The sequence below is a fragment of the Salmo trutta genome, chromosome 4, assembly GCF_901001165.1.
Source record: "Salmo trutta chromosome 4, fSalTru1.1, whole genome shotgun sequence".
Lineage (NCBI taxonomy): Eukaryota > Metazoa > Chordata > Actinopteri > Salmoniformes > Salmonidae > Salmo > Salmo trutta.
This window is the reverse complement of record NC_042960.1, coordinates 22,489,803-22,614,265: the sequence shown is the minus strand read 5'-3', so window position 1 is coordinate 22,614,265 and position 124,463 is coordinate 22,489,803. Positions and strand designations below refer to the sequence as shown.

The 124,463-nt window shown below is 42.2% G+C and overlaps 3 protein-coding genes across 6 annotated transcripts; 1 reads left to right on the top strand and 2 right to left on the bottom strand.

The window, feature by feature from the left end:
* Positions 1-35,920: 35,920 nt before the first annotated feature.
* casp3a (caspase 3, apoptosis-related cysteine peptidase a) lies at positions 35,921-46,800 on the bottom strand. Its single transcript, XM_029750187.1, has 6 exons — positions 46,545-46,800; positions 45,565-45,704; positions 41,026-41,154; positions 40,024-40,199; positions 37,654-37,768; positions 35,921-37,420 (listed from the first exon to the last, which is right to left on the bottom strand). Exons 1-6 carry the CDS (start codon positions 46,607-46,609, stop codon positions 37,191-37,193), a joined length of 855 nt encoding a protein of 284 aa, XP_029606047.1. The 5' UTR covers positions 46,610-46,800; the 3' UTR covers positions 35,921-37,190.
* A 155-nt stretch (positions 46,801-46,955) lies between these two features.
* primpol (primase and polymerase (DNA-directed)) lies at positions 46,956-65,251 on the top strand. 3 transcript variants are annotated; one of them, XM_029750184.1, is made up of 14 exons: positions 46,956-47,102; positions 47,662-47,877; positions 48,306-48,400; positions 48,554-48,692; positions 52,567-52,714; positions 55,066-55,168; positions 56,004-56,113; positions 56,401-56,563; positions 56,997-57,100; positions 58,828-58,914; positions 59,081-59,189; positions 63,105-63,181; positions 63,402-63,448; positions 63,672-65,251. In XM_029750184.1, exons 2-14 carry the CDS (start codon positions 47,695-47,697, stop codon positions 63,960-63,962), a joined length of 1,656 nt encoding a protein of 551 aa, XP_029606044.1. In that variant the 5' UTR covers positions 46,956-47,102; positions 47,662-47,694; the 3' UTR covers positions 63,963-65,251. The 3 variants fall into 3 exon arrangements, with proteins under 3 accessions (XP_029606044.1, XP_029606045.1, XP_029606046.1); XM_029750185.1 differs by lacking the exon at positions 46,956-47,102 and adding an exon at positions 47,104-47,192; XM_029750186.1 differs by lacking the exons at positions 46,956-47,102; positions 48,554-48,692 and having other exon boundaries at positions 47,740-47,877.
* Positions 65,252-67,092: 1,841 nt separating this feature from the next.
* acsl1a (acyl-CoA synthetase long chain family member 1a) lies at positions 67,093-123,317 on the bottom strand. 2 transcript variants are annotated; one of them, XM_029750182.1, is made up of 21 exons: positions 123,218-123,317; positions 106,161-106,360; positions 97,811-97,925; positions 96,869-96,933; positions 96,439-96,540; positions 93,847-93,946; positions 92,948-93,123; positions 92,667-92,699; positions 92,417-92,468; positions 90,672-90,745; positions 90,088-90,165; positions 89,241-89,375; positions 88,556-88,690; positions 82,015-82,110; positions 81,326-81,398; positions 80,975-81,063; positions 72,070-72,186; positions 70,992-71,135; positions 70,611-70,712; positions 69,386-69,457; positions 67,093-69,151 (listed from the first exon to the last, which is right to left on the bottom strand). In XM_029750182.1, the coding sequence occupies exons 2-21, from the start codon at positions 106,353-106,355 to the stop codon at positions 69,011-69,013; spliced, it is 2,094 nt and encodes a 697-aa protein (XP_029606042.1). In that variant the 5' UTR covers positions 106,356-106,360; positions 123,218-123,317; the 3' UTR covers positions 67,093-69,010. The 2 variants fall into 2 exon arrangements, with proteins under 2 accessions (XP_029606042.1, XP_029606043.1); XM_029750183.1 differs by lacking the exon at positions 90,088-90,165 and adding an exon at positions 89,966-90,043.
* Positions 123,318-124,463: the final 1,146 nt, after the last annotated feature.

Here is a 124,463-nt window from a genome sequence, read left to right as displayed (position 1 = left end):
GTAAGATAGGCTTTTTACATGAGAGCTCATTTACATGAGTAAGTTGGGAAATCAAATGCATTTAATTACACTGAAACCACTTACAACAGTAATTTTTTCATAGTTAGTGGACCATTTGTTAATCCAGCTATAATGTAGCTACTACATTTATTATGGTCAAACATTCTTCTGAAGTGTGACCTAATCCTTCATCAGTGATAAATAAACAAGTTTAGTGCTCCTCTGCTTTACCGTCTCCATTTGTAGACCTGGACTGTTGTGCACTGTCACTAAACTATAACGTTTTAGTAGACAAAATAGGAACGCAACATTTCCTCCAATGAAAACATTATATGGAAATTATATTGTTAACATCAACTACTTATTTTACTGTACAGACTAAACATCATACAACTGACTAAATTTTTATGTTGTTTTTCCCCTTGCATTGAAGTAAACTGCCTTAATAAAAACACCCTTGTGAATAATTGGCACAAACATTATACAACTGCAGAAGACATGGCAGTATGTATCTAAATGTGCATATTGGGTAGTGTGATGATTATGATGGGACAAAGAGGAATTCTGCTTTCAGACATTGCAGTGCTGGTCATCATCTACTGCACTTCTACTGTGATGTTTGTTTATTTGTTTATGAGGACACACAAGGTACAGGTTTTAATCTCCTCGCCAATGTTTCAGTACAAAGTAATGGACTTGTATCGAGTGACCCTATATAACGACATCAATATCGAACTTTGTAAAATACATTTCAATAAAACCTCCCACTACCGCGTATGGATTATTCATTCTCCGATCCAAAGTTATGCTTGCATTCAGGGCTTTGAATGCTTTTAGGGGCATATTCCCCACTGTTTCAACTGTGCAGCTATTGCTGCTCGAATTACAATAAAGAACAGGTGGGGTCCTGTGTCCATTGATTGGATAATGCTTGAAAAGTGTGTTGGTGCAGCCTGCTCTCATAGACTAGACGTAACATAGTAAATGGTAAATCCGAGACACTCAAATTAGTATGAAACAGTATGTTACGTTTGGTAGGGATACATAAGACAGAAGGTTACTTAAGGCAAAAATTAAAGGAGCATGGTTGGCTGGGGTGCGAATGCATAACAACCCAAAGGTTGAGTGTTTGAATCTCATCATTGACAATTTTAGCTAATTAGAAATGTTGCAACTACTTTCTAGCTACTTTTCAACTACTGAGATTAAACGGTTAAGGTTAAGGAAGGGTTAGCTAACATGTTAACTCCTAACCTTAACCGTTTAACCTAACTCCTAACCCCTAGCCTAGCTAACATTAGCTAGGTAGCTAACGTTAAATAGGTGGCTAACATTAGCCACAACAAATTGGAATTCATAACATATCATACGGAATTGGTGATGGACATCCACAAATATACCATACAAAACATAACATATTATTCTAAATATGAAATGCTCTGAGACCAGGTTTGTTGTTATAAAGCTGACATCTCCAACCTATGCAATTTATATAAAAACCAACTCATGAACTGGCATTCCTGATGGTTGACATAGCTTTATTGGGATGACATGGTATTTGTGTTGTTATGACCAGGGATGGGGTGAGTAATTGATTAATTCATTTTGAACTTGAAGATCTTGTCCCTGTCATTGACTTCCATTGTTTTTTGGTTAGCAGCAGCTAGTTAAAGAGATTGAACAGGATCTTAAAGATGCGTTATAAATGTTTTGTGCAATTTCAGTATGTAGTTTTGAAAGTAGCGTTCACAAGCGTAAGCGGGTCCACGAAAGGTGGGCACAATTATGTACAATGTTATCCACTTTGTATGATATGTTAAATCCTGCAACAACATGTTTTTATTACCAATTTGCAAGTGCTTAAATACATTTTACAGGATCTTAAGCACTTACAAATTCATAACATATTGTATGAATTGGAATTTGTAACATATCATACGAATTGCAGGATTTTTTTTTACAGCCCATACACTATTACTAACCATGAAAAAAAAGCACCAGACCATTATTCCTCCTCCACCAAACTTTACAGTTGGCACTATACATTGGGCAGGTAGCGTTCTCCTGGCATCCGCCAAACCCAGATTCGTCCGTCGGACTGCCAGATGGGGAGGCGTGATTAATCACTACAGAGACTGCTCCAGAATCCAATGGCGGCGAGCTTTACACCACCCCAGCCGATGCTTGGCATTGCACATGGTGATCTTAGGCTTGTGTGCGGCTGCTCAGCTATGGAAACCCATTTTATGAAGCTCCTGACAAACAGATATTATATTTACATTTTAGTCATTTAGCAGACACTCTTATCCAGAGCGACTTACAGTAGTGAATGCATACATTTCATAAAAAATGTTCCGTACTGGTCCCCCGTGGGAATTGAACCCACAACCCTGGCGTTGCAAACACCATGCTCTACCAACTGAGCCACACAGGACCAGTTGTGCTGACATTGCTTCCAGAGGTAGTTTGGAACTCGCTTCAGCACTCGCGGTCCCATTCTGTGAACTTGTGTGGCCTACCACCTCGCGGCTGAGCCGTTGTTGATCCTAAATCTTTCCACTTCACAATGACAGCACTTACAGTTGACAGGGGCAGCTCTAGCAGGGCAGAAATTTGACGAACTGACTTGTTGGAAAGGTGGCATCCATTGACACTGTCACGTTGAAAGTCAGTGAGCTCTTCAGCTCTTCTTCGATTTTATACACCTGTTAGCAACGGGTGTGGCTGAAATAGCCGAATCCACTAATTTGAAGGGGTGTCCACATACTTTCATATATACTGTGTATGTTAAGAATTCCAATTCATAGAATGTTACAAAAAAATAGAGGTAAGTCCTAGAATAGTACAGATATGAAGTGAAGATGTTTAACCTATTAATGTTGCATTTAGGTCCAACAATGTACTTTCCTAAAAGGCCTATTGATGTTTCTTGTAATTTACACCTCGATTAGGCTGATAGAAATCCTTATTATTTTGATAAATTATTTTCAATTTGAGCTTCATTATTTCTATATTGCCTACACTTTCTCGTTCTGAACTTCTAATGTCAGTGGGGCGGGTGTGGCTTTGTTATAGTGATGACAAGAGCAGCTGCTCAACAATTTGACAGCTCCAACGCAGTTCCACTTCTGACACCGCCAAAACATCAGCTGTGCGGGTGTCGGCTATCGTCGGTTAACGCTTGCGCTTGATCTGTTTGAATCTAGGCCTAATTAAAATGTTTACATGGCCACTGTTTGAATCTAGGCCTAATTAAAATGTTTACCTGGCCACTGTTTCCATAGTGGCCAGGTAAACAAAACCATGGATTGCTGTTATACCTTGTCCATAGACTGCTGACAGCGTAAGGAAACCAATGTGTAATTTGGGTGCACTATGCTTTAACAAGTCACAGAACATATTCTGACTGTCTCAGTTTCACAGGCAACTAGCCACAGTAAGTTTAGTGATTGTACTGAATATCAACTGGCACCATATTTGCTTAAAGGTGTTCACTTCCTAGCCGGAGCAAGTTGTAGGATTTTTTTGGTCATCGTTTTGAAAAAAACAAACACAAAATGTGTACTTTTTTTTCACACAAAGAAAATGATTTAAATTAATTTAGGAGTTGCCGCATTTCACATCTCCAGGTGCTATTTTCTTAGACGAGTGGCTCTTGTACACAATCATGAGCGTAGACTGTAAGGATGTTCACAATCTTTTTTATTTTTCTCTGAAGTGTGACATATTTTCGTTGCTTATCTCTCTTTTGTTAGCTCCAATGCACCAGACTCATACACACACATGCACTTACCTAGCTACCTCCACCACCTCTGTGACAGCAGAACAAGACAGTGTGTCAACATCTAGGTGCTGTGTCTGTGGTACACAGTCATATATAAATATCTATTAAAATATATCAGCCCCTACAAAGTTGACTAGTCAAATTCAAAATCAGTTCCCCTCAATTGCTGCAATTACCAGCACTTGATTTTAGGTGTTTGCAACAGTATACCATTTTTAAGACCTCTGCATGACTATTCATCTAAGATGTTACTTGGAAACTTGGAGCAGAATCAAACCTAGGACTCTGGGAGACTTTCACTGCACAAAAAAATGTAATGTTTCGTAAAATATACTTTCACGTGATGCAGTAATGGCATCACTTTCTTGCAGCACAGGTTTGTTGTAATTCCAGCCCGAGGGTAGTTTGCTGTAAAATTCAATGGTCACACAGCATTTGGACAGAATGATGAAATATACAGATTGGTTAAGTAACCTTAATTTCCAGGCTTCCTCACGTAATGAACGAGACTTGGGAAGTATGGTAATGTGAGACTATCCCGCAGTCTGCCAGGTAAAAATATGTTGAATAAGTTTTCCATCAAACTGACATTGAACATCACAAGATTTTTTGGTTGAATTCACAGAAAGTGGGCAACGTACACAGTTTGTCTAATTTCAACCAGATTTCAACCACAAATCAACAATAGGATTTCAAGGGTTGGTTAATTTCAAGTTCGTTGACAACTCAATTAAATATCCACAAAAATTTGATGTTGATTTGAGATTTCGTCAGGTTTTTACCCAGAGGGGGAAAAAATTGTGTTGAAAGCCCTTGAAAGAAAATGAACATTTGGGATTTTAGAGCCGCATCAAACATTCCTAAATTATGGCAGTACTGAGCCATACTGTAAATGAGCGAAATTAGGGATTTTCTTTTGTAATGTCTACAATATTAGAAAAAAAGTTCCTATTTGTGTAAAAATGTTTGTGTTGGTTATAGGTTTTGGTTATAGGTTTTAAATGGTGCTATGTTTTTAAAACACTATAAACATGGCCATCAGATTTGCACATTTTCTTTATCTGCCTATACACAAAATGAATGTTAAGATCTGCCAACTTTTTGAAGAGTAAAGCAAGCAAGGTCTTTCACATGTAAAACAATTATATTTGACATCTTTCATTTGGCAAATTATTACACTTTAAATGACCACCTTTTAAATCACTTGTTTAATGAGGTTTGGACTTGACAGGTGTGCTGCACACTCTTAAAAAATACCTAGTAGAAACGTTGGGTGTTTATGTGCTGGCTCTAAATAAATACAAATACTAAGCATATAACTTTTGATATCCTGTGTGTGCTTTTCTCTGTGGATATATTTTTACATTGACTCTTTTGGAATTAGCACTGCAAACATCTACTTGGAACAATTTTTTATAATCTTTGCTGCAAGGACTTTTGTTTGAACTTGACAGGATGTTAACCAGAGGGGAGGTCAAATTGGGTAAAGTATTTATCAAGGGTTTCATGGTGTTTAGTTTTAGTTTAGTTATGGTAAACTGTTTTTGCTTTGTAATTCACAGAAAGGTTTCAAATCAAATGTATTTATATAGCCCTTCTTACATCAGCTGATGTCTCAAAGTGCTGTACAGAAACCCAGCCTAAAACCCCAAACAGCAAGCAATGCAATGCGATAGTTTTTTATATTTTCTGGGTCAAGGTTTGGCTTTTTCAAGAGAGGCTTTATTACTGCCACTTTTAGTGAGTTTGGTACACATCCGGTGGATAGAGAGCTGTTTATTATGTTCAACATAGGAGGGCAAAGCACAGGAAGCAGCTCTTTCAGTAGTTTAGTTGGAATAGGGTCCAGTATGCAGCTTGAAGGTTTAGAGGCCATGATTATTTTCATCATTGTGTCAAGAGATATAGTACTAAAACACTTTAGTGTCTCCCTTGATCCTAGGTCCTGGCAGAGTTGTGCAGACTCAGGACAACGGAGCTTTGGAGGAATACGCAGATTTAAAGAGGAGTCCGTAATTTGCTTTCTAATGATCATGATCTTTTCCTCAAAGAAGTTCATGAATTCATTACTGCTGAAGTGAAAGCCATCCTCTCTTGGGGAATGCTGCTTTTTAGTTAGCTTTGCGACAGTATCAAAAATAAATTTTGGATTGTTCTTATTTTCCTCAATTAAGTTGGAAAAATAGGATGATCGAGCAGCAGTGAGGGCTCTTCGATACTACATGGTACTGTCTTTCCAAGCTAGTCGGAAGACTTCCAGTTTGGTGTGGCGCTATTTCCGTTCCAATTTTCTGGAAGCTTACTTCAGAGCTTGTGTATTTTCTGTATACCAGGGAGCTAGTTTCTTATGACAAATGTTTTTAGTTTTTAGGGGTGCAACTGCATCTAGGGTATTGCGCAAAGTTAAATTGAGTTCCTCAGTTAGGTGGTTAACTGATTTTTGTCCTCTGATGTCCTTGGGTAGGCAGAGGGAGTCTGGAAGGGTATCAAGGAATCTTTGGGTTGTCTGAGAATTTATAGCATGACTTTTGATGCTCCTTGGTTGGGGTCTGAGCAGATTATTTGTTGCGATTGCAAATGTAATAAAATGGTGGTCCGATAGTCCAGGATTATGAGGAAAAACATTAAGATCCACAACATTTATTCCACGGGACAAAACTAGGTCCAGAGCATGACTGTGGCAGTGAGTAGGTCCAGAGACATGTTGGACAAAACCCACTGAGTCGATGATGGCTCCGAAAGCCTTTTGGAGTGGGTCTGTGGACTTTTCCATGTGAATATTAAAGTCACCAAAAATTGTAATATTATCTGCTGTGACTACAATGTCCGATAGGAATTCAGGGAACTCAGTGAGGAACGCTGTATATGGCCCAGGAGGCCTGTAAACAGTAGCTATAAAAAGTGATTGAGTAGGCTGCATAGATTTCATGACTAGAAGCTCAAAAGACGAAAACGTCATTTTTTATTTTTTGTAAATTGTAATTTGCTATCGTAAATGTTAGCAACACCTCCGCCATTGCGGGATGCACGGGGGATATGGTCACTAGTGTAACCAGGAGGTGAGGCCTCATTTAACACAGTAAATTCATCAGGCTTAAGCCATGTTTCAGTCAGGCCAATCACATCAAGATTATGATCAGTGATTAGTTCATTGACTATAACTGCTTTGAAGTGAGGGATCTAACATTAAGTAGCCCTATTTTGAGATGTGAGGTATCACGATCTCTTTCAATAATGGCAGGAATGGAGGAGGTCTTTATTCTAGTGAGATTGCTAAGGCGAACACCGCCATGTTTAGTTTTGCCCAACCTAGGTCGAGGCACAGACACGGTCTCAATGGGGATAGCTGAGCTGACTACACTAGTGGCAGACTCCACTAAGCTGGCAGGCTGGCTAACAGCCTGCTGCCTGGCCTGCACCCTATTTCATTGTGGAGCTAGGGGAGTTAGAGCCCTGTCTATGTTCGTAGATAAGATGAGAGCACCCCTCCAGCAAGGATGGGGTCCGTCACTCCTCAACAGGCCAGGCTTGGTCCTGTTTGTGGGTGAGTCCCAGAAAGAGGGCCAATTATCTACAAATTCTATCTTTTGGGAGGGGCAGAAAACAGTTTTCAACCAGCGATTGTGTTGTGAGACTCTGCTGTAGAGCTCATCACTCCCCCTAACTGGGAGAGGGCCAGAGACAATTACTCGATGCCGACACATCTTTCTAGCTGAATTACACGCTGAATCAAATCAAATCAAATTTATTTATATAGCCCTTCTTACATCAGCTGATATCACAAAGTGCTGTTCAGAAACCCAGCCTAAAACCCCAAACAGCAAGCAATGCAGGTGTAGAAGCACGGTGGCTAGGAAAAAACTCCCTAGAAAGGCCAAAACCTAGGAAGAAACCTAGAGAGGAACCAGGCTATGAGGGGTGGCCAGTCCTCTTCTGGCTGTGCTGGGTGGAGATTATAACAGCACATGGCCTAGATGTTCAAATGTTCATAAATGACCAGCATTTTTGAGGTATTTGTATTTCGCGCCACGCAAACGTCCCACCTTACCCAGGGAGGTTAACCTCTCTAGGGTATGTGGGACGAAATCGTCCCACCTACTCAACAGCCAGTGGAATCCCGTGGCGCGTTATTTAAATACCTTAGAAATGCTATTACTTCAATTTCTCAAACATATGACTATTTTACACCATTTTTAAGACAAAACTCTCGTTAATCTAACCACACTGTCCGATTTCAAAAAGGCTTTACAACGAAAGCAAAACATTAGATTATGTCAGCAGAGTACCCAGCCAGAAATAATCAGACTTCCATTTTTCAAGCTAGCATATAATGTCACATAAACCCAAACCACAGCTAAATGCAGCACTAACCTTTGATGATCTTCATCAGATGACAATCCTAGGACATTATGTTATACAATACATGCATGTTTTGTTCAATCAAGTTCATATTTATATCAAAAACCAGCTTTTTAAATTAGCATGTGACGTTCAGAACTAGCATACCCACCGCAAACTTCCGGTGAATTTACTAAATTACTCACGATAAACGTTCACAAAAAACATAACAATTATTTTAAGAATTATAGATACAGAACTCTGCAAAGACATCATTCAGCCTTTTGCCGCCTTCTGAGAGCCTATGGGAGCCGTAGGAAGTGTCAGGTGACAGCAGAGATCCTCAGTTTTCAATAAAGAGAGTGTAGAAGCCCAAGAAATGGTCAGACAGGCCACTTCCTGTAAGGAATCTTCTCAGGTTTTTGCCTGCCATATGAGTTCTGTTATACTCACAGACACCATTCAAACAGTTTTAGAAACGTTAGGGTGTTTTCTATCCAAAGCCAATAATTATATGCATATTCTAGTTTCTGGGCAGTAGTAATAACCAGATTAAATTGGGTACGTTTTTTATCCGGCCATGCAAATACTGCCCCCTACCCTAGAGAGGTTAACAAGAAGTAAATCTTTATTTTGATGTATTACACTTGTGATTTTATGAAAGTTAAATATTTATAATACTGTAGTTTGAATTTCGCTCTCTGCAATTTAACCAGATGTTGGCCAGGTGGGACGCTACCGTTGATCAAGTCAATTGTGCTTCCTGCTTTAATTTTAGCTTGTATGCAGGAATCAGGAGGATAGAATTATGGTCAGATTTGCCAAATGGAGGGCTAGGGAGAACTTTGTATGCGTCTCTGTGTGTGGAGTAAAGGTGGTCCAGAGTTTTTTTCCCTCTGGTTGCACATTTAACATGCTGATAGAAATTTGGTAAAACTGATTTAAGTTTCCCTGCATTAAAGTCCCCGGCTACTAGGAGCGCCGCCTCTGGGTGGACGTTTTCTTGTTTGCTTATGGCGGAATACAGCTCATTCAATGCTGTCTTAGTGCCAACCTCTAACTGTGGTGGTATGTAAACAGCTATGAAAAATACAGATAAACTCTCTAGGTAGATAGTGTGGTCTACAGCTTATTTACAAAAATACATAGTCCGCCGCCCCTTGTCTTACCAGACGCCGCTGTTCTATCCTGCCGGTACAGCGTATAACCAGCCAGCTGTATGTTGATAGTGTCATCATTCAGCCATGACTCTGTGAAGCATAAGATATTACAGTTTTGAATGTCCCGTTGGTAGTTTAATCTTTCGCGTAGGTCATAGATTTTACTCTCCAAAGATTGCAGCTTTGCTTGCAGAATGGAAGGAAGTGGGGGTTTATTTGATTGCCTACGAATTTTAAGAAGGCAGCCCGCCCTCTGGCCCCTTTTTCTCCGCCTACTCTTCACGCAAATCACGGGGATCTGGGCCTGTTCCCAAGAAAACAGTATATTGTTCGCGTCGGGCTCGTCAGACGCGTTAAAGGAAAAAAGGATTCTGCCAGTCCGTGGTGAGTAATCACAGTCCTGATGTTATTATTTTCGGTCATAAGAGACAGTAGAGGCAACATTATGTACAAAATAAGTTTAAAAAATAAGAAACACAAAATTAACTAACAAAAAAACACAATCGTTTGAGGACACGTAAAACGTCTGCTTTCCTCTCAGGCACCATACTACATCAAATCAAATCAAATTTATTTATATAGCCCTTCGTACATCAGCTGAAATCTCAAAGTGCTGTACAGAAACCCAGCCTAAAACCCCAAACAGCAAGCAATGCATGTGAAAGAAGCACGGTGGCTAGGAAAATCTCCCAAGGAAAAACTCCCTAGAAAGGCAAAAAAACCTAGGAAGAAACCTAGAGAGGAACCAGGCTATGAGGGGTGGCCAGTCCTCTTCTGGCTGTGCCGGGTGGATATTATAACAGAACATGGTCAAGATGTTAAAATGTTCATAAATGACCAGCATGGTCAAATAATAATAATCATAGTAGTTGTCGAGGGTGCAACAAGCACGTCCGATGAACAGGTCAGGGTTCCATAGCCGCAGGCAGAACAGTTGAAACTGGAGCAGCAGCATGGCCAGGTGGACTGGGGACAGCAAGGAGTCATCATGCCAGGTAGTCCTGAGGCATGGTCCTAGGGCTCAGGTCCTCCGAGAGAAAGAAAGAAAGAGAGAAAGAGAGAATTAGAGAGAGCATATATAAATTCACACAGGACACCGGATAAGACAAGAGAAATACTCCAGATGTAACAGACTGACCCTAGCCCCCCCGACACAAACTACTGCAGCATAAATACTGGAGGCTGAGACAGGAGGGATCAGAAGACACTGTGGCCCCATCCGATGATACCCCCGGACAGGGCCAAACAGGCAGGATATAACCCCACCCACTTTGCCAAAGCACAGCCCCCACACCCCTAGAGGGATGTCTACAACCACCAACTTACCGTCCTAAGACAAGGCCGAGTATAGCCCACAAAGATCTCCGCCATGGCACAACCCAAGGGGGGGCGCCAACCCAGACAGGAAGACCACGTCAGTGACTCAACCCACTCAAGTGACGCACCCCTCCCATGGACGGCAAGGAAGAACCCCAGTAAGCCAGTGACTCAGCCCCTGTAATAGGGTTAGAGGCAGAGAATCCCTGTGGAAAGAGGGGAACCGGCAAGGCAGAGACAGCAAGGGCGGTTCGTTGCTCCAGCCTTTCCGTTCACCTTCACACTCCTGGGCCAGACTATACTTAATCATAGGACCTACTGAAGAGATAAGTCTTCAGTAAAGACTTAAAGGTTGAGACTGAGTCTGCGTCTCTCACATGGGTAGGCAGACCATTCCATAAAAATTGAGCTCTATAGGAGAAAGCCCTACCTCCAGCCGTTTGCTTAGAAATTCTAGGGACAATTAGGAGGCCTGCCTCTTGTGACCGTAGCGTACGTGTAGGTATGTACGGCAGGACCAAATCGGAAAGATAGGTAGGAGCAAGCCCATGTAATGCTTTGTAGGTTAGCAGTAAAACCTTGAAATCAGCCCTTGCCTTAACAGGAAGCCAGTGTAGGGAGGCTAGCACTGGAGTAATATGATCAAATTTTTTTGGTTCTAGTCAGGATTCTAGCAGCCATATTTAGCACTAACTGAAGTTTGTTTAGTGCTTTATCCGGGTAGCCGGAAAGTAGAGCATTGCAGTAGTCCAGCCTAGAAGTAACAAAAGCATGGATTAATTTTCTGCGTAATTTTTGGACAGAAAGTTTCTGATTTTTGCAATGTTACGTAGATGGAAAAAAGCTGTCCTTGAAACAGTCTTGATATGTTCTTCAAAAGAGAGATCAGGGTCCAGAGTAACGCCGAGGTCCTTCACAGTTTTATTTGAGACGACTGTACAACCATCCAGATTAATTGTCAGATTCAACAGAAGATCTCTTTGTTTCTTGGGACCTAGAACAAGCATCTCTGTTTTGACCGAGTTTAAAAGTAAAAAGTTTGAAGCCATCCACTTCCTTATGTCTGAAACACAGGCTTCTAGCGAGGGCAATTTTGGGGCTTCACCATGTTTCATTGAAATGTACAGCTGTGTGTCGTCCGCATAGCAGTGAAATTTAACATTATGTTTTCGAATGACATCCCCAAGAGGTAAAATATATAGTGAAAACAATAGTGGTCCTAAAACGGAACCTTGAGGAACACCGAAATGTACAATTGATTTGTCAGAGGAAAAACCATTCACAGAGACAAACTGATCTTTCCGACAGATAAGATCTAAACCAGGCCAGAACTTGTCCATGTAGACCAATTTGGGTTTCCAATCTCTCCAAAAGAATGTGGTGATCGATGGTATCAAAAGATCTAGGAGCATGAGGACAGATGCAGAGCCTCGGTCTGACGTCATTAGAAGGTAATTTACCACCTTCACAAGTGCAGTCTCAGTGTTATGATGGGGTCTAAAACCAGACTGAAGCGTTTCGTATACATTGTTTGTCTTCAGTAAGCTGTGCAACAGCTTTTTAAAAAAAAAAATTTTGAGAGGAATGGAAGATTCGATATATGCCGATAGTTTTTTATAATTTCTGGGTCAAGATTTGGCTTTTTCAAGAGAGGCTTTATTACTGCCACTTTTAGTGAGCTTGGTACACATCCGGTGGATAGAGAGCCGTTTATTATGTTCAACATAGGAGGGCAAAGCACAGGAAGCAGCTCTTTCAGTAGTTTAGTTGGAATAGGGTCCAGTATGCAGCTTGAGGGTTTGGAGGCCATGATTATTTTCATCATTGTGTCAAGAGATATAGTACTAAAACACTTTAGTATCTCCCTTGATCCTAGGTCCTGGCAGAGTTGTGCAGACTCAGGACAATGGAGCTTTGGAGGAATACCCAGATTTAAAGAGGAGTCCGTAATTTGCTTTCTAATGATCATGATCTTTTCCTCAAAGAAGTTCATAAATTTATTACTGCTGAAGTGAAAGCCATCCTCCATTTGCGAATGCTGCTTTATAGTTAGCTTTGCGACAGTATCAAAAAGAAATTTCGGATTGTTCTTATTTTCCTCAATTAAGTTGGAAAAATAGGATGATCGAGCAGCAGTGAGGGCTCTTCGATACTGCACGGTACTGTCTTTCCAAGCTAGTCGGAAGACTTCCAGTTTGGTGTGGCGCCATTTCCGTTCCAATTTTCTGGAAGCTTGCTTCAGAGCTCGTGTATTTTCTGTATACCAGGGAGCTAGTTTCTTATGACAGATGTTTTTCGTTTTTAGGGCTGCAACTGCATCTAGGGTATTGCGCAAGGTTAAATTGAGTTCCTCGGTTAGGTGGTTAACTGATTTTTGTCCTCTGACGTCCTTGGGTAGGCAGAGGGAGTCTGGAAGGGCATCAAGGAATCTTTGGGTTGTCAGAATTTATAGCACGACTTTTAATGCTCCTTGGTTGGGGTCTGAGCAGATTATTTGTTGCAATTGCAAACAAAATAAAATGGTGGTCCGATAATCCAGGATTATGAGGAAAAACATTAAGATCCACAACATTTATTCCATGGGACAAAACTAGGTCCAGAGTATGACTGTGGCAGTGAGTAGGTCCAGAGACATGTTGGACAAAACCCACTGAGTCGATGATGGCTCCGAAAGCCTTTTGGAGTGGGTCTGTGGACTTTTCCATGTGAATGTTAAAGTCACCAAAAATTAGAATATTAACTGCTATGACTACAAGATCCGATAGGAATTCAGGGAACTCAGTGAGGAACACTGCATATGGCCCAGGAGGCCTGTAAACAGTAGTTATAAAAAGTGAGTGAGTAGGCTGCATAGATTTCATGACTAGAAGCTCAAAAGACGAAAACGTCATTTTTTTTTTTGTAAATTGAAATTTGCTATCGTAAATGTTAGCAACACCACCGCCTTTGCCGGATGCACGGGGGGTATGGTCACTAGTGTAACCAGGGGGTGAGGCCTCATTTAACACAGTAAATTCATCAGGCTTAAGCCATGTTTCAGTCAGGCCAATCACATCAAGATTATGATCAGTGATTAGTTCATTGACTATAACTGCCTTGGAAGTGAGGGATCTAACATTAAGTAACCCAATTTTGAGATGTGAAGTATCACAATCTCTTTCAATAATGGCAGGAATGGAGGAGGTCTTTATACTAGTGAGATTACTAAAGCGAACACCGCCATTTTTAATTTTGCCCAACCTAGATCGAGGCACAGACACGGTCTCAATGGGGAAAGCTGAGCTGACTACGCTGACTGTGCTAATGGCAGACTCCACTAAGCTGGCAGGCTGGCTAACAGCCTGCTGCCTGGCCTGCACCCTATTTCATTGTGGAGCTAGAGGAGTTAGAGCCCTGTCTATGTTCGTAGATAAGATGAGAGCACCCCTCCAGCTAGGATGGAGTCCGTCACTCCTCAACAGGCCAGGCTTGGTCCTGTTTGTGGGTGAGTCCCAGAAAGAGGGCCAATTATCTACAAATTCTATCTTTTGGGAGGGGCAGAACACAGTTTTCAACCAGCGATTGAGTTGTGAGACTCTGCTATAGAGCTCATCACTCCCCCTAACTGGGAGGGGGCCAGAGACAATTAATCGATGCCGACACATCTTTCTAGCTGATTTACACGCTGAAGCTATGTTGCGCTTGGTGACCTCTGACTGTTTCATCCTAACATCGTTGGTGCCGACGTGGATAACAATATCTCTATACTCTCTACACTCGCCAGTTTTAGCTTTAGCCAGCACCGTCTTTAGATTAGCCTTAACGTCGGTAGCCCTGCCCCCTGGTAAACAGTGTATGATCGCTGGATGATTCGTTTTAAGTCTAATACTGCGGGTAATGGAGTCACCAATGACTAGGGTTTTCAATTTGTCAGAGCTAATGTTGGGAGCCGTCGGCGTCTCAGACCCCACAACGGGAGGAGTAGAGACCAGAGAAGTCTCGGCCTCCGACTCCGACTCGCTTACTGGGGAGAACCGGTTGAAAGTTTCTGTCGGCTGAATAAGCGACACCGGTTGAGCATTCCTACAGCGTTTCCCTCCAGAAGCCATGAGGAAGTTGTCCGGCTGCGGGGACCGTGCGAGGGAGTTTATACTAACGTTACTATCTGAACTTGCTGGTGGCACAGACGCTGTTTCATCCTTTCCTACACTGAAATTACCCTTGCCTAACGATTGCGTCTGAAGCTGGGCTTGCAGCACAGCTATCCTTGCCTTAAGGCGATCGTTCTCCTGTATATTATAAGTACAACGACTGCAATTAGAAGGCATCATGTTAATGTTACTTAGCTTCGGCTGTTTGAAGTCCTGACGAACCATGTCCAGATAAAACCTCCGGGGCAAGAAAGTTGAATGAAAAAAGTTGAGTGAAGGAAAAAGTAAAAATATACGGTAATGAAAAATTAAAAACCGTCAGGTAGCAAAGTAAGATCGGCAACAAAGACGCACAGCAGCGTAAACAAGTCTGCAAGTTGTGACCGGAAACAGATGAGGGTAATGGGAGATACATCACATTAATCCAGCAAGTTTGATGGATGACATGACATGTTTTTTTTTTATTAAATTGAGACACGAGCTTAAAGTTTTCTTTACTGACCATCATTTTCACTTGTCTGACTTGTCTGACCTTTTGCATGATGACTACCGTAATTTCCGGACTATTAAGCGCACCTGAATATAAGCCGCACCCACTGAATTTAAAAAAAAAATATTATTTTGAACATAAATAAGCCGCACATGTCTATAAGCCGCAGGTGCCTACCGGTACATTGAAACAAATGAACTTTTCACAGGCTTTAACGAAACACGGCTTGTAACAAAAATAAATAGGCTTTAACGAAATACGGCTTGTAACAAAAAATAAAAAATTAGCAGTAAGCTTTAGTTGTCTTTTTGCACTGAGTCAATTCCTCACGCTGCTGTTTCCAATGTCTTATCATCGACTCATTAAGACCAAGCTCCTGTGCAGCAGCTCTATTTCCTTTTCCAACAGCCAGATCAATCGCCTTCAACTTGAAAGCTGCATCATATGCATTTCTCCGTGTCTTTGCCATGATGAGGGTGACAAAATGACTACCGTAATCAGAATGATGGGAAGTTTGAGAGCGCTCGATTTAATCTAAACAGTAAACAAAAAAGTTGTTTGACCTTAACCCGTTCGGCAATTTCATTGGTCTAATGAAAGCTTCATGCCGCCAAAAAATGAGCACGTCACAGAATGTGTTTTCTTTTGAAAAAAAAATTGAAAGCGGGAAAAATCCATATATTAGCCGGGTCATTGTTTAAGCCGCGAGGTCCAAAGCGTGGGAAAAAAGTTGCAGCTTATAGTCCGGAATTTACGGTAGTTTCTCACATGACTGGCCTATCTGGGTGATGTTTTTTCTCGCCTGAATGATCTGAATCTAGGCTTACTGGGACTCTCCGCAACGATATTCAATGTGTTAGACAAAATTGAGACTAAGAAGTTGGAGCTCCTTCTGTCTGCATTAACAAGGACAACACACAGGTCGCAATTATGCAGGTACTTTCCCGAAACGGATGACACAAACAACTGGATTTGTTATCCCTTTCATGCCCTGTCTCCAGTCTACTTATCGATTTCTGAACAAGAGAGCCTCATCGAAATTGCAACAATCAATGATTTTGCTCATTTTCTGTGAAAATATAATTTAATTAAAGCCATTGCAAGATTTATGGATTGGGCTGCGCTCAGAGTAACCTGCCTTGGCAAATCGTGCATCACTGGACAGCTCTCAGCTAGGTTTCCCTTTGTAATCCGTGAAAGTTTGCATGCCTTCCCAAATCCGACGAGCGCCAGAGCCAGTGTAGTAGGATTCGATCTTAGTCCTGTATTGACACTTTGCCTGTTTGATGGCTCGTCGCAGGGCGTTGCGGTATTTCTTATAAGCATCCGGATTAGTGTCCCGGTCCTTGAAAGCGGCAGCTCTAGCCTTTAGCTCAGTGCGATTGTTGCCTATAATCCATGGCTTCTGTTTGGGATATGTACAGTACCAGTCAAAGGTTTGGACACACCTACTCATTCAAGGGTTTTTATTTATTTTTACTATTTTCTACATTGTAGAATAATAATGAAGACATCAAAACTATGAAATAACACATATGGAATCGTAACCAAAATATATTTTAGATTTTAGATTCTTCAAAGTAACCACCCATTGCCTTGATGATAGCTTTGCACATTCTTGGCATTCTCTCAACCAGCTTCATGAGGTAGTCACCTGGAATGGATTTCAATTAACAAGTGTGCCTTGTTAAAAGTGAATTTGATTAAAGTAACTTGTTGGAAAGGTGGCATCTTCTTATGGTGCCACGTTGAAGGTCACTGAGCTCTTCATTAAGGGCATTCTACTGCAAATGTTTGTCTAATGAGATTGCATGGCTGTGTGCTCGATTTTATACACCTGTCAGCAACGCGTGTGGCTGAAATACGAATCCACTAACTCACATACTTTTGTATATACTGTATAGTGTAGGACAGACACTTCAAAACCTGATTTATTTTTTTACTGTGTTTCGCCATTTATTAATGTGTTATTCAATGTGTTTCTATGGGCTATTGTAGTAACGGTCAAAAGTAATATTTTATCAAATAATTTTTTCATATTTAATCTACAGGGGTCCTAAAATTAAAAAAAGAAAGGTGAGACTGTCAAGAACACGATGGTGTTCTCCGTTATGCTCTATGACCCCCACAAGCGTCCCGGGACTCGTCTGAAGTCGGTACCGCCGATATGCCAACTTCTGTCTGTGGCGTCCGAACAGTTTGGACTACACATTAATATGGCCCCTCTATGGAAACTGTTTACTCTCATGAACACGTACATGTCGTTTGTATTTGCTTTAGGACGCCCACAAGCCTTACAAGAGTCGTCTTGAATGGAAGTATACACTGAGTGTACATAGACTGACCAGGTGAATCCAGGTGAAAGCTGTGATCCTTTACTTTTTAAATCCATTTCAATTAGTGTAGTTTTAAAGCCTTGACACATTTGAGACATGGATTATGTATGCGTGCCATTCAGAGGGTGAATGGGCAAGACAAAAGATTTAAGTGCCTTTGAACGGGGTATGGTAGTAGGTGCCAGGAATACCAGTTTGTGTCACGGTCTGCAATGCTGCTGGGTTTTTCATGCAGATTTCCATGTGTATCAAGAATGGTCCACCACCCAAAGAACATCAACGACAAAGAACATCAATGACAATGACATCGAGGATGTTCTGAGGGCGAAAGGGGGGTGGTGGGTGAAACTCAATATTAGGAATGTGTCCTTAATGTTTTGTACACTCTGTATATGGACGTAGTTTAGTGCCCAACATAAAACATATATATATTATACTCTTAAAGATACAGATGCTTTTAGGAAACTGGGCCTAGTTTGTTTACATAGCGCCTCACCCTTCTTCCTCATTGTCCAAGGGCGCACTCTTGAGGCCATTCCAGTCTACAGCCCTGTGGAAATGTACTGTACTCTTTCAAAGAGGATGTTAGAGCTGCTAGCAGCTAAAACTTCTCATCTCGGTTCACACAGACATGATAAAAACATACAAGTGAAATTTAAATTAAGCCCATTCAATATGTGATGTGACAGTTCTAAGTTGTGTAGGCTACATTAGCTGGGTAGGCTACATTGCTACAGTGCATTCAGAAGTATTCAGACCCCTCCCTTTTTCCACATTTTGTTATGTTACAGCCTTATTCTAAAATTGATTAAATTACATTTTCCCTCATCAATCTACACACAATACCCCATAATGACAAAGTGAAAACAAGTTTTTAGAAATGTTTGCAAATGTATTAAAAATAAAAATCAGAAATACCTTATTTACATAAGTATTCAGATCCTTTGCTATGAGACTCGAAATTGAGGTCAGGTGAATCTGTTTCTAGTGAAGAGATATGTCTTCAGTAAAGACTTAAAGGTTGAGACTGAGTCTGCGTCTCTCACATGGGTAGGCAGACTATTCCATAAAAATGGAGTTCTATAGGAGAAAGCCCTGCCTCCAGCTGTTTGCTTAGAAATTCTAGGAACAATTAGGAGGCCTGCGTCTTGTGACCGTAGCGTACGTGTAGGTATGTACGGCAGGACCAAATCGGAAAGATAGGTAGGAGCAAGCCCATGTAATGCTTTGTAGGTTAGCAGTAAAACCTTGATATCAGCCCTTGCCTTAACAGGAAGCCAGTGTAGGGAGGCTAGCACTGGAGTAATATGATCACATTTTTTGGTTCTAGTCAGGATTCTAGCAGCCGTATTTAGCCCTAACTGAAGTTTATTTAGTGCTTTATCTGGGTAACCGGAAAGTAGAGCATTGCAGTAGTCCAACCTAGAAGTAACAAAGGCATGGATTAATTTTTCTGCGTCATTTTTGAACAGAAAGTTTCTGATTTTTGCAATGTTACGTAGATGGAAAAAAGCTGTCCTTGAAACAGTCTTGATATGTTCTTCAAAAGAGAGATCAGGGTCCAGAGTAACGCCGAGGTCCTTCACAGTTTTATTTGAGACGACTGTACAACCATCCAGATTAATTGTCAGATTCAACAGAAGATCTCTTTGTTTCTTGGGACCTAGAACAAGCATCTCTGTTTTGACCGAGTTTAAAAGTAAAAAGTTTGAAGCCATCCACTTCCTTATGTCTGAAACACAGGCTTCTAGCGAGGGCAATTTTGGGGCTTCACCATGTTTCATTGAAATGTACAGCTGTGTGTCGTCCGCATAGCAGTGAAATTTAACATTATGTTTTCGAATGACATCCCCAAGAGGTAAAATATATAGTGAAAACAATAGTGGTCCTAAAACGGAACCTTGAGGAACACCGAAATGTACAATTGATTTGTCAGAGGAAAAACCATTCACAGAGACAAACTGATCTTTCCGACAGATAAGATCTAAACCAGGCCAGAACTTGTCCATGTAGACCAATTTGGGTTTCCAATCTCTCCAAAAGAATGTGGTGATCGATGGTATCAAAAGATCTAGGAGCATGAGGACAGATGCAGAGCCTCGGTCTGACGTCATTAGAAGGTAATTTACCACCTTCACAAGTGCAGTCTCAGTGTTATGATGGGGTCTAAAACCAGACTGAAGCGTTTCGTATACATTGTTTGTCTTCAGTAAGCTGTGCAACAGCTTTTTAAAAAAAAAAATTTTGAGAGGAATGGAAGATTCGATATATGCCGATAGTTTTTTATAATTTCTGGGTCAAGATTTGGCTTTTTCAAGAGAGGCTTTATTACTGCCACTTTTAGTGAGCTTGGTACACATCCGGTGGATAGAGAGCCGTTTATTATGTTCAACATAGGAGGGCAAAGCACAGGAAGCAGCTCTTTCAGTAGTTTAGTTGGAATAGGGTCCAGTATGCAGCTTGAGGGTTTGGAGGCCATGATTATTTTCATCATTGTGTCAAGAGATATAGTACTAAAACACTTTAGTATCTCCCTTGATCCTAGGTCCTGGCAGAGTTGTGCAGACTCAGGACAATGGAGCTTTGGAGGAATACCCAGATTTAAAGAGGAGTCCGTAATTTGCTTTCTAATGATCATGATCTTTTCCTCAAAGAAGTTCATAAATTTATTACTGCTGAAGTGAAAGCCATCCTCCATTTGCGAATGCTGCTTTATAGTTAGCTTTGCGACAGTATCAAAAAGAAATTTCGGATTGTTCTTATTTTCCTCAATTAAGTTGGAAAAATAGGATGATCGAGCAGCAGTGAGGGCTCTTCGATACTGCACGGTACTGTCTTTCCAAGCTAGTCGGAAGACTTCCAGTTTGGTGTGGCGCCATTTCCGTTCCAATTTTCTGGAAGCTTGCTTCAGAGCTCGTGTATTTTCTGTATACCAGGGAGCTAGTTTCTTATGACAGATGTTTTTCGTTTTTAGGGCTGCAACTGCATCTAGGGTATTGCGCAAGGTTAAATTGAGTTCCTCGGTTAGGTGGTTAACTGATTTTTGTCCTCTGACGTCCTTGGGTAGGCAGAGGGAGTCTGGAAGGGCATCAAGGAATCTTTGGGTTGTCAGAATTTATAGCACGACTTTTAATGCTCCTTGGTTGGGGTCTGAGCAGATTATTTGTTGCAATTGCAAACAAAATAAAATGGTGGTCCGATAATCCAGGATTATGAGGAAAAACATTAAGATCCACAACATTTATTCCATGGGACAAAACTAGGTCCAGAGTATGACTGTGGCAGTGAGTAGGTCCAGAGACATGTTGGACAAAACCCACTGAGTCGATGATGGCTCCGAAAGCCTTTTGGAGTGGGTCTGTGGACTTTTCCATGTGAATGTTAAAGTCACCAAAAATTAGAATATTAACTGCTATGACTACAAGATCCGATAGGAATTCAGGGAACTCAGTGAGGAACACTGCATATGGCCCAGGAGGCCTGTAAACAGTAGTTATAAAAAGTGAGTGAGTAGGCTGCATAGATTTCATGACTAGAAGCTCAAAAGACGAAAACGTCATTTTTTTTTTTTGTAAATTGAAATTTGCTATCGTAAATGTTAGCAACACCACCGCCTTTGCCGGATGCACGGGGGGTATGGTCACTAGTGTAACCAGGGGGTGAGGCCTCATTTAACACAGTAAATTCATCAGGCTTAAGCCATGTTTCAGTCAGGCCAATCACATCAAGATTATGATCAGTGATTAGTTCATTGACTATAACTGCCTTGGAAGTGAGGGATCTAACATTAAGTAACCCAATTTTGAGATGTGAAGTATCACAATCTCTTTCAATAATGGCAGGAATGGAGGAGGTCTTTATACTAGTGAGATTACTAAAGCGAACACCGCCATTTTTAATTTTGCCCAACCTAGATCGAGGCACAGACACGGTCTCAATGGGGAAAGCTGAGCTGACTACGCTGACTGTGCTAATGGCAGACTCCACTAAGCTGGCAGGCTGGCTAACAGCCTGCTGCCTGGCCTGCACCCTATTTCATTGTGGAGCTAGAGGAGTTAGAGCCCTGTCTATGTTCGTAGATAAGATGAGAGCACCCCTCCAGCTAGGATGGAGTCCGTCACTCCTCAACAGGCCAGGCTTGGTCCTGTTTGTGGGTGAGTCCCAGAAAGAGGGCCAATTATCTACAAATTCTATCTTTTGGGAGGGGCAGAACACAGTTTTCAACCAGCGATTGAGTTGTGAGACTCTGCTATAGAGCTCATCACTCCCCCTAACTGGGAGGGGGCCAGAGACAATTAATCGATGCCGACACATCTTTCTAGCTGATTTACACGCTGAAGCTATGTTGCGCTTGGTGACCTCTGACTGTTTCATCCTAACATCGTTGGTGCCGACGTGGATAACAATATCTCTATACTCTCTACACTCGCCAGTTTTAGCTTTAGCCAGCACCGTCTTTAGATTAGCCTTAACGTCGGTAGCCCTGCCCCCTGGTAAACAGTGTATGATCGCTGGATGATTCGTTTTAAGTCTAATACTGCGGGTAATGGAGTCACCAATGACTAGGGTTTTCAATTTGTCAGAGCTAATGTTGGGAGCCGTCGGCGTCTCAGACCCCACAACGGGAGGAGTAGAGACCAGAGAAGTCTCGGCCTCCGACTCCGACTCGCTTACTGGGGAGAACCGGTTGAAAGTTTCTGTCGGCTGAATAAGCGACACCGGTTGAGCATTCCTACAGCGTTTCCCTCCAGAAGCCATGAGGAAGTTGTCCGGCTGCGGGGACCGTGCGAGGGAGTTTATACTAACGTTACTATCTGAACTTGCTGGTGGCACAGACGCTGTTTCATCCTTTCCTACACTGAAATTACCCTTGCCTAACGATTGCGTCTGAAGCTGGGCTTGCAGCACAGCTATCCTTGCCTTAAGGCGATCGTTCTCCTGTATATTATAAGTACAACGACTGCAATTAGAAGGCATCATGTTAATGTTACTTAGCTTCGGCTGTTTGAAGTCCTGACGAACCATGTCCAGATAAAACCTCCGGGGCAAGAAAGTTGAATGAAAAAAGTTGAGTGAAGGAAAAAGTAAAAATATACGGTAATGAAAAATTAAAAACCGTCAGGTAGCAAAGTAAGATCGGCAACAAAGACGCACAGCAGCGTAAACAAGTCTGCAAGTTGTGACCGGAAACAGATGAGGGTAATGGGAGATACATCACATTAATCCAGCAAGTTTGATGGATGACATGACATGTTTTTTTTTTATTAAATTGAGACACGAGCTTAAAGTTTTCTTTACTGACCATCATTTTCACTTGTCTGACTTGTCTGACCTTTTGCATGATGACTACCGTAATTTCCGGACTATTAAGCGCACCTGAATATAAGCCGCACCCACTGAATTTAAAAAAAAAATATTATTTTGAACATAAATAAGCCGCACATGTCTATAAGCCGCAGGTGCCTACCGGTACATTGAAACAAATGAACTTTTCACAGGCTTTAACGAAACACGGCTTGTAACAAAAATAAATAGGCTTTAACGAAATACGGCTTGTAACAAAAAATAAAAAATTAGCAGTAAGCTTTAGTTGTCTTTTTGCACTGAGTCAATTCCTCACGCTGCTGTTTCCAATGTCTTATCATCGACTCATTAAGACCAAGCTCCTGTGCAGCAGCTCTATTTCCTTTTCCAACAGCCAGATCAATCGCCTTCAACTTGAAAGCTGCATCATATGCATTTCTCCGTGTCTTTGCCATGATGAGGGTGACAAAATGACTACCGTAATCAGAATGATGGGAAGTTTGAGAGCGCTCGATTTAATCTAAACAGTAAACAAAAAAGTTGTTTGACCTTAACCCGTTCGGCAATTTCATTGGTCTAATGAAAGCTTCATGCCGCCAAAAAATGAGCACGTCACAGAATGTGTTTTCTTTTGAAAAAAAAATTGAAAGCGGGAAAAATCCATATATTAGCCGGGTCATTGTTTAAGCCGCGAGGTCCAAAGCGTGGGAAAAAAGTTGCGGCTTATAGTCCGGAATTTACGGTAGTTTCTCACATGACTGGCCTATCTGGGTGATGTTTTTTCTCGCCTGAATGATCTGAATCTAGGCTTACTGGGACTCTCCGCAACGATATTCAATGTGTTAGACAAAATTGAGACTAAGAAGTTGGAGCTCCTTCTGTCTGCATTAACAAGGACAACACACAGGTCGCAATTATGCAGGTACTTTCCCGAAACGGATGACACAAACAACTGGATTTGTTATCCCTTTCATGCCCTGTCTCCAGTCTACTTATCGATTTCTGAACAAGAGAGCCTCATCGAAATTGCAACAATCAATGATTTTGCTCATTTTCTGTGAAAATATAATTTAATTAAAGCCATTGCAAGATTTATGGATTGGGCTGCGCTCAGAGTAACCTGCCTTGGCAAATCGTGCATCACTGGACAGCTCTCAGCTAGGTTTCCCTTTGTAATCCGTGAAAGTTTGCATGCCTTCCCAAATCCGACGAGCGCCAGAGCCAGTGTAGTAGGATTCGATCTTAGTCCTGTATTGACACTTTGCCTGTTTGATGGCTCGTCGCAGGGCGTTGCGGTATTTCTTATAAGCATCCGGATTAGTGTCCCGGTCCTTGAAAGCGGCAGCTCTAGCCTTTAGCTCAGTGCGATTGTTGCCTATAATCCATGGCTTCTGTTTGGGATATGTACAGTACCAGTCAAAGGTTTGGACACACCTACTCATTCAAGGGTTTTTATTTATTTTTACTATTTTCTACATTGTAGAATAATAATGAAGACATCAAAACTATGAAATAACACATATGGAATCGTAACCAAAATATATTTTAGATTTTAGATTCTTCAAAGTAACCACCCATTGCCTTGATGATAGCTTTGCACATTCTTGGCATTCTCTCAACCAGCTTCATGAGGTAGTCACCTGGAATGGATTTCAATTAACAAGTGTGCCTTGTTAAAAGTGAATTTGATTAAAGTAACTTGTTGGAAAGGTGGCATCTTCTTATGGTGCCACGTTGAAGGTCACTGAGCTCTTCATTAAGGGCATTCTACTGCAAATGTTTGTCTAATGAGATTGCATGGCTGTGTGCTCGATTTTATACACCTGTCAGCAACGCGTGTGGCTGAAATACGAATCCACTAACTCACATACTTTTGTATATACTGTATAGTGTAGGACAGACACTTCAAAACCTGATTTATTTTTTTACTGTGTTTCGCCATTTATTAATGTGTTATTCAATGTGTTTCTATGGGCTATTGTAGTAACGGTCAAAAGTAATATTTTATCAAATAATTTTTTCATATTTAATCTACAGGGGTCCTAAAATTAAAAAAAGAAAGGTGAGACTGTCAAGAACACGATGGTGTTCTCCGTTATGCTCTATGACCCCCACAAGCGTCCCGGGACTCGTCTGAAGTCGGTACCGCCGATATGCCAACTTCTGTCTGTGGCGTCCGAACAGTTTGGACTACACATTAATATGGCCCCTCTATGGAAACTGTTTACTCTCATGAACACGTACATGTCGTTTGTATTTGCTTTAGGACGCCCACAAGCCTTACAAGAGTCGTCTTGAATGGAAGTATACACTGAGTGTACATAGACTGACCAGGTGAATCCAGGTGAAAGCTGTGATCCTTTACTTTTTAAATCCATTTCAATTAGTGTAGTTTTAAAGCCTTGACACATTTGAGACATGGATTATGTATGCGTGCCATTCAGAGGGTGAATGGGCAAGACAAAAGATTTAAGTGCCTTTGAACGGGGTATGGTAGTAGGTGCCAGGAATACCAGTTTGTGTCACGGTCTGCAATGCTGCTGGGTTTTTCATGCAGATTTCCATGTGTATCAAGAATGGTCCACCACCCAAAGAACATCAACGACAAAGAACATCAATGACAATGACATCGAGGATGTTCTGAGGGCGAAAGGGGGGTGGTGGGTGAAACTCAATATTAGGAATGTGTCCTTAATGTTTTGTACACTCTGTATATGGACGTAGTTTAGTGCCCAACATAAAACATATATATATTATACTCTTAAAGATACAGATGCTTTTAGGAAACTGGGCCTAGTTTGTTTACATAGCGCCTCACCCTTCTTCCTCATTGTCCAAGGGCGCACTCTTGAGGCCATTCCAGTCTACAGCCCTGTGGAAATGTACTGTACTCTTTCAAAGAGGATGTTAGAGCTGCTAGCAGCTAAAACTTCTCATCTCGGTTCACACAGACATGATAAAAACATACAAGTGAAATTTAAATTAAGCCCATTCAATATGTGATGTGACAGTTCTAAGTTGTGTAGGCTACATTAGCTGGGTAGGCTACATTGCTACAGTGCATTCAGAAGTATTCAGACCCCTCCCTTTTTCCACATTTTGTTATGTTACAGCCTTATTCTAAAATTGATTAAATTACATTTTCCCTCATCAATCTACACACAATACCCCATAATGACAAAGTGAAAACAAGTTTTTAGAAATGTTTGCAAATGTATTAAAAATAAAAATCAGAAATACCTTATTTACATAAGTATTCAGATCCTTTGCTATGAGACTCGAAATTGAGGTCAGGTGAATCTGTTTCTAGTGAAGAGATATGTCTTCAGTAAAGACTTAAAGGTTGAGACTGAGTCTGCGTCTCTCACATGGGTAGGCAGACTATTCCATAAAAATGGAGTTCTATAGGAGAAAGCCCTGCCTCCAGCTGTTTGCTTAGAAATTCTAGGAACAATTAGGAGGCCTGCGTCTTGTGACCGTAGCGTACGTGTAGGTATGTACGGCAGGACCAAATCGGAAAGATAGGTAGGAGCAAGCCCATGTAATGCTTTGTAGGTTAGCAGTAAAACCTTGATATCAGCCCTTGCCTTAACAGGAAGCCAGTGTAGGGAGGCTAGCACTGGAGTAATATGATCACATTTTTTGGTTCTAGTCAGGATTCTAGCAGCCGTATTTAGCCCTAACTGAAGTTTATTTAGTGCTTTATCTGGGTAACCGGAAAGTAGAGCATTGCAGTAGTCCAACCTAGAAGTAACAAAGGCATGGATTAATTTTTCTGCGTCATTTTTGAACAGAAAGTTTCTGATTTTTGCAATGTTACGTAGATGGAAAAAAGCTGTCCTTGAAACAGTCTTGATATGTTCTTCAAAAGAGAGATCAGGGTCCAGAGTAACGCTGAGGTCCTTCACAGTTTTATTTGAGACGACTGTACAACCATCCAGATTAATTGTCAGATTCAACAGAAGATCTCTTTGTTTGTTGGAACCTAGAACATAGCTGAAGCTATGTTGCGCTTGCTGACCTCTGACTGTTTCATCCTAACATCGTTGGTGCCGACGTGGATAACAATATCTCTATACTCTCTACACTCGACAGTTTTAGCTTTAGCCAGCACCATCTTCAGATTAGCCTTAACATCGGTAGCCCATCCCCCTGGTAAACAGTGTATGATCGCTGGATGATTCGTTTTAAGTCTAATACTGCGGGTAATGGAGTCGCCAATGACTAGGGTTTTCAATTTGTCAGAGCTAATGGTGGGAGGCTTCGGCGTCTCAGACCCCGTAGCGGGAGGAGTAGAGACCAGAGAAGGCTCGGCCTCTGACTCCGACCCGCTGCTTAATGGGGAGAACCGGTTGAAAGTTTCTGTCGGCTGAATGAGCGACACCGGTTGAGCATTCCTACAGCATTTCCCTCCAGAAGCCATGAGAAAGTTGTCCGGCTGCGGGGACCGTGCAAGGGGATTTATACTAACGTTACTATCTGTACTTACTGGTGGCATAGACGCTTGTTTCATCCTTTCCTACACCGAAATTACCCTTGCCTAACGATTGCGTCTGATATTATGAGTACAGCGACTGCAATTAGAAGGCATCATGTTAATGTTACTTAGCTTCGGCTGTTGGAGGTCCTGACGAACCATGTCCAGATAAAACGTCCGGAGTGAAAAAGTTGAGTGAGGGAAAAACTAAAAATATAAACGGTAATTAAAAAGTAAAAACCGTAAAGTTATCAGGTAGCAAAGTAAGGTTGACAACAAAAACACACAGCAGCACGTAAACAAGTCCTATAACTCACCCGGGGTGTGTGAAATCATAAAATTGATTCAATAGTTTTTTCCCTCATCAATCTACACACAATACCCCATAATGACAAAGCAAAAACAGTTTTGATTTTTTTTTGCACATTTATAAAAGAAGAAAATTAAATATAAAAATTACATAAGTATTCAAAACTTTTACTCAGTACTTTATTGAAGCACCTTTGACAGCCTCAACTCTTCTTGGGAATGACACCACAAGCTTGGCACACCTGTATTTGGGGAGTTTCTCCCATTCTTCTCTGCAGATCCTCTCAAGCTCTGTCAGGTTGGATGAGGATTAACGCTGCACAGCTATTTTTCAGGTCTCTCCAGAGTTGTTCGATCAGGTTCAAGTCCGGGCTCTGGCTGGACCACTCAAGAACATTCAGAGACTTGTCCCAAAGCCACTCTTGTGTTGTTTTGACTGTGTGCTTAGGGTTGTTGTCTTGTTGGAAGGTGAACCTTCGCCCCAGTCTGAGGTCCTGAGCGTTCTGGGCAGGTTTTCATCAAGGAGCTTTCTGTATTTTGCTCCGTTCATCTTTCCCTCGATCCTGGCTAGTCTCCCAGTCCCTGCCGCTGAAAAACATCTCCACAGCATGATGCTGCCACCATGCTTCAACGTAGGGATGGTGCAAGGTTTCCTCCAGACGTGACGCTTGGCATTCAGGCCGAAGAGTTCAATCTTGGTTTCATTAGACCAGAGAATCTTGTTTCTCATGGTCTGATAGTCTTTAGGGGCCTTTTGGCAAACTCCAAGCAGGCTGTCATGTGCCTTTTACTGAGGAGTGGCTTCCGTCTGGCCACTCTACCATAAAGGCCTGATTGGTGGAGTGCTGCAGAGATGATTGTCCTTCTGGAAGGTTCTCCCATGTCCACAGAGGAACACTGGAGCACTGTCAGAGTGACCATCGGGTTCTTGGTCACCTCCCTGACCAAGGCCCTTCTCCCCCGATTGCTCAGTTTGGCCGGGCGGCCAGCTCTAGGAAGAGTCTTGGTGGTCCCAAACTTCTTCCATTTAAGAATGATAGAGGCCACTGTGTTCTTGGGGACCTTCAATGCTGCAGAAATGTTTCGGTACCCATCCCCAAATCTGTTCCTCGACACAATCCTGTCTCGGAGCTCTATGCACAATTCCTTCGACCGCATGGCTTGGTTTTTGCTCTGACATGCAGTGTCAACTGTGTGACCTTATGTAGACAGGTGTGTGCATTTCCAAATCATGTCCATTCAATTGAATTTACCACAGGTGGACTCCAAGTTGTAGAATCATCTCAAGGTTGATCAATGGAAACAGGATGCACCTGAGCTCAATTTCGAGTCTCATAGCAAAGGGTCTGAATACTTATGTAAATAAGGTATTTCTGTTTTTTTCTTTCATACATTTATAAACATTCCTAAAAACCTGTTTTCTGTTTGTCATTATGGAGTATTCTGTGTAGATTAATGAGGGAAAAAAGTAATTTAATCCATTTTAGAACAAGGCTGTAACGTAACAAAATGTGGAAAAATTCAACAGGTCTGAATACTTTCCGAATGCACTGTATATTAATATATGTGTTCACTTCAATCAAGCTCACATGCAGTACTTTTTTTTTTACCCAAATACATAAACTGTACCTTTATTACCCAAATAAAACAGCAGAATGATTTTGGGGTAATGTAATAAAATAGCACATAGACTCCCTTCTCAAGTAAACCTTATGAAGGGCAGGTTCCTCTGCCCAGGCGTTGCTGATGCATTGCATATCTTGCAACACCTGGATAGGTATTTTCAGTATCAGCTAACCACATCCATTATGTTAAAGAAATTTGCCATTCGATGACACTGTCGACGACACTAATGTCGATGATGTGGCAAGCAACCATTGATTGATGCATGCAAGGTCTGAGCAAGGGAACGCGATCCATACGTCGGCCCCACTCTCAAATCCAATCACCTTCCAGTACTACTATCTGGTGACTGAAGGAGCACGCTGCTTATCACGCGTTCAAAACAACTGGGAACTCAGAACTGGAAAATCTTCAGTGCGTTCAAGACAACTGGAAACTCTGAAAAAAACTAGCTCCGACTGGCAAAATGTTTTTGAACGGTCATCCAACTCAGGCATCTTTCCAAAGCTCCGACCTGAAGATGACTGATGTCATGATTAGACCTTGTTCCCAGTTGTCTTGAAATCACCATTACTGCAGTAAGAGGTTAGTGATGTACCCGTAGCATATGACTAAACTAATGAGGGCCTAGTCACATTTCAGTCCCTTGCCCCTACCTGTATAGTATAAAAGACCGGAAAGGACTAGATAAGGGTAAACAATATGTTGATGGTCTTCCTAGACCTGCCGTCGGCAGAGTGGGGATTCTTCCATATTGCTTTCACGTATCCAGCCCTATCAGATCTGTGGAGACCAAAGGGGAAAAGGGGCTAGGCATTGAAATGGAATGTGGCCATTAAAAATGTATCTTCACTCCAGCCCACAGAAAATGTAGCAAGAGCAACCTCTTGTAGCACAAGTAACAGCACCAGTGCCCTATTGTTGTCATCAAAATCAAAAAGGTGTTTTGCTTAGGGCCGGGATTCAATGTGATTCGCGTTATAGCGAGCATGACTTTTAAATGTTAATGCAATCCTTGTGAAAGCCGGAACATTGCCTTTAAAAAATGCATTGTCTACAAGTGTGATCGGATTGAATTGGATCCTAGTTTGGACCCCAAACATTGCACAAATATTCCTACTGTTTGCTTATATTGTGTGTGTTTTTTTTACAGGTGACAATTTTGATACTCATCACTGCATCCTGTAGGCTTATCAAAAGGTTGGCTGGACTTCGCTAAAGACCTGTAGATCTCTTCATTACTCCATTTTTGTTTACAAGGCCCTATTTCATAAACTTCCGTCTTATCTAATTTTGAAATATAGACTCCTGAGTTGCCTAACCCCTTCATAGGATTGGTTAACTCTTGATGTTCCTAGGGTCTCCACCGAGTTAGGTAAAACTGCTTTTAGTTTTAATGCACCGTGTTCCTGGAACAAAATTCTAAATACATTTCATCTTAATATTCTTGTGCCGTTCGGTATTGTTTGGGTAATTATTCGTTTTTTGTGGTGATTTGTGATGTTTTACTTGTGCGTCCCATGACTGTGTTTTTGTATTTTAATGAATGTATCAATATGTATATTTTGTGTATAATGTACGTATTTGTGTTGTATTGTGTAGGACACATTTGAAAAAGAGGCCTAGGTCTCAATATGTCTTATTTTACAATCATTTGTGGGGCAGCAGGGTAGCCTAGTGGTTAGAGCATTGGGCTAGTAACCGAAAGGTTGCAAGTTTGAATCCCTGACAAGGTACAAATCTGTCGTTCTGCCCCTGAACAAGGCAGTTAACCCACTGTTCCTAGGCCGTCATTGAAAATAAGAATTTGTTCTTAATTGACTTGCCTAGTTAAATAAAGGTAAAATACACTGCTCAAAAAAATAAAGGGAACACTTAAACAACACAATGTAACTCCAAGTCAATCACACTTCTATGAAATCAAACTGTCCACTTAGGAAGCAACACAGATTGACAATAAATGTCACATGCTGTTGTGCAAATGGAATAGACAACAGGTGGAAATTAGCAAGGCAATTAGCAAGACACCCCCAATAAAGGAGTGGTTCTGCAGGTGGGGACCACAGACCACTTCCTGGCTGATGTTTTGGTCACTTTTGAATGCTGGCGGTGCTTTCACTCTAGTGGTAGCATGAGACGGAGTCTACAACCCACACAAGTGGCTCAGGTAGTGCAGCTCATCCAGGATGGCACATCAACACGAGCTGTGGCAAGAAGGTTTGCTGTGTCTGTCAGCGTAGTGTCCAGAGCATGGAGGCGCTACCAGGAGACAGGCCAGTACATCAGGAGACGTGGAGGAGGCCGTAGGAGGGCAACAACCCAGCAGCAGGACCGCTACCTCCCCCTTTGTGCAAGGAGGAGCAGGAGAAGCACTGCCAGAGCCCAGCAAAATGACCTCCAGCAGGCCACAAATGTGCATGTGTCTGCTCAAACGGTCAGAAACAGACTCCATGAGGGTGGTATGAGGGCCCGACGTCCACAGGTGGGGGTTGTGCTTACAGCCCAACACAGTGCAGGACGTTTGGCATTTGCCAGAGAACACCAAGATTGGCAAATTCGCCACTGGCGCCCTGTGCTCTTCACAGACGAAAGCAGGTTCACACTGAGCACGTGACAGATGTGACAGAGTCTGGAGACACCGTGGAGAACGTTCTGCTGCCTGCAACATCCTCCAGCATGACCGGTTTGGTGGTGGGTCAGTCATGGTGTGGGGTGGCATTTCTTTGGGGGGCCGCACAGCCCTCCATGTGCTCGCCAGAGGTAGCCTGACTGCCATTAGGTACCGAGATGAGATCCTCAGACCCCTTGTGAGACCATATGCTGGTGCGGTTGGCCCTGGGTTCCTCCTAATGCAAGACAATGCTAGACCTCATGTGGCTGGAGTGTGTCAGCAGTTCCTGCAAGAGGAAGGCATTGATGCTGTCCCGCCCGTTCCCCAGACCTGAATCCAATTGAGCACATCTGGGACATCATGTCTCGCTCCATCCACCAACGCCACGTTGCACCACAGACTGTCCAGGAGTTGGCGGATGCTTTAGTGCAGGTCTGGGAGGAGATCCCTCAGGAGACCATCCGCCACCTCATCAGGAGCATGCCCAGGCGTTGTAGGGAGGTCATACAGGCACGTGGAGGCCACACACACTACTGAGCCTCATTTTGACTTGTTTTAAGGACATTACATCAAAGTTGGATCAGCCTGTAGTGTGGTTTTCCACTTTAATTTTGAGTGTGACTCCAAATCCAGACCTCCATGGGTTGATAAATTGGATTTCCATTGATTATTTTTGTGATTCTGTTGTCAGCACATTCAACTATGTAAAGAAAAAAGTATTTAATAAGATTATTTCTTTCATTCAGATCTAGGATGTGTTGTTTAAGTGTTCTCTTTATTTTTTTGAGCAGTATATTTACATGGTTATTTACCAGGTGAAGGGTGAAATAATTTTACCAACTCCAAAAAACTACTTTTATTTCCTGTAGACAGCAGGTGGTACTGACTAGACAAAATGTGAGGACATTAAATTATTAAGGATGGTACGGTTTCTATGACAATGGAGCAGAGTAATTTTTCATTACACTTAATAGAACTAACAGTGTAAAATAGACATGATCAATGTTCCCTCTAAGCTGTGCGCATGTTAGGCCTATATTATGACCAAATAGCCACAGTAGCCTTCTTGACCACTCTTAAAACTAACTTAAAGCAGGTACAGTGTTCACAGTAAACGCACGCCGGAAGTTGCACAGAATTTTCTCAACATTAAAGTTTGCACTCAGCAGACCTGAAATTTGCTCAATGATTAAAAAAATATGTGGGAACATTGGACATGATGTAATCATGTTGTACAGAGACAGCTTATGCACAATGGTAATACATACATTTTTCTCTATGGACAACCATATCACCAAAGGACAGTATTAAAAAGTTATTAGCAAAAATCCATAGAAACTCCATGCATTGAATTTGACAATGTAAATATGAAAAACGGTCCTACTTTAAAATTACAACATAATCATTTATTTACATGGTAGGCCTAATTACTTTGTAGGTACTGTCGGGTTCACCTAGGGGTCATGAAAAGGGTTGTACCAAGATGTTTGATGTATTAGAATAATTGATTATTCTTATGTTGTATTAATAGAAGGGGAGGGGTTATAAGACCCCTCCCTCCTTACATTAGTAGGGTCCTAGACTACAGATTAACAATATATATACATTATGAGGTTTTAATATTGTTCCACAGTTTTCTAATTCTCTCTCTCTCTGCCTCATTAAAAAGAGGCCCCTTTGAGTAATGTGTGACTGTGAAGAAGGAGCTCTGCAGGGGAGTGGAGGAGATAAGACTAGTCAAACATTCCACAATAAATCAACTTTGGGGAGTGGACGTTTACTGCTAAGTTTTAGATAACACTAAAAGCCATTGTTTATATAGCTTGGTAGGCAGGGTTTTGGTCTCACGAGTAAAAAGGTAATGACGAAGGTAGCGACATCATGAGGCTAGACTGAGGGTGTAACAAAACAACTTGAGACTTTTTGTTTTTGATGCAGGACTTACTCGGAAACATGCGTGCTATGTTCCTGATTGTCAACTTCTGTCTGCAATTGCATTAATAAAGGTTTTGAATGATTTAATTAAATATATTGTCATAATGCTAATATCACCAATGATTGACAAGGAGGAAAGGAACGAACCCTAACAATACACATTGCTACGTCGTACAATGTTTGCTAATCTAATGTGTGAATATCCCAATGTGTAATGACACAACTGTAAACTGCTATCACAATAAATTGCACTCTGTAACAATGTGCCTAATCTGTAGTTACGCTTTACCTATCTGACTATAACGTAAACATGATTTTAGCGCCATTTATTATAAAGCAGAACCGAAAACTAACTATAATTGGTGGAGCTTCGAGAACTTCACCAATTAAGTGAAATAATGTGAAATTCAAAGCAATTACAGTATGACAAATGTGATCAAGAGGCAATGACGGTTTACATCTTTCCCGCCTCTCCCATTTCCTCATTGGTTTTTAGGAGCATATACCCACGTGGGTGATTGAAAGATGAAGTGAGGTCCACACTCCAGTCCAGTTGGTAGTGGTAATGCACCTTAAAGTTGGTTGCCAACCACTATTTAAAGTCCAAAGAAGAAGCCTGAAGTAGGAGAGATTACTAGAAAAATAACTCGGTTTACCGTTTTATCTGTGGATTAATTGTCAAGGTAGAGGACCTTTTGCATTTCAGGTAAAATAACAACCCAATGTTTATATCCCAGGACAAATTAGCTATCAACAGCAAGCTAGCTAAATTATCATAAATGTTTGCTTATCAACCTGTCCCCAAATTAATGTCATTGGTTCAGAATTCGTTTTGATATTTCCACCTGTGTGTCCTGATCGCATCTGGTGTGGATGGACAAAATCAACACGTGTGTGATGGCGCACGTCTGGTCAGGATGTAACTGTTCGCGCAGCAAATACATGCCAATTTCCACATGCTTTTGGAAACTTGGGCAGAAAAAGTTAACTTCGATCCACTGAGAAAAAAGGGACAATGTTGACGTGTAATTCAATAAGAGAAAAGCTGCAAAATGGAGAGTTGAAAATAAAAAGAAGTGAGGACCAGAACAGTAGCCTAATGTTTGAGAAAGATGTTATGTGTGATGATTTTCAGGCGCTATACAAATTTGACAGTCACAAGATGGAACTCTACTGTTCAGATGGGTAAACTGCTATCACAATAAATTGTTCTCTGTAACAATGTGCCTAATCAGTGTAAAAGCTAAAGGGGGGGGGGGGGGGGGGTCAATGTAAATAGTCCGGGTAGCCATTTGATTAGCTGTTCAGCAGTCTTATGGCTTTGGGGTAGAAGCTGATCAGAAGCCTTTTGGAACTAGACTTGGCGCTCCGGCACCGCTTGCCGTGTGGCAGCAGAGAGAACAGTCTATGACTAGGGTGGCTGGAGTCTTTGGCAATATTTAGGGCCGTCCTCTTACACCATCTAGTATAGAGGTCCTGTATGGCAGGAAGCTTGGCCCCAATGATGTACTGGGCCGTACCCACTACCCTCTGTAGCGTCTTGCGGTCAAAAGCCTCCTGAGGGGGACTGAAAAGATCATCGTTGTGCCCTCTTCACAACTGTCTTGATGTGTTTGGATCATGATATTTTGTTGGTGATGTGGACACCAAGGAACTTGAAGCTCTCATGTTGAGAGACACTTCCAGGTCTCTGACGTCCTCATCGTTGTTGATCAGGCCTACCACCGTTGTGTCATGTAATGGTGTTGGAGTCATGCCTGGCCGTGCAGTCGTGAGTGAACAGGGAGTACAGGAAGGGACTAAGCACACACCCCCGAGGGGCCCCAGTGTTGAGGATCAGTGTGGCAGATGTGTTGTTGCCTTGTCCAGTTTGAGGTGAATAATCACTGTTCTGATATCCAGAAGCTCATTTCGGTCATAACAGACGGTGGCAGAAACATTATGTACAAAATAAGTTACAAATAACGCGAAAAAACACATATAAATTAGCACAATTGGTTTAGAGCATTCTCCTCTGGCACCATTATGATTATTTATAATATAATTAACTCCTGCAGAATTAAGCAGTTTCTGCAGCTGAACTGAAATCTTAGCAGAAACATGTTAGGTCATTTTCACAGCTTTAATTCCTGTCAAACTGATGTCATGTGTACATTTTGCACTGAAAATCTTATTGCATTTTCACTTTATCACATATAGTTGGGTGGTTGCAGATGGGTTATTAGCAATTGCGGGTAGGTGAACAAACAGCTGACCCGCACATCACTACTGGAGTGCACCTTTAAGCTTCTACAACTGGGCCTTTAATATATAGACAAAATGTCTCTGCCAAGTTAGAGAGGACACATCCTGTCTACTATCAGCATACACATCCTATCAACATACCACACATTTGTTACGCCAGGACAGGAGCAAATGTTTTTAACCTACAAAGAGAATAAGCATTTGGTCATGTTCAGGTCAGGAAGAGCTTTCAATTGACCCGCTTCGGAGCAGACAGAGAGACAATGATTTCATGAAATAAGGCGGAAGGGCAAGCAAGCCTTATTTCTGGAGAATTCATTTAACAGGATTGTTTTTTTTCACAGAATAACTATAATGGACCTACACAATATCCTGCAATTAAAAAAAATATCAATTTAAACCCACACAAAAGACAAATGTAACATAATCCCCTCAGAAATGTACTTTGACTACTCATTCAAGTATCCAACAAAATGTGTGGTTCTAGACATTGTAAAAATAATCAAATACATTTTTTAAATAAAACAGTATGAGAAAAATGAGGAGGGAGAAATGCTGGTGCTTGTAGATGAGTTGCACATCCATGATTTGATTACTACACACTACCTCTGCAATCTACTCCCAAAACATTATACACATTTAAACTTTACACACAAGGGATCATTCAGTAAGAAACAGGGTTGGGGTCAATTCAACTTTCAAATCAATCAGTGCATTTAGGAAGTTATTTAAATTTAACATTTACAATTTGGATTTCACACTTCCTCAGTTGATGGAATTGAAACATGAACTGACCCCTACCCTGAAGAAGAGTGAACTTCTCTGTGCATGACATCAGGATGAAAGCATGACAGAGGTTTCAACCTCCAACATAAAATGTGATACTTAAGCCTACAAGTTTAAACCAAGTCCAAATTGAGCTAGAGCGATTGAGCAGTGGTGTTAAGAATTCAGCTAATACAATCCACAACCAAAACAAACACATCTATTGCCCTCACTCAGATAGAAGCTGGTACCAGGTCTGTTTTTCCTCTCTTGCTAACTCCTATAACAGTGACCATAGAAGTTGGCGAGACAGCTAAAACCGATCTGGGACCAGGCAAATGAGGAGCTTCTTCACACCTTTCTCCTTTCAGGGTGTAAAGTACATCTCTTTGGTCAGCATTGATACAATGCAAGGGATCTGCTTCTTGGCATCGAAGCCAGGAGAGTTTGACGCAGACTCAAACTCTGTCGCCACCTTGTGGTTGACCCGGGTCAGGATGTGTTGGACCTCTAGCTCTTTGCTGTATTTGCCAATCATCTCACACAGAGATTGGATAAACCAGGAGCCAGTCTGAGTGTTCCTCCATGAGTAGTAGCCTGTGGGAAGACATGTGAGAGCACATAAGAGTCAAGGGCCTGGCTTGAATAATTCAGAAAATGCATTAATGCTCAGATAATAACAGATCTGAATTGGATGGATTGGTAAAGTAAGAGGGTGGTAGCCTTGCATTCACAGATCCAACTACTTATAGATCTGTGCACACCTCAAGGAAACTTGACTGGAGAGTGCTTCTATGTGTGTGTGTGTGGCTTTGGAACATGTCTTGGACCTGGAGCTGTGGAGTAGGCATAGAGGAAGTCTGCTTCCACAGGGATCCTGGTCGAACTCCCATCTGAACTGCTGTCTGCCTCGATGCCCCTGTCCAGATCAGTACCTCTGCAAGCCTGCTTGTCACACACACGGGGGACAGGAGACATGGTTCAGTCACAGTCACACACGAACGCAGAGGCTACCTTTTGAACAATCCCTCACCTCTTCCTGCCATCCAGGACCTCTATACCAGACGATGTCAGAGGAAGGCCCTAACAATGTCAAAGACTCCAGCCACCCTAGCCATAGACTGTTCTCTCTGCTACCGCACGGCAAGCGGTACCAGAGTGCCAAGTCTAGGTCCAAGAGGCTTCTAAACAGCTTCTAGCCCCAAGCCATAAGACTCCTGAACATCGAATAAAATGGCTACCCAGACTATTTGCATTGCCCCCCCACCCCCTATTTTACACTGCTGATACTCTCTGTCTATTATGTATGCATAGTCACTTTAATAACTACTTACATGTACATATTACCTCAAATACCACGACTAACCGGTACCTGTGCACATCGACTGTGTACCGGTACCCCCTGTATATAGCCTCGCTATTCTTATTTTACTGCAGATTTTTAATTATTTGTTACTTTTATTTCTTATTCTTTTTTTTATTTGTATTTTTTTCTTAACGGCATTGTTGGTTAAAACCTGTTGGGGCTAGGGGGCAGTATTTGCACAGCCGGATAAAAAAACGTACCCGATTTAAAATGGTTACTACTCTTGCCCAGAAACGAGAATATGCATATAATTAGTAGATTTGGATAGAAAACACTCTAAAGTTTCTAAAACTGTTTGAATGGTGTCTGTGAGTATAACAGAACTCATATGGCTGCCCAAAACCTGAGAAGATTCCATACAGGAAGTACCCTGTCTGACAATTTGTTGTCCTTCTGTTGCATCTCTATCGAAAATACAGCATCTGTGCTGTAACGTGACACTTTCTAAGGCTCCCATTGGCTCTCTAAAGCCGCCAGAAAGTGGAATGGGGTGTCTGCTGTCTCTGGGCGAAGAACAGCAGGAGAGTTTGTGAGTGGTCAGCCTGGGGACAGTGACACTGGAGATGTGCGGTCACGAGACTACTCAATTTTTTTCTTTCGGCCTTTGAATGAATACAACGTTGCCCGGTTGGAATATTAGCGCTATTTTACTAGAAAAATCGCATAAAAATTGATTTTAAACAGCGTTTGACATGCTTCGAAGTACGGTAATGGAATATTTTGAAATTTTTTGTCACGAAATGTGCTCGCGCGTCACCCTTCGGATACTGACCTGAACGCACAAACAAAATGGAGCTATTTGAATATAACTATGGATTATTTGGAACCAAAACAACATTTGTTGTTGAAGTAGAAGTCCTGGGAGTGCATTCTGACGAAGAACAGCAAAGGTAATCCAATTTTTCTAATAGTAATTCTGAGTTTAGTGAGTCTCAAACTTGGTGGGTGTCAAAATAGCTAGCCGTGATGGCCGAGCTATGTACTCAGAATATTGCAAAATGTGCTTTCGCCGAAAAGCTATTTTAAAATCTGACACCGCAATTGCATAAAGGAGTTCTGTATCTATAATTCTTAAAATAATTGTTATGTATTTTGTGAACGTTTATCATGAGTAATTTAGTAATTTCACCGGAAGTTTTCGGTGGGTATGCTAGTTCTGAACATCACATGCTAATGTAAAAAGCTGGTTTTTTATATAAATATGAACTTGATTTAACAGAACATGCATGTATTATATAACATAATGTCCGAGGAGTGTCAGCTGATGAAGATCATCAAAGGTTAATGCTGCATTTAGCTGTGGTTTTGGTTTTGGTGACATATATGCTTGCTTTGAAAATGGCTGTGTGATTATTTTTGGCAGTGTACTCTACTGACATAATCTAATGTTTTGCTTTCGCTGTAAAGCCTTTTTGAAATCGGACAATGTGGTTAGATTAACGAGAGTCTTGTCTTTAAAATGGTGTAAAATAGTCATATGTTTGAGAAATTGAAGTTCTAGCATTTTTGAGGTATTTGTACTTCGCGCCACGTGATTCCACTGGCTGTTGACGTAAGTAAGCATTTCACTGTAAGGTTGTATTCGGCGCATGTGACAAATACATTTTGATTTGATTTGACTGTGGACGAGACTAACCTGTTTTGTCAGTAGGGGATTCAATTAGCCTCTATCTTATACCTTCTTTTAACCTTAACTTCATATTGTTGTTCTAGTGCTTTGGTTTCACCTTAATTCCATCTAGAAAAAAAAATAAACAGGTGCAATGGCTTTGTAAATCTGCTCCTGAGTAGTTTTAAAAGTCTGATCTAGGAACACACGTGATGGCCACAGTACCTGGATGAAGAAGAGTTTGGGCTTGCCCACCAGCGAGTTGCAGCGGTCGCCCCGGAACAGGCTGGTGAGGCTCTTGAGCTCGATGGAGGCATCCGTCCCGAAGAACACACCATCATCCCCGTGACTCAGCAGGACACACACGAATGAAGCGGAGCAGCTGTGGTCCTCCTTGGAGGCTGGAAACAACATCAAGTTTTAGATTTCAATTCTGTGAATCACCAAAGGCTCTTTAAAGGAGCAATCTGCTGTTGCTACATACATTTTTTACTTATAAATGATTGATTATTGATGTACCCATTGATTCTTGAAGAACATAACATACATTTCTCATGAGCTTCGTTAAACTGTCATACTCCATCAGAAATCCAAAATATAACCTTGCATTACTTCAATGTTTGTAAACGAAGTAAATGTAAACAGACACTGTACAGCATTTTAAAACATGGTTAAAACTAAAATGTTGATATCATGGATGATCAGTCCTGGCAGCCATAGCTCTGTCTATGAGTTTGGGAATGGTTACATTTCTTCAGCCTCATCTCTCAACTTTTACCGAAACATTTGTGGGGAGATCGTTTTGTTATTGTTTCAACTGCGGATTGCCCCTTTAAAAAGGTAGACAAGAGCAGTATTGGGATGATTTCCAGAACAAGAAGTGAGAAACGTGATACTCATTTTCTTCACCAATGTTTTCACACAGCTATGCCGTTGCAGGTGAGAGAATGAAGCGCACCAGTGCACATGTGCAGACACTGAGCGCGGATCGTTTTGCATCGTGCTCACCTGCAATGTCTTTGCTTAACCCTGTTGCTCGTGGAAACGTCATATTGTTGATTCTCAGTTTAAGTACAGGAGACCATGTACTTTCACTTGTTTTTATTGTGAATGGGCTGCTTTTAAAACGTAATTTACTCAATGTCTTCTGTGTATGATCTTTATACGAAGACAAACCCATCTTCGTGGTGGTTGTCAGTGGTGGTGCTGACTTTCAAACATGCTTACCTGTGGTTAAAACATGCTTGATCTGGTCCACTGTCTGGTCATTGTAAACCTTCACCTTATAACCCAGTTTCCCAAACACCTTCATCACGTTGCCTGCATCCACATCTGTGCCATTGCGTACATTCATACCTTTAAAAACAAAGTAAAGTTATTAGACTAATTAAATTTGCTTTCTGGATATGTAATGCGTGTCATCATTGTGTACATACAGCCTTTACACAGTAGTGGAAAAAGTACCCGATTGTCATACTTGAGTAAAAGTAAAGATATCTTAAAATGACTAAAGTAAAAGTGAGTCACCCAGTAAAATACTACTTGCGTAAGTTTAAAAGTTTGGGGTTTTAAATACACTGCTCAAAAAACACAACACATCCTAGATCTGAATGAATGAAATAATCTTATTAAATACTTTTTTCTTTACATAGTTGAATGTGCTGACAACAGAATCACACAAAAATAATCAATGGAAATCCAATTTATCAACCCATGGAGGTCTGGATTTGGAGTCACACTCAAAATTAAAGTGGAAAACCACACTACAGGCTGATCCAACTTTGATGTAATGTCCTTAAAACAAGTCAAAATGAGGCTCAGTAGTGTGTGTGGCCTCCAAGTGCCTGTATAACCTCCCTACAATGCCTGGGCATGCTCCTGATGAGGTGGTGGATGGTGTCCTGAGGGATCTCCTCCCAGACCTGGACTAAAGCATCTGCCAACTCCTGGACAGTCTGTGGTGCAAAGTGGCGTTGGTGGATGGAGCGAGACATGATGTCCCAGATGTGCTCAATTGGATTCAGGTCTGGGGAACGGGCGGGCCAGTCCATAGCATCAATGCCTTCCTCTTGCAGGAACTGCTGACACACTCCAGCCACATGAGGTCTAGCATTGTCTTGCATTAGGAGGAACCCAGGGCCAACTGCACCAGCATATGGTCTTACAAGGGGTCTGAGGATCTCATCTCGGTACCTAATGGCAGTCAGGCTACCTCTGGCGAGCACATGGAGGGCTGTGCGGCCCCCAAAGAAATGCCACCCCACGACTGACCCACCGCCAAACCGGTCAAGCTGGAAGATGTTGCAGGCAGCAGAACGTTCTCCACGGCGTCTCCAGATGTGCTCAGTGTGAACCTGCTTTCATCTGTGAAGAGCACAGGGCGCCAGTGGCAAATTTGCCAATCTTGGTGTTCTCTGGCAAATGCCAAACGTCCTGCACGGTGTTGGGCTGTAAGCACAACCCCCACCTGTGGACGTCGGGCCCTCATACCACCCTCATGGAGTCTGTTTCTGACCGTTTGAGCAGACACATGCACATTTGTGGCCTGCTGGAGGTCATTTTGCAGGGCTCTGGCAGTGCTCCTCCTGCTCCTCCTTGCACAAAGGCGGAGGTAGCGGTCCTGCTGCTGGGTTGTTGCCCTCCTACGGCCTCCTCCACGTCTCCTGATGTACTGGCCTGTCTCCTGGTAGCGCCTCCATGCTCTGGACACTACGCTGACAGACACAGCAAACCTTCTTGCCACAGCTCGCATTGATGTGCCATCCTGGATGAGCTGCACTACCTGAGCCACTTGTGTGGGTTGTAGACTCCGTCTCATGCTACCACTAGAGTGAAAGCACCGCCAGCATTCAAAAGTGACCAAAACATCAGCCAGGAAGCATAGGAACTGAGAAGTGGTCTGTGGTCACCACCTGCAGAACCACTCCTTTATTGGGGGTGTCTTGCTAATTGCCTATAATTTCCACCTGTTGTCTATTCCGTTTGCACAACAGCATGTGAAATTTATTGTCAATCAGTGTTGCTTCCTAAGTGGACAGTTTGATTTCACAGAAGTGTGATTGACTTGGAGTTACATGGTGTTGTTTAAGTGTTCCCTTTATTTTTTTGAGCAGTGTATACTTAAGTATCAAAAGTAAATGTAATTCCAAAAATATAGGAGCCTCCCGAGTGGCGCAGTGGTCTAAGGCACTGATTCGCAGTGCTAGCTGTGCCACTAGAGATCCTGGTTCGAGTCCAGGCTCTGTTGCAGCTGGCCGCGACCGGGAGACCCATGGAGCGGTGCACAATTGGCCCAGCATAGTCTGGGTAAGAGGGCTTGGCCGGCGGGGATGTTCTTGTCCCATCGCGCACAAGCTCCTGTGGCAGGCTAGGCGCAATGCTCACTCACACAGTCGCATGGTGTTTCCTCTGACACATGGGTGTGGCTGGCTTCTGGGTTAAGCGGGCATTGTATCAAGAAGCAGTGTGGCTTGGCTGGGTTGTTTCTCGGAGGATGCACAGCTCTTGACCTTAGTCTCTCCTGAGTCTGTATGGGAGTTGCAGCTATGGGACAATACTGTAAACTACCAATTGTATACCATGAAAAAGGGGTAAAAAAATACACTGCTCAAAAAAATAAAGGGAACACTTAAACAACACAATGTAACTCCAAGTCAATCACACTTCTGTGAAATCAAACTGTCTACTTAGGAAGCAACACTGATTGACAATACATTTCACATTTCACAATAGACAACAGGTGGAAATTATAGGCAATTAGCAAGACACCCCCAATAAAGGAGTGGTTCTGCAGGTGGGAACCACAGACCACTTCTCAGTTCCTATGCTTCATGGCTGATGTTTTGGTCACTTTTGAATGCTGGCGGTGCTTTCACTCTAGTGGTAGCATGAGACGGAGTCTACAACCCACACAAGTGGCTCAGGTAGTGCAGCTCATCCAGGATGGCACATCAATGCGAGCTGTGGCAAGACGGTTTGCTGTGTCTGTCAACGTAGTGTCCAGAGCATGGAGGCGCTACCAGGAGACAGGCCAGTACATCAGGAGATGTGGAGGAGGCCGTAGGAGGGCAACAACCCAGCAGCAGGACCGCTACCTCTGCCTTTGAGCAAGGAGGAGCAGGAGAAGCACTGCCAGAGCCCTGCAAAATGACCTCCAGCAGGCCACAAATGTGCATGTGTCTGCTCAAACGGTCAGAAACAGACTCCATGAGGGTGGTATGAGGGCCCGACGTCCACAGGTGGGGGTTGTGCTTACAGCCCAACACCGTGCAGGACGTTTGGCATTTGCCAGAGAACACCAAGATTGGCAAATTTGCCACTGGTGCCCTGTGCTCTTCACAGATGAAAGCAGGTTCACACTGAGCACGTGACAGACGTGACAGAGTCTGGAGACGCCATGGAGAATGTTCTGCTGCCTGCAACATCCTCCAGCATGACCGGTTTGGCGGTGGGTCAGTCATGGTGTGGGGTGGCATTTCTTTGGGGGGCCGCACAGCTCTCCATGTGCTCGCCAGGGGTAGCCTGACTGCCATTAGGTACCGAGATGAGATCCTCAGACCCCTTGTGAGACCATATGCTGGTGCGATTGGCCCTGGGTTCCTCCTAATGCAAGACAATGCTAGACCTCATGTGGCTGGAGTGTGTCAGCAGTTCCTGCAAGAGGAAGGCATTGATGCTATGGACTGGCCCGCCCATTCCCCAGACCTGAATCCAATTGAGCACATCTGGGACATCATGTCTCGCTCCATCCACCAACGCCACGTTGCACCACAGACTGTCCAGGAGTTGGCGGATGCTTTAGTCCAGGTCTGGGAGGAGATCCCTCAGGAGACCATCTGCCACCTCATCAGGAGCATGCCCAGGCATTGTAGGGAGGTCATACAGGCACGTGGAGGCCATACACTACTGAGCCTCATTTTGACTTGTTTTAAGGACATTACATCAAAGTTGGATCAGCCTGTAGTGTGTTTTTCCACTTTAATTTTCAGTGTGACTCCAAATCGACCTCCATGGGTTGATAAATTGGATTTCCATTGATTATTTTTGTGTGATTTTGTTGTCAGCACATTCAACTATGTAAAGAAAAAAGTATTTAATAACATTTCTTTCATTCAGATCTAGGATGTGTTGTTTAAGTGTTCCCTTTATGTTTTTGAGCAGTATATATATATACTTAAGTATCAAAAGGTAAAAACATAAATAATTGCAAATTCCTTATATTAAGCAAACCAGACAGAACCATTTTATTTTATTTGGCTAGCCAGAGGCACACACTCACACATAATTTACAAAAGAAGCATGTGTGTTTAGTGAGTCCTCCAGGTCAGAGATGGGATGTTCTCTTGATATGTGTGTGAATTGGACCATTTTCCTGTTCTGCTAAGCATTCAAAATGTAACATACTTTTGGGTATCAGGGAAAATGTATAGAGTACATTATTTTCTTTAGGAATGTAGTGAAAGTTGTATAAAATATGAATATAAAGTACAGATACCACAAAAAACTACTTAAATAGTACTTTAAAGTATTTTTTACTTAAGTACTTTACATCACTGCCTTTACACATATTCTTCCAGTAGTAACCCAGCAGACAAAGCTGGGTGCGGTAATGTCATTACAACCATTTGACATAATCAGGTTATAATGATGTAATTTCAACTAGTTTCACCCACTGGGAAGAAGCTGAACAACAAGCTTTATGCAAATACAAAACATAAGTATTAGACATAGCCTAGACCCGAAGTCTACAAATGAACAAACACAAACCTGTTCTTCTGTCAAAGTTCTTGTTGTTAATGATGATACACTGGCCAATGCTGGGGTAGCTGAGGCTGTACCTGAAGCTATGGGACTGAGGCTTGGCATCCACCTGCATAGACCCAGAGCCACCACAGGGGCCCTCTGACCTAGGAAACAAATAGATGCCACTTAGCAGACGCTTTCATCCAAAGTCACTTACATCCAAAGTCGCGTACATTTTCGTGTGTGCATGTTTTCCTTCTGAGAATTGAACTTACAACTTTGTAGCTCTTACCAACTGAGCCACACAGGACCACTAGTTAGATTACAGCAATACGCCAAGCTGATACTCTGTGTAAATCAGATCTCAGACTGGGTTTTGAGCAAGTATACACGTGTACCTTTGAAATACTTTTGAGCATCCTTCCCTCAAAGTAATCACTGATCAGACATGTGGATTGTGTGGAAGTTGTGAGGTGGTACCCTTACTTTTCACCTGTAGAATCATCAGACCAGTGATTACTTTAAGAAAGGGTGGAAGGATGCATTTCAAAAGCAATTCCCAGGCAGGCCCTTAAGCCAAAATTCTCCCAGGGGTGTTGCCATGTGGCTGACCTTTGCCTTCTCTCGCTCTGACTGTTGCGCCATATCTATGAATAAAAATATAATACTTTTTTCAAAAGAGATACAACTGATCTCCTATTGTAAAAACGTCTCTTTTTAGTCATATATATATGGCTGTGTGTGCGTGTGTCAACTATAGGCGTGACACAATAACAATTTTGGCAATTTCCTAGCATGGACCAAATATAGGCATCAAACTCCATGACCGCAACACGATCATCAAGTAACAATGTCGCCTAATTTCCTGATTTCATTACGAAATGTATAACAAAACATATGGTGGCCCGAATGACTGGTGAATATCGCAACTCAAAACAACTTTACCACGGTTTGCTAGGCTACTTCGTAAAATACATATGCATTGAGATAACAAAGAATCTCACTCTTGTCCATCGCCCCGCCTAGCGTCAACGCAGTCCCCAGCACTCAAATCGTTTGCTGCTGACATGGTATTCTGCGAATCGATTTCAAACAATGTCAGTGACTATATAAAAATGTTGGTAGTGAAGTTTTGGTCAAACCGTGCAAATTGCCACCCTTATATCAAGCCAATATATTGTATGCGCATGTCTTCCTATAGTTCTTTGTTGCAAACAACAGTCAGCAACCAACCAATAGTAGCGTCCGGAGTAAACAATATCAGGACACGTCACTATCGAAACCAATGCAAAGGGGGCGTTCGGTTTCCACACTTCCACACAACTCATATGATTCCATCTAAAAATAATATTGATAATAATAAACGTGTACATATAAATGGTGGCTCCATATTGGTGGGCTATATGCACTTGCAATATTTCATATCCATATTGCACGAATTCAGCATGTGCTCAATTATTTGGATAGTAAGGCACACTTCTAGCGCACTGGAACGCACCATACGTTTTTCCATGAAGTACGTCACATTTCGCTGCAAAACAACGTTTTCAACACGGGTTCCTGTAAGTAGATAGATTCAGTTCCTGCTATAAGTCGAATTCTGTAACGTTAGCTAGCTAGCTAATTAGCTTAGGTTAGCAAACGTTAAGCAGGTTTTACAAATTATTATACATTTTACATGTACTAGCATTAACAACATTACATATTAAACTCAACTCCGGCTAAATGTGTAGTGTGTATGGCTAGTCTGATTTAATCAGGCTGTATGTATTCACATTTAATTGGTACCAATTCATACACAATCGAATGCTTGTAAACAAATTTATGAATGTAGCTAAAACAATCTTGTCATTCTCATGGGCTGTCAGTCCTTGCATCCAATGTGTCTGAATTTGAAAGTTGGCCCTAGCTAGCTACATTTCTCCAGCCACAATCCATCCATTCTCTGCTAGGCCTAATAATGATGGGGCTTCACAATCACATGGTTGTGAATGCAAAATCAGAGATGGAGCCATAGGTCTATTGTAATGCCTTCAGTATTGATCATTGCTAAGTTAGATATTAAGAACACTGACACTAAAGTAATCAAATACTTGTTTTTTTTAAATTTCTTACATGCAGAAATGACTGGTGGCAGCCAGCATCACATAGAAGATGAACAAGGGTGATTGGGAAAACAGATTGAAGAAGGTGGAAAAACTAGCTCAGTCCTTCCAGCAGTGTCCTTTGACATCATGCTACAAACCTAGGCTGTCCCGGCCATGGCAGCCATCCTCCATATGGAAGCTCTTCCCTCGTCAATGTATGGCTATCAACTTTGCACAGAGTTGCAGAGAGGTATGCACCAGCATGTCTGGAGTAACGTGGTGCCAGATCCATTTGTGCTGTCATGTTTGACATTGACCATAGGATTTGACAAGACAGCACAAACAGATCTGTGAGGACTTTATGTCCTTTTGTGTGATGTGTGTGTTTCATTGCACTTCCATTTTATTTTTTATTACCTTTATTTAACTAGGCAAGTCAGTTAAGATCAAATTCTTATTTTCAATGACAGCCTAGGAACAGTAGGTTAACTGCCTTGTTCAGGGGCAGAATGACAGATTTGTACCTTGTCAGCTCGGGGATTCTATCTTGCAACCTTTCGGTTACTAGTCCAACACTCTAACCACTAGGCTACGCTACCGCACCCAATGGGTCATAATAACAGAAAAAATTACATTGTTTTCAGCTAACTGTAGTTTTGACTGCCCTCTAATTCAAAGGACGTACACGTGTTTGCACTTGAGAAGGAACAGGCCAAGATGGGTCAGAGGATCTTCTTGGTCACCAGTTACAGTGAGCTATGGCATTACTACAGGTATGTATAAGGTTACACCATTCACTTCAATACAACTTTATTTATACCTTCAGAGGCAGTTAAGAAATAAGAACGTCCTATTTGTCATAACTGAAGATTGTTAACCAAGGGTACTACTGCACTTCAACACCTTTCAATTTAAACTGTAATTAGTACCTACAGGCAATCTCTGATGCATTGCTATGAGGTGATCCCAGAGGGGGCTGTTTGCAAGCTATATTTTGACTTGGAGTTCCACAGGCCCTCCAATAAGGGCTTTGATGGGAAGTGCATGGTGGCCTCCCTCATCCAGGTACGCAAACATTGAATGCTTCCTTCCCTCTCAAGTGCAAAATAGACCTGGGTCAAATATGTTGTTTATGGTGTTAGTTATGTCATTGTTATGACAATTTACTTTACACTGACATGACACACACAATGTTTAGATCAGCCTATTGGCTAGGCAAACTAGCTAGCAAACTGGCTAATCAAATTAATGGTTTATTGCATGACAGTGTAAAGTCAGTTGCCATAAGGTGAAGCCAGCTGCCAAGACTGTTTATGACAAATGTTATTTCATTGTTATGACAGTGTTATGTAGCCCTTATGACTGATGGTCCAAATAAAGTGTGATCCATAGAAAGTTGTTTTTTGCTGTACATTCTGAGGAATTAAATGTTAATGTAACCACTCTGAAATTCATAGACAGAGCTATGGATGCAAAGACTCACTTGCATAACTTTAATCATGTTTTGAGGCTATACAGTGTTCGTTTACAACTACATTGTTTACAAACAATGGAGCAAAACTAGCTAATATTTTAGGTTCTGATGGTATGACAGTTGAACTAAGCTCATAAGTTATATTCTTCAAGAATCAATAGGTGTATATATATATATATATATATATATATATAGACTACCGTTCAAAAGTTTGGGGTCACTTAGAAATGTCCTTGTTTTCCATGAAAACATATATGAAATTAGTTGCAAAATTAATAGGAAACATAGTCAAGACGTTGACAAGGTTATAAATAATGATTTTTAATTGAAATAATAATTGTGTCCTTCAAACTTTGCTTTCGTCAAAGAATCCTCCATTTGGAGCATTTATAGCCTTGCAGACCTTTGGCATTCTAGTTGTCAATTTGTTGAGGTAATCTGAAGAGATTTCACCCCATGCTTCCTGAAGCACCTCCCACAAGTTGGACTGGCTTGATGGGCACTTCTTACGTACCATACGGTCAAGCTGCTCCCACAACAGCTCAATAGGGTTGAGGTCCGGTGACTGTGCTGGCCACTCCATTATAGACAGAATACCAGCTGACTGCTTCTTCCCTAAATAGTTATTGCATAGTTTGGAGCTGTGCTTTGGGTTCCTGTTGTAAGAGAAAATTGGCTCCAATTACGCGCATACAGGGTATGGCATGACGTTGCAAAATGGAGTGATAGCCTTCCTTCTTTAAGATCCCTTTTACCCTGTACAAATCTCCCACTTTACCACCACCAAAGCACCCCCTGACCATCACATTGCCTCCACCATTCTTGACAGATGGTGTCAAGCACTCCTCCAGCATCTTTTCATTTTTTCTGCGTCTCACGAATGTTCTTCTTTGTGATCCGAACACCTCAACCTTAGATTTGTCTGTCCATAACACTTTTTTCCAATCTTCCTCTGTCCAGTGTCTGTGTTCTTTTGCCCATCTTAATATGTTATTTTTATTGGCCACTGAGATATGGCTTTTTCTTTGCAACTCTGTCTAAATGCCCAGCATCCCGGAGTTGCCTCCTCACTGTTGACGTTGCGGGTACTATTTAATGAAGCTACCAGTTTAGGACTTGTGAGGTGTCTAATGTACTTGTCCTCTTGCTCAGTTGTGCACCGGGGCCTCCCACTCCTCTTTCTATTCTGGTTAGGCCCAGTTTGCGCTGTTCTGTGAAGGGAGTAGTACACCGCACGAGAGCTTCCGTTTCTTGGCAATTTATCGCATGGAATAGCCTTCATTTCTCAGAACAAGAATAGACTGACGAGTTTCAGAAGAGAGTTCTTTGTTTCTGGCCATTTTGAGCCTGTAATCAAACCCACAGATGCTGATGCTCCACATACTCAACTAGTCTAAAGAAGGACAGTTTTATTGCTTCTTTAATCAGGACAACAGTTTTCAGCTGTGCTAACATAATTGCAAAAGGGTTTTCTTATGATCAATTAGCCTTTTAAAATGATAAACTTGGATTAGCTAACACAACGTGCCATTGGAACACAGGAGTGATGGTTGCTGACAATGGGCCTCTGTACGCCTATGTTGATATTCCATAATGTTAAAGTCATTTCCAACATTAAAATGTCTACCATGTATTTCTGATCAATTTGATGTTATTTTAATGGACAAAAAATATGCTTTTCTTTCAAAAACAAGGACATTTCTAAGAGACCCAAACTTTTGAACGGTAGTGTACAGTGGGGCAAAAAAGTATTTAGTCAGCCACCAATTGTGCAAGTTCTCCCACTTAAAAAGATGAGAGAGGCCTGTAATTTTCATCATAGGTACACGTCAACTATGACAGACAAAATGAGGGAAAAAAATCCAGAAAATCACATTGTAGGATTTTTTATGAATTTATTTGCAAATTATGGTGGAAAATAAGTATTTGGTAACCTACAAATAAGCAAGATGTCTGGCTCTCACAGACCTGTAACTTCTTCTTTAAGTGGCTCCTCTGTCCTCCACTCATTACCTGTATTAATGGCACCTGTTTGAACTTGTTATCAGTATAAAAGACACCTGTCCACAACCTCAAACAGTCACACTCCAAACTCCACTATGGCCAAGACCAAAGAGCTGTCAAAGGACACCAGAAACAAAATTGTAGACCTGCACCAGGCTGGGAAGACTGAATCTGCAATAGGTAAGCAGCTTGGTTTGAAGAAATCAACTGTGGGAACAATTATTAGGAAATGGAAGACATACAAGACCACTGATAATCTCCCCCGATCTGGGGCTCCACGCAAGATCTCACCCCGTGGGGTCAAAATGATCACAAGAACGGTGAGCAAAAATCCCAGAAGCACAAGGGGGGACCTAGTGAATGACCTGCAGAGAGCTGGGACCAAAGTAACAAAGCCTACCATCAGTAACACACTACGCCGCCAGGGACTCAAATCCTGCAGTGCCAGACTTGTCCCCCTGCTTAAGCCAGTACATGTCCAGGCCCGTCTGAAGTTTGCTAGAGAGCATTTTGATGATCCAGAAGAGGACTGGGAGAATGTCATATGGTCAGATGAAACCAAAATATAACTTTTTGGTAAAAACTCAACTCATCGTGTTTGGAGGACAATGCTGAGTTGCATCCAAAGAACACCATACCTACTGTGAAGCATGGGGGTGGAAACATCATGCTTTGGGGCTGTTTTTCTGCAAAGGGACCAGGACGACTGATCCATGTAAAGGAAAGAATGAATGGGGCCATGTATCGTGAGATTTTGAATGAAAACCTCCTTTCATCAGCAAGGGCATTGAAGATGAAACGTGGTTGGGTCTTTCAGCATGACAATGATCCCAAACACACCGCCCGGGCAACGAAGGAGTGGCTTCGTAAGAAGCATTTCAAGGTCCTGGAGTGGCCTAGCCAGTCTCCAGATCTCAACCCCATAGAAAATCTTTGGAGGGAGTTGAAAGTCCGGGTTGCCCAGCGACAGCCCCAAAACATCACTGCTCTAGAGGAGATCTGCATGGAGGAATGGGCCAAAATACCAGCAACAGTGTCTGAAAACCTTGTGAAGACTTACAGAAAACGTTTGACCTGTGTCATTGCCAACAAAGGGTATATAACAAAGTATTGAGATAAACTGTTGTTATTGACCAAATACTTATTTTCCACCATAATTTGCTAATAAATTCATTAAAAATCCTACAATGTGATTTTCTGGATTTTTTTTTCTCATTTTGTGTCATAGTTGAAGTGTACCTATGATGAAAATTACAGGCCTCTCTCATCTTTTTAAGTGGGAGATCTTGCACAATTGGTGGCTGACTAAATACTTTTTTGCCCCACTGTATATAATTAATTTAAAAGTCCAAAAATGGATGTATCAATCACAGATTGACCCTTTAATGTCGATGGTACATACTTCAACATGTTTATTAATATTTATATTTGGTAACACTGTTTTTTCCTGTGTGTTTACAGTATGTGTGTGAGAAGCTGGAGGAGGTGTATGGGATTGAGTGCTCTGGGAAAGATGTTCTGAACCTTGACTCCAGCACCGAGGAAAAATTCAGTCGCCATCTCATCTTCATTTTACCAAATGCAGCTTTTAAGGATAACCTACATGTCGGTACGTAATCTCCTACTGTCTCTGATGTAAAGTGGAAACGAGACCGTAGATAGAGATATACAGTTGAAGTCGGAAGTTTACATACACCTTAGCCAAATACATTTCAACTCGGTGTTTCACAATTCCTGACATTTAATCCTCGTAAAAGTTCCCTGTCTTAGGTCAGTTAGGATCACCACTTTATTTTAAGAATGTGAAATGTCAGAATAATAGTAGAGAGAATGATTTATTTCATATTTTATTTATTTTATCACATTCCCAGTGGGTCAGAAGTTTACATACACTCAATTAGTATTTGTTAGCATTGCCTTTAAATTGTTTAACTTGGGTCAAACATTTCGGGTAGCCTTCCACAAGCTTCCCACAATAAGTTGGGTGAATTTTAGCCCATTCCTCCTGACAGAGCTGGTGGAACTGAATCAGGTTTGTAGGCCTCCTTGCTCACACACACTTTTTCACAAATTTCTATAGGATTGAGGTCAGGGCTTTGTGATGGCCACTTCAATACCTTGACTTTGTTGTCCTTAAAGCCATTTTGCCACAACTTTGGAAGTATGCTTGGGGTGATTGTCCATTTGGAAGACCCATTTGCGACCAAGCTTTAACTTCCTGACTGTCTTGAGATGTTGCTTCACTATATCCACATAATTGTCCCTTATGATGCCATCTATTTTGTGAAGTGCACCAGTCCCTCCAGCAGCAAAGCACCCCCACAGCATGATGCTGCCACCCACGTGCTTCACAGTTGGGATGGGTTCTTCGGCTTCCAAGCCTCCCCCTTTTTCCTCCTAACATAACGATCGTCATTATGGCCAAACAGTTCTATTTTTGTTTCATCACACCAGAGGACATTTCTCCAAAAAGTACGATCTTTGTCCCCATGTGCAGTTGCAATCCGCAGTCTGGCTTTTTTTATGGCGGTTTTAGAGCAGTGGCTTCTTCCTTGGTGAGCGGCCTTTCAGGTTATGTCGATATAGGACTTGTTTTATTGTGGATATAGATACTTTTGTACCTGTTTTCTCCAGCATCTTCACAAGGTCTTTTGCTGTTGTTCGGGGATTGATTTGCACTTTTCGCACCAAAGCACGTTCATCTCTAGGAGACAGAATGCGTCTCATTCCTGAGCGCTATGATGGCTGCGTAGTCCCATGGTGTTTATACTCGCGTACTATTGTTTGTACAGATGAACGTGGTACCTTCAGGCATTTGGAAATTGCTCCCAAGGATGAACCAGACTTGTGGAGGTCTTGGCTGATTTTGTAATTTTTTTTCCCATGTTGTCAAGCAAAGAGGCACTGAGTTTGAAGGTAGGCATTGAAATACATTCACAGGTACACCTCCAGTTGACTCAAATTAGGGCAATTAGCCTATCAGAAGCTTCTAAAGCCATGACATAATTTTCTGGAATTTTCCAAGCTGTTTAAAGGCACCGTCAACTTAGTGTATGCCAACTTCTGACCCACTGGAATTGTGATACAGTGAATTATAAGTGAAATAATCTGTCTGTAAACAATTGTTGGAAAAATTACTTGTGTCATGCACAAAGTAGATGTCCTAACCGACTTAGCAAAACTATAGTTTGTTAACAATTCATTTGTGGAGTGGTTGAAAAACGAGTTTTTATGACACCAACCTAAGTGACACCAACTTCCGACTTCAACTGTATACACTGAACAAAAATATAAAGGCAACATGTAAAGTGTTGGTCCCATGTTTCATGAGCTGAAATTAAAGATCCCAGAAATGTTCACCTGAGCAGTTGCCAGATAATTTAATGTTCATTTCTCTACCATAAGACTCCTTCGTCTTTTTAGAGAATTTGGCACTATGTCCAACCGGCCTCACATCTGCAGACCACGTGTATAGCGTCGTATGGGCGAGCAGTTTGCTGTTGTGAACAGAGTGCCCCATTGTGGGGGTGGGGTTATGGTATGGGCAGGCATAAGCTATGGACAACAAACACAATTAGATTTTATCGATGGCAATTTGAATGCACAAAAATACAGTGATGAGATCCTGAGGCCCATTGTGAGGCCCATTTCTTTTGTGACCAACATATGCATATTTGTATTCCCAGTCATGTGAAATTCATAGATTAGGACCTAATTAATTTATTTCAATTGACTGATTTCCTCATATGAAATACTGTAACTCAGTAAAATCAATGAAATTGTTGCATGTTGCATTTATATTCTTGTTCAGTATAGATATTAAACTCAACTTCACAATATTATTGCTTTATATTGGAGGTAGAACATAAAATGCATTGTTTGCTAATCAATGTAGGCTTGTGCTGAGTTAAAAAATATCTCTCATCAGTAAATCAAGTATGCATTTTGTCTTTTTTAAAGGGCAATTTATCAATTTGATTCTGCAGCCAGTGCTGAGCGTGCATAGGAGGGGAAGTGAACTTGAGAATGACGTGGGTGGAGTCACAGAGGACAGTGGCAAAAGGTCTGTCCTTTGATGTTCTAAAACAAATTTTGGTAACACTTTACCTTATAATTCCAAGGGATTTAACGCAATTAGTAACTAAGAAACGAATTGATAGATACATTCAATACTACAACACAATACTTAAGGGTTTAGAAAAGTCAGGTCCATAGTAATTGGCACCCTTGATAAATATAAGCAAAAAATACTGTATAAAATAAATAATACAAATACTGAGATATATTGCATGTTCCATGTAATGGGGAAATTATATTGTATACTAATATAATTGCTCAGTGAAATATATTTTGTTTAACAAGTAATACAAAAATTCTCAAATATAGGGGTCAAAATAATTGCCACCCCTCTTTTCAGTACTCTAGCACCCCCCCTTGTGAGGATAGCAAAACTGAGCCTCATTCTAAAATGTTTAATAAGATTGGAATGAAAAGGGCAATCCATAAGAGCAGACAAAGGATATCAAGGATCTTGAAAGACTGTATGGAGGAATGGTCTAAGATCCTTCCCAACGTGTTCTCCAATCTCATTAAACATTTTCGAAAAAGGCTCAGTTTTGTTATACTCCATACATTGAAAACGGGGGTGCCAATAATTTTGACACCTATCTTTTTTATTAAACAAAATCTCTTTCCCTGTGCAGTTGAATTTTTTTTTCATTTAACAATTTTTTTTTTTTTACATTGAATGAAAAATTAAATAGAATTAAATTGAGCATACAATATAGCTCAGTATTTGTATTATTGATCTTACAGTCTTTTTATGGTTATCTTTATCAAGGGTACCAATAATTATGGACCTGACTGTAAATCCTATGTATTATTATTATTATTATTAGGGGGCTGATTGGAAGTCCACAGGCCAAGAGGCCCAGACAGGAAGAGAGGGACCTCAGCTTCCTGTTGGTGAAAAACAAGGACGGACAGGATGGGCTTTTTGTTGACCTCGGTAAGTGTCACCTAATGTATCTTGAAAAGTCAATTTTATCTTTACTTTCAAATGAGGCTGAAACATTAGATACAAGCATTGACAACTAATCTTTGTATTTTGTTCTGTTTTAGATGATTATATCTCTATTTTATTTTATTCCTGTGTTTGTCCATCTTTTTTTCTTTTTACAACCAGTCTATAGTTGTATGGAATTTGATTTATCTTGTCAATGCATTGTAAATTGTGTCAGTAATTCTAATTTCCACTTGTTTGTGTTAATTTATGTTACAATGGATGAAATGTAGGTGTGTACACCAAGAACAGAAACTTCCGTCTCTACAAGTCATCTAAGGTGGGGAAGAATGCAGCCTTCACTGTCGCAGAGGACAACAAATTCATCACCAAGCCTAAAAGGAACGTCTCTGCAGAGGAGAGCTTGTTCCAGTCCTCCTTAATCAGCAACGTAAGGTACAGATGAAGTGAAGGGTGGAGTTGCCCCTAGATGCTGATCTTGGGTCAGTTTAGCATTTTCCCCAGTACTGGGCAGGTTGGCATTTATTTGGATGTCTCAAGGGATGGTGATCCTAGATCTCTGTACCTAGGGGAAACCTTACCCCAGAACTACAGGTGACTTGACTGTGTACTGACCTGGCAAAGCTGGTTGAAATCATTAAAAATAAATGCTTTCACACAAGCCCACTGAATGCTGGTTTTGTCATGCGACATTAAGTGGGAGGAAGGAAGAGCAGGGGTGTGTGTTTAAGATTTGGATTGAATGGAAGTGCTTGACTATTCAACATGCTTAATATTCTGACATGCTGCCTAATGTGTGGCTAGGATAACATTTGTGTTTAATCTAATGTTAATGAATGATGATGTCTATTTCAATATTGGTCTGCAGTTTCACTGGTCAGAAGATTCTGACATGGGACCTCCATGACGAGAGGGATGGGATATGCCCCAAGCCTCATGCTCAGCTGGGTTCGACTTCACACTGTGTTTCAGGTACTGACCCCCAGAAGACAGAGCTGTGTGTGTGTTGTGTACGTGCAAGCAAAGTTGTTAATGACCTCACCCAAACCAGGTGAATCATTCTATAAAATATGAGATTATTTGTCACGGGTCTACACACAATACCCCATGTCATGGAATTATGTTTTTAGAAATGTTTACAAATGAAAAGCTGAAATGTCTTGAGTCAATAGGTATTGAACCCCTTTGTTATGGCAAGCCTAAATCAGTTCATAACAATTTGCTTAACAACTCACATAATAAGTTGCATGGATGCACTGTGTGCAGTAATGGTGTTTAACACCATCCTACCTCATCTCTGTACCCCACACATAATTGTATGACCCCTCAGTCGAGCAATGAACTTCAAACATAGATTCAACCAGGGAGGTTTTCTAATCCCTCGCAAAATAGTGCACCTATTGGTAGAGGTCTTAAATTATTTGTATTTTTTTTTAAAGCAGACATTGAATATCCCTTTGAGCATGGTGAAGTTATTAATTAGGCTTAGTATGGTATGTCAATACACCGAGTCACTACAAAGATAAAGGCGTCCCTCCCAACTCAGTTGCCGGATAGGAAGGAAACCACTCACGGATTTCACCATGAGGCCAATGGTGACTTTAAAACAGTTACAGAGTTTAATGGCTGTGACAGGAGAAAACCGAGGCTGGATCAACAACATTGTAGTAACTCCACAATACTAACCTAAATGACAAAGTGAAAAGAAGGAAGCATGTACATAATAAAAAAATAGGCAAAATCCTAGAGGAAAACCTCCTTCATTCTGCTTTCCACCAGACACTGGGAGATTAATTCACCTTTCACCATGACAATAACCTAAAACACAAGGCCACATCTACACTGGAGGTGCTTACCAAGAAGACAGTGAATGTTCCTGAGTGACCAAGTTACATTTTTGACTTAAATCTACTTTAAAATCTTTAGCAAGACCTGAAAATGGTTGTCTAGCAATGATCAACAACCAGTTAGACAGAGCTGAAAGAATTTTGATAAGAATGTGCAAATGTTACACAATCCAGATGTGGAAAGCTCTTAGACGTACCCAGAAAGACTCAGGGGTGTGAATACTTATGTAAATTATTTCTGCATTTTATTTTAAATAAATGCGCTAAAAAATAACAAATACATATTTTCACTTTGTCATTATGAAGAATTGTGTGTAGATGGGTGAGAAGAAAATCTATTTAATACATTTTGTTTCAGGCTGTAACACAACAAAATGTGAAATAAGTCAAGGGGTATGAATACTTTGTGTGCAAAGCTTGGCTACTTTGAAGAATCTCTATTTTGATTTGTTTAACACTTTTTTCGTTACTACATGATTCCATATGTGTTATTTCATAGTTTTGATATCTTCACTATTATTCTAGAAAATAGTAAAAAAAAGTAAAACCCGGGAATGAGTAGGCGTGTCCAAACTTTTGACTGGTACTGTATATATACAGACACATATGAATACAACTTTGAGTTTGCACTTTTGGGACTATTCCATTGTGCCGGGCAGGCTATGTCAAGCTCACGTCCAGCATTTTAAGGAATTTGACATATGTATTTGACCCAGGTCTGGAGATTTCATTGCCAATGTTAAACTTCTGGCTAATACTGGTTTTGACTGCAAAAAATAGGGGTTATTGAACGTAATAGCCTTTCTGTCTTCTATGAAAGATATTGTTTTGTTTGTCATCCTTCAATGTAAGACTCTTTGGGAGGCTACCAGTGTTCTCCCCACAAAGAAGTGGACAACTTTGTTCTTTCTGTGGTGAAAAGGGATGGCATCCAAGGAAGTAAGTTTTAAGCAGCTGTTAGATAAATACTGTATATGTATTATTTTAGATGCACTGTATGTAATAAAACAATCTAACTGCTGCTGCATTACAAATATCTGTAGTGTATCAAATTAACCAAGTTGAAGTGTTGAAATATAAAAGTTTCCAATATTTTCCCTAACAGGCATACGACGGTGGAATTACTTTGTTTCAGAGCAGTTACTTGTCTACGACATCCTAAAGTACCGCTGGTGTCAGAACGTGGACCGGTTCCACAAAAGCAACAACATCATGTGAGTGTCTAGTTTGGAATTGAGGGGATCTATTTGTCTCAGTAGTCCAAAGTGTCATCCTTCCTTCCTCTCCTCCTTACTGGATTATGTATTGATATAAAATAACTGGACGGGTTAAAGCAAATAGCCCTGTAGGTGGCCACCATGTTCTTTCCACCTATCCTGTTCTTTCAGATCAGTGCAGTTGAAGGAGAGGAAGCCATTTTAAATGCATCCTGATAAAGCCCTTTGTTACTGAATCCAGAGAGGAAGAGGCGAAGCGAGATATCTGTCCGTGCGAAAATATAGCGTTAAGCAGTGGGAGTGGGGATTTTTTTGTATAGAGGTCAATGGAAGAGTGTTGAGTTTGGTCAACATAAAATTGAATTGCTAATTTGCTACTTGAGGCTTATTTGATTGAATAGAAGTTTCATAATGTTTAGGTTGTTACAAATATACTGATAAACAGTGCATTCGAAGGTATTCAGATCCCTTCCCTTTTTCCACATTTTGTTACTTTACAGCCTTATTCAAAAATGTATGAAATTACAATTTATCAATCTACACACAATACCCCATAATAACAAAGCGAAAACAGGTTTTAGACATTTTATTAAATTAAAAACAGAAATACCTTATTTACATATTTAGTATTCAGACCCATTTGCTATGAAACTCAAAATTGAGCTCAGGTGCATCCTGTTTCCAATGATCATCCTTGAGATGTTTCTGAAAATTGATTGGGAGTCCACCTGTGGTAAATTCAATTGATTGGGCATGATTTGGAAAGGCACACAGCTGTCTATATAAGGTCCCACAGTTAACAGTGCATGTCAGCAAAAACCACGCCATGAGGTCGAAGGAATTGTCCGTGGAGCTCCGAGACAGGATTGTGTCGAGGCACAGATCTGGGGAAGGATACCAAAAAATGTCTGCAGCATTGAAGGTCCCCAAGGACACAGTGGCCTCCATCATTCTTAAATGGAAGAAGTTTGGAACCACCAAGACTCTTCCTAGAGCTGGCCGCCCGGCCAAACTGCGCAATCAGGGGAGAAGGGCATTGGTCAGGGAGGTGACCAAGAACCCGATGGTCACTCTGACAGAGCTCCAGAGTTCCTCTGTGGAGATGGGAGAACCTTCCAGAAGGACAATCATCTCTGCAGCACTCCACCAATCAGGCCTTTATGATAGAGTGGACAGACGGAAGCCACTCCTCAGTAAAAGGCAGATGACATTCCTATTTGCCATCTTCAATTTAAGCCTATTAGAGAGCATGTGCCCTCAGGCCTGGGGGGAAGCTAAAGTCATTCTGCTACCCAAGAATAGTAAACCCCCTTTAGTGGCTCAAATAGCCGACCAATCAGCCTGTTACCAACCCTTAGTAAACTTCTGGGGAAAAAATGGAGCTTGACCAGATACAATGCTATTTCACAGTAAACAAAATGACAACAGAATTTCAGCATGCTTATAGGGAAGGACATTTAACAAGCACAGTACTTACACAAATGACTGATGATTGGCTGAGAGAAATCGATGATAAAATGATTGTGGGGGCTGTCTTGTTAGACTTCAGTGCCGCTTTTAACATTATCGATCATAGTCTGCTGCTGGAAAAATGTATGTGTTATGACTTTACACCCCCTGCTATAATGTGGATAAAGAGTTACTTGTCTAACAAAACACAGAGGGTGTTCTTTAATGGAAGCCTCTCAAATATAATCCAGTTAGAATCAGGAATTCCCCAGGGTAGCTGTTTAGGCCCTTTACTTTTTTAAATTTTTACTAATGGCATGCCACTGACTTTGAGTAAAGAGGAAAGAGTGTCTATGAATGCGGATGACTCAACACTATACACGTCAGCTATTACAGCGACTGAAATGATTGCAACACTCAACAAAGAGCTGCAGTTCGTTTCAGAGTGGGTGGCAAGGAAAAAGTTAGCCCTAAATATTTCTAAAACTAAAAGCATTGTAGTTGGAACATAACACTCACTAAACCCTAAACCTCAACTAAATCTTGTAATAAATAATGTGGAAATTGAGCAAGTTGAGATGACTAAACTGCCTGGAGTAACCCTGGATTGTAAACTGTCATGGTCAAAACATATTGATGCAGTAGTAGATAAAATGGGGAGTCTGTTTATAATAAAGCGATGCTCTGCCTTCTTAACAACACTATCAACGAGGCAGGTCCTACAGGCCCAAGTTTTCTCACACCTTGACTACTGGTCAGGTGCCACAAAAAAGGACTTAGGAAAATTGCCATTGGCTCAGAACAGGGCAGCATGGTTGGCCCTTGGATTTACACCGAGAGATAATATTAATAACATGCATGTCAATCTCTCCTGGCTGAAAGTGGAGGAGAGATTGACTTCATCACTACTTTTATTTATGAGAAGTATTGACATGTTGAATGCACCAACTACTGGCACACAGCTCGGACACCCATGCATACCCCACAAGACATGCCACAAGAGGTCTCTTCACAGTCCCCAAGTCCAGAACAGACTATGGGAGGCACACAGTACTACATAGAGCCATGACTACATGGAACTCTATTCCACATCAAGTAACTGACGCAAGCAGTAAAATTTGATTTCAAAAACACTTTATGGAACAGTGGGGACTGTGAAGCAACACAAACATTGGTACAGACACATGCATACACACACACACGATAGCATACGCACTATACATAGACATGGATTTAGTACTGTAGATATGTGGTAGTGGTGGAGAAGGGGCCTGAGGGCACACAGTGTGTTGTGAATGTATTGTAATGTTTTTAAAATTGTATAAACTGCCTTAATTTTGCTGGACCCCAAGAAGATTAGCTGCTGCTTTGGCATCCGTAATAAATACAAATACAGCCCGCTTGGACTTTGCCAAAAGGCTCCTAAAGGACTCTCAGACCATAAGAAACAAGATTCTCTGGTCTGATGAAACCAAGATTGAACTCTTTGGCCTGAATGCCAAGCTTCACGTCTGGAGAAAACCTGACACCATCCCTACAGTGAATTATGGTGGTGGAGATGTTTTTCAGCAGCAGGGACTGGGAGACTAGTCAGGATCGAGGGAAAGATGAACAGAGCAAAGTACAGAGAGATTCTTGATGAAAACCTGCTCAGGACCTCAGATTGGGGCGAAGGTTCACCTTCTAACAGGACAACGACCATAAGCACACATCCAAGATAATGCAGGAATGTCCTTGAGTGGCCCAGCCAGAGCCCGGACTTGAACCCGAGCGAACATCTGGAGAGACCTGAAAATAGCTGTGCAGCGACGCTCCCCATCCAACCAGACAGAGCTTGAGAGGATCTGCAGATTAGAATAATAGAAACTCCCCAAATACAGGTGTGCCAAACTTGTAGCGTCATACCCAAGAAGACTCGAGGCTGTAATCGCTGCCAAAGGTGCTTCAGGACTGGCCACCCCTCATAGCCTGGTTCCGCTCTAGGTTTCTTCCTAGGTTCCGGCCTTTCTAGGGAGATTTTCCTAGCCACCGTGCTTCTACACCTGAATTGCTTGCTGTTTGGGGTTTTAGGATGGGTTTCTATACAGCACTTTGACATCAGCTGATGTAAGAAGGGCTTAATAAATACATTTGATTGATTGATTGATTCAACAAAGTACTGAGTAAAGGGTCTGAATACTTATGTCAATGTAATAGTTCAGTTCAGTTTTTTACATTTACATTTACATTTAAGTCATTTAGCAGACGCTCTTATCCAGAGCGACTTTTTGTCAGTATATTGATACTCTTTGGTGAATCTCTTGATTCCTTAACCACCACCTCAAAATGCATCTGAGGAGAAGATCCTTGATTCCTCCCCTAGGACCTTCTCCAATATGTTCTCTCGCAACACAAGGAATTTACTTTTGAGATTAACACCCTACTTTTGTCCCCCTGACTTTTCTTTCTCTTCTTCCCCCACAGGATTCTGGTGGATCTTAAAGAGGAGGTCTGGTACCAGAAGTGTCATGACCCTGCTTGCAAGAGCTTCAGATCTTCTAGTATGCGCTGGTTAACATTTGAAATAGTATTTAAGTAAAAATAGTGCTGACTTTGATTAAATAGAATAGATCTAATACTATTGACACAAGTCATCTTATCACCACAATCGAGAGCCTGTGTTTTAGGTGATTGGTGTACCAGTATGTCATTAATTGAAATGACTGGAACAGCAGGAAATCTTACAGATTGTGCCTTTTAAACCAGTCATTACTCTTCCAGGTTACCCATTACCACAGGACATCTGCGTCAGCTACCTCATAACAATGGTGAGTTCTGCACCTGTTCCCCTCACTGCTACAAATGTCTGATTTGCCTCAGTCACACTTATGGCCATTTTAATAGAAAATTACATCACCACAAGAACCAGAAAGAGACTGTTGGGTACCTGACTTCCTCTGGCTACATGAATGGGTATCTCAAAAAAGAATCCCACAATAACAAAAGTAAAAATAAAGCTATTAAGCTGTGTGTTTGTCTATTTGGCGGCAGGATGAGGAGGACCAGGCATATCTGATGGACGACGTGGGGAACATCGAGCTCAGCCAGACACTCCCAGCGGAAAAGTACCTGGGGGGCTCGGCAGCAACACTTCCCCAGGGAGAAGACCGCGATCCCTGGGGAGATGAGCCAGATGACCAGGCTTACCTGGAGGCCCTGGAGGATGTCGAGAGAAGCACAGGCGATTTGGCAGAGGATGATGTCCCAGATGAGCTTCTGCTCCAAACCATGACTGAGTTTGAGTCCCTCAAAGATGTATGCTTGTCGGCCACTAAGTGCTAAGTGCATTTTCCTTCAATTCTGTTCATGGAGACACAGGGTGACCAGGCTTTTGCTCCAGCTCAGGGGGAACCCACCCCATTCAACTATTCAAGGGCTTGATGCTTAGTTGAATTAAGTGTGTTGAGGTGCTGGGCTGGACAAAAAGCCTGCCAGCCTGTGAGTGTACAGGAGCAGAATGGAAGAAGACTGCATTAGAGGGAGGTTATACTTGTCCAACAGTTAATTTCTAATTTGTAATACAGTAATTGGGCTCCTGAGTGGCGTAGCAGTCTAAGGCACTGCATCTTAGTGCTAGAGTAGTCACTACAGACCCTGGTTCGATTCCAGGCTGTATCACAACCCGCCGAGATTGGGAGTCCCATAGGGCGGCACAATTTGCCCATTGTCGTCCGGGTTAGGCAGTCATTGTAAATAAGAATTTGTTCTTAACTGACTTGCCTGGTTAAATAAAGGCTAAATAAAAAAATAGAAATTCAGTACAATCCCCAATTTCAACTACTGGCTGTAAAAATTACCTAGGCCTATTCAATGCAAGGTGGCCTATAGCAGGGGTCTCCAACAGGTCGATCGCAAGGTGCCAGTAGCCTGCCTATGAGTAGCTCGCCAAACAATTCTGAAAGTACATGCAATTTTCACGTAATTCACTGCAAACGGTCATAAACAAATCTCACAAGTATCAGACACCGCAAGCTCCCAGCTACTATCTAGTCAATGGAGCATTGACATTATCAAACCCCTGGTCAGCCACTATTGGATTAAAAACCCAAACCTAACACAATATCTGCCATATTAATTTCCAGTAATATTGCCTGTGTGGTGCGTTTGTCTATCACTCTGTGTGTAGCCAGAAATACTTACCCCAAAACCTTCCCTATTATTTGCAACCTTTGCCATGAAATGAGCAGTACACATTCCTCACTCGTTAGATACCCTTTAATTGCATAATTACACAACATGGATTTATTTGTTTCTTACAGATTTAAGCTTCGCCATGGACTCAGAACATCCAATTATGTTTCTATATGAACAATTGTATTTTTGAGAGTGAAAATGCCAACATAAAAAAAAAAATTGTAGCTCTCATGGTAGAAAAGGTTGGAGACTCCTGCGTTATAGTGTGACAATCTCTACAAATGTCTGGGAATATGCCATTAAAAAGAGCATCATGTAGTGCGCTGCACAATAAAGCACCTTGCATTGAATGTCGGCCCTACTGGTTGTTCTGATAGCGTAGAATTGTATATAGGATGTTTCTGATAACTGAACATTTATAAACTACCAACTCCTTACCTGTTTTCTGGTCCTTGTTTGTTCTGGATTCTTTTATGGGTGATACTATAATTGTATTATATGACTGCAAACCATTTATCTGCAAATTGAGTCACCAAGCATGTGTCCACAGGTGTGGAAGGAAGCTAAAGTAATTCCTCTGCCTAAAAATAGTAAAGCACACTTTGCTGGCTCTAACAGCCATCCAATCAGTTTGCTGCCTGTTCTTAGTAAACTGATGGAGAACATTGTGTTTGACCAAATGCATTTTACATTTAATCATTTAGCACACGCTCTTATCCAGAGTGGATACATTTATTTGTACTGGTCCCCCATGCAAATCGAACCCACAATCCAGGCGTTGCAAGTGCCATGCTCTCTACCAACTGAGCCACACAAGGTAATTCTTCAGAGAACAAGTTTACTGAATTTCAGCATGCATATAGAGTAGGGCACTCATTGCATTGACTCAGATGAAAGAGTCTTTCATCTGAGTCTGCATTGACTCAGATGAAAGATTGGTTAAAATAAATGGATATTAACATGATAGTTGGAGTTGTATTGTTAGATTTCAGTGTAGCCTTTATGATTGATCATAAATTGTTATTGAAGAAACTCACTTGCTCTGACTTTACATCACCTGCAATCACATGGTTGGGGAGTTATTTAGCCAATAGAACCCAGTGTTCAATGGATGTTTCTCTAACATCAGATATGTACAGTGCAGTGTCCCTCAGGGCAGTTGCCTTGGTCCGTTACGCTTCTCTATTTTTATAAATGATTTATCACAGGTCTTACACGAAGCTTAAATGACTATGTATGCGGATGATTCCACACTTAACATGTCAGCACCCAAAAGCCAGTGAGCTCACTGAAATTCTAAATAAAGAGTATTGGAATGGGTGGTTAATAATAAACTAGTCTAAAATACATCAAAAACTAAAAGCATTTTATTTGCTTCAAAACAGTAAGACCTAAACCTCAACTGGAGTTGTGCATAAAGGGTGTGACCACTGAGCAAGTTGAGGAAGCGAACTCCTAGGTATAACATTGGATGGTCAATTATCAAGTCATATTGACAAAGTTGTGAAGATAGGGAAAGGGTGTATGTTATAAAAAAAAGTTTATACAAAAATCAACTGTACAAGTTGTTAAGGCTTGTCCCACCTTGATTACTGTCAGTCCGGTAATATGGTAAAGTGCGGCAAAGACAGACCTAGCAAAGCTGCAGCTGGCTCAAAACAGAGCAGCACATAACATGCACGCCAGTCTATCCTGGTTGAGGGTTCATGATTGATGAACCGCTTCTCTACAAGTTTGTGAAATGTTACTGCAATAAAAATTCCAGGATTGTATGCATTATCAAATAACATTCAGCTTAGACACCAATACATACCTCACAAGACATGCTACCAGGGGTCTCTTCACAGTCCCGAAGTCCAAAACAAATTCACAGCAACGCACATTATTATACAGAGCCATGATTGCATGGAACTCCCAATTACAATTACTCAAGAAAATATCAAAATTACCTTTAGGAAACGGATTAAACATCTCATGGAACAGAGGGGACTATGAGGCGACAAACATTTTTTTGATGTATTGTTTGTATATTTATTTTTTAAGTGTGACTCTCCTTGTCTATCAGTGTTTTGTTACTTGTCATGTTCTGTGTTTTGTGGACCCCAGGAAGAGTAGCAGATGCTTCTGAAAAAGCTAATGGGAATCTAAATAAACAAATAAAACCATGCATTATGAATAAAGTTTAATGTTTTTTGTGTTGACTGAAATCAGTTATCATATTGTGTACATCTCAAAGAATGTCTGTATACAACAAAAAGTATAATGAAGCAGAGAGAGCTACAGTAGGACAAACAGGTTTATTTGGTACAGTGGAGTAAATGAAAGGTATGAATTTTACTCCCGTACAAAACACATCAAAACCGAACACTGTCGATTTAAGGAGAGCTCAAGTTCCTAGTATTGGCCATCTGTGATGGTGTCTCGAAACATGATCAAGCAGATAAACCCAATAATGTACAGAACAATGTTAACAAACAGGTCAATGTGCATCATGAGCACTTAATTCATTGTTAAATAACCTGAATTCATAAAAGGACCCTTTTTATTTCTTTGTTAGATCTCAAAGGAGACTGAAATGTCAATAATGTGGTTCCTTATAGAGGTAAATGATGGTTAGGCCTAACACAAATAAGTCACTATTTTTGTCCAAAAAAAGCTAACTCAAGGGACCAGCGAGCCATGGCTTGGCACTAGCCAGCTTAACCTGATCATTCTCCAGGGTATCCTTCATTAGGCATCAAATGGGAGAAAACATCTTCAAAACGGATGGCGAGTGTGCATTCCAATTGGACAAAAGTCAGTTTCACCACCTCCGTTTGAACACATTTAAAAAGCATTGGATTTGTGTAAGCATGGGCTATCTAGAGAGCCCTTGCACCATTTTACACCCAATTATTTATTTTACATCCATGAGGGGGAGGGAACGAGCGCACATTTTGGTGAGAGAATTGGAATTTGGCAGCTAGGCTCCTGATTGTTGCCTGCTGAATATGACACGGGTATCCCTTGGCCGACAGGACTATGTTTTCTATGGATAGGACAGGTCCCGGCGTGTGCATTTTGGCACATTGAAGCCACTGTAGTTTTAAAAGGACACTTAGGGAATAAATGTTTCTGTGTGTGAGCAGAGACATTGGTGGCACTTTAGGTTGTGTTTTCATTCTGGTATTGCACATGCAGTCTTTTATCCCAGCTGTGTGGGAGGCTTATTTCCTTTGCCAGGCTTTTGTGCCATTCACAAGAGCATAACACCTTTCTGAATGGACATCTTCCTACTTGTCTTGTGCTAAAATAGTTATGGAAGGATCATAAAGGTTTAGACAAGGCCTTCTGACAGTACAATGTTGAAAAACAAGGGAATGCAGAAAAAAGAAAGAACACATGCTACTGTATCAACCGTGACCCATTGAAGTCCTCTCGTGACTTTTTCTACAGATACACTATTTACAGTAACATTCATCAATGATATTAAATATCAACTTAAATTAAAAGAAACAAACATTAAATAGACTGCTATAAATAGCTACTGTATTTCTCAAGTTGAACAAGACAGTACTAATATGTTGTGTATGGTGATTTGTCTCAGTATTTCAACAACTGAAATGTCTGCATGGGTGTGGTCTTGAAACATAAAAAAAGCAGATAAACAAAAAAGAGAATAAAACTAAAGTTTGTCAGAACTTAGAGATGATTAGTAAAAACTGGTTAATTGAAACTGACAATTGAGGGATTACCAACCGTGAGATAGTCAAGAAACTCCTAACAGGCGACTCGATTGGCACTTGAAATGGCTGACAGGAATGGTTGACAGAGAGTCACATGGTCAGTAAGGCATGAACCTCTCCCCCTTTCACTATGGCCTGTATATAAACAAATGTAGATAAATGACCTGTGCACTGCAATCTACTTCTAAAAGGGATTGCGCTGAGTTTATGGCGAACATGACCTCTGGGAAATTGCCTTTAAAAAAAGTCTAATCACAGTGCATGGGTCTACCTACGTTTGTTTGAATCCCAGTCTCTAACATAACAGACTCACTCTCTCCATCTCTTCTACACAGCAAGGGGACCAAAGACACTGTCACAGTAGACAAGAGAGGGCACAACCGTCACCTCCGATGAGCATTACAGTCAAGGGGAGCGGGCTATGGTTTCCAGATTGTCACCCTCTGCTTTCCTTTCCCCTCTACCTGGGGTTCACATCTTGATCTTGGCATAGAGCAGGTCAATCTGCTCTCGGAAGTGACCGCGGAGGTCGGTCCTCTTGGCCTTTAGCGTGGGCGTCAGGAGGCCGTTCTGGACGGAGAACATCTCCGTGTGCAGCGAGATATCCCTCACCTGCACGGGACAGAGACACCATGTTATTCATTATTCAGCTTATTATGTGTTTAGCTTGTATTTAACAAGCCCGAGTCCCATTGAGATGCAAATGTTTCGTTTTTTCTCCAAGAGTACTCTGGGCTAGAGGCAGCATTATAATCATGCACAATTTGGCACCAACATCACTTGTGAGTGTTATCGTGTCTAAATGGAGCCTAATGAATGTGTGGAGCGTTAGGAAGGATTCCTCACCTGCTCAAAAGACTTCAGCCCCCCTTCTTTCCCCAGCCTCAGAATGTCCTCCAGAATGGCATTTTTCAACTCCTGGAAAGATAGGCACTTCAGACAAGGCAGTGTAGACAATACATCTTAATGGCTGTACTTAAAAAGGGATAGTTCACTCAAACTATCTTTCAGTATTTTGTTCATTAGTCTATCATTAATAGAATCCCACCAAAATGTGCATGTCTGAAGTCACATTTTATATATGGAGCACTTTCAGTACAAACAAAAACTGATGAGTGTTTGAGATGAGATTGGCTATGTTCTGATATCCACACTAGCATGCCCAATACATTGCTTCATTCTAAGGCTTTACACTCAAATCTTATTTGTCACATGCGCCAAATACAACAGGTGCAGACCTTACTGTGAAATGCTTACTTACAAGCTCTTAACCAGTTCAATAAATAGAGTTAAGAAAATATTTACTAAATAAATTGAAATAAAAAGTAAATAACAAGGCTATATATAGGGGGTACCGGTACCGAGTCAATGTGCGGGGGTACATGTTAGTCAAGGTAATTTGTACATGTAGGTAGGGGTAAAGTGACTATGCATAGATAAGAAGAGAGTAACAGCAGTGTAAAAACAGGGGGGGGGGGGGGGGGCATTTGATTAATTGTTCAGCAGACTTATGGTTTGGGGGTAGAAGCTGTTAAGGAGCCTTTTGGACCTAGACTTGGCGCTTTGGTACTGCTTCCCCTACGGTAGCAGAGACAACAGTCTATGACTTGGGTGACTGGAGTCTGACAATTCATTTTTTGGGCGTTCCTCTGACACCGTCTAGTATATACAGTAGGTCCTGGATGGCAGGGAGCTTGGCCCCAGTGATGTACTGGGCCATACGCACTACCCTCTGTAAGGCCTTATGGTCGGATGCCGAAAAGTTGCCATACCAAGTGGTGATGCAACCGGTCAGAATGCTCTCAATGTTGCAGCTGTAGAACTTTCAGGATCTGGGGACCCATGCCATATTGTTTCAGTCTCCTGAGGGGGAAAGGCGTTGTCGTGCCCTCTTCACGACTGTCTTGTTGTGTTTGGACCATGAGCTACTGTAGAGGCTCTGCAAGCTCCAGTGACATTTTGCTGAGGACAACACTTGCTGAAGTGTAAGAGGTATGCTAGCATGGACTGTGGAAATCAGCCACTGAATACACTGTCAGGTAAATCTGCCATACCATTGAAGCTAGCTAACCTTGCTTGCACACATCTCCAAATAAGAACCCTCGATGCCCTTCTTCTTTGCCCATCCTGGTAAGGAGTCTGGATCAGGCACCACAATGCCCACCAGGCATGCCTGTGTCAAACAAGACATTTTAAAACATTTAGCTTTTTACAATTCATAAGCACTTATACTAATTTACAAAATGTATCAACATTTACAAGCAATGGCTTATATATGAAAGTCATAAGTGTCACCCAAACAAGTTTCAATTAGATGGTGCACACATCCACAACCAACATTATTCATATACATACCCAACCACAAACAAAGTGCTTCAGTAGAGACACGCACAGCAAAAGCCTTGGCACACATGCGGGCGTGCGCACACACACAATTTGGTTTGTCACAAACCTGCAAGCTATCGCCATGGACAAAGATCTGGGCCACCGGGTCGCTCCGGATGTAGATGTTCTCGACCTTCTCCGGGGCAATGTACTCTCCTTGAGCCAGCTTGAAGATGTGCTTCTTCCTGTCCACGATCTTCAGAATACCATTCTGAAATTAGAGTAAACAAACTTAACTAAGTACTGATTAACTACATCAGATTTTACCCCATTACTACTTTCCCACTCTTAGTCAGTCATAGATTGAGGCCCAATGTCTGCTGATCTCTTTTGCCTGGTACTTATTTCATCATAATCGTCATCATCAGCTAAGCGGGGTAGGCCCTGGGTCATCAGCTAAGCAGGGTCGGTCCTGGTCGCTCCCTGGATGGGATAGCAGATGCTGCTGGCAGTGGTGTTGGAGGGCTAAGGAGATCCCAATGCCCCAGGGCAGTGAAGGGGACATTGCCCTGCGTAGTGTGCCATCTTTTGGATGGGACAATAAAACGGGTGTCCTGACCCTCTGTTGTCATTAAACATTTTAAAAATCCCATTGCAATTATCATAAAAGTAGGGGTGTTAGCCCCATTGTCATGGCTAAACTCCCAACCTGGCCCCATAACTAGCATATTTCACTCCTCACCTCTCCACCTGATGTGTGGTGAGTATTCTGGGGTGGCAGGTAGCCTAGTGGTTAGAGTATTGGACTAGTAACCGAAAGGTTGCATGATCGAATCCCCGAGCTGACAAGGTAAAAAAAATCTGTCGTTCTGCCCTTGAAAAAGGCAGAACGACACTGTTCCTAGGCCGTCATTGAAAATAACTGACTTGCCTAGTTAATTTTTAACTTAAAAACTTCTGGCACAAAAATGGTCACCGTGCAAGCCCCACCAGGGGACAATTTCCCATCCCCGCCTTATAGGCTAGCTCAATGTTTCCCAATCTTGGTCCTGGAAAGGGGTGCACATTTTTGTTTTTGCCATAGCACTAACAGTTGATTCAACTAATCAAGTCATCATCATGCCTAAAGAAGGTGGAACCCTTTGGGTCTCCAGGATCAGAATTGGGAAACACAGCTAGCTGAATGTAGAGTTGACAGTACTTACAGGCAGCCACTTCCCAATGTCTCCGGTGTGGAGCCAGCCATCCTGATCCAAGGCCTCCTTTGTCTTCTCTGGGTCATTCAGGTAGCCCTTGAATACGTTTGGTCCTTTCACACACACCTGCGAAGAAGCAGAACTATATATACATCAAATACAAACATGGGACTAGGATACACACCCACCTCCTCAAAGGCTAATGATTAAATTGTGAAGTATCAAAGGAAGCTGAGAAAACACCCACCCCAATATTCCAGTCGGTCCCAATACACGCTGTAAAGAGATCAGTGGAAGGCAGACCAAGGACACAGTCCTTGGCACCCATTCAAAAAAGCTTATCCAACAACGTGGATATTCATCAAATCCATCATGATTTCTATGTGGTTACTAAAATCTGATTTTGCTGTTTTCGCTGCATAATGTTTAGAAGTGGTCCTTTAGGGTTGAGAAAATCCACTGCGTGACCAAAAGTATATGGACCTGCTCGTCAAACATCTCATTCCAAAATCATGTGCATTAATATGGCGTTGCTGCTATAACAGCCTTCACTCTTCTGGGAAGGCTTTCTACTAGATGTTGGAACATTGCTGCAGAGAATTGCTCCCATTCAGCCACAAGAGCATTCATGAGGTCGGGCACTGATGTTGAGCGATTAGGCCTGGTTGCAGTTGGCCTTTCAATTCATCCCAAAAGTGTTTGATGGGGTTGAGGTCAGGGCTCTGTGCAGGCCAGTCAAGTTCTTCCACACCGATTACGACAAACCATTTCTTTATGGACCTCGCTTGTGCACGGGGACATTGTCATGCTGAAACAGGAAAAGGCCTTCCCCAAACTGTTGATACAAAATTGGAAGCACAGAATCGTCTAGAATGTCGTCGTATGCTGTAGCATTAATATTTCCCTTCACTGGAAGTAAGGGGCTTAGCCCAAACCATAAAAAAACAGCCCCAGACCATTATTCCTCCTCCACCAAATGCATCGGTGCAGGTAGCGTTCTCCTGGCATCCGCCAAACCCAGATACATCCGACGGACTGCTAGATGGTGAATCGTGATTCATCACTCCAGAGAATGAGTTTCCACTGCTCCAGAGTCTAATGGCAGTGAGCTTGACACCACTCCAGCCGACGCTTGGAATTGAGCATGGTGACCTTAGGCATGTGTGCGGCTGCTCGGCCATAGGGAAACCCATTTCACGAAGTTCCCGACGACCAGTTCTTATGTTGCTTCCGGAGGCATCTTGGAACTCGGTAGTGAGTGTTGCAACCGACAGACAATTTTATGCACTACACGCTTCGGCACTCCAGTTATGTGAGCTTGTGTGGCCTACCACTTCATGGCTGAGCCGTTGTTGCTCCAATACGTTTCCGTTTCACAATAACAGCACTTACAGTTGACTGGGGCAGCTTTAGCAGGGCAGAAGTTTTACGAACTGACTTGTTGGAAAGGTGGCATCCTATGTAAGGGAATACCCCCCTGATTTGGACAAAATAACATGGCAACATATTGGCATAGCACGAATCATACACACGATTGCAAAAACCACCCAAAGCGGCCCATCTCCGGGCCAATCATATGGCAATTTTCCCATGGCAATTGCCAATTGTAACACCCCAAATTTCCTTTAGATGGCGAGCGTGCTCCACCTTGGATTTTCATACAGCAAATGATACCCAATTCTTACCCAAGTCTCAGATTTTGATAAAATGATTTTTTTTTTGAAAACTTAGCACCTTGTAAAAAAGTGGTTTCCTTTTTTTTGCAAAATGACATATCCAATGCTTTTTTTTGTCACTTGTGGAAGTATTGCATGTGCCAAATTACAGCAAATATCCAAAAGATAGCTAGAGCTCTCCGCAGTGAATTTTCATATTGCAAATGTAACACAATTCAAGTCCCAAGAGTCAAATTTTGAAAAAATGACATATTTTTTGAAAACTTTTCAACCCTTAAAAAGTGGTTTCTGGACCGTTTTTCGATTTTTATGTCAATTACACATGTATAAGAGCTGTATGGACATACTTTTGACATATTTTATTGACATAATTTTTTGGGTTGTTTTTGCTTGTGCATAAGGCATATGTTTTGTGCATTTGGAATATGATTTCATAGGAAGTCAAAAGTGACATATTTGCTTGTGCATAAGGCATATGATTTGTGCATTTGGAATATGATTTCATAGGAAGTCAAAAGTGACATATTTATATTTTTTGCCAAATGCCATTAGAAATGTGCAAATTAAATGTCCAATTCTTTTTTTGTCAATTATACATGTATGAAAGTATTGAATGTGCCAAATCAGTATGTTTGTCCGTTTGCCATGTACGATCATAGGAAGTCGGTTTCCAAACCCAAAAGTCAGTGAACCATGGTCCAAATGGCATTTATACTGCCCAAATGATATATATCCCTATGTTGAGCCATCAATCAACGCAGATGGTCTACTTGTCATGTATGATGAGGGAGAAGTGGGACTCTGTTGCTTTTAACGCTTTTAACGAATTTGACATGCTCAGAATGCATAATTGACTGGCCCGATCTCGGGATGGCCGTGCAGTGACTGTGGTTCCTCTCCATCGCTCGTTGTGTTGATTTCATCATGTCAACTTTGGTGATATTTTTTGCTGTTGAATCATATTGCAAATGCGCGTTACATTTGCAATATTGCGCGTTACGTTTGCAATATGATTCAATGGGCATTTAGCATCACAAATTTAGGCATGCTCAAAAATACTGCAGAAATGCATTATTGACTGGCTCGATGAACTCGGGATGGCCGGGCAGTGACTGTGGTTCCTCTCCATTGCTCGTCACCCAGCAGTCAGCGTCCATCAGTCAATTAGATGTCATTTTGACACCAAACTGATAGCATCTGACACCAAATCCACTTTTTCCAACTCGTATAGAAGCCAACTATCACATATGTCAGAGAAGGCCCATAATTCACAGTGCTTTCAATTTTAACCATAAAAAAACATAAAACACATAGTTACGTTATAGCTGCGGGTCCAGCTCTGACATTATGTGTAGGCCTATGTGAGGCGACCCCGAATCCCAAGTTTCGGCTCGATAGGTCATTCGGTGCCTGAGCAATGGCCTTAATTGGTGCTGAAAATCCACTTTTTCAGGGCGTTACTACGGGGTCCCTGAATGAGCTATCGGACAGAGACATTGGGGTCCGTCTCTATGGGCCGAGGCGGTTTCAATGCACCTAGTCTTGCGACTCTGGGACATTTCTACATGTCGCCATGTCCGTGATATTCAAAATGAATTGAAAATATTGCAAATGTACGAGGCGGTTTCTCGGTCAGAGAACCTTCTAGAGCCCCATAAATCACCGTGCACTATCGACTTGAGCTCTAGAACAGGTTTCTAAAATTTCGGAGCTCTAGGTCTGACGGTTCTTGAATCGTTTGAACGAAAGTAACTATTGAAGGCGGTATAAGCCTCTAAGCCCCACACTATGTACCTATGGCCAAATTGTGTGTGTGTGTTTTTGTTTTTTTTTGCAAAAAGAATAGACACACGTTGTCTTTGGGGTAGGCATATACAGAATCCTGAATATGAAGTCTCTACCTTAAGAATTGACTGAGAAACAGATGGTTGAGTTGCATGATTTTCACTATATGCAGGTTGACCATATGACAATAGCTCTAGGCTGTTTTAACCACTTCCCGTTGTCACAGGAAGTTCTTACTCAACACACGTTGTCTTTGGGGTAGACATAAACAGAATCCTGAATAAGAAGTCTCTACCTTAATAATTGACTGAGTAACAGATGGTTGAGTTGCGTGATTTTCACTATGCGCACGTAATATGACAATAGCTCTTGGTTGTTTTTAACCACTTCCGGTTGTCACAGGAAGCTCTTGCTTCACACACACGTTGTCTTTGGGGTAGACAGAAACAGAATCCTGAATAAGAAGTCTCTACCTTAAGAATTGACTGAGTAACAGATGGTTGAGTTGCGTGATTTTCACTATGTGCAGGTTATATGACGATAGCTCTTGGGTATTTTTAACCACTTCGTTGTCACAGGAACCTTAGAATCGACACAGGTAGACCTCACAGTAGCCTGATGGATTGTTGTAGAAGACAGGTTCATAAGGCATTCATAACCCACATAGGCTTCAGGTTGAATTTTGGAGAATAGTCTGTGTGTTCCTATGGGGAGAGAAGTCATTGCACACAGTTTGATCTAAACACCTTCTTTTCACTGTGAAGGGTTAATGCCACAGGGTCAAGGTTGGCTTGCACAGATCGGGAGGACCTCAGGAACGCTCCTGGTTCCTCTCCATCGCTCGTTGTGTTGATTTCATCATGTCACCTTTGGTGATATTTTTTGCTGTTGAATCATATTGCAAATACACGGATGCGCATTTGCAATATGATTCAATTGGCATTTAGCATCACAACTTTGGCATGCTCAAAACCACTGCAGAAATGCATAATTGACTGTCCCGATGAACTGGGGATGGCCGTGCAGTGACTGTGGTTCCTCTCCATGGCTTGATGGTGAGTTTTTTTTGTGATTTTTTGAAAAATGTCCAAAATGACTAGGTGCGCCCCATACTGGATGGGCACTGATGGAAGGTGCTCCCTACCCAACCGTGGACCCCTTGCACCACCCTAAAGGCATTTAAAACCATTCTAAAAAATTACTCCTGGTAACCCATTTCGGGTCACCATGTCCACGGATGCGCATTTGCAATATGATTCAATGGGCCTCAACATCACGAATTTGGCATGCTCAAAAACACTAAAGATATGCAAAATTAACTGTCCCGATGAACTGGTGATGGCCGGGCAGTGACTGTGGTTCCTCTCCATGGCTTGATGGTGACATGAGAGAAGTGGGATTGTCGTATTTTAGCGAATTTTTTGAAAAATGTCCAAAATGACAAGGGGCGCCCCATACTGGATGGGCACTGATGGAAGGTGCTCCCTACCCAACCGTGCACCCCTGGCACCACCCTAAAGGCATTTAAAACCATTCTAAAAAATTACTCCTGGTAACCCATTTCGGGTCACCATGTCCACGGATGCGCATTTGCAATATGATTCAATGGGCCTCAACATCACGAATTTGGCATGCTCAAAAACACTAAAGATATGCAAAATTGACTGTCCCGATGAACTGGGGATGGCCGGGCAGTGACTGTGGTTCCTCTCCATGGCTTGATGGTGACATGAGAGAAGTGGGATTGTCGTATTTTAGCGAATTTTTTGAAAAATGTCCAAAATGACAAGGGGCGCCCCATACTGGATGGGCACTGATGGAAGGTGCTCCCTACCCAACCGTGCACCCCTGGCACCACCCTAAAGGCATTTAAAACCATTCTAAAAAATTACTCCTGGTAACCCATTTCGGGTCACCATGTCCACGGATGCGCATTTGCAATATGATTCAATGGGCCTCAACATCACGAATTTGGCATGCTCAAAAACACTGCAGAAATTCAAAATTAACTGTCCCGATGAACTGGGGATGGCCGCGCAGTGACTGTGGTTCCTCTCTATCGCTCATTGTGTTGATTTCATCATGTCAACTTTGGTGATATTTTTTGCTGTTGAGTCATATTGCAAACGCACGTTACGTTTGCAATATAGCGCGTTACGTTTGCAATATCATTTAATGGCCATTTAGCATCACAAATTTAGGCATGCTCAAAAATACTGCAGAAATGCATAATTGACTGGCCTGATGAACTCGGGATGGCCGGGCAGTGACTGTGGTTCCTCTCCATTGCTCGTCACACAGCAGTCAGCGTCCATCAGTCAATTAGATGTCATTCTGACACCAAACTGATAGCATCTGACACAAAATCAACTTTTTCCAACTCGTATAGAAGCCAACTATCACATATGTCAGAGAAGGCCCATAATTCACAGTGCTTTCAATTTTAACCATAAAAAACCTAAAACACATAGTTACGTTATAGCTGCGGGTCCAGCTCTGACATTATGTGTAGGCCTATGTGAGGCGACCCCGAATCCCAAGTTTCGGCTTGATAGGTAATTCGGTGCCCGAGCAATGGCCTTAATTGGTGCTGAAAATCCACTTTTTCAGGGCGTTACTACGGGGTCCCTGAATGAGCTATCGGACAGAGACATTGGGGTCCGTCTCTATTGGCCGAGGCGGTTTCAATGCACCTAGTCTTGCGACTCTGGGACATTTCTACATGTCGCCATGTCCGTGATATTCAAAATGAATTGAAAATATTGCAAATGTACGAGGCGGTTTCTCGGTCAGAGAACCTTCTAGAGCCCCATAAATCACCGTGCACTATCGACTTGAGCTCAAGAACAGGTTTCTAAAATTTCAGAGCTCTAGGACTGACGGTTCTTGAATCGTTTGAACGAAAGTAACTATTGAAGGCGGTATAAGACTCTAAGCCCCACACTATGTCCCTATGGCCAAATTGTGTGTGTGTGTGTTTTTGTTTTTTTTGCAAAAAGAATAGACACACGTTGTCTTTGGGGTAGGCATATACAGAATCCTCAATATGAAGTCTCTACCTAAAGAATTGGCTGGATGACATAGGGTTGAGTTGCGTGATTTTCACTATATGCAGGTTGACCATATGACAATAGCTCTTTGCTGTTTTTAACAACTTCCGGTTGTCACAAGAAGCTCTTGCTTCACACACGTTGTCTTTGGGGTAGACATATACAGAATCCTGAATATGAAGTCTCTACCTTAAGAATTGACTGAATGACAGATGGTTGAGTTGCGTGATTTTCACTATCTGCAGGTTGCTTATATGACAATAGCTCTAGGGTGATTTTAACATTTTCCGGTTGCTCCAGGAACCTTAGAATCGACACAGGTAGACCTCACAGTAGCCTGATGGATTGTTATAGAAGACAGGTTCATAAGGCATTTATAACCCACAGACTTCAGGTTGAATTTAGGAGAATTGTCAATGTATTCCTATGGGGAGAGAAGTCATTGCACACAGTTTGATCTAAACACCTTTTCACTGTGAAGGGTTAATGCCACAGGGTCAAGGTTAGGCTTGCACAGATCGGGAGGACCTCAGGAACGCTCCTGAGGTTGAATTGTGCTTCTAACCCTAATGGTTCTCTCACTGTCACCCATAAGCACTTGACATATTGGTGCAGGCCTCATTTTACGCCTAGTTTTCTCACGGTCGCTGCGCTCATACCGAGCAAGCTACGGTCAAGCGGGGCGTCTCATTGAACTCGTCTCAGCCTAGAGATAATGGTAATGCCATTGCAGGCTCTTTGTGTCTTTAAGCACCGCACTGTGTCACTCCGTCCTTGCTGTGTGTCTGTTTGAGAGAGCTTTTCTTTGACATCTGATGGGATAAATGACTGATTTACAGTTCATGAGGGTTGCCTAGTCACACATATGAAGTTGTGGAAAGATCTGACCTTTTTAACCCTTCAAAACAGCCCCTATGACACCATTATAAGGCATTTCTGGTTGACACAGGAATCTGAATGTTAGGCTCATATAGAATATTGAGTTTTAAGTGTTTCTGTTAAGAACTGACTTATTTACAGAGGGTTGAACAAGTGTGTGTTGTTTCAGAAAATCACAGAAAATCACAGAAATCTCGCAGAGCTCCGAAACCTGCCTTAACGGACTCATCTGAACACGCTGCAACTGGATATGTAACTTTTTTGGAAAAAAAACCTCTTGTTGTTGAATATCACCAATGTGTCATTGTACAATTTCTCTGAAATTAACATTGGTAAATGCATGGTTCCTTTTCTCCTGACACCGTAGGCTCATGTAGTTTGATGTGAAGCGGTCAAATCAGCACTCTATTTTCCTGTTTGACTTTCAATCCCAGAAAAATAGCCTTAACTCGAAAAGCGTAGAGGCCTCGACTCCATCCTGTTCGGGGCCAACTGCCCATTATGCCAAACCCACGCAGACCGAGTTTCGTCTTCGAATTATCTTCCGTTTAGGAGAAAAAGCCGTGTCGCGATTGGTGATATATGTTACATTTGCAATATGATTCCATACGCCCTCTTGTGGAATAATCCAGGACTGCAAGGAAATGACCAAAATTTGAAAATGTAATTAAACGGAAACGGAAGGTCCGAGAGACTCCGTTCGATGACTTCCTGGAAGATCCGGCCCCTGTGAGCGGCCCGACGCCGTCCGCGGATTTATCGGACGTGGTCGGACGTCTAGTAAGGGAGCGTACATTTGCAACATGGACTTTCTCACTAACCATACGGATGGCGCACGTGACGTCCCTTCATGTATGACAGTGCCATGTTGAAAGTCACTGAGCCCTTCAGTAAGGCCATTCTACTGCCAATGTTTGGCTGTGGAGATTGCATGGCTGGCTATGTGCTCGATTTTAAACACCTGTCAGCAACAGGTGGGACTGAAATAGCTGAATCCACTTATTTGAAGGCGTGTCCACATACTTTTGTATATATAGTGTACGTCTGCTAAATGCTAACTCCTGTTCAGATAAGCTGGTAGTATAGCTAGCCATATAGAGATCGATGGTGGTATATGAAGTCGTTTTTAAGTGTAATGCAGTTGATTGGTGACGATGACATGAACATGTATTGAGTTGACAGGCTAATTTTGATCGGTGTTAACAGGCTAATTTTGATGGGTGTTAATGAGGAGATTCTGATCTATCAACAACACATGGGCCCCATGGGTAGAATTTCCATGGTGTTTACATTGTTTTGTCAAACTCCAAACATCTCTTTACCGCATGTATTAAAACCCTACCACTGGGCTTAGCCCTTATTCTTCAATGTTTGCAGATCAGTATGGTGGAAGCTTTACTACTGTAGTGCTTATACCTATCCAGACCCTTTAGATATGCTAACATCAACTAGTTAGGGCCAAGAGGGAGGGACAGGGAGCAATTTGAGACCGAGGTGGGTCTTCCATTGGTCTAAAAACCTCACCTCTCCTTCCCCATTGGCAGCAAAGTAGTTCATCTCAGTCACGTCCACCAGCTTTACATAGTTGCAGGGCAGTGGAGCCCCCACATGACCTGGGCAAAAAGAGATGAGTTGTCACATTCCAGTAACACTTTATTTAGCTGTTCTTTCATAATGCCAACATGGTCTCATAAGGTTTCATAAAGGTTCCAGTGAGCCACACAAGACACAGAAGTAAAACTGTTCTTGTTCATTGTAGAATCAGAGTGTAGAGCCATTTGTGTGACTTGTTTGTTGGATTAAACATGTGGTGGTATGCATTGTGCGATGTGGTAGCAATTGAATGTGTCGGTAAAGCTTGAATGTGTGTATTACCTGCTGTCCAGTCCCCAGGCATGGACATGGTGCACCCGGCTGTGCACTCAGTCTGACCATAGCCTTCATAAAACTGTCAAGTAGAAGCAGCAGACATTTATTTGAAAGCATTGTAATTAAGTAACTTGTGTTTCTCATGCTAGTATCATCTATCTTTTGGCACCACAGCAGCCTGGTTGGGTGTGAGGTTGATTCCCAAGCATGAAGTGATTGTTTTGACTGATAGAAAAGAACATTATATCCAATCTTTCTAAGGCGAATCCTGTTGAACAAACAGGAAAGGTCAAACAGGGACCTGTTTCTCTAGGGTATGAGATGGGCTATACTCCGAATCGCTACCTATGAGACGGGCTAGATTCCAATTCTCTACCTGTAAACTCCCCCTGAAGGATTTAAAAGGAAAGGTATGATGAATATGGGGGAAACTCCTTCCAGCCATGCTTCCACCAATCCAAACAATGCTTTTAAATGCATGAGGGAGTGAATGAATGAGTGCACATACCTCTTTAGAAGGTTAGAGAATTGGAACACAACCAGGCTCTGCATCGAAATTCTCTGAGAAAGGTTGCATTTGTGCACTCTTCCCCACGCATTTATAAGCATTGGATTGGTGGAAGCATGGACTAGAGGGAGTTTATCCTTTCTTACACCTGTCGTTTAATTTGTAAATCCATGAAGGGAAGTCTCACCTGGCAGCCAAGAGCAGCCCGAAGGAAGGTCAGGACGGTTGGAGACACTGGGGCCGCTCCTGTTATCATCAGCCTCACACGACCCCCAAGACTGTTCTGGAGAACACAAAGGAGGAAAGACGTTATTGACATCCATGGTTGTACCTCACACAATAGAACAGCGATTCTCAAATTTGGGTCGCACGTGTCTGAGTAATTGTATATTTTTTTTTTGGGGGGGGGGGGGGGAGATTAATGGAGGAAAAAAAAAGAAGACTCCAGTCTGAACTTAAACCAGGTGTGTAGAAATGATTATGAATTTACAATTTTAAATCTCTGAACAATTTTTTCAATAACATTTTAATATAGAGCTATTAGCAGTGCCATTTTTGGTTGATTTTCTGGTCTCAAACCAGTGAGTTTATTAACCTTCAACGACAGTGGCAACCAGTTTTGAAGCATATCAGTTATTTTATTGTTGCCTGTATTACATGTTATTTTGGCATTAATATGTGTCAGCATTACTTCCATGCTCGCGATGAGGCAAGTAACACTGAAACATGCATGAGAACATCAGATGTTCCAGACGACTGTGTGATCACTCTCCGCAGCCGATGTAAGACTTTTAAACAGGTCAACATTCGCAGGGCCAGACGGATTACCAGAACATGTAGTCCGAGCATGCGCTGACCAACTGGCAAGTGCTTTCACTGACATTTTTCAACCTGTCCATGACTGAGTCTGTAATACCAACAAAAAAATAAATAAAATGTTTCAAGCAGACCACCATAGTCCTTGTGCCCAAGAACACTAAGGTAACCTGCTTAAATGACTACCGACATGTAGAACTCACATCTGTAGCATGAAGTGCTTTGAAATGCTGGTCATGGCTCACATCAACAACATTATCCCAAAAACCATCCTTAGTTTTGGGGCGGCAGGTAGCCCAGTGGTTAGAACGTTGGGCCAGTAACCGAAAGGTTACTGACAAGATAAAAATCGGTTGTTCTGCCCCTGAACAAGGCAGTTAACCCACTGTTCCCCGGTAGGCTGTCATTGTAAGTAAGAATTTGTTCTTAACTGACTTGCCTACTTAAATAATAATAATAAAAACAGGTCCACAAATGATGCACTCTATTGCACTCCAAAATGCCCTTTCACACCTGGACAAAAGGAACACCTATGCGAGAATGCTATTCATTGACTACAGCTCAGCGGTTAACACCATAGTGCCCTCAAAGCACATCACTAAGCTAAGGACCCTGGGACTAAACACCTCCCTCTGCAACTGGATCCTGGACATCCTGACGGGCCACCCCCAGGTGGTATGGGAAGGTAACACATCTGCCACGCTGATCCTTAACACGGGGGCCCCTCGGGTGCGTTCTCAGTCCCCTCCTATACTCCCTGTTCATTCATGACTGCACGGCCAGATACGACTCCATCAAGTTTGCGGATGACAACAGTGAAGGGAAGTCTCACCTGGCAAACAAACTAACATGGTCCAAGCACGTCGTGAAGAGGGCATGACAAGACCTATTCTCCCTAAGGAGATTTGGCCTCAGTTCCACATCTGCACTGCCGAGAGCATCCTGACGGGTTGCATCACTGCCTGGCAACTGCTCCGCCTCCAACAGCAAGGCACTACAGAGGGTAGTGCATACAGACCAGTACGTCACTGGGGCCAAGCTTCCTGCAATCCAGGGCCTCTATACCAGGCGGTGTCAGAAGAAGGCCCTACAAATTGTCAAAGACTCCAGCCACCCTAGTCAGACTCTACTACTCCTACTCCTGGGGGGGGGGGGGGGGGGGGGGCAGGTAGCCTACTGGTTAGAGCGTTCGGCCAGTAACCAAAATGTTGCTGATCGAATCCCCGCACTGACAAGATAAAAATCTGTCATTCCGCCCCTGAACAAGTTCGTTAACCCCCAGTAGGCCGTCATTGTAAATAAGAATTTGTTAAGTGTTAAAAAATATATATTTTTACTTTAACACCTCTACCTACATGTACAGTCGTGGCCAAAAGTTGAGAATGACACAAATATTAATTTCCACAAAGTTTGCTGCTTCAGTGTCTTTAGATATTTTTGTCAGATGTTACTATGAAACTCTGAAGTATAATTACAAGCATTTCATAAGTATCAAAAGCTTTTGACAATTACATGAAGTTGATGCAAAGATTCAATATTTGCAGTGTTGACCCTTCTTTTTCAAGACCTCTGCAATCCACCCTAGCATGCTGTCAATTAACTTCTGGGCCACATCCTGACTGATGGCAGCCCATTCTTGCATAATCAATGCTTGGAGCTTGTCAGAATTTGTGGGTTTTTGTTTGTCCACCCGCCTCTTGAGGATTGACCACAAGTTCTCAATGGGATTAAGGTCTGGGGAGTTTCCTGCTCCATCATGCTGGAAAAGGCATAGTTCATCACCAAACTGTTCCTGGATAGTTGGGAGAAGTTGCTCTCGGAGGATGTGTTGGTACCATTCTTTATTCATGGCTGTGTTCTTAGGCAAAATTGTGAGTGAGCCCACTCCCTTGGCTGAGAAGCAACCCCACACATGAATGGTCCCAGGATGCTTTACTGTTGGCATGACACAGGACTGATGGTAGCGCTCACCTTGTCTTCTCCAGACAAGCTTTTTTTCCGGATGCCCCAAACAATCGGAAAGGGGATTTATGAAAATGAGAATGACTTTATCCCTGTACCTATTGCAGAGTATCAGTCTGTCCCTGATGTTTTACCTGGAGAGAAGTGGCTTCTTTGCTGCCCTTCTTGACACCAGGCCATCCTCCAAAAGTCTTCGCCTCACTGTGCGTGCAGATGCACTCACACTTGCCTGCTGCCATTCCTGAGCAAGCTCTGTACTGGTGGTGCCCCGATCCCACAGCTGAATCAACTTCAGGAGACGGTCCTGGCACTTGCTGGACTTTCTTGGGCGCCCTGAAGCCTTCTTCACAACAATCGAACCGCTCTCGAAGTTCTTGATGATCCGATAAAATGGTTGATTTAGGTGCAATCTTACTGGCAGCAATATCCTTGCCTGTGAAGCCCTTTTTGTGCAAAGCAATGATGACGGCACGTTTCCTTGCAGGTAACCATGTTTGACAGAGGAAGAACAATGATTCCAAGCACCACCCTCCTTTTGAAGCTTCCAGTCTGTTATTTGAACTCAATCAGCATGACAGAGTGATCTCCAGCCTTGTCCTCGTCAACACTCACACCTGTGTTAACGAGAGAATCACTGACATGTCAGCTGGTCCTATTGTGGCAGGGCTGAAATGCAGTGGAAATGTTTTTTGGGCATTCAGTTCATTTGCATGGCAAAGAGGGACTTTGCAATTAATTGCAATTCATCTGATCACTCTTCATAACATTCTGGAGTATATGCAAATTGCTATCATACAAACTGAGGCAGCAGACTGAAAATGTATATTTGTGTCATTCTCAACTTTTGGCCACCACTGTACATATTTTTTAGGTATTTTTCTTAAAACGGCATTGTTGGTTAAGGGCTTGTAAGTAAGAATTTCACTGTAAGTTCTACACCTGTTGTATTTGGTGCATGTGCCAAATAACATTTGATATCTGTCAGCAAATAAAATGAATATAAATATATAAAATTAATATATAAAATAAATAAATAAATAAATAAATAAATAAATAAATAAATAAATAAATAAATAAATAAATAAATAAATATATATATATATATATATATAAAATAATTGAGTTAATAAAGCCGCATACAATCATGGTCTCTTTTTTGCTTTCTGTGGTGGTGGGGCAGCCAGCGGAAAATACTGAGCGTAGGGGTTGGTAATGTTCTCTAGTTGCCACGTGATTGGCTTACTATTCTGTCACTCATAGGGACACTACATCACTGCAAAATCTAAGGGGAGTGCTTGAAAATTCAAGCCCCTTGGGTGCTGCCATAGTTACATTACAAGTGCCCATCCAAGAAGGTAAAAGGCCATTGGCCACAGATAAATTGACGTCAAATCACGTTATATCTACAGTAGCTATGATTGGACTGATCATCATGAATGAATCAAGTCGACAATCTACTGGCGAATCCTTCCATCCTTGTCATATGGAAATAATTTATCAATAAAGCAAATTGGTGCTCATCGGCCATAAACATTACACAAAAAGTTGAAAATCACAAATTCAACAATGAGTGGTTTGGAAGGAATTAGTGGCTAACTGCAAGCATCTGCTAAGCAGTCACTAGCCTGCTATTCAGTGGAGTTGGTGTGTGGGCCAAGTCTGGGTTTAAGAGTCTTTTCCAAGCTTAAAGGGATAAACATTCAACATTGGCCATGCTGTCAATCCAGCATGACTTCTGCTGCATTCAAAACAACTGGAAACTTGGAAATTTCAGACTTCAGTGAGTTCAAGACAACCTTACCACTGCTACTACACCTGGCTTTGGGACTGCTGTTGGGACAGCTTTGTGTAGGCTCTAAGTTTGTGGGCACTGTTTTTCACCATTATAGCGCAATTAATGTATTGTTTAGTGCTGTGTTGTGTAGCGGCTTTGCTGCCAAGCATTAAAAAAATAATAATTGTGGGGAGTCTTCCACCAAGATTTACATGCTAAAATCGTCACTGATCAAGAATATGGGCAAATAGGAATTACTAACAATGAAAGTGGTGGGAATGTTGTTCCCATGTCATGAAATTTCTACATTTAATATCAATACAGCATTTAAAACAGACAGAAAAATGTATATAAAAACGTAACATGTAAAGTGTTGGTCCCATGTTTCATGAGTGGAGATAAAATAACCCAGAAATGTTCCATACACACATTAAGCTTCTCTCGCTCAAGTTGTGTGCACATCCCTGTTAGTGAGCATTTCCCCTTTGCCAAGATAATCCATCCACCTGACAAGGTATGGCTTATCAAGAAGCTGATTAAAACAGCATGATCATTACACAGGTCCACCTTGTGCTGAGGACAATAAAAGGCCACTAAAATATGCAGTTGAGGGTGCATGCAATTGGCATGCTGACTGCAGAAATGTCCAATTAATGTTAATTCTCTACCATAAGCCGCATCCAACGTTGTTTTAGAGGATTTGGCAGTACGTCAACCAGACTCGCGTGCAACCACACCAGCCCAGGACCGGCACATCTGGCTTCTTCACCTGCGGGTTCGTCGGTCTATAATAAAGCCCTTTTGTAGAGAAAAACAAATTCTGATTGTCTGGGCCTGGCTCCCCAGTGGGTGGGCCTATGCCTTATCAGGCCGAACCATGGCTGTGCCCTTGCCCACTCTTGTGAAATCCATAATTTAGGGCATAATATATATTTTTTTCAATTGACTGATTTCTTTATCTGAACTGTAACTCATTTTTGCATCTATATTTTTGTTTAGTATAGTTTTACAGATTGCATGTCGAGCAATTATTCTTTGCAATGCGAATAATGGGTCGCGACAAACAACCTGGTTCAATATGGGTCCAGAGGCAAAACCAATTGAGAACCACTGCAATAGACACAACCTTAAGATAAAGTATTTTTCGATTTTGGGGTCTGTGTGGGGGCATTCAATCGGGGACGATGTTGGAAACAACATGTTATCCTCTGGGTTGTACATTTTTCCCCCCAATCAAACTTCTTCGGGATCGGTGTCCCTTCCACGGGATGGTTGAGCTAACACAGGCTAATGGCATTAGCCTGAGGTTGTAAGTAACAAGAACATTTCTCAGGACATAGGCATATCTGATATTGGCAGACAGAGTCAACTCTTGTTAATATAACTGCACTGTCCAATTTATAGTAGCTATTACAGTGAACGAATACCATGCTATTGTTTGAGGAGAGTGCACAATTTTGAACATGAAAAGTTATTAATAAACAAATTAGGCACATTTGGGCAGGCTTGATACAACATTTTGAACAGAAGTGCAATGGATCAGTCTAAAACCTTCGACATACACTGATGCCATCCCATGGCCAAAATCTAAATTGCACCTGGGCTGGAATAATACATTATGGCCTCTCTTGCATTTCAAAGATGGTCCAATTTAGTTTTTTTAACCAGATCTAATGTGTTCTATTCTCCTACATTCCTTTCACATTTCTGTAAACTACAAAGTGTTTCCTTTCAAATGGTACCAAGAATATGCATATCCTTGCTTCAGGGCCTGAGCTACAGGCAGTTAGATTTGGGTATGTCATTTCAGGCGAAAATGTTAAAAAAAAGGGGCTAATCCTTTTAAGGGTTACATTATAATGCTTCATACAAGTTTGCCATGATGAAAAATGCTAATGTGTGGCACTTTCTTACCACCAATTGTTTTTACCATTAACCCTCGTCTTTACGATGCCCACAATCCTAAAAATGTTTTTTTTTTTTTTATTTAACAGATTTTTACCTTGTCAGCTCGGGGATTCGATCCAGCAACCTTTCGGCTACTGGCCCAACGCTCTAACCACTAGGCTACCTGCCGTCCTTAACCCTCACCCAGAACCCGAAACCTAAACTTAGCTCATATAAGTTACAACATTGTCCTTTCTAGCACGATCATCAGGTGCCTATCCATGGGTACCTGGACTTTTTGGAAGATGAGCTTGTCCCACAAGCTGTCCTTCCTGACTACGCCATTCATCATCTCTGCATGCTTCCTCCTGGAGGCGAAAACCAGCAGCCATCTTTTCAGTGGCGTGTTGGCCTGTCCGAAGATCTTTGAAGGAGAGATGAAAAATAATCTTATTCATTTGTCTTGCAAAGGATATTGGTCTTATGCCCAGCTCCCAACCTTGTGCCTTCATCAAGGGCAATGGATAGCAACAATCTGGAAAGCAGCAGCCCATTGGTTGACAGTTCAGTTTGCTCTTTTATAGCCCAGCCCAGGATTTGAACCAGTGCCTGTCCAGCTACTGGTCCACCTGTCTGACCTCTGGGCTACCTACCACCCATTCTCCAAAGAAGAGAGTATTCAACAACTTATCAAACCCCAAAGCAATCTAGGCCATGGAGCTATTTGAAACCTTTGTGGTCGAATTCAGTCCAACCCACCTCTGCAATGTTTATGAAGCGTCTTGGTTTACATACCATTGCCCACACCCACCCATGCTTTAAATAAGGTTTTGATACACATGTACAACTATTCCAAGACATTTTTGTATTCATCTTTTATGCATGTCCCATTAAAATAAATCCAGCTACTGGTACTAAATGATATGGTCATATTATTGTCATAAACATCCCTCAGGGTCTACAGTATATCTGACCTTGTCAAACATGCGGTTGAGCAGACGGGGGACGACAGGGAAGACTGTTGGCTGCAGGGTCTTCAGGTCGTCCATCAGGAGCCGAATGTCCCCCTGAAAGTAGCCAATCCGTGCACCGTGCACCAGGATCACTCCCTGGAGAAGGGTGGAGGTGTGAGAAGGAGGCAGACGAAAAAGGAAGTGTCCGTTAACTGTCAAGTACACGTGTCAAATATGTTCCAATATATTTTAGGTGATTTAGCTTTGAGTTTGCACTTTTGTGACTATTCTATTGGTTCCATGGTAGCGGGCAAACTAAATCAAGCTAAGTTCAATTATTTGACATTAAGTGTATTAAAAAAAAGGCAACTTGCGATTGCTACATCCATTCTGGGCCTTTTAAATTAATTATATTTATCTATACACACACACACACACAATGATTCTTGAAGAATGTCACTTATGCCTGAAACTTAGTCCAACTGTCATACCCCATCAGAATCCAAAATAAGCTGCAGTTTATAAAATGCTGTCATAATGCTGTGCTGATAAACATTTACAATACATGTTTAACTTTTTAGTTTATAAACAAAGAAAATGTAAACAAAACACTATATAGTCACAAAACAAGGTTAAAACTAATTTTGATATCATGGATGGTCAATCCTTGCAGTCTCAGATTTAACAAGGGTGAATTGAAACGAGGGGTTCCTGCTTCTCGTCATTCTATCAGTTTCAGTACGTACCTCCACTACCCTCTCAAACATGTGTGCTAGAGGTAGGTAGGACATGTGAATGTCATGGAGGTTCAGCATGCAGTGCACCTGCGGAAGACACACACACCCACCCGCGTCAGGCATTGCATTACCTCAAAAACCCTCTCAAACATGTGGGCCAATGGCAGGAAGGAGATGAGCACATCCTTAGTGCTGGGCTTGAGTACGCTCTGAGTAGACACAGAGCGGAAAAAGATATGGAAGGGAAAAAAGGGAACGGATAGGAGAGGACAGACAGGAAAGTCAAAGTCAACATGAAGATTGAGGAACAAGAGCGAGAAAAAAAATAACTGACTGGATTTTAAAGGGCATTTAGCAGGGGGGTGGTAAGGAAGTGCAAAGAAGGCTTGGAAAATAGCAGCTTTCCACACATTGTGGAATACAACAGTACATATTAACATGACACTAAGCATAATAAGTGCCCATTTTGTTTTACTTGCCCATCTAAGCAGAGGCAAATGTTAAGATAAAAATTGCTGTTTTTAAGCCAGGTTTGTTATTGCAAATAAGAACTTGTTTTCTATTGTTACCAGGTTGAATAAATTCTACTTACTGTTATAAGAAAGCACTTCTGATAGTTTCACGATACCTATATTTATTTTGATATTCACAATGCGTACAATTCCTTTGATAAGCCATTCAAGGAACAAATTAATCAAAAAGGTGGTTAGTTTACCTCTGTTATCTTGATGAAAGCAGCACAATTGGCGATAACATTGCCATGTGTAAGCATTCCACCCTTTGGGTTTCCTGGGAGTAAAAGAAAACAAGTGACCATTTATTAAATCTTGAAGGTTAGATGCTTCACATTTCCAGTACACAATATCACTAATAAAAAGAGTCAGTAATTCATGTGTGTGGGAGAGTCTCCATTCATGGAAACAACGGATTAGTACCATTTTTCATAAACTGGATCATTCTTGTCACGAGGGTCCAAGTGTAACACACATCCTCCTGATCATGCATGTACACAGTATGTCAGTGAGTGTTACTTCACACTTGACTATCATACTATTTGTATTACATTATACATGTCAGTGTACTGGCCTATTTTTCTACTGTGTTGCTTTTGAAATAAGACTGTTCATACTTTTAAAAATGTCTACTCTCCCTACTTTGAATCCTTGACTATGAAAAGCCTGACAGTCTTGAAGTGTTTGAACCCTCTATAGCCATTATGGATATTCCCCTATCTTGGTAAAACAAATCTGGCCTTAAATGGTACTTAATGGCCTTAATGGTACTCTTAAATCTCTACATTTACATTACATTTAAGTCATTTAGCAGACGCTCTTATCCAGAGCGACTTACAAATTGGTGCATTCACCTATAATATCCAGTAGAACAACCACTTTACAATAGTGCATCTAAATCTACCCGGTACAGCGAGAAGAGGACTGGTCACCCCTCTAGGTTTCTTCCCGTTCCTGCCTTCCAATGAGTTTTACCTGGCCACAGTACTTCTACCTCTGCATTGCTTATTCTATCTCAAATCAATTCATATTTTATTTGTCACATGCTCTGATGCAACAGGTGTAGACCTTACCGTGAAATGCTTACTTACAAGCCCTTAACCAACAATGCAGTTCAAGAAATAGAATTAAGAAAATATTTACTAAATAAAATAAAAAGTAATAACGAGGCTATATACAGGGGGTACCGGTAACGAGTTAATGGGCAGGGGTACAGGTTAGCCGAGGTAATTTGCAGTGGTGTAAAGTACTTAAGTATCTGTACTTTACTATTTATATTTTTGACAACTTTTACTTCACTACATTCCTAAACAAAATGATGTACCTTTTACTCCTTACATTTTCCCTGACACCTAAAAGCACTTGTTACATTTTGAATGCTTAGCAGGACAGGAAAATGGTCCAATTCACAATCTTATCATTTATTTGTAAATTATGTCTAAGCGTTGGAGCGTGCCCCTGGCTATCTGTAAGTAATAAAAAAAAAAAACAAGAACATGGTTTTGTCTGGTTTGCTTAATATAAGGAATTGGAAATTATTAATACTTTTGATACTTAAAATATATTTGATCAATTACATGTATTTTTGATACTTAAGTATATTGAAAACCAAATACTTTTACTCAAATAGGATTGGGTAATTTTTTCCACCACTGGTAATTTGTACATGTAGGTAGGGGTAAAGTGTTGACTATGCATAGATAATAAACAGCGAGTAGCAGCAGTGTAAAACAAGGGGGGGGGGGGGGGTCAATGCAAATAGTCCGGGTGGCCATTTAATTCATTGTTCAGCACTCTTATGCCTTGGGGGTAGAAGCTGTAAAGCAATTTGTGACAACTACCGGTGTAAAAAAAAGCTTTATAAAATACATTTGATTGGTTTAATGTGGGATATGCAAATTCTGAAATACAGAGTAATGACATGAAAGCAGAATTAATGCACACACACCTGTGGTTCCACTAGTGAAGCAGATGAGTGCCAGGTCCTCTGGTGTTGGGGGCTATAGCAGACCATAAAGAGATTTAAGAGCGAACTAGTAGCACGTTATTTTAACAGTACAGACATACCAGATAGTCACAAACAAATAACATAGTAAGGACAGAGTAATAACCTACTAATATTATTTGTTTCTTTGGGATTCATTAAAATCACCACTGTTTGAATGAACTGCAATATGGATTTGTACAGTCCTACTCACCAATGGCTGGTGGTAGTGGGCTTTGCCAACAGCCTGAGAGTGACAAAGAAACCGTAAAGAAAACATTAAAACACACTTCAGTTACATTTTTCCCGCATTGAAACATTAGCTTACTAACATAAGAAAACATAGCTGGGATATGCATAACCAAACAAAACTGGAGAACAGATCAAAATGAGGACCCTGCTCGAACAAGCTGGTTCTCAATGAGCCTCTGGATAAGAGCTTTTGCAAAACGTGAATACTGTGAACATAGAAGTACATTACATTTTAGAGCTTACCTCCACATCCTTCAGGCTAAGGATCTCGATGCCGCTCTGCTGCCCGCGGTCCACCAGCTCCTCGTCGAAGGCCTCCATGAGCACGATGGTCTTCAATGTGTGCTCCTTACCCCTCACGCAGTCCAGGATGAGCCGCGCTTTGTCCGCCAAGTCGCAGATCACTGTAGAGACGGCGGCTAAAAACATGGGATGGCACTGGGTTATTTTTTGTCAGCTTATTTTTTATGTTCCGTGATGGTCGTAAGGGTGTGAGGTATAGTCCTGTCTTTTGTCCTGAGAAATTAATTTAGTTACACATTAATTGAATGTTCTTGTATAATGCCTACAACAGTGACATAACCATGACTTGTCATCTAATGACAGTTTATGCAGATTACATCTTTTACGTTTTTAGTGTTATTGTGAGATTTCAGTGCATCATAATGCTTCATAACAAGTTTATGACAAACTAAAGTAATATTTGAAAGTATAACTTCTATATCATATACAAATATTTGAGGGCCGCCGTGTCTGCTGGTTGATACTAGTTCATTCTACAGCTGGTGAGGAAGCCAAGACCGACATGTTTAACAGTGTGGAATGTAGCTACTGTAGCCCCTTAGCACATGTAGATCTGGAAGGATTCAATAGGTGTAAGAACTACGTAATAGCCCGACCTTGCTTTTTGAATTGGAACTTCTACCATATTACTTGAATCTAACCCATTCAGCTCTAAATAACTGCCATCATATAGAATATTGTGTGTGTGGTATTCATGAGTAAAATTGCCATAGACTAAGGGGCTTTTCCTGTTCTAGCAATTCTATTTCTAAAGAAAAGTCTAGGGATCGATTTTGGATATCAGGCCGCACTTTTGTGACCTTGTTCCAAATGGTGTTTCTGGTTTCCCTGCGACATACCTTGGTTGATGATGTATTCAATGGCCTCGAGGCCTAGCGTGTCATACAGTGGTACACACACCAGGGAGTATGTGTAACAGGCCAGCTCTGAAATGGTCCACTGTAGGAGAGGACATGGATAACATCAGTACAGGGGTAAGATTTTATCAAGGTTTGACGCCGGGTCCGAAATCATTGTCCGAAACGTCCCCACAGTCAACTGCATTTATTGTCAGCAAACTTAACATGTCTAAGTATTTGTATGAACATAATTTTCAACAGACAAACTAAACAACTGCCACAGACATGTGACTAACAGAAATTGAATAATGTGTCCCTGAACAAAGGGGGGGGGGGGTCAAAATCAAAAGTAACAGTCAATGCAGCTGGTGGCAACACCAGATACAAAGTATTGCAGTGCATCTCCTCCTCATGGACTGCAACAGATTTGCCAGTTCTTACTGTGAGATGTTACCCCACTCTTCCACCAAGGCACCTGCAAGTTCCCAGACATTTCTGGGGGGGAATGACCCTAGCCCTTACACTCCGATTCAACAGGTCCCAGACGTGCTCAATGGGATTGAGATCCGGGCTCTTCGCTGGTCATGGCAGAACACAGACATTCCTGTCTTGCGGGAAATCAGCCATACTGCTCGTTCTGTGCGTGGTGGCATTGTCATGCTGGAAAGTCATGTCAGGATGAGCCTGCATGAAGGGTACCACATGAGGGAGGAGGTCTTCCCTGTAACGCACAGCATTTAGATCACCTGCAATGACAACAAGCACAGTCCGACAATGCTGTGAAACAACGCCCCAGACCATGACGGACCCTCCACCTCGATCCCGCTCCAGAGTACAGGCCTCGGTGTAACGCTCATTCCTTCGACGGTGGGTTTGTGCCCATAGGCGACGTTGTTGCCGGTGATGTCTGGTGAGGATCTGCCTTACAACAGGCCTACAAGCCCTCAGTCCAGCCTATTGCGGACAGTCTGAGCACTGATGGAGGGATTGTGCGTTCATGGTGCAACTCGGGCAGTTGTTGCCATCCTGTACCTGTCCCGCAGGTGTGATGTTCTGATGTACCGATCCTGTGCAGGTGTTGCTACATGTGGTCTGCCACTGCAAGGAAGATCAGCTGTCCGTCCTGTCTCTGTTTGTTCAATGAACCATAAACAATTAATGAACATGTACCTGTGGAACGGTCGTTAAGACACTAACAGCCAGATAGGCAATTAAGGTCACATTTATGAAAACTTAGAGGACACTAAAGATGCCTTTCTACTGACTGAAAAACACCAAAAGAAATATGCCCAGGGTCCCTGCTCATCCTCGTGAATGTGCCTTAGGCATGCTGCAAGGAGGCATGAGGACTGCAGATGTGGCCAGGGCAATAAATTGCAATGTCCGTACTGTGAAACGCCTAAGACAGCGCTACAGGGAGACAGGATGGACAGCTGATCATCCTCGCAGTGGCAGACCACACATAGTAACACCTGCACAGGATCGGTATATCCGAACATCACACCTGCGGGACAGGTACTGATTAGCAAAAACAACTGCCCGAGTTACACCAGGAACACACAATCCCTCCATCAGTGCTCAGACTGTCCACAATAGGCTGACAGAGGCTGGACTGAGGGCTTGTAGGCCTGTTGTAAGGCAGGTCCTCACCAGACAATGGGCACAAACCCACCGTCGCTGGACCAGACAGGACTGGCAAAAAGTGCTCTTCACTGACGAGTCGCGGTTTTGTCTCAGGGGTGATGGTCGGATTCGCGTTTATCGTTGAAGGAATGAGCGTTACACCGAGGCCTGTACTCTGGAGCGGGATCGATTTGGAGGTGGAGGGTCAGTCAGGGTCTGGGGTGGTGTTTCACAGCATCATCGGACTGAGCTTTTTGTCATTGCAGGCAATCTCAACGCTGTGCATTACAGGGAAGACATCCTCCTCTCTCATGTGGTACCCTTCATACAGGCTCATCCTGACATGACCCTCCAGCATGACAATGCCACCAGCCATACTGCTCGTTCTGTGCATGATTTCCTGCAAGACAGGAATGTCAGTGTTCTGCCATGGCCAGCGAAGAGCCCGATCTCAATCCTATTGAGCATGTCTGGGACCTGTTGGATCGGAGGGTGAGGGCTAGGGCCATTCCCCCCCCAGAAATGTCCGGGAACTTGCAGGTGCCTTGGTGGAAGAGTGGGGTAACATCTCACAGCAAGAACTGTCAAATCTGGTGCACTCCATGAGATGCACTGCAGTACTTAATGCAGCTGGTGGCCACACCAGATACTGATTGTCACTTTTGATTTTGACCCCCCTTAGTTCAGGGACACATTATTCAATTTCTGTTAGTTGTCTGTGGAACTTGTTCAGTTTGTCTCAGTTGTTGAATCTTGTTATGTTCATACAAATACTTACATGTTAAGTTTGCTGAAAATAAACAAAGTTGACAGTGAGGACTTTTTTTATTTTGCTGAGTTTATTTAGAACGCAAGCACAGGTATTCAGACTTAGCCAGTGAATATGTAAAAGGGGATGTGCGCACAAGTGAAAGCAAGAGTGTGCAAGAAAGAGGGAGAGAAAGAATTATTGCTGCTCATTCCTCTTACCTCTGGCCTGTTCTGGGAAAAGATGCCAATATGCTTGTCTCCAGTCTGGGAGTGCCCCCTGTGAAGGAGAGCCGAGCCAATGCACTCGGCTTTGTCTGCAACCTTCACAAAACAAATAGCAAAGACGCTCTTACTTTTCCCCATTTGAACAATCATATGATCCATACCGGTTTGAGGGAATTCATTGTTATGAATTACAAAGATAAAAAAAGTAAAACATCTATATAAAGATGGGCACTAGGCAAATCTCTCACTTGTTAATGATAGATAGATATATATCCTATTCAGTTAATTGTTAAAACTGACTGAAGAACGAACTAATTAACCAAATAAGCTGTAAAATGTCTAAAGTCCGTTGCTCAAAGACAAACCAACTGGAACTACTTTTTCCATCTAAAAATAATTTATTAAAAATGGTAGTATAGCTCACCTCTCGGTATGACAGCCACTCGTAAGGCTGGTTGGGTTTTCTTGATCCTAGACAGGGCCCATCATCTGGAAAGTAAAAGACAGTGCCCTTGTGGCGACAAACTCACTTCGGTTCTCTACATGCTTACTGATGGAAAACCATGGTCCTTATACAATATTCTTCTCACAACTTAATACAAAAGTTGTAGAATTTTGTTTGCATTGCTAAATATTACTCCAGTGTTGGCCCTCGGAACATAACCATTTTGCTGCACCTGCAAATCTGTGTACGCGACCAATACAAGTTGATTTTATGATAAGCCACAAGTCAGTTAGAACCGCCCCAGGGTTAAAATACTACGAGCAAATCCTTCCATCTGGTGCTCCAGGCAGACAAAAGCTAAGGCTAAAAGTATTTGAAAGATTAAGTAGTATTTGAACCTAGGTCTGGTTACAACCATAGTTCGGCAGGATTGTACCAATCTTGCAGAGAATAATGCACACATACCAATAGTGTGCTGCTGAAAATAATAGCATAATGCAGACAAAAAGTTTTAGTAGAACAACTTTAATGAAAAAGTTGTAAGAATCCCTAAATTCCTAGAGGTAGTTTCAGGCTATGATAACAAACTGTATAATATGGCATGTGGTGATTTCAATTGAATTAGGCACATTGCCATCATCAAATCATTGTGTTGTGGTTTACCTTGCCATGTTGTTGCAATATATACACAGACTATTTTCATCAGCGTAACATACATCTCCCTCAATTGTATATTATTCAAATTAACTATCAAAATACTGATTTACTAATAAGATTGCTTACTATTAAGACTATGACTTGTCTGTTGCTGCATGCCTGTTGTCCTTTGAGTCTACACCTCAACTAAATAAAGAAAATAAAAATATACCACCACCCCCCCCAAAAAAAGAAAAGAAAACGTGTTTGTTGACGAGTACTCACTGGACACCCGCATGCCTCTGAGGAATACTTCGTACATGGTCCGCGCGTCACTGTAGTAGTGCGTCATGTGCTCATCGTCGTTATTCAGAATGGACCGCCTGACGTAACCGTCACCCTGTTAGGAGAGAGACATAGTTAAGTTGGGTCCTAAGAACATTTTGAAATGCAAATCGCTAAAAAATATTTTGCTACAGTGTGCCCTACTAAACAGGACCCAGGTGTGCCACTGAAATAACTGATCCACTTAGAACTGGGGTGGACAGGACAGTCTTACCCTGTGAGGGCTGGTGTGTGTGCAGAATTCTGTTCTAGCCAAGCAGCAACACACCTAATTCAAATAACCAAATTCTTAATTGAAGATTATGGTTAGGTGATTAGTAGAATAGTAACTGCTTGGCTGGAACAAAGGCATGCATCCACACCAGTCCTTGCAGGGGGAAGATTCAATGCCCATCACTCAATTAGAGCAGTTGTATTCAATCTTGGTCCTGGGGCCCACAGGATGTGCCGGCTTTTGTTCAACACCGTATGAACACAGCTGATTCAATGAATCAAGGGCTGGATCGATTGAAATTAAAGTGTTACTGCTGGGCAGAAAGAAAATGCTTACTTACTGTGTGTCTCCCCAAAACCATGGTTATAAAGTTTTAAAAAAAAGGTTATTCTGAAAAAAATGAATAAGGCAAGAAATATTTTTACCAAGATTTTGAATACACATTTCATAATTCCACACTTAACCTCCTGCATTCAAACCAACCATGAACAAATGTCTCATGCCTTAACTAAAATAGAGAGTAAATGGTGTCATGCTCTCCGTGTAACCCGCGTGTTAAAATGTTGCAAGTGGCCTAGCTGCTACACTCAGGAATCGCTTTTATGTAGCTTGCTGAAATAAGCCAAACATCCAAAGGTACTCCCCAGATCCTATTTCGGTCACAATGAGACAATTCAGGCCGACTTGACAGACAGAAACTTGATCATCGTGGTTGTGTGTCACATTTATAAATGGCAGTTCGGTCACACACACACACACACACACACACACACACACAACCTTTCTTACGGATAAGTAAAAAGTATTCTATGGAGCAAGAGAATCAGCACAGCTTTCAGGTTATTTACTTGGCTACAGCTTTAGCATTAGCATGGTTTAGTGCAAAACAGGCATGTTAGGACCCATGTGAGCATGCTCCAAATAGCATGGGTTCACAGTTTATTAGTCATATGCATGGGAAACGCATGTTATACATCGAACGAAATGCTTACTTGCAGGTTCAGTCAACAATAACAAAAGATAAGAATATGAACAGAAAGTCTAATACAGGAAGGCACAATTTAGTCCAATATTTACACGTGTATTGGAGAAGGATGGGGCAAGTATATAAATTGAGCAGTATAAATAGAGCCTGGTAGCAGTAGTGGTGATCTGAGAGTGTGGCATGAATATAAACTGCATGAATGGAGCACACAAAACATTAAGAACACCTGCTCTTTCCATGACAGACTGACCAGGTGAACGCTATGATCCCTTACATACATTAAATCCACCTCAAATCAGCATATATGAAGGGGAGGAGGCAGGTTAAAGAAGGATTTTTAAGCCTTGAGACAACAGAGACATGGATTGTGCATGTGTGCCATTTAAAGGTTGAATTGCCAGGACAAAATATTTAAGCGCCTTTGAACAGGGTATGGTAGGTGCCAGGTGTATCAATGTATCAAGAACTGCAACGCTGCTGGGTTTTTCCACACTCAACAGTTTCCCGTGTGTATCAAGAATGGTCCGCCACCCAAAGGACATCCAGCCAACTTGAGACAACTGTGGGAAGCATTGGAGTCAAAATGGGCCAGCATCCCTGTGGAACGCTTTCCACACCTTGTAGAGCCCCTGCCCCAACGAACTGAGGCTGTTCTGAGGGCAAAAGGGGTGGGGGGACTCGTGTGTGTGTGTAAGTTGCATATAATCAGAGCAGATGGTCAGTCCAGTTCAAGTGTTCAGCAGTCTGATGGCTTGTAGAGCTTCTGAGCCTGTTGGGACGAGACCTCATGCTCCGATACAGTCTACCCGACAGTAAGGGAGAGAACAGCTTGTGGCTGGGGTTGTGGGGTCCTTGATGTGAGTGCCTTCCTCATGCACCGTTTTGAGTAGATGTCCTGGATGAGTGGAAGCACGGTCCCAGTGATGGACGCTGTTGGGCCCTCTCGCATAGAGTGATGGTGCTATTGGTCCATGGCAAGTTCTCGGTGATGTGGACACCGAGGAACTTAAAAACATGACTCTACTGCAGTCCCGTTGATGTGGATTGGGGCATGTTTCCTCTTCTGCTTCCTGAAGTCAAGAATCAACTCCTTTGTTTTGCTGACGCTGGGGGAGAGGTTGGTGTCATGACACCACAATGCCAGCTCACCTCCTCCCTATAGGCTGATTTGTTGTTGTTGGTTCAGGCCTACAACCATGGTGTCATCAGCAAACTTGATGCAATTGGTGTCGTGCAAACCCACGCAGTTCTGGGTGAACAGCAGAGGACTGAGAACACACCCCTGGTGGGCCGCTGCTTCAAGAGTCAGTGTGAAGGAGGTATTGTTGCCGATCCTCATAGCTTGTGGTCTGCCTGCCGGTCAGGAAGTCCAGGATCCAGTTGCAGAGGGTGGTATCCAGACGACTCAGGGTTCTGAGCTTGGTGGGAACAATAGTGTTGAATGCTGAACTGTAGTCAATGACCAGCATTCTCACATAGGAGTTAATCTTGTCCAGATGTGTTATGGTCGTGTAAATAGAGATGGAAAAGGCATCTTCTGTGGATCTGTTGGAGCGGTAGGCAAATTGGAGTGTGCCTGGCATTCTGGCCTTGATGTGGGCCCTGACAAGCCTCTCGAAGCACTTCATGACGACCGATGGTGAGTGCAACGGGGCGAGAGTCTTGGGCATGTCACCTTGTTTTTCCTTTGGGCACCGGGACGATGGTGGCCTCCTTAAAGTTGGTGGGCACTACAGCCTGGGACAGGTTGAAGATGTCCGAGAAGACGCCCACCAGCTGGTCAGCACACACTGGCCAGGGATGCCATCTGGGCAGGCGACTGAGTATTCATTCGAGAGTTTCTCACGTCAGCCTCAGTGAACGAAAGCACCTGGACGTCCGGAGCAGCGAGAGTCTTCCTGGATGGCTCAGTATTTTCTGCCTCAAAGCAACCATAGACTGTTAAGCTTGTCTGGGAGGGAGGCTTCTATGGGAACCACACAGATGGATTTGCTTTTGTAGTCTGTAGTCCTTACCACATGCGACAAGCGTAGCTGTCGAACATATGTTGTCTTTTTGCGTCTCTAATAGATTTACAGAGCTCTTAACTGCCTGTCTTGTACGAGTCACGTGCCACCGAGTCATTGGGGTTCGCTCTGCTGACATTGACCCTTGCAGAATGAGCTCTCAGCATTGTACAGATATCTTCATTTATTCAGGGATTTTGGTTGGGGTATGATGTCCGGATTGTTATTGTGAGTATAACCAACACATTTCCTAATGAAGCCTGTGACTTACAATGCATATTCCTTAATGTTGATGGATAAGTCCTGGGTGGATGAATCTTTGAGCATACATTATACAGTGCATTCAGAAAGTATTCAGACCCCTTGACTTTCACATTTTCTTACGCCTTATTCTTAAAAAAAAAAAAAAAAAAATATATATATATATATGTTTCATTCCCCATAAACCTACACACAATACCCATAATGACAAAGCAAAAAAATGTTGTGCAAATTTATAACAAATACAAAATGGAAATATTACTATTCAGACCCTTTACGCAGTACTTTGTTGAAGCACCTTTGGCAGCAACTACAGCCTCGAGTCTTCTTGGATATGACGCTATAAGCTTGGCAAACCTGTATTTGGGAAGTTTCTCCCATTCTTCTTCTCTGCAGAGCCTCTCAAGCTCTGTCAGGTTGGATGGGGAGCGTCGCTGCACAGCTATTTTCAGGTCTCTACAGAGAGGTTCAAGATCAGGCTCTAGCTGGGCCAATCAAGGACATTGAGACTTGTCCCAAAGCCACTCCTGCATTGTCTTGGCTGTGTGCAGGTTTTCATCAAGGATCTCTGTACTTTTCTCTGTTCAGCCGTCCCTTGATCCTGACTAGTCTCCCAGTCCCTGAAAAACATCCCCACAGCATGCTGCCACCACCATGCTTCACCGTAGGAATGGTGCCAGGTTTCCTCCAAATGTGACGCTTGGCATTCAGGCAAAATAGTTTAATCTTGGTTTCATCAGAACAGAACATTTTGTTTCTCATGGTCTGAAAGTCTTGAGATACCTTTTGGCCAAGTCCAAGCGGGCTGTCATGTGCCTTTTACTGAGGAGTGGCTTCCGTCTGGCCACTCTACCATAAAGGCCTGATTGGTGGAGTGCTGCGGATGAACTCTAGTGCTCTGTCAGAGTGACCTCCCTGACCAAGGCCCTTCACCCCCAATTGCTCAGTTTGGCTGGGCGGCCAGCTCTAGGAAGAGTCTTGGTGGTTACAAACTTCTTCCATTTAAGAATGATGAGGCCACTGTGTTCTTGGGACCTTCAATGCTGCAGAAATTTTTTGGTACCCATCCCCAGATCTGTGTCGACACAACCCTGTCTCATAGCTCTACGGACAATTCCTTCGACATCATGGCTTGGTTTTTCCGCTGACATGCACTGTCAACTGTGGGACCTTATATAGACAGGTGTGTGCCTTTCCAAATCATGTCCAATGAATTGAATTTACCACAGGCGGACTCCAAATCAAGTTGTAGAAACATCAAGGATCCTCAATGGAAACAGGATCCACCGGAGATTAAATTTCAAGTCCCATAGAAAAGAGTCTGAATACTTACGTAAATATGGCATTTTTTGGGGTAAATAGTTAGCAATAATTTATAAAAATCTATTTTAAATGTGTCATTGTAAGGTATTGTGTGTAGATTGCTGAGGATTTTTTATAATCCATATTATAATAAGGCTGTAATGAAACAAAATGTGGAAAAAGTCAAGGGGTCTGAATATTTTCCGAAGGCACTACACGCACGTATGTGGACACCCCTTCAAATTAGTGGATTTGGCTATTTCAGCCACACCCATTGCTGACATGTGTATAAAAAAATTAAGATTTTTGTTTTAAAAAGACAAAAAAAAATAATTGAGCACACAAGCCATGCAATATCCATAGCCAAACATTGGCAGTAGAATTGCCTTACTGAAGAGCTCAATGACTTTCAACGTGGCACTGTCCTAGGATGCCACCTTTCCAACAAGTCAGTTACATTACTGTCCTACTAGAGCTGGCCCGGCCAACTGTAAGTGATGTTACTGTCAAGTGGAAATGTCTAGGAGCAACGGCTCAGCCGCGAAGTGGAAGGACACACAAGCTCGCAGAACGGGACCGGCGAATGCTGAAGCGCAAACAAATTGTCTGTCCTCGGTTACAACACTCACTACCAAGTTCCAAACTGCTTCTGGAAGCAACACCAGCACAAGAACTGTTCTTCGGTAGCTTCATGAAATGGGTTTCCATGGCCGAGCAGTCGCACACAAGCCTAAGATCACCATGCGCAATGCCAAGCGTTGGCTGGAGTGGTGTAAGCTCACCGCCATTTGACTCTGGAGCAGTAGAAACGCGTTCTCTGGAGTGTTGAATCACTCTTCATCATCTGGCAGTCTGACGGACAAATCTGGGTTCGGCGTATGCCAGGAGAACGCTACTTGCCTGAATGCATAGTGCCAACTGTAAAGTTTGGTGGAGGAGGAATAATGGTCTGGGGCTGTTACATGGTTTGGGCTAGGTCCTTTAGTTACAGTGAAGGGAAATATTAATGCTACAGCATACAATGACATTCTAGACGATTCTGTGCTTCCAACTTTGTGGCAACAGTTTGGTGAAGGCCCTTTCCTGTTTCAGCATGACAATGCCCCAGTGCACAAAGCGAGGTCCATACAGAAATGGTTTGTCGTGATCGGTGTGGAAGAACTTGACTGGCCTGCACAGAGCCCTGACCTCAACCCCATCAAACACCTTTGAGATTAATTGGAATGCTGACTGCGAGTCGAGCCTAATCTCCCGACATCAGTGCCCAACAACACTAATGCTCATGGCTGAATGGAAGCAATTCTCCGCAGCAATGTTCCAAGATCTAGTGGAAAGCCTTCCCAGAAGAATGGAGACTAAGGGGGAACCAACTCCATATTAATGCCCATGATTTTGCAATGAGATGTTCAACAAGGTGTCCACATACTTTTGGTTACGTAGTGCATTTAAAAAAAATGAGAATACTGATTTTATTTCTTTAAATGTTTAATTTAGTTAAATAAAAGGTTAAGGAAGACAATTATTTGTTTTGCTTAATGAGGGTAGGGCAACTGTACAGTGTGTACATCAATCTCCTTCCCTCTCCTCTATCGATACCTGCTCCTCAATAATTTCCCTCCAAGGACCCAACATTTGCCCAGATACTTTGGCCCATTTTTTTTAAATGCATTTCTTTGGGCCCCCATTATTAACCAAATTAGGATCACTCTATGCAAAACATATTTACAAATGTCCAAGGATTTAAGATGGACCAGGCCATCTGGCATTTGTCTTAACTGCCCTATGGCCAATCTGTTTCTGCAACCATCAATCACAGAGCAAAAAAATAATAATACTCTACTAAACTGCCATGTGCTCTGTGAAGTTGGCCACAGCTGCACTAGACAAAACACCAAGCCTGCTTTTCATTGCAGAAAGTTGTTTCCTACCCTAGCTCACTCCCCCTTTGAGGATCTGAAATGACTGAATAAAGCTAGGGTAAAGCTAGTGTAACCTTGGCTACCTGGGGTGGCTGAGGTTAGAGAAACTGGTCACCTTCCACACAGTGAATGAGTGAGAGTGAAGGGGGGCAGAGAAGACACAAGCTGTAGCTGGGTGAAGTGGAGTGAACAAGGACAGAGGGGGTGAGTGAGGAGGGGTGGCTAATTCTCTGGAATGGAACACAGCCTAGATGGTTGTCATGGTGACAAAGGGGCCCATGCTGACAGGCCCAGTTACATTGTGGTCTCTCTCTGATTCTCCGCTCTGGGTGAAGTTTCCTCAAGGTACAGATCTAGGATCAGCTTCCTCTCACCCAATCTTAACCTTAAACATTTGTAAGGAAAATGCTAAACTGACCCAAGATCAGTGTCTAGAGTGTAACTTCACCCTACTCTCTGGTCCTCCTGTGACCAGCTTGGAGAACTGTAAATCAGAGTTTGTGTATGTGTGTTCAAACCACTGCTACATCGTCTCAAACAAGAAAAAGACGGACTTCTTACATTTTCAAACTTCACTTAGAAAAACAAGCAGCAGACGCTAGAAGAGAAGACTGCCTCCACCCCAAGATTTACCATTAGTAATGAATCATGATATGAGTATGTCTGCATAATGACTTTGTATTGTACGTTGAATAGAGGGCTGGCTGACAGAACAAAGACACTAGTGTTTTTCATTACACCACACAACGCAATTCTATTACACATTTTCATCGTCTTTGACACACACACACAAAATAACAGATGAGGACTGTAGGAATGCAGTGCTGGCACAGCAAAGAACTTCTCGTGTTTACGTAGGCCAGAGTAGGAACAGCTTTCTCAAGTACTCCCACTGCCAACACCGGGGTGTGTGCGCTCACCCACACACCCATTAATCTCACTTCTTAAGCAAGATAAATACAGGGACTTACTTGGTGTCCAATTGAATCGGGGGAGTCCCTTAAGATGCTTCAATCTGTACTAGTGCACACACAATCAGTGACTCACTCAAAAATGTAAATAGTCTTGGACTACATGCTCAGACAAGCACACTTGTTGTCTGGCCTCCTACTCTGTTACTGGGATATAATATTTTGAAAGTAGAAAGAGAAAAATCTGGTCCAACGCTTGTGTTGTAACAAGTGTTGTTAATAAAATGAACCTGTACAGACAGACAGAGACCAAAGGCTACAGTACTAAAAATACATGGGACACATTGTCCAAAGCACCCACATTAACTGTGAACTTTTGAACCGCCTTAAACCAAGTTAACATTACAACACGCTTCAAAAATGTACACAAGAATAACTTACTGTGGACAAGTACAATACCATACAGTAATGAAGACTGATGCATCTATAGACAGTTTGTCTTTTGTCACATGTAGCCTTTTTTTGTTGACAAATACAGCCATTATTTCCTCATCACTTCCTCCTATGCTGTTACACAAGTTGTCTCAGAAACGAAGGAAACCTATGCTCTTTGGACTTGTGCTGGAATATTAAAAAGAGGAGAACTGGGATTTGAACATAAGGAAATTAAAGTAACGAAAATGTTCCCTTACCACCATGGCCACTGACTGCATGTTGAGGTCGCAGGGCGGCTTGAGGGCCTTGGGCCGCGTGGCGTACCAGTAGGTGGTGAGGGCGGCAAGGGCGCCCACACCCATCAGCATGTTGGTGGGCAGGCTGTGCATGTACTGGCGCACATCCTCCAGCTCTGGGATCCGCAGCTGTCTCAGGAGCTCCTGGGCCTGCATCTTCTCTGTTGTCGAGAGAGAGGAGAAAAAAAAAAACATTTAGTGTAACACATATCTGTAGTCTTTAAAAAAAAGTTACATTTCCATCTCCCCTAGCACCTAACTACCTCCTCAATATGTAAAGACATGAAAGAACTGCATAGGGGAAAGCAATAATCGCCAAAGGAGGACTAGTGCCTGGTTCCATTCACCCACCCTGCACACTGAGGACTGAGCACATTTGGAGTGACATGTTTGACTGCAAGGAGCTTTGGTTGAGGGTGGAGCTACATTCATTACCAACATATTGTTTGTACCCATCTTATCCCCATGGTTCGAGAAACATTATAGTAGGTACTACTGAAATTGGTTGGTCCCATTACTCTCAAATGGCTTCCTTTCCTTTGTCTGCACTCACCTATAATAACTAGACGGCTTAAAGCGACAGTAATAGTAGGCTTCCTTCATCGCATACAAACTTAGACCAGTGCAGCTGATGGAAATGACGAGGAAATCACTTCAGAACATTGAGACAGAGCTACACATATCATGAAAAATGTAAACACGATGGGAGAGAAAGGGTTTAGTGTAACACCTCACCAAACTGAAACCAAGGGAGGAAAATATAGTTCCTTTTTAATTTTACCCCTTTTTCCCTCTCCAATTTCGTGGTAGCCAATCGGTAGTTACAATCTTGTCCCGTCGCTGAATATCCCGTACGGACTCGGGAAAGGCGAATGTCGAGAGCCGTGGGTCCTCCGAAACACAACCCGCACTGCTTCTTGACACGTAAGCCAGCCACACCAATGTGTTGGAAGAAACACCGTACACCTGGCGACAATGTCAGCGTGGCGTACCAGTAGGCGTGCATGCGCCCGGTCCGCCACACGAGTCGCTAGTGTGCAACGGGACAAGAACTTCCCTGCCGGCCAAACCCTCCCCTAACCCGGATGACACTGGGCCAAATTGTGCGCCGCCCCATGGGTCTCCCGGTCACAGCCGGCTGCGACAGAGCCTGGACTCGAACCAGGATCTCTAGTAGCACAGCTACAGTACTGCAGTAGTGCCTTAGACCACTTCGCCGCTCGGGAGGCCTCATAGCGCCTTGTATTATATTCTATTATTTTCCCCATCACCAAACACTTAACATGCAAACATAATGAATGCCTTAGGGGAGGCAAACTGACACTCAAAACATTCCACAAACCAATCCTGAACACAGGTTTCCATCATGATATCAGGACACCCACACATGGCACATCTCATTTTAGTGGGGAAGTAAGACGTGGTAACATTTCCTGTCTGAAGTGCTTTGATAGTGAGCTCACTGTAATCCCCTCTTCCCTGCACACCAGGCCCGAGCCCTGTATAAACACTTCCTTGAAGTCAGCATTGATCTCATGATCCGGCACAGTTTAATTGAGCCCAGCAAAGCGGGTAGATTGGTAGTCCAGGGTGTAAGGCAACATCTGACAACTGTGTGGGTACTTTCTACAGCAGGAATTGTCAACAATAATCAGCCACGGGCCAATTGTTTCTTGAGCAGCTGGTCGGGGTGCCGGAGCATAAAAACAAAATTATTTGTAGACTGCAAATTGACCACAAGAAGCCCAAACAGATAACATATTTCACTAAAACATTTCAAACCTCTATTACGCATGGGAATACTTGGGAACATATTTCCTAAATTAAAATGGATTTCCTGGTGCTGATAACAGTCTTATGTCCAACAATGAAAATACAAAAAAAATATAAATCATTTTTTGAACAGTATTACCTTAAGGAAGAAGGAAGCATTTTATAGTACAAGGCCCTGAGGCTCTAGTCACTCACTCTCCACGGAGACCAGTGTGACCGTCATAAGTCACAGTCTGAAGGACAGTCACCTCACAACATGTTCAATGTCAACAGCTCTGTCAATACAACAACATTCAGCCAAACTGAAAGTTGCATTACTTTTTATTTTATTATTTTACCAGTAAGTTGACTGAGAACACATTCTCATTTACAGCAACGACCTGGGGAATAGTTACAGGGGAGAGGGATGAATGAGCCAATTGTAAGCTGTGGATGATTAGGTGGCCATGATGGTATGAAGGCCAGATTGGGAACTTAGCCAACGAAGTGCCATGGGATCTTTAGTGACCACAGAGAGTCAGGACACCCGTTTAATGTCCCACTCGAAAGACAGCACCCTACACTGGGCAATGTCCCCAATCACTGCCCTGGGGGAATTGGGATATTTTTTTAGACCAGAGGAAAGGGTGCCTCCTACTAGCCCTCCAACACCACTTCTAGCAGCATCTGGTCTCCCATCCAGGGACTGACCAGTACCAACCCTGCTTAGCTTCAGAAGCAAGCCATTTTGAGTCTATACAACACCATAAACCAACACATTTTAGCATTAAAACCGTGAAGGGTCTTTAAAAGTAAAGACGACTACACTTCTACTCTCATTTCCCATCAATTGTGACAGAATATTTTTTGATGATCCTGTTTGTTCTTAAAAAGCTTTGTTACCATTGGAAACTGCACTACAGTCTCAAAGGTGCTTCATCCTGTCTTGGCACAATTACAGAGATCAGAATGAGAGGTAGACAGAGAAACAGGAAAGAGTGAATAGGTCACCCTATGCTCTTTGCCCCTAGACTGCCTGACACTATTGATGACTGAGAATGGTTAGTTAGACAGGGAGATGGCTCAATTTTTACTTCCAAGAACAGTGGCAGTCACATTTTACCCTAAGAAAATATTCAAAATAAAAATGTTTTTGCTTCGTTCACATTTCTGTGTCAGAGAAAAAAATAAAATGATATTCACATTGTGACAATCATTGAAAAATAGCCACAAAAAGGAGATGTACCTCTACTGATACAGAGCAGTTAATCTCTTTACCTTGTATCCCTGAAGTAGTAGCAATTGCTCCCAGAGGGGACTGAGCTACAGTAGACCTCTTAGTTCTCACAATTATGAATAACAGGGCGACGCCCCCTTTCAAAACAGCAGGCGCATGAGGCGCTGACCCTCTTCAGAGCCACTCATTGGAGCTCCGCTCAAGGAAGCAGTCATTGAAAAGCGTGTGCCGGTCTGTGTTAGGACCACGAATAGGGCTGTGACTGTCATGGAAGTTTTGAAGTGACCATCGTTATAAAAACATATTTTTTAGATTAAATATATTCTCCTCTCATTCAATCCTGACTGCATGTGCTGCTGCTTCAGGGGCGGGTATTGCCTAAGCAACCAAATACTCAAATCAGACTGTTCTGTGTTTACTTACTGGCAGCCCCCCGCACCGGGGTTGGGTTAAATGCAGAAGGACACATTTCAGTTGAATGCATTCAGTTGTACAACTGACTAGGTATCCCCTTTCCTAAACTGACAGCTAGGGGATAGCTAGCCTAGCTTGCTGATATCTTGGTCAAGTGACAGTGTGCCCTGTTTGTGGTAAGCCATTGAGTGCATGCATTTGCTGATAGTTGTTTGCTACAACACCTTGCTAAAACAAGCAGCAAAGTTTCACCACGTGGTAAAGAATACATGTTACCATGAAAATGGACTCAACCACACGTCTCGTCTTTTTTAATGCCCGGCCTTCTTCAGTCAGTGGTTTGTTCCACAACACCAAATTCTAAAAAACAGACTTTTTTTCCTTATTATAAAACAAAAAAAAAAAAACAGCTTTGATGTGAAACAGGTCTCCCGAGTGGCACTACAGACCCTGGTACGTTCCCAGGCTGCGTCACAACCGGACGTGAGCGGGAGTCCCATAGGGCAGAGCACAATTGGCCCAGCGTCGTCAGGGTTAGGGGACAGATAGGCCATCATTGTAAATAAGAATTTGTTCTTAACTGGACTTCCCTAGTTAAAAAGGTACAATTTTAAAAGAGTACAATTTATACACACACAGTTGAAGTCGGAAGTTTACATACACTTAGGTTATTAAAACTTGTTTTTCAACCACTCCACAAATGAATTGTTAACAAACTATAGCTTTGGCAAGACGGTTAGGACATCTACTTTGCGCATGACAAGTCATTTTTCCAACAATTGTTTAGACAGATTATTTTACTTACAATTCACTGTGTCACAATTCCAGTGGGTCAGAAGTGTACATACACTAAGTTGACAGTGCCTTTAAAACAGCTTGGAAAATTCCAGAAAATGTCATGGATTTAAAAGCTTCTGATGGGCTAATTTACATAATTTGAGTCAATTGAAGGTGTACCTGTGGATGCATTAAGGCCTACCTTCAAACTCAGTGCCTCTTTGCTTGACATCATGGGGGGGAAAAAAAATCTAAAGAAATCACCCAAGACCTCAGAAAAAAAATATTGTAGACCTCCACAAGTCTGGTTCATCCTTGGGAGCAATTTCCAAACGCCTGAAGGTACCACGTTCATCTGTACAAACAGTACGTAAGTATAAACACCATGTCACCACGCAGGCGTCATACCGCTCAGGAAGGAGACGTGTTCTGTCTCCTAGAGATGAGCGTGCTTTGGTGCAAAAAGTGCAAATCAATCCTAGAACAGCAGCAAAGGACCTTGCGAATATGCTGGAGGAAACAGGTACAAAAGTATCTATATCCGCAGTAAAAACGAGTCCTATATCGACAACCTGAAAGGTTGCTCTTCAAGGAAGAAGCCACTGCTCCAAAACCTCCATAAAAAAGCCAGACCATGGTTTGCAACTGCACATGTAGACAAAGATTGTACTTTTTGGAGTAATGTCCTCTGGTCTGATGAAACAAAAATATAACTGTTTGGCAATAATGACCATCGTTATGTTGAGGAAAAAGCCCTGATCTCAAACCTATAGAAAATTTGTGGACAGAACTGAAGAAGTGTGTGCGACCAAGGAAGCCTACAAACCTGACTCAGTTACACCAGCTCTGTCAGGAGGAATGGGCCAAAATTCACCCAACTTATTGTGGGAAGCTTGTGGAAGACTACCCGAAACATTTTACCCAAGTTAAACACAATGCTATCAAATACTAATTGAGTGTATTTAAACTTCTGACCCACTGGGAATGTGATGAAAGAAATAAAAGCTGAAATAAATCATTATCCCTACTATGACATTTCACATTCTTAAAATAAAAAAGTGGTGATCCTAACTGACCTAAGACAGAGAATTTTAACTAGGATTAAATGTCAGGAATTGTGAAAAACTGAGTTTAACTGTATTTGGCTAAGGTGTATGTAAACTTCGACTAATATAAATTCTAAAGTGAATGTATTAAAACATTTTTATTTTCATTGTCTTCATCCATTATCGTCGGTTACACGATTATAGAATTACCGTGCCAGCCCTAACCACAAAAGCCCCAATAGATCCCCATCATAGTGATTGAAGATTTAGTCCAGGATGCTAATGTTGCTAATGGCAGAGCCATCACATCTGAAACATGTTAATGAAGAAGAATCTAATCTCATGTAAACAAGCCCCGGGGTAGACCATTCGCGGGAATAGCTGGTAGCTTGACGTACACACTGCCAGGGAAATTAGAGATTATAACAAGGAAGAGGTACAGAGGGTAAATGTTGTTTTTTACTGAACAACCTCCAGATATGGACAACTGCTTAGGTCAAACAAAAATGGTGGAACTCTTAAGACTAGGGTAACTACCACAGCCGAATGCTCACTATACTTAAAACCATTGCCATTTCCCTCTCAGCCCCCCTCTTATCTTTGTTTCCATACCAACCTGCCCACTCTAAGTGTGTGGTATGTGCATACAAGCGTCTGTGTATGCATGTATAACCACACACACACACAAGGCGCATGTGTGCGCGCCTCAGTCAGCTGGCCGGGGAGAGCAGGGAAAAGGGACATGCCACAGGCATCACATGGCTTGGCTGGGAGTCGTTTCCAGGCTAAAGGTAACCCTCCACTGCTTCTCCCCCTCCAGCCAGCCCCTCCATAATTGGCCTGGGAGGATGATGGGCCAATGGCAGCGCTCGCCCACCAGTCACCCCACTCAGCCAGAAAACTGAAGACATTGGAAAAAACTGAGGGGGGGGGGGGGGGGGGGTCACAATCCAGCTGGTCTGTTTGACCGCAAAACGCACGGAATACAGCACTGTCAACAGCTAAAAAGAAAGTGGTATGTGGTTCAGTCATTTCAGGGCAAGTCAAGTGCATGAGTCAGACTATCTAGGTTTATACAGAAACATTCTTGCAGATCCCCTGGATATGATGTGTGATGTTAATAAAATATGGAGTACAACTTACTTACTAGCTACTTTTACTTAGGAAAACTAACATAGAAGAGTGGTTAACCTGAGCCATGTCCAAAATATCAAATTGTAAAATTCAGGTTGTTAAATGGTAGGCTACTTGTTGGTGCCCTGCAGAAGTTTTGAATACGATGCAACAAAGTATTCACATACAGGATAACTGTAGGGGATTGACAAGAGAAGGATCAACTATACTGAACAAAAATATAACACACAACATGTAAAGTGTTAATTCAGCTCATGAAACATGGGACTAAAAGATCCCAGAATTGTTTCATGCGCAATGCTTTTATTTCTCTCAAATTTTGCACACAAAATTACATCCCTGTTAGTGAGCATCCTTTGCCAAGATAATCCATCCATCTCGCAGGTGCGGCATATCAAGATGCTGATTAAACAGCATAATCATTACACAGCACCTTGTGCTGGGGATAATAAGATGTGCAGTTGTCACAACACAATGCCAGGTCTCAAATTGAGGGAGCGTGCCAATTGGCATGCTGACTGCAGGAATGTCCACCAGAGCTGTTGCCAGAGAATTCAATGATCATTTCTCTACCATAAGTCACCTCCATAATTTTTTACCCCCTTTTTCGTCATAGCCAATTGGTAGTTACAGTCTTGTCCGTTTGGGAGTTACAACAATGGGACTCGGGAGAGGTGAAGGTCGAGAGATGTGCGTTCTCCGAAACACAACCCCGCCAAGCCGCACTGCTTCTTGACGCTTAACCCGGAATGTGTCGGAGGAAATACCATACACCTTGCAACCGTGTCAGCGTGCATGCGCCCCGCCCGCCACAGGAGTCACTAGAGCGCGATGTGACAAGGACATCCCGGCCAGCCAAACCCTCCCTAACCCGGACGACACTGGGCCAATTACGCGTCGCCTCATGATTCTCCCAATCACGGCTGGCTGCGACACAGTCCGGACTCAAAAACCGCAAACCACGTGTAACCAGGCCAGCCCCTCCACATCCGGCTTCTTCACCTGTGGGATCATCCGAGACCAGCCACCCGGACAGCTGACAAAAACTGGGTTTTCACAAAATAATTTCTGCACAAAATGTCACAAACCGTCTCAGGGAAGCTCATGTGAGTGCTCATCGCCCTCACCAGGGTCTCGACCTGACTGTTACGACGCCGAAGAACAGACTTCGATGGCCACTGGCATGCTGGAGAAGTGTGCTCTTCACAGATTAATACCGCTTTCAACTGTACAAGCAGTTTGCTGATGTCAACTTTGTGAACAGTGTCCCATGGTGGGGGAGGGGTTATGGTATGGGCAGGCATAAGCTATGGACAGTGACGAGATCCTGTCGTGCCATTCAACCCCTACCCACTCATAGGCCTGCTTCAGATACAATGCCTAGCCCATTCCCACTCCAAGGCCTGGTCCAAAAACACATCCTCTAAAGCTAAAGTTAAGGGAATTCTTTAGAAGACTAGGGATTTAAAACTGCTATAGGTGTGTTAAAGCAGCGTGCTAGCTCAGTTTCAATTGTTTACAGTTAGAAATGCCCAGAGGGCTCACACTGTCACAATACCAGCAACTCCACTTCTAGATGTACAGCGTATTCAATGAAGTGGGACTTTCTGAACCTGGCAAGTGCAGACATAAATCTAATTCAAATAGAGCTCATTTTGAGATAGAACATACAGGAAGATGCAATTATGTAACGTTGCACCCTCCTGAAAAGCCCCTCTTGAATCCACCTTGAATTCTCAGGACCAAAAGCCACCAGGCTTCTAGTCTCAGTGATGTGAAAATTCCCATAAATTGGAGGAAATCAGCAGCACCATCCCTGTAGCATATTGATTCCCTCCTGAATTAGCACAGTATGGATACTCTAGCCTAGTGCAACATCCTTTTGCATACAGAAAAACCCCTCAAAACTGCCATGCACTATTCAGTTATTGAATAGGCTGTGTGTATGCGTGTGCGTGTTGTGATTTGTTAAGCGCTGATGCCTCATTGATAATTCAACAGCATTAGCTACAAATATCTCTGGAGGATGTTGTAGTAAAGGGGCAGGGGGATCGTTATTCTATACATACAAAGTTGTTAACATACGAGACACACACGTTGGGGGAAGCATACTAGATTTATTTCACTGCAAGGGAGCAGGGAGGTCAATCTAGACTAGTGTGACTGAGTTGGCTAGTTGTGGACTGAGTGTAGGGGGTGGTGAGGTGGAGGTAACTGCAAAGCGATCCATCCGCCTATAATTAGCCCCGCACGGACACAACCTCATCTTTCACCCTCAAACCCCACTCCCCTTTGGACACAAAGGTGACTTTGGTGGGGAGAGCAGCATTCATGAGGACAGCAGGTGACCCAAGAGGAAATCAAATGTGCTGGGTCACGACCACACTGTACAGGGTCATAGAGAGATGGGACATTGGGGAGGGGTGAATGTGAGGGAAGGTTGCCCGCACTGCAGGCATGGCTCGGTGACTGCAGCCTCCCAGTCAACAGGACCGAAAGACCGTAGTCTGCTAAAATGGCTTCAAAACTAGCCTTAGCCCAGACCCAGATCTGTTTGTGCTGTCTTGCCAACTCCTATGGTCAATTCTCACACCTAACTGTAGCCATATAGCACAAACAGATGTGGGACCAGGCTTTCCTAACCTGCCAAGATTCCATGAGGCTCCCACCAACACACTGCAGAGTCAACCACATATAGTAGAATCCCTTTATTTTCCAAGACCCATCACCCCCATTTACAAACAAAACCAGGGTCAACACTTTTAATTGGAAATTACACTTACAGATTGCACCTGAGAATCTTAGTCTGGGCTATGAATCCTAAAAACATGGTAGAGGACAATTTCAAAGTCATACTTATAAAATCAGACCCAATTTTCACCTACCGTAATTTCCGGACTATTAAGCGCACCTGAATATAAGCCGCACCCACTGAATAAAAAAATATATATTTTGAACATAAATAAGCCGTCTAAGCCGCAGGTGCCTACCGGTACATTGAAACAAATTAACTTTACACAGGCTTTAACGAAACACAGCTTGTAACAAAAATAAAAAATTTGCAGTAAGCTTTAGTTGTCTTTTTGCACTGAGTCAATTCCTCACGCTGCGGTTTCCAACATCTTATCATCGACTCATTAAGACCAAGCCCCCGTGCAGCAGCTCTATTTCCTTTTCCAACAGCCAGATCAATCGCCTTCAACTTGAAAGCTGCATCATATGCATTTCTCCGTGTCTTTGCCATGATGAGGGTGACAAAATGACTACCGTAATCAGAATGATGGGAAGTTTGAGAGCGCTCGATTTAATATAAACAGTAAACCAAAAAAAGTTGTTTGACCTTAACCCGTTCGGCAATTTCATTGGTCTAATGAAAGCTTCATGCCGCCAAAAAAACTGAGCACATCACAGAATGTGTTTTTTTGGAGAAAAAAAATTTGAAAGCGTGAAAAATCCATATATTAGTCGCGTCATTGTTTAAGCCGCGAGGTTCAAAGCCTGGAAAAAAAGTTGCGGTTTATAGTCCGGAATTACGGTAGTTTAAATTTAAACTGCATGTGCGTTTGTCAAAAAGGCATTCATAACCATGATCAATAAGAGAATAATAGCTCTGTACGCATCTCTCTACATGCAGCATCAAACCTGCTGTCTTAACATTCAAATAAAATGTAGGAGTGCAAAGGTTTACTAAATCCATGCGTCACGGTTCGGTTCATACCTCGGTTCAAAAAGACTTCGTGTTACAGGATACATTTTGTCATCCAGTGGTGAAGAACCACTAGGCCTAAACCCCAAATGTTATATTTATAAAGCACATTCATACATATTTTTATATCAACAGTTCGTTACAGCACTCCGATCCCACTGTGGCTATACATTATCTTTTTTTGCCAGGGACTATTGATTTTCTTCGCAAACAATTTAAAAATCACCACGCCTTTACACCGAAATGCTACAAACTCAAAACAATTTGGACTAATATCCATTTAGCATCTAACCATCAATGGAAAGCATTAAATACCCTTAATCTCATCAGCTTTAGCTCATTTAGCCGTTTACAGAGAGAGGTAAGCTCTAACTTTCCACTCAACGGAATGGGGCTCTCACCAATGACGCGCTAATACCTTACAGCTCGCCCCTGCCCGAGTGCCGATTTCCTGTTTGACCAGGCCTTGGTCAGAGCCTTGGTAGAAGTGTTGTGTAAATAAAGGCTCACTGACTTGCTGTGGCCTGAGGGCTTTGGCCGTTAGTAACCCCTGCCAAAGACGAGCGGAGTAGGCGGGTCACGGTGGAGAGTCAGTGCATCCTTGGCCCTGTTCCACAGAGTGGTGTGAGAAGGGAGGGGAGGGAGGGAGGGAGGTTGTGAGAAGGGAGGGAGGGAGGGAGGGTGTGAGAAGGGAGGGAGGGAGGGTGTGAGAAGGGAGGGAGGGAGGGTGTGAGAAGGGAGGGGAGGGAGGGTGTGAGAAGGGAGGGGAGGGAGGGAGAGAGAGCTCTGTAATCTGAAGTGGAAAATGCTAGATTCTCATGTGAGAGATGCCGAACATTCGAGACGAAAGCGAGAGAGGACCAAGAGTTTTTTTTCTCCACACCACAAGCCTCCATTTCCAGATTTCCTTGAACGCTGTCACTGTACTTCAAAGCGGACAGGACAAGAATCCTCCACATGATAATCACAAGTTTGTAAACTACAGAAATTGGTCTGTGTGCGTCGCAGCAAATTAAATGTTATTTGTCACATGCGCCGAATACAACAGCTTTTACAGTGAAAGGCTTACTTACAAGCCCTTACCCAACAATGCAGTTCAAGAAAATACTTTAAAAGTAAGACATAAGAATAACAAATGATTAAAGAGCAGCAGTAAATAACAATAGCGGGGCTATATACAGGGGGAACCGGTACAGAGTCAATGTGCGGGGCACCGGTGTCAAGGTAATATATGCATGTAGGTAGGGCTGGGAAATATGGCCAAAAGCTCATATCACGATATAGGTAATTTCATATCCCGTTAACGATACATATCACCATATTGCACATTCTGTAAATTCAATGAATAAATAGTTCATATAAAATTACCACATGTAAAGGCCTACTTATTACCTTTGAATTATACTCAACATAAAAAAGATAGAATCAAATATGAGTAAGTATCTCCTTTTATTTAGAACCTTGGTGCAAATTTTCAATTAAGCATTTAACAGAATATTAATGTATAAAAATCTGCAAACAAAATAAATATATATATCTATATACACACACACTTTTTTTGAGGGGGGGGTGCTTGCCTGTTGTGTGTTATTTTGGCATTAATGTGTGTCACATGTCAATATGCATTTGGTACATTGGGTCGAGTGTTAGCGCCAACTGGGCAAAAGCCTCTTGCTTTGTTTTGAGCACTCGATTGTACTTTTGTCGGTCTCATCCGTAGACTCTCTCCGTACTGTTTCACATGATTCTTGCGTAGGTGGTAAAAGAGGTTAGTGGTGTTTGAGCCTGTTGTCGGTACTGACCTGAGGAATATTTTGCAGAGGACAGTTCTCTGGTCTGTGTCAGACTTCCCACCCAAACCACGTCTATCTGACCAAAGTAGCCCCTCTTAGGTAGCAGCTCCGTGTCGCCGTGCTCTGTGTCACATTCACTCTCCTTCATGTTTGTTTGTGATGCAAATTTCCTTCCACACGGCACGTGGAAGAACGCAAAGCATCGTTCAATTGACGGAAAATATTGCTGTAAAAAGTGTGATTTACGACAACAAAATAAATGATAGAGCATAATGATACCAAAGACGTTTTATCACACAATATATTATATAGGCATATCGCCCAGCCCTACATGTAGATAGTCACTTTAAGACTATGCATAGATAAGAGTAGCAGCAGCATTCCAGAGGTGTGGGGAGGATGCAAATAGTCTGGGTAGCCATTTGATTAGCTGTTCAGGAGTCTTACGGCTTGGGGGTAGAAGCAATTTAGACCTGGCGCTCCGTTACCGCTTCCCGTGCAGTAGCAGAGAGAACAGTCTATGACTAGGGTGGCTGGAGTCTGACCATTTTTAGGGCCTTCCTCTGACACAGCCTGGTACAGAGGTCCTGGATGGCAGGAAGCTTGGCCCGGTGATGTACTGTTCCATGCGCACTACCCTCTGGAGTGCCTTGCAGTCGGAGGCCAAGGAGTTGCCATCCCAGGCAGTGATGCAACCAGTCAGGATGCTCTCAGAGGTGCAGCTGTAGAACCTTTTGAGGATCTGAGGAACCATGCCAAATCTTTTCAGTCTCCTGAGGGGGAATAGGTTTTGTCGTGCCCTCTTCACGACTGTGTGTGCTTGGACCATGTTAGTTTGTTGGTGACGTGGATGCCAAGGAACTTGAAGCGCTCAATCTGCTCCACTACAGCCCCGTCGATGAGAATGGGGGCATAATCGGTCCTCCTTTTCCTGTAGTCCACAATCATCTCCTTTGTCTTGATCACGTTGAGGGAGAGGTTGTTGTCCTTGCACCACACAGTCAGGTCTCTGACCTCCTCCCTATAGGCTGTCTCATCGTTGTCAGAGATCAGGAGTGTTGGAGTTCTGCCTGGCAGTGCAGTCATGAGTAAACAGGGAGTACAGGAAGGGACTGAGCACGCACCTCTGAGGGGCCCCCGTGTTGAGGATCAGCTTGGCGGATGTGTTGTTACCTACCCTTACCACCTGGGGGCAGCCCGTCAGGAAGTCCAGGATCCAGGTGGCTGGCTAGCTAAAATAGACCTTTTACTAAATTAGCCATGGATGGAGATAGGGAAGACATCCTCCTCCCTCATGTGGTACCCTTCCTGCAGGCTCATCCTGACAGGACCCTCCAGCATGACAATGACACCAGCCATACTGCTCATTCTGTGCGTGATTTCCTGCAAGACAGGAATGTCAGTGTTCTGCAATGGCCAGCGAATAGCCCGGATCTCAATCCAATTTAGCACGTCTGGGACCTGTTGGATCAGAGGGTGAGGGCTAGGGCCATTCCCCCCCAGAAATGTCCGGGAACTTGCAGGTGCCTTGGTGGAAGAGTGGGGTAACATCTCACAGCAAGAACTAGCAAATCTGGTGCAGCCCATGAGTAGGAGATGCACTGCAGTACTTAATGCAGCTGGTGGCCACACCAGATACTGACTGCTACTTTTGATTTTGACACCCCCTTTTTGTTCAGGGAAACATTACTCCATTTCTGTTAGTCACACGTCTGTGGAACTTGTTCAGTTTATGTCTCAGTTGTTGAATCTTGTTATGATCATACAAATATTTACACTTGTTAAGTTTTCTGAAAATAAACACAGTTGACTGTGATGACATTTCTTTTTTTGCTGAGTTTATACATCTCAATTTAAGTCCACAAATGGATGCAGCAATTGTAGATTTAAAATCTGTCAAGTCTAGCTTTAGACAGCTAACTGCAGTTAGATTGAAGATTAAGCAACAAGTAGACCTAAACTTCCTGAGGATTTCCGCCTTTGATTAATAAAAAAAAAAGTGTGGTCCATCTTGTAGCCCATCTCCTACTTCATGCATTTATTTATTTAACCAGATAGGCAAGTTGAGAACTAGTTCTCATTTACAATTGCGACCTGGCCAAGATAGAGCAAAGCAGTTCGACACATACAGAGTTACACATGGAGTAAAACAAACATACAGTCAATAATACAGTAGAAAAATAAGTCTATATACACAATGTGAGCAAATGAGGTGAGATAAGGGAGGTAAACGCAAAAAAGGCCATGGTGGCAAAGTAAATACAATATAGCAAGTAAAACACTGGAAAGGTAGATTTGTAGTGGAAGAAAGTACAAAGTAGAAATATAAATAATGGGGTGCAAAGGAGCAAAATAAATACAGTAGGGGAAGAGGTAGTTGTTTGGGCTAAATTATAGATGGGCTATGTACAGGTGCAGTGATCTGTGGAGCTGCTCTGACAGTTGGTGCTTAAAGCTAGTGAGGGAGATAAGTGTTTCCAGTTTCAGAGATTTTTGTAGTTCGTTCCAGTCATTGGCAGCAGAGAACTGGAAGGAGAGACGGCCAAAGGAGGAATTGGCTTTGGGGGTGACCAGAGAGATATACCTGCTGGAGCGCGTGCTACAGGTGGGTGCTGCTATGGTGACCAGTGAGCTGAGATAAGGGGGGACTTTACCTAGCAGGGTCTTGTAGATGACCTGGAGCAGGTGGGTTTGGCAACGAGTATGAAGCGAGGACCAGCCAACGAGAGCGTACAGGTCGCAGTGGTGGGTAGTATATGGGGCTTTGGTGACAAAAAGGATGGCACTGTGATAAACTGGATGCAGTCTATTGAGAAGGGTATTGGAGGCTATTTTGTAAATGACATTCAGTCATGCATACGGTCATAAAAAAAAAAAATCTGTTTCCAGATCTCTTTTGTGGCACATTTGGAGAGATGTAACATCTGTAACATACAAATACGAACCAGAGATCGTAGCAGTATCCCTTTGTAATATATAGTAAAAGGCGTGAGAAGATCTTCTGTAGAAGTTGCCACATGGTTGTCAGTCAACACATCGCTTCATATCTGAATTCTAAGAGGCATGAATGCATGCAACTAAAGGAAGGGGTATAGGGGTTGGTTTCAGACCAGACCTAGCAGCTTTAAGGCAAAAAAAAGCTAGGGTGGTATTGGGAACCAGGCTGGATGACGAATGGGTGTAAACAGGGGCCGGTTCAGGATGGTGCAACATTACAGAAACTTTCATATAGAAAAGCATTAAGTAGAACAGATATGGTTGTCTGCCAAGTAGAATAAGAAACCATGTTAGCTGTATTTATTACATTTCTGTCTGTGAACCTCACTGAAACATCCCCGGTGACCCCTGCCATGTGTTCCATAAGAGCCAGCTGCCAGTCAAATAACCGGCTACTCTCCCTTGTGGCATCTACTTAATTGACTAAAATTGTGGTGCATCAGATGCCACCAAATCTGATTTTGAAGGGCAAACATTTTTGCAGGGGGGCATGCCACCACTCTCCCTTAGCTGGCAACTTTTTTTTTTTTTTTTATGCGGACTACTCCAGATTTCAGGAACACACTGACCCTGGGGGTTGTAGTCAACTATCAATAAGAGAAATTCCCCTTTCACCTAAAAAAACAAACAGCGGTACTGTAATACACTAACAAAATACTATCTCCTTTGTAGTATATGAACAATGCTACTCCATATGATAACCACATGGCAGACCAATACAGAAAATAAAAACATTTAAAAAAGGGTTCGCGTCGCAAGAATATTGTCAACAGGAGAGCCGGTTAAAAGCAGCACACTCAGACAGTGAGTCAATGTCAAAAACAGACTCCAGGCAACATTCCACACAATTCCTCTTATGCGGTTGTCTGCTGTACCACAATGAGCCAGGTATAGGCCTAGCTTATAACGTCAAATGTTCAGGTGTTCTACCAAACCAAGTTTCAATGGCACCTGTCGTTATTTGAACTTGGGCCTAATAAGTAGGCTACAACCATTGGTAGCAAATGTATGTCTTTGAAATAGCTGTGAACTTGAAGCCACCCTGGACTGGCCTGGGCAGGGTTAATAAAGTGTGCATTACAGCTTTCTGGGAAAGAACATTGAAGTCTTAGTTACACCAACAGGTTTAAATCTTGCCACCTGTACTAAGCTTAATAATGTTTAGGAATGAACTGTTTAGCAAAAGCAAAAATAAACCTTCATTTGAGAAGGTCACTAAGACTGAAACCCTGAGTAGGCCTAATGCAGCATTAATAGGCTTTGAGCTACTCTTTGAAAATAAATCGCTACATTGCAATTTCAACAGAACCTTGCACAGTCACTTAAATGGGTATCCCAATTTCCCTTTAAAATGAAACATCATAAAGAAAGTTACTGTTAATTCCAAAATAATCAAAAGTATTTCAATTGTTTTCTCTATGCATCGGAGTAGCCTATCACTTTTGCTTTACTAATGGAAATATTGTATTTTATATTGCTTGCTTAAATAAAATGGTTTTAAAAAGTATACCAATTAACCTATGAATATTTTTCGAGAATCACTGATAGTAACTCGTGGCAAATGACAAGGCGGGGATGCCACAACACGAGTTTGACAATGGATACATTGTCTCCTTTTAAAAACGTATATTACAATATTACTGAATTAACTAACAATGGCGTCATTCGGGCTCCTTTCACAAGTCCTAAAAGCGCGCATCACGATAAAACGTTTCTAAACAAAGTTGAGTGTCTCGCAAACGTAGCAAGAAGTTGATATATAGTTTACAGAAAGAAAAAAGTTATACAGCAGATAGCTATTTTTATGACTACGTGTTGATTCACCGAGCACGCTACGAAATAGGGAACGCCTGTAAAATATAAATATTGTTTTTGTATAGGCCTACGTCTTAAAATGCGTAGTCTATCCAGCCTGCGATGTGCACGTAATCTGTATTGATAATATGATGATATTATCTACATTTAAAACGATTTAATCCACCATCAGACATCTAAACGTTACGCCTTTTGAAAACTGAGCGACTGTTGTTTTTTTTTAATGACCCAGTTATTGCGCAACCAAACACACAATAATGTATTTCTTACTTTTACATAGTTATTGAGCACAAACTTGGAATAATATAATTGAACAGGAAAAGCATAAAGTTAAACATCCAACAAACCTGTGTCAGGCAGCCTCCTAGTCGTGCACCATTCAGAATCTTTAAAGAGGATGTAGCGCTCAACAACAGTGCATCTCACTTGTAAAGCAGCTGCTTGGCCAATCAGTGATGCTGTCTAATATTTTCCCCATACATTTTCAAAGGCGTGTTTTCATTGGACAATTTTTATTGAACGTTACGTACGCGTCCATTTTTTGCACATTCCATCACACTTTATTTACGTCACATTATTCTATAAATATTTAATCACAGAAAGAGTTTCAGATCATATTTGCTCAAACAACTTGTATTTGTTTATTAAAGATGCTTCGGATGCAAGTTTGTTCAGACAAGTTCAATTTTGCTCCAAGTTCAATTTCAAAACAATCTTTATCAGAGCAATTCATGTAGCCTAGGATTTTATTACATTTCTTGTTGTTTTTGACAACACAGTTTTGCCACATTATAAGACACCCATTAATTAGGCCTACCCTTTTTCTCATACGGACAAACTATGATATTCCACCAGGGTAAAGGACATTATAGCCTACAGTGTGTAAAGGACATTGTATGAAGCCAACTGCTCAATCGCTTATGCTGTCTAGCCTAACTTAACTTCATCCAACCAACTAATATTAAGATTGTCAGTCAGCAATCAAGTTACTCACACACTGTCCTCTGTGATCTGATGGTGACAACTAACATTTAGAGGATTCATTTATGCTTTAATTTCGCTTTAAAATCCTTTTTAAAAATCCCTTTAGCCTTGTGCCCTAAACCTGTGCTTCTATTGTACCAAAAATCTCCCTGAAAAGAATCCAAAGTTTGATCACATATTGACAAACCAACATATACATCGTCAAACACATTCAATCCAATTTGATAAATGGCAAAAAGGAACACAAACTTGTTCTTGTTCTTGACCGGCCATCAGTGTCCAGATCTCCAATTCAATAGAGCAATTGTGGCGTGTCGACTCATGGAAGCAAGCATTCAACAAAAGAGCACAGAGAAATGTGAGGGAGCTGGTGACATTCCCTAGGATTGGTCAACAACATCCCGAGCAGGTGCCTCAACCAAGCCGGTGGCTGATCCCAATGATGGGGAATGAATGTAAAGTAAAAAACATACTATTGTCCAAATACGTACATTAAAGGCCGATTAAAAAGCTTTAACTTTTTTGTAAAAGAAATTTGTTTACAATCTGTGTACAACACTGTTTGTCTGAGAAAAGGATGTTCCATGTCCACCTGTTTTATGAAATAAT

What these genes read in the sequence shown, in the direction of transcription:
- primpol (XM_029750184.1), top strand. Translation starts at nt 47,695, where the DNA reads ATGAACAAGGGTGATTGGGAAAACAGATTGAAGAAGGTGGAAAAACTA. An exon ending in TGGTGGCCTCCCTCATCCAG is followed by an intron (nt 48,693 to 52,566) that starts GTACGCAAACAT and finishes GTGTGTTTACAG; the next exon opens with TATGTGTGTGAGAAGCTGGA. An exon ending in CAAGAGCTTCAGATCTTCTA is followed by an intron (nt 63,182 to 63,401) that starts GTATGCGCTGGT and finishes TTACTCTTCCAG; the next exon opens with GTTACCCATTACCACAGGAC.
- acsl1a (XM_029750182.1), bottom strand. Translation starts at nt 106,355, where the DNA reads ATGCAGGCCCAGGAGCTCCTGAGACAGCTGCGGATCCCAGAGCTGGAG. An exon ending in TGTTTGAGAGGGTTTTTGAG is followed by an intron (nt 89,376 to 90,087) that starts GTAATGCAATGC and finishes ACCCTTCTCCAG; the next exon opens with GGAGTGATCCTGGTGCACGG. An exon ending in TGGAGATGTGTGCAAGCAAG is followed by an intron (nt 69,458 to 70,610) that starts GTTAGCTAGCTT and finishes CTATCTTTCCAG; the next exon opens with GAGTTGAAAAATGCCATTCT.
- casp3a (XM_029750187.1), bottom strand. Translation starts at nt 46,609, where the DNA reads ATGTCAGCAGCAAACGATTTGAGTGCTGGGGACTGCGTTGACGCTAGG. An exon ending in GAACTTTGACAGAAGAACAG is followed by an intron (nt 41,155 to 45,564) that starts GTTTGTGTTTGT and finishes TTGTTTTTAAAG; the next exon opens with GTATGAATGTACGCAATGGC. An exon ending in CCAAACTCTTCTTCATCCAG is followed by an intron (nt 37,769 to 40,023) that starts GTACTGTGGCCA and finishes TGTGACAAGCAG; the next exon opens with GCTTGCAGAGGTACTGATCT.